General features: G+C 50.3%; 4 protein-coding genes across 9 annotated transcripts in view; all 4 read left to right on the top strand.

The window, feature by feature from the left end:
- Positions 1–19,510, top strand: part of ITGB3 (integrin subunit beta 3) — a 24,016-nt gene extending 4,506 nt beyond the window's left edge. The window contains exons 2-15 of the mRNA XM_054088612.1: positions 1,651–1,736; positions 6,063–6,255; positions 8,361–8,613; positions 9,090–9,252; positions 9,846–10,007; positions 10,166–10,261; positions 10,474–10,563; positions 10,924–11,063; positions 11,927–12,351; positions 14,611–14,833; positions 15,506–15,606; positions 15,717–15,836; positions 16,930–17,096; positions 18,148–19,510. Coding sequence (XP_053944587.1) covers positions 1,651–1,736; positions 6,063–6,255; positions 8,361–8,613; positions 9,090–9,252; positions 9,846–10,007; positions 10,166–10,261; positions 10,474–10,563; positions 10,924–11,063; positions 11,927–12,351; positions 14,611–14,833; positions 15,506–15,606; positions 15,717–15,836; positions 16,930–17,096; positions 18,148–18,216 — 2,288 coding nt within the window. The 3' untranslated portion in view covers positions 18,217–19,510. The remainder of the gene's footprint in view (positions 1–1,650; positions 1,737–6,062; positions 6,256–8,360; positions 8,614–9,089; positions 9,253–9,845; positions 10,008–10,165; positions 10,262–10,473; positions 10,564–10,923; positions 11,064–11,926; positions 12,352–14,610; positions 14,834–15,505; positions 15,607–15,716; positions 15,837–16,929; positions 17,097–18,147) is intronic.
- A 5,387-nt stretch (positions 19,511–24,897) lies between these two features.
- Positions 24,898–46,614, top strand: METTL2A (methyltransferase 2A, methylcytidine). 2 transcript variants are annotated; one of them, XM_054088441.1, is made up of 9 exons: positions 24,898–25,031; positions 27,753–27,844; positions 31,755–32,116; positions 33,793–33,842; positions 34,292–34,352; positions 35,479–35,618; positions 36,390–36,496; positions 36,695–36,760; positions 38,568–46,614. In XM_054088441.1, the coding sequence occupies exons 1-9, from the start codon at positions 24,943–24,945 to the stop codon at positions 38,717–38,719; spliced, it is 1,119 nt and encodes a 372-aa protein (XP_053944416.1). In that variant the 5' UTR covers positions 24,898–24,942; the 3' UTR covers positions 38,720–46,614. The 2 variants fall into 2 exon arrangements, with proteins under 2 accessions (XP_053944416.1, XP_053944417.1); XM_054088442.1 differs by lacking the exons at positions 24,898–25,031; positions 27,753–27,844 and adding an exon at positions 27,924–30,775.
- A 3,906-nt stretch (positions 46,615–50,520) lies between these two features.
- On the top strand, positions 50,521–95,839 carry TLK2 (tousled like kinase 2). 5 transcript variants are annotated; one of them, XM_054088376.1, is made up of 23 exons: positions 50,525–50,785; positions 53,266–53,351; positions 55,092–55,157; positions 62,304–62,375; positions 64,793–64,862; positions 65,914–65,957; positions 67,054–67,149; positions 69,812–69,979; positions 70,559–70,654; positions 74,159–74,251; positions 75,743–75,853; positions 77,240–77,376; positions 78,768–78,920; positions 82,195–82,261; positions 84,119–84,216; positions 84,963–85,044; positions 86,689–86,780; positions 88,132–88,221; positions 88,716–88,885; positions 90,383–90,521; positions 91,642–91,753; positions 92,689–92,796; positions 93,167–95,839. In XM_054088376.1, exons 2-23 carry the CDS (start codon positions 53,271–53,273, stop codon positions 93,338–93,340), a joined length of 2,319 nt encoding a protein of 772 aa, XP_053944351.1. In that variant the 5' UTR covers positions 50,525–50,785; positions 53,266–53,270; the 3' UTR covers positions 93,341–95,839. The 5 variants fall into 5 exon arrangements, with proteins under 5 accessions (XP_053944354.1, XP_053944351.1, XP_053944350.1 ...); XM_054088375.1 differs by having other exon boundaries at positions 53,263–53,351; XM_054088379.1 differs by lacking the exon at positions 69,812–69,979 and having other exon boundaries at positions 50,521–50,785; positions 53,263–53,351.
- Positions 95,840–106,060: 10,221 nt separating this feature from the next.
- Positions 106,061–137,330, top strand: MRC2 (mannose receptor C type 2). The gene is made up of 30 exons (XM_054088498.1): positions 106,061–106,250; positions 120,398–120,796; positions 121,038–121,211; positions 121,433–121,597; positions 121,774–121,887; positions 122,407–122,550; positions 122,669–122,857; positions 124,015–124,169; positions 124,415–124,522; positions 126,714–126,829; positions 126,972–127,120; positions 127,227–127,444; positions 127,687–127,829; positions 128,236–128,338; positions 128,439–128,577; positions 128,831–128,866; positions 129,222–129,382; positions 129,674–129,741; positions 129,974–130,074; positions 130,160–130,305; positions 130,570–130,684; positions 130,767–130,930; positions 131,124–131,232; positions 131,700–131,938; positions 132,025–132,193; positions 132,378–132,527; positions 133,044–133,163; positions 133,567–133,746; positions 134,121–134,147; positions 134,678–137,330. Exons 1-30 carry the CDS (start codon positions 106,151–106,153, stop codon positions 134,896–134,898), a joined length of 4,422 nt encoding a protein of 1,473 aa, XP_053944473.1. The 5' UTR covers positions 106,061–106,150; the 3' UTR covers positions 134,899–137,330.
- Positions 137,331–138,728: the final 1,398 nt, after the last annotated feature.

Raw genomic sequence — 138,728 nt, 5'->3', positions numbered from 1 at the left:
TGGACATCAGGAAAAACTTCTTCGCTGAAAGGGTTCTCAGGCTCTGAGAGCTGAGGCTGCCCAGGGAGGTGGTGGAGTCTGCATCCCTGGAGAGGTTTAAAAGATGAATTGCTCAGGGATACGATTTAGTAGTGGACAGGTATGGTTGGACTCGATGATCTCAAGGGTCTTTTTCAACCTCGGGATTCTGTGATTCTACCCGCAGAGCACTGAACACGCCACCGCCGTGCACACACACACGTGCACAGTCCTGCCCCCAGGCTGCACGCCAGCGGCTGTGAGCTCACGGTGCCGTTGCTGCAGTTCTGCCCAAAGACCTGATGACATCGCTTCACCGTTTCCTCTTTCTAATTCCTGTTGCGTTTCCTGTGGTTGTAGGAAACATTATTTACTCTCCCTGCGGCTGCCAGAGAGAGCCCTGGGTGGGGATGGGGGACTCGGAGCAAAGGGGAGACCCCGGCGCCTGCTGCTCCATGCCAGCATCCCCCAGGCTCCTAGCGTGCCCCAACCAAGCAGGTAGAGGGCTGCGATCTGCTCTGCCTGGGGAATCCTAAAATTCTGCCAAAGCACTTGTGCCCTGAGAGGGAGGAAGAACGGAGGGCGATGCCACCACAGCTGTGCCTCCAGCTGCTCGCCACATCGACCGTAGCAGCAGGAACCACAGACCTGGTCCTGCAGGACCACAGGCATGGTCCTGCCTCTGCTGGAGGAGCTCCTCCTGCCCCGGTGGGCACTGCCCCAGGGTCCCACAGGCATTTTGGGGCCTTTTAATCCCCCTCTGACCATCACAACCGGTGCCAAAATGCATCTCCCAGAGCCCCCACTTCCAGCAGCGGAGCCCAACCTTTGCCCAGGGCACTGGCACAGACACCAGCATGTTACTGGACTCATGCCCTTTCCCTCCCTTCCTTTCCTGCGTTTGAACCCAAGCCAAGACCAACAAATGAGTTTAGTGTTGGCACAAGAAGGCAATGACCACCGTGGGTCAGGGGCAGTGGGAAGAGGATGCACTGCACCCCTGGAAATTCACCTCATCCCCCTCTCTCCTGCCCCAAAGCATCTGCAAAGAGGCACAAGGGAAGATATTTTGTCCCTCCACCAGTGCTGGGGGTTTCCTCCAACATGTGTGCAAGGTTGCAGGGATGGGGGGTACTGTGGAATTAGCTGGCAGGTGGGAAATGGCTACAAATAGGAGAGGGGAAGATTTAGACTAGGTGTGAGGAAGAAATTCTTCATAATGAAGGTGGTAAAATACTGGCCCAGGTTGCCGAGGGAAGCTGTGGATGAACCCCTCCCTGGAGGGGTTCAAGGCCAGGTTGGATGGGGCTTGGAGCAACCGGATCCAGTGGGAGGTGTCCCTGCCCATGGCAGAGGGTGGGACTGGATGGGCTTTGAGGTCCCTTCCAACCCAAACCGTTCCACGATTCTATGATTCTATGAAATGATGCTCAGGCATAGTTGGGATGAAGCCCAGCCGGTACCAGGCAGAGACTGTTTTAAAAGGGGAAGGAAGGGAAAGGGGTTAGAGTGGAGCCCTGGTGGAATGAGGGCTGTGGCTGCTCCTCAACCTGCTGGCTGAGCACTGGAATTTCCATGCCTGTAGATTTTGGGCTCCACAGGTTGTAACTGCTCTCTGCTTTGCTCTTTCAGGGGGTAACATCTGCACCACCCGTGGGGTGAACTCCTGCAAGCAGTGCCTGGCCGTGAGCCCCCTCTGCGCCTGGTGCTCTGCGGAGGTAAGAGCTGGGGGGAAGGTCAGTGGGGCCAAAGCACATCCCCACACAGGACAGAGGACTTGCTGGAAGGAATGAGCCTTTGGGCTGTGCAATGGGTTCTGGTGCCTCTGTTACACCCACAAGCTCAGTCTCCCTCTGTTCTCACCATGTCTAAACACATTCCTCGCTCGGACCACAGCTCAAGATGTATATCACAGGGCTTGGGCTGCCCAGTCCTGTCTTGCTTTGAAAATCTGCCTCTTCTCTGAGTGTGTCGGTGGGACCTGGCTGAGAAATGCTGATTTTCCACTGGGAATTCACTTTGTCTCTCAGGAAAAGTACATTTGAAAACTCTTTGGTTTGCTTCTTGAAAACCCATTGTGAAGCTGTGGGTAAAGGAGCTTAATTGCTGGAAGGGCTGGAAAGGGAGGGACACCTAGAGGGAGGAAGGAAAAGTACTAAATGGAAGTTAGGATTTGGGTTTTAAAGACTTTTTTTTCGGTGGGAAGGTAGAAAAGGTGACCAACTTGGGTTACTGAGCTAAAGAGGATGTGAGATCTGAGCTGTGGTCCAATATCAGCCTAATCCAGCGGGAGGTGACCCTGCCATGGCAGTGGGTTGAAACTGGATGGCCTTTAAGGTCCCTTCCAAACCGAATAGTCCTATGATACTATCAGCCTGGAAGATTTGTCACTCTGCCCTCCAAAAATGTGGGGTTAGTCCCAAGGATGAGGTAAAGAAGGGGGAGTTTCCCAACAGGACAGCAGAGCAGCCCCAGGGCAGAAACAGGAGGTGAGGCTGGGATGGGGAGAGGTGATGAAACCTCCCTCAGGGCCTCGCAGTGGGAGCCGTTTCCCTTCTGGCAAGGCTTTTCTTGCTTTCTTCTTCTCCACCCATGAAACCTTGCTTCCTCCAGCTGCCGCCGTGTTGTGGTGCCCGCTGGGAATGGGAAAAGACCTGAGGAAAAAGTGATCCAAGCTGGAAAACACTGTTGGATTGTTCCTGCCCAGCCAAATGCTTTGGGCTCGGTGCGTATCCAGAGCGGATGCCCCGGCTTGCTGTGCCCATCAGATATGGTCAGGAATCTTGGTGTGTGGTGTAAATAAAGATGCTTGTTCGGAGGAGCCTGGTCTTATCTCCTCCAAGGAGTGGCTGAATTTTGCAGAGTGATAAGGAATCCCCCCTCTCCGGAGGGGAAACAGACGCTGGGCTTGAATCTTCTCAACAGTGTTCTTGGGCCTGGCTGGTGACGCTGCACCAAGGGCTGTGATGGGGTTGGTTTCTTTATCCAGATCAGCAAAGGTTTCCAAAAAAGGAAATATCTCCAGTGCTGCTCAGGGTTTTGCTCATGGACAGACGTGACAAGCAGCGAGGGAGCCGTCTCGCTGCCAGCAACCGGGCTGTGCGAGCTCTGCTCAGCAACTCTGCCTCCAACATCTGGACCACATTTTCTCATTTTAGCAAATGAGGAGGTTTTTTTCTGTGGGTTTGTTTAATTTCCCTGGAGTGGAGGAGGTCTCTGATACTGCTCCCCTTTTTCTTTAAAGCGACAGTGCCCTTATTTGCGCTCTTGCACCCACTGCAGCCCTTCCACAAACACGCTGCCTTCAAGAGGAGCCAGGGGTTATTGGTTATTCCGGCTTCATCCTGGCTTCGGTAGGAGAGGAATTTTCTTGTGATTTCTCGTCATCGCTGTCCCCACTGAGCCCTGATGCAAAGGAGAATTGAGTTTTACTTTTCTGAAGCCTTGACTACCCCTACCAACAAACAGATGTGCCCAGCCCCGCACTTTTCCTTTTGGAAAAAGTCAGCCAAGACTTAACGCTGAGATGTGGCTCTAAAACCACTTTGGAGATCATAGAGACAGATCATCCTGGGTCTCACCCACCCGAAATGTCACCCACTCTGGTTCCCTCAGAGGAAAGGTGGGGTCAAGGCTGGACCGGGGTTTGATTTTTAGAGAAGCTGGTGGAAAGTTTTAGCTTAATCCTTGGAGGCATCTGTACTTTGGGTCCTGCCAGGAGCTCTCCTGGAGAGAAGCTGATGCAGTATGTGGTTGCCTGCAAGATGAAAAGGGAGATGCCCTGGGGATGTGTGACTTCCCACAGCCTCCCTGCCCCAGCCCAGCAGTGAGGGAGCTGGAGGATGGAGCTGGATCTGCCTGACCCTATCCTCACCTACACGGTTTGGAGGTAGCAATCGGGGGATAATCATCGCGTTTCCTATCCTGGAGAGAGCTTGCGCAGATGCTGAGTTGAAACCTTCTTCCCCGCAGCAGGACAGAGGTGGTCTAAGTGGAGGTAGAGTTCGGGAATGTCTCAGCCAACGGCTCTGGGATGGCTTGTGATGAAGGAGGTGGGAATGTGTACCCTCCGCAGCACCTCCGATGGGGATGTTATCTAAGTTGTGCTGACGGGAAAGGGGAGAATGTGTTCCAGTGGATGAGATTCCCACAGTGTGAGTTTGTCCCCAGCAAGCCTGGGCTGCCACCGGGTCACTCCTATCCGGGGCTGCGTCCAAGTCACTGAGTCTGCAAGTTCACAGAGGCTGGAAGCAGGGAATACAGGCTTGGGGCTCCGAGGGTCTCGTAGCCAAATGCCCCGTCGATGGCACAGTAACTTTTCCCTTGGCCTTTTGCAATAGTTTTGTTGTGGAGGCTCCTGTGAGTCCCAAGTCAATCATATTGTTTAAGGCTCCAGCGAAAGGAGAAGGATGCAGCCCTGGAGTTAAATCACCATTAACGATGCGGTTAACTCCATAAGGTTCTACATGGCTTTTAAGTCCTGGGAGCTCCCCAGGATCTCCAGGTATCACCCGAGAACCCAACACCGGAGCTAAAACCCTGTCTCTACCCAGCTTGCTTTTCACCCACACTTTTTCAGTGAGTTTTCCACCTGGAATAGGAATGTACGTGATGATTGATGGGATCTGGAGTAAACCAGGCGTCTCTTCCTGCAGCGGGGAGCCCCATGGCGTGAGGCTGTGGGGTGGGTGGGTGCAAAGGAGCTAATTTAGGAGGGTGACTTGTTCTATTCACTGGCAGCGTGCTGTCCAGGCAGCGAGGGTGGGAGCAGGAGGCCGCGGGGGAGGAACACGCCTGCTGATGTATTTTCTGGCTCTTGCTCAGCCACCCTTTCCAAAGGGCTGGAGGCCAAGCAGGGCCTCCTGACACCATTGGCGTTTTTTCCATTTGTTTGCTTAAAATATACAAATTTGTTCCTGGGTTCAGCCAGCCTGAACCTGGGAGAGATGATATCCTGAATGGGAAACCTCTCCAGTGCTGCTGGAGCATTGGGATCCAGCTTCCCAGGAGCAGGAGGGCAGCTAAACCAGCCTCACCAGGACTTGTGCCACCTCTCTTTGCTGTAGGACTTTGAACGTAGAAAGACTTGGGCTGTGGGAGGGAGATGAAGAAGCTCCTTGGAAGGGAGGGTGGCTGCTGCCTGACCGGGAATGTGCGGCAGCACATCCTGGCAGCGTTGGGCTGGGAAAGAAATTCTTGCCGTATTTGTCTTTAAGAGAAACCGAAGTGACGCGAGCCCTTCTGAACGTGCTGTGATAAGGGCAAGAAGCCGGGAGATTTCTAGGAAAGCAAGAACAGAGATGGAGCTCCACCGTGACTCCACACTTTGTGTTTCCTGCCCCTGATGGGTGCTTGATGACTTCTCCCGCAGCCCCATTGCCTTCTTGCTCTTTCACTCCTTTTTTTGGTTCTCCTTGCCCCTGGCCAGCAACATCCAGCAGGAAGCTGGAGAGCTGGAGATAAGCCTGAACCGTTCTCGGACAGGAACAAAGTGTGGCTCCATGCAAAGGGCTCCCCCACAGCAGGGCTGGTCCTCGCTCACAGAATTCCTGAGGGCATGTGGCAGGACAATGGGGGGAAAGGTGGCTCATTTTTTGCCAAAGCTTAGAAAAGAAGGTAAAAATGTTCCAGACTCTGCCCTTCACTCCAATCTGCCACGTTCACATCAAACCTCACCTTCTTCTAGCTGTCGCACATATGTGGGTTTTCCTTTTAGCTTTGCTAAAACCCAAATCTGAGGCTCAAGCTGCAGGGCGTCGGGAGGGGGGTTTGGCAGGGATGTGTTGGCCGTCACTCCTTGGCAGAGGTTGCTGAGCTCCCCTGTGGAGCACAGCAGACCCAAAGCTGCTCTGGACCCCAGCAGGATTTGCTGATTGCAGATCTCTGTCTGCCACGTCTGTTGAGCAGTGACCGTGAGCCCCCTGAAGCCTTTTATCTTGATCTTGCATTAGGTACAATAATCCTGGAGCCCTCTCTCCTCTTCCCAGCATAACCTCAATGCTTTCCCAGGGAAGCTGGCTCCTGACCATGTCCCTCTCCTGCAGGTCTTGGCACAATCATCACCTCGCTGTGACCTGCATGCCAACCTCCTGCAAAATGGGTGCGGGCAGGACTACATCGAGTACCCCACCAGCACCATAACCATCCTGGAGGACCGACCCCTCAGCAGCAAGGGCTCGGGGGGCTCCACCACCACCCAGATGAGACCTCAGAAAATACAGCTGAACCTAAGGCCGGGTAAGAGCCCCCAAAATGCTGTGGGAAGGGGAGATGTGGTGGGAATTCGATTTAGTAGTGGACAGATATGCTTGGGCTTGATGACCTCAAAAGTCTTTCGCAACCTAGAGATTCGATGAATAACCCAAAGTGCTCAAGTGATGAGCGAATCATCACTCTGCTTCCGTGGCCAAAGCTCTCTTGTGTCCCCTGAGGGCAAGGTCAAGCTGGGAGCTGCACTGAGCCCTCCAGGAACATTTCTGACGGGCAACCAGGCTGTCTGCAAGCTAATTTCTACAGCTCAGTCTCTTGGCTCAGTCCTCAATCCAAGGGCTGGATGAGATTGCGACTTCAACAAAGCACAGGCTTGTTTTATAAAGCCAATTAGACCTTAGCCACTGCTGCTGAACTCCGACTGCGTTGGTGGAAGTCAGCTCGTGCCTAACAAGCTGTAGAGCAGCTGGCAGGATTGGACTGTCAACAGGTCCCCGTTCTCAGGCTCGTTTCAGCCAGGCAGGCTGGAGCCAATTAACTGTTTTATCGTTTGCCAGCGTGGAGCAGTTTCAAGTGATGCCAAAAAGGAGGCAAAATTAATGTGTCACTCACCCGAGGTTGCAAAACCAGTTTGGGGAACAGCGAGCGAGTGGTGCCATCAGCTCTACCCTACATGTAACCCACCCCTGATCTTCCACTCATGGATGGCTCTTCCAGTTGCAGCAGGAAGAATTTTGTTTCCTTGTACTCATTAAAGCTCTGGGGCCAGATATCGGTGGCTGATAACTCGTGGCACGCTGTGCAGCACACATCCCTGGGCCCGGCCAAGAGGAGTCCTGACCCATCTGAATGACAGCAGTTTGGGGTGTCCCTACGCAATGAGGACGTGTAGCTGCTAAGTGGCCCTTCCTCTATTTATATCTAAAGAGATTTGGCAGGAGGCAGGTAGGTGTGCTGCTCTGGAGAGGAACAGAGGCAGTGTGCAGTACCATACATCCTTGTTCCTTGGAAGCAGCAAAGGAAAACCCCAGCTTGATGTCATCTCTGCCCAACCACAAAGGCTTGGCACATGTCATCTGCCTTGACTTATGAATCCAGACCTGATGCTGAAGGATATAAGTAGGACAGACCACAGCCCACGTCCCACAAGTTCAGAATCCTCATGGTTTTAGCTCAACAAGGAGAAAGCGATGCTCTCTGAGCACAAAGTTGGGACCCTTGACTACGTAGTGGTGGTCCAGTACTGCACTGGAGGGGGGAAGGAGCTCTTTGGGCTCTCATCGATTTTGAAACTTTCTCCATCCTGAAAGTCAGAATGTGACATGTAGACTTGGAAGGGAATGTGAAAACAATAACAATTTAAGCACAACTAAAGCTTTTTTCCTCAATGTTTGAGGTGTTCGGAGAAGGCTGCAGCTGTGCCCCAGCTTACATTTCAAAGAAGCCGCTTCCAAGAACAGCAAGAAAGAACCTTTGTGCCTCTTAAAAGGCAGAAAGAAAAGGTCAACCCAAAGTGTTTTCAGCTTGCTTTTTTATTTTTAAGTGCAGAAGTCACCAAAACTGGCCTGGTCCCCCGAAGGGTCTGTCTAAGGACATTATTGTTTCAGTGGAGAATGTTTCACTGAAAATTTCCCAAATGGGGCTGGGAGGAGCCAAGAGGAAAGGGGAGGAACAGGGACTGGGAGGTCCAGAGGACACTTGGAGTCCTTGGGAGCTCAGAGAAGTCCGAACCAACCATGTAAGCATCCCTCTAAGACCTGCTGCCCACGTGCTGGGTGTTTCACTCTCTCCATCCAGCACGTGTTGGTTCGTGCAGGACAGTTTGGGGGGGTCCGCTCCGAGCACAAGGATCTGCTCATGTCCTGGTATTGAGAGGTGTGGAGAACAGGAGCTAACAGCCACTTTCGCCATCTCCAATGGATGCAGTGCATAACTGCTATGTAAGCATCCTGCCCTAAGGGCTTTGCCACTTTGCGTCTGTTTAACAGTGATGTTCTCCTCCCAGAAGCTTTAAACCATCTCCTTGGGTTCCTGATGACCCCACAGGTTGACCCCAAGTCCTGCAATGAGTCCTCTTTGTTCCTCCCAGGAAAGGATCTCTGTTCTCTCACTCCATTCCCTTGTCATTACAGATGACTCCCAGATCTTTCGCGTCCAAGTGCGTCAAGTGGAAGACTACCCTGTGGACATCTACTACCTGATGGACCTGTCCAATTCCATGAAGGATGATCTAGGAAAAATCCAGAATCTGGGCACCAAGCTGGCCAGTGAGATGCGCAAGCTCACCAGCAATCTACGCATCGGCTTTGGGGCCTTTGTGGACAAGCCCATTTCCCCCTACATGTATATCTCTCCTCCGCAAGCCATCACGAATCCTTGCTATGAGTAAGTCCCAGGCTGAGGGAGTCCTGTAAGGGCCAGAATTTAATGGGACATCAGTGGAACATGGCTGGAAATCCATGGCAACGGCTTTCTGCAGAGTTGAGGGCCTGATCTTGGGCAGTTTAAACCTTGCTGTAGGTCATATTCTGCTGGCACAGGGAGGAGGAGCGGGTCTAAACTTCAAGGTATCATTGTCACTGAAAAGCTCTTAAGGGAGCAAACATTTTTCCACCATTTTTCAAGGGAGATGTTGAGTTTCAAAGAAACTGATCCCTAAAAATCCCAGCAGGACAGAGGCTGGGAGCTGACCTGAGCCCAACATCTCCAGAATGCATCCGGCTATGTCCTCAGGTTCTTGGGGTGGTTGGGTCCTTCAGAACATCCCAGACAGGGCCATGGGGTATGAGATGGTTGCAGGGTGGGGATGGGAGCTGGAAGAGCCCCGTGAGCCTCGTGCACTGACTGCTGTCCTCCTGCAGGATTGGAGAAACCTGCCTGCCCATGTTTGGCTACAAACACGTCTTGTCGCTCACGGACGAGGTGACCCGTTTCAACGAGGAAGTGCAGAAGCAGAGCGTCTCACGGAACCGCGATGCACCAGAGGGTGGCTTCGATGCCATCCTCCAAGCCACTGTGTGCGATGTAAGGGGTAGGAAGGCCTGGCTAGGGCTGGAAGACAGTCATTGGGCTGGGCCTGGTGGGCTTAGTGGAGACCACCCAACCCCACCAGGACAGGACTGTGAGCCCTGTGGAACTCAGATCTGGGGAAGCTGAACATTCAACAAGGACTTGCCAATAGCCAACGCAAGGGCAAAGCAGGACCCTTGTGTGGTTCTGGGAGGAGAGGAGCACAGCAGGTGCTTGGGGACAGATGACGATCCTGTGTCAGCCCTGAAGTAACCAGCCCAGAACAGACATCTCTGGTTCCTGCGCTTTAATTTTGCTGGAGATGGGAGGTGTTGCATCCCTGAGTCATTAGTCACCTTGATTAACGTTCTAGCAAATTAAAACCTATCTTTTGCCTTTGCTAGCAGCCGGTGCCCACCTGCCAGGTTCCACGGCCCACACTTCCGCCCCAGCACTTCCCTGGGAAAGCCATTGCCCTCGATTCCCACTGCAGTGATAGGTTGGTCATGGCCAAGCCATGACCCAGGGTGGCAGCAGAGGAGTCCTAGCGTTGTAGGGCTGCCTTTGGCACACGCTGCCACACAACTGGGAGCTGCTTTTTGCTGCAGGAGAAAATCGGTTGGAGGAATGATGCTTCCCACCTACTCGTCTTCACCACGGATGCCAAGACCCACATCGCGCTGGATGGCAGGCTGGCTGGCATTGTGACGCCCAATGACGCCCAGTGTCACATCGACAAGGATAATTACTATTCTGCCTCCACCACGCTGGTACATCCCGATCCTTGCATGGGGTTGTGAAGCCCTGAGCTCCTGTTGAGGGTCCCCATGGGATGGGAAAGATGGTCCAGCGCTGGTTAGAGAGCATGATGAAGACCAGGGTGGTTGGGGGTACATGTTCCTAGGGTATAGCCTCTCCTCTTCCCCAGGACTATCCCTCTCTGGGCCTGATGACTGAGAAACTCTCCCAGAAGAACATCAACCTAATCTTTGCGGTGACGGATACAGTTGTTGGCCTCTACCAGGTAATAGCTGTCATGTAAAGCCAGCTTCCTGGGGGGCTGGTGGGTCCCAAGGAGCACTCTTTTCAAGCTGGCTATGGGTGGCCAGACATAGCTTAGTGGTCTCCTGTCCTGCCAAAGCTCCTTGGGAAGCTCCTGTGTGCCCAGAGGGGGTTTGGCGCAGCAGTGGCACATTCACCTGTCACAAGCAGACCATGCTTATGGTATTTCTCCAGAACTACAGTGAGCTGATCCCAGGCACAACCGTGGGAACCTTGTCTAAAGACTCCAGCAACGTCTTGCAGCTCATAGTGGACGCCTACGGGGTGAGTGTGCAGGGTGATGGCCCCACAACAACTCTGTCCCTCCCAAAATAGCCACTGCTTCACACTGCAAAAAGCCCACACAGATTTGGCAGTTCCTCCAGCCCCGAGCATCCTCCCTGGACCAGCTGCAAGCATCGGCCCACACATGCAGGGACCGTGGGGAAGAGAGATCACAGTGTTCACCATCTGCCCCTTCCAATCCTTAAGGACATTTCCCTGTGGGGAATGACGCAGCTGATTCTGAGACTCGGGGCACTTGGTGTGGGTTGGGACCATCAGTGTGGTGCTCGGGGGGACCTCTCCCTGGGATGAAGCTCTGCCCAGCCTGAGCTGCCTCATCGCTCCTCTCTCCTCCCTTAGAAAATCCGTTCCAAAGTGGAGCTGGAGGTGCGTGACCTACCTGAAGAGCTGTCCCTGGCCTTCAATGCCACCTGCCTCAATGATGAGGTCATCCCTGGCCTCAAGTCTTGCATGGGGCTCAAGATCGGGGACACGGTGAGGTTCTTGTTCATGGGCTTTGGATCTTTTCCTCCGCTGTGTAGCAGCACTGCCAGCTCCTCTGATGCTCTCTGCCAGCACCATCTGCTTGCCCCACTGCCTCCCAGGTGATGCAGACCCTGCAATCTTTGCAGTGGAGAGGCGTCTCTGGCTGTGTGGAAAATGCTTCCTTGAGTCTGCTGGATGCAAACTCCGTGGTCCTCTAGTTCAGCCTACTAGCCAGAGTACATGGCAGGTGCCCTGACCCAAGCTGTGCTGGGATAGCTTTGGAAAGCGTAAAAGATCATAGAATCACTAAGTTGGAAAAGACCTCTGAGATCATCAAGCCCAGCCGTGCCTGTCCACTACTAAATCACATCCCTGAGCATTTAATCTACCCACCTTTTAAATACTTCCAGGGATGGTGACCACCACCTCCCCGGACCAGTGCCTGAGAACCCTTTTGGTGAAGAAATTTTTCCTAATACCCCAATCTGAACCTGTCCTGGCACAACTTGAGGCCATTTCCTCTCACCCAATCACTTTGGAGAAGAGACCAGCACCCACCTCACTACAACCTTCATTCAGGGAGTTGTAGACAGTGATAAGGTCTCCCCTCAGCCTCCTTTTCTCCAGGTTAAACAACCCCAGTTCCCTCAGCTGCTCTTCATAAGGCTTGTTCTCCAGCCTCTTCGCTATCTTTGTTGCTCTTCTCTGGATGCTCTTCAGCCCCTCAACGTCTTTCTTGTAATGAGGGGCAACAAGGAAGAGACCAGGTGGGCCCCATTTCTGGGCTCCTTAAGCTTGATCATGGACTGGAGCAGGTATCCCAATCCCCTGCTGGTGGTATTGACAGCCGGATATGCTCCTCTGTCCTCCAGGTGAGCTTCAGCATCGAGGCCAAGGTGCGAGGGTGCCCACAGGAGCGTCAGAAATCCTTCACCATCAAACCAGTGGGCTTCAAGGACAACCTGACGGTGGTGGTGAACTTTGACTGTGACTGCTCCTGTGAGAGCCAAGCCGAGGCCAACAGTTCATCCTGCAGCCGAGGCAATGGCACGTTGGAGTGCGGCGTGTGCCGCTGCAACGCCGGGCGCCTGGGCTCGCACTGCGAGTGCTCGGAGGAGGAGTACAACCCCTCACAGCAGGACAACTGCAGCCCTCGGCCAGGCCAGCCCCTCTGCAGCCAGCGCGGCGAGTGCATCTGCGGGCAGTGCGTGTGCCACAGCAGCGACTTCGGGAAGGTGACGGGCAAGTACTGCGAGTGCGACGACTTCTCCTGCGTCCGCTTCAAGGGCCAGATGTGCTCAGGTGGGTGCAGGGCTTGGAGAGGAGGCATTTCAGGGGTGTTTATGCTGCTTGAGGTCATGTACAAGGGAGACACCAGCTATTCCGGAGCTTGTCCCATGCGTTGTCCCCACTTCTGTCTTACTCAGCCACGGCTTTACTGGACCAGCAATGCCAGGGGAATTATTCTCTTTTTGGCATCTGGTATCACCTCCTGTGCCCAAGAGCTGTGGCAGGGTGACGGGCCAGAGGGTTAAAAAGTAGACCTCAGTCTCTGCTTAGACTCAGGAGTCCCATCAAAGGGGCTGGTGGGCACCTAGGGAAGCAGCTTTGGGGTGCACAGGGCAGGGCCCCTGCTTGAATCACAGCCCTCGCCACATCAGAGGTATTGCTCTGCAGGAGAAAACCCCAGAGTGGAGGGAGAGGGGTGGGAAGAGGCACTTTTTATCCTATTTTTATCTTTCTTGACTTCTCCCTACTGGCAAAAGCATTGAGGAAGCCAATCCTCCTCCTCGCTGGCCTTACAACATTTCCCCTCCTGAATACTCATCTCTTCCATGTGCTCCCAGGCTCTCCTGCTCCAGCCCTTTCTGCTTTTGTTCTTGGTACTGGGAAGAGTGGACCCAATCCTTGAGTATCCCATGCCAGCGAGCAGGGAAGAAGCCTCTCTCTGCATAACATCCGTCCCAACAGTGGTTTCACATCTCCTGATGTGCCAGGGCCTCTTCTTCATCAGGAACCTCCATCTCGGGTTTCTCCCACCCACATCTCCAGTAACCACCGGAGATCTGAGTGAACCCCAGTACTCTGCCCCATCTCCTGTGTTTTCAGGGGCTGCAAGAGGGGCGGTGGTGCTCAAAACTGGGGGATGAAGCTGTGGCACATCCCCCCATGAGCAGAGCACCTCCAAAGTGATTCAAGGGGGAATAAGAGAGGGGTAACCACACCGTTTTCTATCACCAGCCCCCCTCTGTTGACCCCAGGCAAGGCAGCTGCTAACACAGTGCCCAAAAAGTCACCACTTCTCTACTGCAAGCCCAAAAAAGTCCAAGAAAACATCAGTGGCCAAAGCTGTTCTCACTCTTCTTAAGCCCAGGGTGGGTGAGATGAAACCTACTGGCCAGATGATTCTCTGTTCTTGCTCCTCAAAGTCCCCAGATCAAGCTTTTGGGACCCCACCTGCCTCTCAGCCCAACTTCATGGCTCAGGGCTGCCTCTGTGCTGCTGGAACTGATCCTTTATCTTAACAGCTTGCTGATATCGGAGGTGGAAGGGCTGGGGTTTTCCCTGAACCCTGAACAGTCAGTGCCCTCTGGGGAGCTGGGCACATGTCCCCGCTCCCACTGCCTGTTTGCACAAGGGCTGCTGGGTTGGGTGAAGGGCGATGATGAATCACTTGCCCCCAGCCTTGGTGAGCTGTTAATTAACTCAGTCTGTCTGACCCTGTTGGCATCCATCCTGTCCCATTGAGCCACTTCTCCTCAGCCTCCCCCTCTCTTTCCATGCCCTGTCAAGCAGCGTGGCTCTGTTTTCCTGTGACTCAGCCCAGTTCCTCATTAATGGGGTTACAGATTTATTTCTCATGCTGATGTCTCCAAGGCCACGGCAGGGATGGTGCCGGGATGATCCCTCGCCGGGAGCAGCGTTCCTGATGTGCCCCAGTGCACTCGGGGCATGCGACGGCTCAACGCGTGCCGGCTCCAAGGCATTTCAACCACTTACCGCATCTTGTCTTTGAGCTGAAACCAAACCGCAATCCAAATAGCTCCAGGCTTGGGCAGGATTTGAGCATGTCTGTCTGTCTGTCTGATTAAACCAGTCTCGCTGAGCGTGCAGAGCTTGTCGGGCTTTTCCCAGCAGTCGACTTCCCATGCCTGGTCCGGGGCTGGGAAATGAGTGGGATTTGGGGGGATTTGACCAGATGTCCTGACTTAGATCTGAAATTCGAAGCCAAAGTTTGACTAGCTTAGAGATGGGTCTGACCGAGCATCTCCAGCTGCTGCTGCCAGCTTGCCCGAGCTGGGGCTCAGCCTGAATTTTGGCAGTTTTCTCCTATTTGGGTGGAATAACAGGAGTGTTGGGGACACAGCGAAGGTCAGGGTTTGATGGGAGCTGCTGTGTCGCAAGGACAGCGGAAAGGGGTTGTCCTGGGCACTGCCCTGCCTTGCTGAGCCCATGGAAGTGGAGCTGCCGCCCTGGGTACATGGGCATCCCATATGGGTGATTGCTGCTGGGATCCATGGGCACACTTGAGGGTCCTGATGCCCACTGGATTGTCCCCAGGCCACGGGCAGTGCAACTGTGGGGACTGTCTGTGTGACCCGGACTGGACCGGCGACAACTGCAACTGCACCACCCGCACCGACACGTGCATGTCCAGCAACGGGCTGGTGTGCAGCGGCCACGGCTTCTGCGTCTGCGGCAAGTGTGAGTGCACCCAGCCCGGCTCCTACGGCGACACCTGTGAGAAGTGTCCCACGTGCCCAGATGCCTGCACCATCAAAAAGTAAGAGAGGGGAGAGAGGTGGGATGGGCTGTACCCCTCGAGAAGAGCAACAAAGCTGGTGAAGGGGCTGAAAGGGGCTCATAACAAATCTCATGAGGAGCAGCTGGGGGAAATTGGGCTGTTCAGCCTGGAGAAGAGGAGGCTGAGGGGAGACCTTATTGCTCTCTACACCTGCCTCAAAGGAGGTCGCAGTGAGTTGGGTGCTGGCCTCTTCTCTCAAGTGACAGGTGATACGATGAGAGGGAACAGCCTCAGGTTTAGATTGGACATGAGGAAAAATTTCTTGACCGCAATGGTTCTCAAGCACTGGAAGAGGCTGCCCAGGAAGGTGGTGGAGTCACTATCCCTGGAGGGATTTAAAAGACTCGTAAATTAAGTGCTTAGGGATATGATATACGGGATTGGAACTAAATGATCTTTAAGGTCCCTTCCAACCCTAACTATTCTATGATTCTATGATTTAGTAGTGGACAGGTACAGCTGGACTCGATGATCTCAAAGGTCTTTTCCAACCTATGATTCTATGATCTGGGAGGTGGCAGTGGTGGCAGCAGGAGCTCTCGCCCAGTTGGGTTGGGGCTGCAGTGATTTCTGCAGTCTGAACGGAGAAGTGTGACAGTTTCCTGAGGGCGAGCAGCATGGAGCTCATGGTACCTCCCTCCTCTTCCTCAGGGAGTGCGTGGAGTGCAAGAAATTTGAACGCAGATCGCCGACGGAGCAGCAGTCTTGCAGCCGCATGTGCCGTGATGAAATTGAGACAGTGCAGGAACTGGGTAAGAGAGAAGATCCAAACCCTTGCCCTAAAGCATGGAAATCCAGGCAGTTTTCCCCCTGTGTATGCAACCCCCAGCACGGGGGGACTCTGAGCCACTCGCTCTGGCAGTTGACAGGGGCAAGGATGCTGTGAACTGCACCTACAAGGACGAGGACGACTGTGTGGTGCGGTTCCAGTACTACGAGGACTCCAGCGGAAAGTCCATCCTCTACGTTATTGAGGAGCCAGGTAAGACCCAGCTGCTGCTGTTGGTCAAGGCGGGTGAAGAGCGTGCTGGGCTGGGGTTCTGTGCAAAATGAGGGGATTTTGTATCCCTTTTGTAAGTCCCACCGCCGCTAGGTTCTCGGGGCACCATGGTTGGGGGCTGAGAGGGCTTAAATAGCTGCTTTGTTCTCTGCTTCATGCTACCAGCGCCTTGATTTCCTGCTCGTCTCACATTTCCCCACCATGTTGCTCAGTTATTTACCCCAACTCGTTGAGGCCAAGGATGGGGGTTCAGCCTTCCCATCTCCTTGGTCCTGTTTCTGACTCCATGAGTGTGATTTTTCTTGAGGAGCAGATAAGAGCTGGCTCCTGTAAGCCAGGCTGGAGCAATGCCACAGCTGTGCCCAGGACTGGGATCTGGCAGCTCTCAGCCATGCAGAGCAGCCCTGGGGACTCCAGCAACCTCGAGGTCATGTTTCCAGCTGAGCTGGGACCTGTGTGGCCACAGATCCTTCAAAAGTAGTGTCAGGAAGGCATCTGCCAGCTCTTATTCCAACTACCTGCCTTCGGCAGGGCTACAGCCCACCCTCCCCAGCCCCCGTGCCTGAATGGGAGAGGCAGGTGAGGGCCAGGGGGGGCTGCACAGCCCCAGGCAATGTTGGGGGAGCAGGATGGGTGCTGGGGGTTGCACCAGGTCTTGCTGCCCCGATTTGCTGGTGTGGTGTTGATGCATAGCTGGAGAGCAGGGCGGGTGCAGGGTGTGAGCTGGGATAATGGTTTTGGGGATGAATTTCCACCAGCACAAGGGCTCAGTTTCCAGCATCATCCCCCACCACGGATGGGACCTGTGATGCTCCTGATCTGGACTGCTCCAGGCTTGGGCACAGACACCCATCCTACAGACAGGAGCTCGAGGATCTCAGTACATGTCCCCCATGGATGGGATCCTCCTTTATAGAGCCCTCTGTGCTCATGGGTGGAGGCTCCTGCTCCCTAATAGGGAAGGATGAAGCCTTCCTGAGACCAGAGGAGCTCTGTGTACCCAGGCCAGGCAGATCCAGAGCTGCTTTTAATTGGGCTGGGGATGCTGGGGCCCTCTAACTCTACCTTCCTGCAGACTGCCCGAAGGGGCCAGATATCCTGGTGGTCCTGATGTCAGTCATGGGCGCTATCCTGCTCATCGGCCTTGCTGCCCTACTCATCTGGAAGCTTCTCATCACCATCCATGACCGCCGCGAGTTTGCCCGCTTTGAGGAGGAGAAGGCAAGGGCTAGGTGGGACACGGTGAGTGCCAACGAGTCAGGTGTGCTGGGCAGGAGTCCCTGAATCCCACAGCCCCTGAGTGGAGCGGATTCAGATCCCGGTGCTACCATCATGAGAGCCTGGTTGCTGTCTATGGCTCCAGGGCACAGTTCTTAGGGCCAGCTTCCCTCTCTGAAGGCACAGCGTCACAGGCAGGACTTGGGGTGACACTGCCAGCCTGGACACCCTTTCCCCAAGCTGCTGCGGTCCCAGGGGCAGAGCACAGGCAATAGCAAATGTCCCAGATGCTTTTCCTACCTCCAGCACATCCCAAACACTTGTCACAAGCTTGATCCTCTTACTCACTGCCCACACCAGTGTTTCCATCCCATGAGCAAGGTGGAAGGTCCCTCCTGTCATGGGATATGGAAGGGCTGAGGCGCCCAGAGCACAAAAGAAGGGGAGTGGAATGACATCACTGCCTGTCCTCCAGCTCTCCTCCACCTCCCCAGAGGGAAGGGATGGGGTTGCTCTTTCAGGAGGCCTCTCTGCTCTTGAGCTCCTGCTGCCTCTCCTCTCCTCCGCAGCAGCTTTACATAGAATCATAGAATAGTTTGGGTTGAAAGGGACCTTAAAGACCATGTAGATCCAACCCCCCTGCCATGGGCAGGGACATCCCACTGGCTCAGGCTGCCCAAGGCCCATCCAACCTGGCCTGGAACCCCTCCAGGGATGGGGCAGCCACCACTGCTCTGGGCAACCTGGGCCAGGGCCTCCCCACTCTCATGGTGAAGAAATTCTTCCTTGAATCAACCCTAAATCTGCCCCTCTCCAGTTTATACCCGTTCCCCCTCATCCTATGACCACAAGCCTTTATGAATAGTCCCTCCCCATGGTCTCCCCCATGAAACTCCCCTGGTCTCCCCACGAAACTTTATGGGGAGCCGTTAGACTGCACAGCCAAAGCCTTGAGCGTGGATCCACCACTCAATGCTGAAATGGTGCTTCAGTTTCCCCAGCGGTAAAGTAGAAGGAACACTGATGCCAAGCACATAGTGGTGATGCTTTTCTTCCCTCCATCCTCTCCTTCCAGGCCAACAACCCTTTATATAGAGAAGCTACTTCTACCTTCACCAACATCACGTACCGTGGGAACATGTAAGGATGCCGCATGCAGGACTGGCAACGGGATCAGCTGAGGATCCAAGGGATCTTCTGGAGTTCAGTTTACAGAAGAGCTTGTGTGTGTCTGCGTTTGTGAGTGTGTCTGTGTGTAATTTAACAATCCCTCGACTGCCTCCAAGGCCCTGCTGTCCGTCACCCCCCCGGTAACTGCAGGGATGTGCTTTCCATGGCAAACCTCTCATCCTTACCTCGGTGGGTTGCCTCGCAAGAGCTGGCGGCCCCTCCATACACTGAACATGGGAGAAATGGGACTTTCTCTGCCTGGCAAGTATGTGAACTGTTAGGTGCTCATTGGACCAAGTGGATTTTTGGGAGTGGCTGCTTGAACCGAAGGCTGAGCTGCACTCTCCTTCTTGGTCCATGCTGGTGAAGCTCTGCCCGTGTGGAGAGTCCCCTCGCTCACTGGACAGATGCGGTTCCCTGGGTACAGGAGCCGTCTTCATGGGGGACTACATGAAGGCAGCTACACTCGCTGCCAGCTGGCAGGAGCCATTGCCCGGCTTCGTGGGTCGAGGACATCACCCAAGCAACCTGGAAACTCCCTGCTTCTTGCAGCCACACATTTCTGGTGCTGCTGGTGGCCCAGGATTGAGAAAAGCAAATGCCCTGGCATCACGGCGCCCTTCCTCATTCTCTCCACATGCGCTTAGTTTGCACCACTGGCCAACTGTATGTAGCATCAGCTGTGCTGGTCCCAGCTGCAGCCTGGCTCAGCCCCTGGGATGGTGCTGAGCTCCCCACGTCCCCCTCCACCATCACTGTACCATGAAGCACGTGGATGTGCAAGCAGCAGCCTGGGAGGGGTTGTGATGCCTGTTATGCCTTGAACCTGGCTGCCTTGTTCCACTTTCTGGGCTGTGTAACTGCACCACGCTTGGTTTCCTCTGTAGCTCAGGGTTCCAGAAAATCAGACAGAGTTCAGGCCACATCCTGCTGCCTGGGGCTGTGCATCACCTGTGGTTTGTCCTCTGTGGGAAAACAAAAGTGCTGGTAGCAGAGTGGCTGTAACAGTGCTGCTGCCCGGTCTGCGCCCCAGTCCAAGTCTTGTGCCTCGGTTCTCCTCAATTGCACCAAAAAAAAAGCAACAGAGACCCAAGGGCCCCAGCAGCGTGGTGGCTGTGTGTCTCCTGTCCCCAGCGGCGCGGGAGCAGGGGACATGGCAGGGGCTGGCAGCGGTCACTGATGCTGGGGTGGGAGCTGGGGCTGAGCCCCGGAGTGGGGGCGTTGGGTGAGCAGCAGCAATGCACACCATGAAAATAAAGAAACCTCAAGGTATGAGCAGTGTCGGTGTCCACACCAGCGGTCTGTGCTCAAATTTCCTGTCGCATGGGCAGCCCCTGGCACCCCAGCATGATTTGGGGTGTTGGGATGGGTTAAAGGATGAAGGAGCCAGTGCAGCAGGGCTGGGGGGGGCTCACGTGGGGGTCTCTACTCTGTTCCTGGTGCCCTCCTCAGGATGGGTAACACATTTAGGGGCACAGGGTGGGCCAGAACCTCCTGCAGCCTGTGGTGGTCCTGGCTACTACCTCGCTTCGTTGCAAGTGGGGTGAATGCCAGCATCCCTCCATCCTGTCCCATAGGTCACCAAGAGCACAACAGTGTGCTTGAGAAGCCCCCAGCAGAGGGAAGCTGGGCTGGGACCGCTGCAGGACCTTCTCAGGACCTCCACAGGGCCACCTGGGGATGAAGATCCTGCCTGAGCACCTGGCCCATGCAAGCACTCAGCACCACATGGCACAGGGCTGCAGGGACACCCAGTGGACACCTTTCAAAGCAGCATTTTGGGACTACAAACGGTGCTGGAAGAACCTGTTTGCCTGGCTCTCCAATGCCCTCCACACCCCCTCCGAGCCAGGGGTGTCCCATGCAGTGGGTTCAGGCTCCTGGGGCAGCACCCAGTGCCCCCAGCTGCACTGGGCAGGGGCTCGAGGTGGAAGTTTCCAGCACCCAAACAGGCTCAGGGGTTGGGTCAGGTTCTGCCCTGCCACAGAGTCCCAGGTCCCATCCTTCTTAGATATGGCCCCACCGGCTGTGAGACTCTCAGGTGTCTGCAGGGTCCCCTGGGTGCCCTTGCTCACAGCAGAGCCAGGATGAGAATCATAGAATCACCAGGTTGGAAAGGACCCACTGGATCATCGAGTCCAACCATTCCTAACACTCCCTTAAACCATGTCCCTAAGCACTTCATCCGCCCGTTCCTTAAACACCTCCAGGGAAGGCGACTCGACCCCCTCCCTGGGCAGCTGTTCCAGTGCCCCAGGACTCTTTCCATGAAGAATTTTTTCCTGATATCCAACCTGAACCTCCCCTGGAGGAGCTTCAGGCCATTCCCCCTTGTCCTGTCCTCTGTCCCTTGGGAGAAGAGCCCAGCTCCCTCCTCTCCATAACCTCCTTTCAGGCAGTTGCAGAGAGCAATAAGGTCTCCCCTCAGCCTCCTCTTCTCCAGGCTGAACAACCCCAGCTCTCTCAGCCGCTCCTCGTAACCCTTGTTCTCCAGCCCCTCACCAGCTTCGTTGCTCTTCTCTGGACACACTCCAGAGCCTCAACATCCTTCTTGTGGTGAGGGGCCCAGAACTGAACACAGTACTCACAGCACAGAGAAGGTGATGGAGTCCTGCAAGCTGCCAAAACTCTGTGGCCCTGCAGCCACCAAGGCTCAGCAGCAGCCCCCACGATGTGGCTCAGCACAGAGTAGGACATATCTCCCTGCCCCCAAGCCCCATCGGCCCCAGAATGGTGCCATCATCCAGCATGACCTCCACATCCAGCAGAAGCACCATGTCCAGCAAGAAAACTACATCCAATTAAGCAAGCAGTTGCCTCCTCAGATGGTGGGAGCCCCTGTATGCCCATGTTTTGGTCTTCTGTTCCCTGCAGAAGAGCTGGAGGACAGGAAGGGGAGTATGGTGCCAACATCACAGGGATGATGTGTGGTACTAACAGCTGAGACGTATCCACCCAGACAGGCAGTGTGCAGGAAGAACATGCTGCAAACACATAAAGCAACACAGGTGAAGGCGGGCAGTGCTGTCCCTCACACACATTCACATGATTCTTTGGGGAGCATGCCCATACCCCAAAACTACATGGCCTTCACCCATACACGGAACTCTCAACCCCAGGGATGCAGCTGGATTATGCCAGGGGTTGCATGTCCATATATTTTCTTGGGAAGCACAGGAGAGGATTTGCCCTGGGCATGTGTTTGGCTGCTGCTGAGCACCCTGGTGTGACCTGGACCCGGGGAGACTCCTACAGAACAGCTGGAGACGCTCCAGAGGTAGAAGATCCTTCCAGATCCTCCTAGATGGGGTCTGTACGTTCCCTCCAGTTCCCCTCCCTGTGCTCAGAAAAAACCCAGACTCCCTCCTCCTTTGAGGTGTTAAAGGAATAGTAGCCACAGGGCAAGAAGAAGAAGAAGAAAAGCAAGTACACAAGTGACAGCCAGTATCAGCCACAGTGGTCACCTTCATGGGCCAGCAGTACCACAGAAAGGTGTCCCCAAGCATTGCTGAGCCCCCAGATGCCCTCCAAGGTGGGCATCACACACAAGGAGTGTCTGCAGTTGAGCCAGTGCCACCCCTGGGTCTCCCTCCCAGGGATCTGGGTGCTGGGCAGGGTCACCTCGCACGTGTCCATCTGCTCCCTTGGAAGGACGAGCAGGTCCATGAATCCATACAATGAGGAGGGAGAAGAGCAGGATGAGGCTGTGCTGGAGCTGGCAAGTAAACCCTGCTCCCCCCCAACCAGTTCAACTGTTTGCTCCATCGTGCTCCTCTGAAATCCTCTGTCCTCCGGCACGCTGGAGAAACCAGAGCGATGCCGTGTGTGCGGTTCAGGCACATCACCATTCCTCATTGAGCTGTGGGATGAGACAATATCCCTGTTTAGCCAAATTCCCTGTCTCGATTGCAGGATTGAGCCCATGACCATGAGGACAAGCTGCTGGGAGTCTGGAGTGGCTTTTATCCCAAATAAATCCAAGCCATGCCACTGCTGGCCAGCATAAAGGAGTGTGAGCAGCCAGAGGTGCCTCCTGGGGCAGGAGACAGAGGTGGTGGCTGCTCACAGCTCCCTGAGAGAAGCCATTTGCAAGTGGTAGTAACTCCAGCTCTGCTGAACCTGCACAGTTCGGTCTGCGTTGAGTTTCTTGGTGTTGAGGACCACTAGATGGTGATGTCTGTACGTGCTCCGTCGGCTGCTTGCAACCTTTCTGTGCTGCTTTCTGATTATCTCCACTGTCAACAGGGATCTCCAAGGAAGTTTTCCCCATGGAGGTTTCCAGAAAGACTCTCTGTGACCCATCCGACACAGCTCCTGCGGCAACACTTCAGGCTGGAGTGCTTTTAATGCTACTTTTATCCCTAAAAGCACTGAAAGCTTGGAGACCATTAATACATCAAGTAGTTTTGTAAACTAATGTCTGTTAGTAAATCCAAATGTGAGCCAAGTGCTTCCTGATGCAACTGGGAGATGAATTAAGGTGCGTTCTGCCCCGTTCACAACCCAGAACTGTGTTTTTCAGGTCTCTAGGATAATGTTTCTGAAAGGAAATGCATCTCCCCATTGAGTCGAGGGAAGCAGGTTAATGTTGGAGAGCTGAAGTTTCACCCAGCCTCAGTGGAAACCCACTTACCAGACCAGAATCACCATAAGGCACTACAGGATGTGGCTGTGGATAGTGATTATATCGGCATTTTGGGATCATTCAGGCTCTGGAGCACCTACTGGGCAAAAAGTTTAAGAATTGAGGAGGGAGAGGAGAAAAAGCCGGGGAAGAAAAAAGTACTGAGATTTCCCAGTGCACAGTAAGATGTAAGGGACCTCAGGAGGTCTCGGGTCCAGCCTCTTGCTTGAAGTTGGGGTCAGCTGAGAGATCAGATTGGGTTGCTCTGGGATTTATCCTTTATAAGATCTTCTGGGCAGTATAGGAGTCGAGGTTGACTTGGAATGAGAGAGTGTTGTGCTCTGGGAAAGCCTGGACATCCAGCCTGCATCTGGCCAGAAAGGCCCTGGCTTGGAAAGCATTTTTGGGATGAGTTTCTCTTAAATTACCAAATCCTTTGTGGATAGGATATTCCTCAGTATTATAAACGGCCATTTTGGTGAGATATTTAAAGCTGCAGCCAAAAGTCTCCCTGCAAACTCTTGTCCAATTTTGGATTCTCCTTCCTCAAATGTATCTTCTCATTAATTAAGCTCCATCTTGCTTCACACCCCAGGGAACACAGTTGACATCCATGACAGAGATCCCAACATGGGCACCACAGTGCAGATTGATCACAATTGAGTGCGAAGGGGCAAAGAATATGACAAGTAACCAACGGAAATGTCATGTCACCTGTTACCCTTTGTCATATGGGGACTGCCATTAGAGCAGAACAAAGTCTGACTGCTTGCTCATGTAACCTATACACAAACTGTGTGGTGAATGCTTTAACAAGGAAGGAGTATAAGTCTTAAGTGCAAGGATATAATAATAGTGTTTATTACTGTTTATCATCAGCTCAAATTGATTATAATCTGCCAGCACCACAACATGGCACTGAAGTGCTTTTTGTCTTGTAAGGATGCACATGGCACATGTTTCCACCTCGACAAAGCTGTAAAACAATCATAGAATTGTTCGGTTAGAAAAGACCTTCGAGATCATCGAGTCCAACTGTACCTGCCCAGTACTAAATCAAATCCTCGAGCACCTCACCTACCTGACTTTTGAATACCTCCAGGATAATCCCCCGTAGTCCTCTGCTGCCTCCTCCATCTCCCCTCCCTCCTCCCACAGGGTGCAGGCAGCCAAGCAGTAGTGGCACAGAGGATGCTGTGGCACGTCGGCAGGGCCCAGATCAGCCATTGCTTCCACAGCACCTCCTGCACACACTCCTGGTGGTGGAACATCAGCTGGGAGCTGGAAACAGCTGCCAACCTCTGCAGACTGGACCACCAGCTCTGCCACAGGCAGGGAATGCTGATGAGCACTGGGTGAAGGTCACAGGCTGGTGAATCCAGACCAGGGGCAGAACAGGCTTGCTCCTACCCCAGTGTGTGGAATTATAGAATGGTTTGGGTTGGAAGGGACCTTAAAGCCCACACAGTCCCAGCCCGTGCTGTGGGCAGGGATGCCTCCCACTGGATCCGGTTGCTCAAACCCCCATCCAACCTGGCCTTGAACCTCTCCAGGGATGGGGCAGCCACCACTGCTCTGGGCAACCTGGGCCAGGGCCTCCCCAACTTCATCGTGAAGAATTTCTTCCCAAGATTTCATCCCAATCTCCCCTCTTTCAGATGAAAACCCTTTCCCCTTGTCCTGTCCCTGCACTTCCTGATCAAAAACCCCTCCCCAGCTTTCCTGGAGCCCCTTTCAGTGCTGGAAGCTGCTCTAAGGTCTCCCCAGAGCCTTCTCTTCTCCAGGCTGAACAACCCCAGCTCTCAGCCATACGGGAGGTGCTCCAGCCCTCGGATCATCTCCGTGGCCTCCTCTGGCCTCGCTCCAACAGCTCCGCGTTGGGGATCAAGGGCCGCAAAAAAGCCACCCTCGCCGCCCCCCCCCCCGCGGCAGCAGCTGCGGCCCCACGTGACTACACCGTAGCAACGTGACTCCAGCGCACCCACGTGACACAATGCCCCTCACGTGACTACTCCCACCGCCTGCCCAGTCCTCCTTCGGATCGACACTTCCGGTTCCGGTGGCGCTCGGCCCGTCATGGCGGCCCACAGGGAGGCGGTGGAGCGGCGGCCGTTCGGGAGGCGCTTTCTCACCGACCCTGCCCGCCTCTTCCAGCACAATGCCTGGTGAGGGCGGCCGCCGCCTCCTCCTCCGAGCCCCCGCGTGCCCGTTCCGCATCCCCGGCCCTTTGCGGCCCATACCGAGGCGCCTCTGGCCCTGAGTGCTACTGCCCTGGGTGTCACTGCCCTGGGGTGCCACTCTGCGGCCCCCCCCCCGAGGCGCCGCTGCCCCGAGGTGCTGGTGTTTCCGAGGTGCCCGCTCCGCATCCCCGGCCCTTTGCGACCCCACTGAGGTGCCGTTAGCCCTGGGGTACCACTGCCCTGGGGTGCCTCTGCATCCACAGCTCTTTGAAGCCCCCACTGAGGTGCCGTTGGCCCCTGGGTGCTGCTCTGCAACCCCAGCTCTTTGCAGCCCCTTTGAGGTGCCGTTGGCCCCTGGGTGCTGCCCCACATCCCCAGCTCTTTGCAGCCCCATTGAGGTGCCGTTGGCCCTAGGGTGTTGCTGCACATCCCCAGCCCTTTGTGGCCCCCACCAAGGTAGCACTGCCCCAGGTCATGCTACAGCCCCCAGGTGCAGCTCTGCATCCCTGGCCCTTTGTGGCTCCCACGAGGGTGCTGCTACCCCGGGGTGCTGCTCTGCATCCCTAGCCTTTTGCAGCACCCACCGAGGCACTGCTGCCCTGGGGTACCGCTCAGCACCCAGCCAGGGGGCTTGGCAGGGGCTCCTCCTTGCCGCCCCTGCCTGCTGGTAGTCCCCGCTTCACAGGAGCCCGGCCACAGGCACTGTCCAAGCCCCCTCTCCCAGCATGCTGGCCTGGGGAGCAGTGGGGATGGGGCTGGTGGCCAGGTATGGAGGGGGGCTGAGGTGAGGGCTGGCATCCCTGTCAGGTCTTGGAGGGCCCTGCTGTCTTCGACTGCTACGCACAGGGTTCTGAGCCTTCTTGGACTCTTCCTGATGTAGTTACTATTGCGAGAGTGGAATATTGTGGTTTGAGCTAAAGTAGAATCAGTTTTCTGACATCAGCTCAGTCTTATTTAAGTAACTGTATTTCTGAAAGTTGCAGACAGTTTTTCAGACACTGTTCTCTTGAGAAATGATAACGCCTTGCATTAGGTGTAATATGTGCTGAACAGATGTGTCTTCTTCAATTGTTTATACTCTACCTAAAGAATGTAAGGTCAGACAGAGAACTGATACTGTACCAATTTGTGGAGATTTGGTTGTTGTGAAATTCATGATAACGTTAAAATTAGTCCTTGGGAAGTAATAGAATATACATAAGATTCTGGGAAATGTTATATATATGTACGTAGATAGGAAGTACATTCTTTACCCAGCTCTTGTCTCGTTACACAATTGGTGGAAATATCCCTCATGCATCTGGTGCTGTAATAAAGGATGCTTGCTTTACTAAAACTCCAAAATGAGCGTTAGGGACTTTATTTGCCGCTATTTTCAGTCTCACTCCTGAAGTAGTTGGGAGAGGTTCCTCAGGCTCCATGTTTCAGGAGAATGTGCTACTTCACTTTGTAGTGACTGCTTTATTGCTGTAGTTAGTAAAGTTAAATTACCCTCTCTTGGGAATCTGTAACCCTTCTCCATCTGTAGACGGTAGTGACTAATGTATAAACCGAAAAAAGATCATTTCACCTGTCTGCTGCCATGCGATGCTATAACAATGAGGTAGTGCTAGGTGTTAGCTTATAACAGGAGGTCTTTGCTTGACAAAAGCTGTTTTTCTATCATATATTAAACAACTAAAATCTCAAATTTGCTGTGAACTGCAGGTATGTTGCATTCCTGAAGTAAATATGTCCCCTTCTGGTGTCTGCCTGCTATACCCTGTTAAGAATTGAGCGTGTTTAATTTGTACTAAATTTGCGCATGTATCAGCTTGTCACTCATTTGGGGACTGTACTGCCTCAAAGGTGTGTTACAAAAGCACATCCTCACTAGTAGTGCCCTGCGGAAGCTCCTAGTAATCCAGTTTTTTGCAGACTTGACATTTGTCAAGTCTTTGTTTTGTGAGTTAATATCAAGACTAATTTCTCCTGAGGCCAGAATGGTACTTCTTGATCCTTGTAGTCTGCTTTTTGTTGCCTTGTTTTAATGAGGAAAGGTCAAGTGAATCACTTTAATGACTATGCAACCACATACGCACATTTAAGTTATTAATAGGTTCTTAATGCTTTAAAGCTTCCAGCACATTTTTCTCACAATTGGATTTATTGCTAATATAATGCTTTTTTCTTTATGCTTTCTTCTTACTGCTTTTTTTTTTTTTCTTTTCCAAAGAATCCTACTGCCTTTTTTGTTTTAACTTGAGAAAGGAAATGCAGTTTCTAGGCTGGCTGAGTCCAGTGGCCCATGTTGGTGACCTGCAAGTGCCTGTCTGTCTGTCGCCTGTGCCAGAGCAAGGGCATTTCACCATGTGAGAACGACAGCTCCTCTCCAAGGAGCGTGTTCATGCTGAGTGCCCTCAGGGTTTCATAGTAAGGATTTATGTCCTCTAAACTTGACTCAAGATCAAATAGGGAAAAGGATGGGGACAGATGTGGTGTCTCTTGGGATCCCTTCCAGCTTCGGCTTTTGCAATGCTACGGGTGCAGTTCATTCCAAACTGGGAAGAGTACATACAGATAGCTGTTGTACTGCTGCTAAGCTAGAATTAGAGATGGTGGAAAAGCTCCATAGCTGTCAGTTTGGAGGGCTGTCTAGACCTTTCTCTCTTGTCCCTGTCTTTGTCCTACCATTCTCAACTGAATAGTTCATCTTTTTTACAACAGGGATAATGTGGAGTGGTCAGAAGAGCAGGAAGCCAGTGCCAGGAGTAAAGTTGAAGAGAACAGCTCACAGCTGTTGTCACAAGATAAACAAGGTACTTCTGGATCGTGTTGTAATGCTGAGTCTTAACTTGTTCATACAAGAGCGGAAGAGTCTGGCCAGAGCTGCATGTACATCACCATTTATTCCTCCCTTCCACTCTCTCCTGAATCATTCCAAATACAGTTACCTAGTTGTTGATAATGAAAAATGGATGTGGCAGAATCATTCTGTTCTTAATCTACCTCTCTGCGACTTCTCCACCTTCTCCAGGGACTCGTCCTACTGGAACAGAAATGGTCTTGGCTGGGAGGACTCATCCTGGGTTGAGCCTCTTTGTTCATGTCGTGTATGTTTAAATACTTGTTAGTGTTCCTTGTCGACTGACTTTCATTGTAGTGTTATTGCCTCTCTTGCTTTTGCTCCCTAAAGCTTAAGTTGTAACAGTCAGTCTTTTGTTTCCTCACATGCTGTGGAGCTATCCCTCAGTTTTAAGAGGGTCTAATGAAGTAGTGTCATATCTGCCTCTACCAAGTTCATGAACAGCATGATAATGATTAAATCAGATGTAAAGAAAAAATATTTTATTCTGACTGAAGTGTTTGTCATCAGAGAAGCAGAAAAGGAATTTTGGTATTTTGAGAAAAGGTTTTATTTCCTCAAACTTGGCTTTAAAGATATGTGTACATCCAAAATGCAAAGCTCACCTGAATCCTGATCAAGTTAAGGGCGCACAGGTCTATACTCAAGTAATGCAGTTGAAGCTCTTCTCAGTTGGTTAATAATTCATCTGTCCTCCACATGTTAGATACCATCCAGTCTCTTAAATGATGGTGAAATGGCTTCCTGTTCTTTGGTGTGATAAGAGGCGAGTTTGATGATGATCTTGTTTTATACCCTGCTCTAGGACGGATCTGCTCCTTTTGTTCAAATGAAATTGAGTGTGTCATCTGTAGGGCGATGCTGAGCACTACTGAAGCTGTTGAGACACTTCCCATATAGCTTCCAGTTGTGTTCTCAATAGCGAATTTAATTATACCAAAGAGCAGCCTTCCTAATTTCTTGGATTCCCAGAAGTATCCAGCAGTTTCTATTGTGATGCCCATTGTGTTGAGTTCATTTTAAAATCTGGTTAACATTAAAGGATACTGTCTGTCATGCTTTGAGAACCTATATACAACTATGAAATTGTGGAGCAATTTGCTGTTAGAGCAGTTTGTCAGGTCTTCGTGATGTATTTCCCAGACTGAACAATGGAGGACAGTCAAATTTTGATGGTTGCTATTCAGCGGGAAGCATGTGTAGACAATGGGATGCTGAAACGTAGGGAAGCCAGCCCAGCCAAATGTGCCTGAAGGGGCTGGTATTTTGAGAATCAGTAATGTCCAAACAGGAGAACAAAGGCAGGCTATTGGTCATTATGACTGTGTTATTCTGCGGACTTCTTGGGGCTGTCAGACTTTGTTCTGAAGGAGGAGAGAGCTTGTGGGTTATGGTATGTCGAAGATGTGTCTCCTGGCTGGGAACAAAGAAAGAAGTGGAAGAATTTCTTGTTTTCCTTTTGAGGCTCCATAATTAGCCCCCATGCAATTCAGGGGCTCCTTGGTTCTCTTCCTGTCTTTTGTGAACAGTGACTTTTGTTTGCCCTTCTTCTGCAATGTGAAAGGGTGAGTATGGGCTTGGTTTTTGGGGCTGTCCTTACAAAGATGAACAGAAAAGTCAGGAGTCCTTATCAAGAAAGTCTCTGGAGGAATGTGGCTCGCACGCTGATGTCCCTATGAGCTAATACCACAAAAAGGGTCTTGAAGCAAGTAGTACGTGAACTTTTCTGGCATAAGTTGTGCAGGAAGTCACACTGAAAAATTGATATGGTCAATTTTATGCTTTGAAGCTCTTTCTTGCATGATCTTTGTCAGCTGGCCCTTGATTTCTTGCATTTATGTTGTTACTGATTCTTTATTCCAGTGCTTTGGAAGACCCTAGGCGATGAGGTAAATGAGCTTTAAATAAAGGTACTGCGCATGTGGGTTGGAGTACAATATTGGTCCTTAGCATCCAACAGAATTTCGCAATCATTTAACCCAGGAGAGCACAATCTCTTGTTCAGTGTTATACTGTGGTGAAAATGTGGGTAACCCAAAATGGCTGCGCAGGAATTTTGCCCCAGCGCCTCAGGTGAGCATCATGTTACAGTCAGGCTGTAGGACTGACATTCTTAGGGACCAGCAGAAATCAGGACTTTATAGTTTTCTTAGGTAAAAGAGCATTTCCAGCCCCAGCAGCCTTGCAGATCCCTGCTAGTACATGGAAGAAATGACAATTCAGGAAGGGGTTCACCAGGTCTGAAACAAAAACAGTAGCAGTCATTGAGTTCTCCTATGCAAATAGTGAACTGACTTGCCCCTGCTTACTTTGAACTACAGTGAGACCATGGCACAAACTTATTGCTCTAGTCTAATATCAGCCGTTAAAAATTCTTTTGGCTTGGGGTTTAAGGACAAGGCTTTTAAAAGGAGAAAAATCTTTGTAGTTGAGGTAGAGATTATTTTTATATATAGCTCTTTGTGCTTCGGGGGTAGAGTCTACTGAAAATATATGTACAACTGGCTTCTGGCTCTTTGTTAAAGCCGTTTTTGTCTATAGTTGGCTGAGTCTACCTATTTTTTCACATGTTTTTGGTTCATTTCACTATGTCCCTTCAGATATCTTCTAAACCCTTGCATGCATTTGAGAAAGACTAGTAAACAAACTGCAATTCAGACAATAATTCTAATCTCTAGTTGTAAGATGCCTGCTTTTTCTCTTAACCCTGCTTTTAGTAGGTGTTGGACGGAGTTTATCCACTCTCACATATGTTCATCATCTTTAACTGTGGAAGAATTATTGCCATTCATTAATGCACCTGTTGCTGTGCAAAGATGATGAAGGAGTTGCGTGTTATTGGCATACAGTTGGGATCTCTGGCTGTGGATGTTAATGCCCTCAGGTGATTACAAGCATAGGATGCTATAAGTAGCTTTCATTTACAAGAACAGAGAACTCATTTCATTAATAAGAATTCAGGACAGTTTGATTCGTAACTTCCCATGGAATAAATAGTTCCCCTAGAGCTCTACTTGATCTGAAATCTGTAAAGGTGTGGGGAAATTCTATGGGTGACTTGAATTTTGTTAGTTGGTGGCTTTGTAACAGTTCTTCCTGCTTTCTCGGATACTCGCTTCCCTGCTGGAATGTATCTACTTGGTGTGAAAATGTTAATACTTGCTCCTAAAGTTAATTCTTATCTTTAGTCTGTCCTCCTTAGCTTTCCTCTAGTACTTTAATGACGGTCACTTCTGTCGATTCCTTTCTTTTATTTTAATTCATGAGTGCATGATGCTCTAACGTGCACAGAACTATGGAAAACAAAAGTGCTGTAGGCTGGACTCTAGGAATACTTGTATAAAACTTGCTGTTCGTTGAGCTTTCTGCCAGGCCTGTGTAGTTGACTACTTTTTCTGTTAAAAAGGAGTGTTGTGCTGGACAGGAGCTCTTCAGCTCCAGGCAGCTGTCATAGAATTCCTTAGAAGTTGTAAGTGTTTGCACTTAGTGCCATGAGGCTCCAAATGAATTGTTCCAGGGAACTGAACAAGTTAGTGTCAGAGATGAAAGTAAAACCTGGATTTCTACATTCCAGCCACCTTCAAAGAGATCTTTTCTGTTGCCAGCTTCCTCTAAATCCTACCACGTGACAGATGATTTCCTCTTGCATCTTTTTCCCCTCGTTAGTCCTAACAAAGTGACTGCGAGGAAGCAGGCTGAGTGTTTATGTGGGATGGCACAATTTAATTAAAGGTGATTTTTCAATCAATAACCTTACTTAATAAAGCAGATTGCTGAATAGATATCTGCAGTGATCCCTGACTGTCTGACCTGATTTAACTTTGAGATTTGACTGCTGATGAAGTTTTTGTTTGTGTTTACAGAGGAATATGAGGTGAATGCTAAGAGGTACTGGGATGACTTTTATAAAATCCATGAAAATGGTTTCTTCAAGGACAGGCACTGGCTGTTCACTGAATTTCCTGAGCTGGCACCTACCAGGAATCCAAGTCAAAATGGAGGTTCTGTGCATAAATTTAATAACAAAGAACAACTCAACAATGAAGGATTGGGAAGCTGTGAAAATGGACATTGCTCATTGGAAACCCGGACAGAGAATCAGTTAAACCTGATAAAAAGGAAACCTAAGATCTGCACAGAGGAGGTGGCTACATGGAAGTATAGTGAGCTGAACCAAACTGATGGAGGTTACCCAGGATCATCTGCGTCTTACCGTATATTAGAGGTAACAGCTGTGAAAGAGTCGTACGTCAAGCAGTCCCTTGTATCTCTGTTGGTGTGACTGGGTGGTGGACTTAAAAGTATATTTATCATTGGCAAACAGCACGTGAATGGAGTGATTGCCTTAAGTCAGTAAAATGTTAAAAACAGAGGACAGCTTAGAACTGAATTAAATCTGTTGAGATTCTTTTGATTCATACTGTGAATTGGCAGAACAAAAGGATCATAAGAAGTTTCCAAGTTTCAAATACAGACTCTTACTATCAGATGTTGGAGCAACCATTTAAAAGTCATCTTCTGATTGGCATGTCTGTGTAAAGCTTTCCCTTGATTGCTTTGAGTGACGGTGCTGGCTTCTGTTTACCCTGGGAGGTGTGAAATGAAATGATGAAACCAGGAATATAAAAATGCTTTTTATTGGGGTCCTTATGGCCCATCTAATAACAGGGGACTCTCACACTGATACAGGGAATCACGCTAGCTCCTGGAAAGTCTTCTTGCTTCCTGAAAAGCACTTCAGAGTGTTAGACTCCTGAGAACTAGTGTAATGCCCTTTTGCTCTGCCGCCTCTAGTTCGTTCACTGTGGAGATCAGTGGCTTTGTTGAATTCTTCATGTGTAAGGAAGTTCTGCCCTTCCAGGGAGAGTCAATATGAACTATCCTTTAGATTTTTTTTAATTTAATCATAGAATGGTTTGAGTTGGAAGGAGCCTTAAAGATCATCTTAATTCCAACCCCCCTGCGATGAGCAGGGGCACCTCCCACTAGATCAGGCTGCCCGAGGCCCATCAGTTTGGCCTTGAACACTTCCAGGGATGGGACAACCACGGCTTCACTGGGCAACCTGGGCCAGTGCCTCACCACCCTCATTGTGAAGAAATTCTTCTTTATGTCTAGTCTAAATCTTCTCTCTCTCCAATTTATAGCCATTCCCCCTAGGCCTATCACTACATGCCTTTGTAAAAAGTCCCTCCCCAGCTTCCTTGTACACTCAGTCTGGGCCTTTGAACTTGTTCAGGCTTCCCTGTTCTTGGGGCATCGTGGCTTTCCAGTCTCACCTGAGTACTTTTAGGACTCTCTGTCCCTGCAAGCCAGCAGTGATGTTTTCTGCTCAGTCTATTTCTATTTTACTGATTCCTTAAAGACAGATTCCCCAAACTCAGTTATGTGAGCCACGTTCTCTTCAAATGGGAACAAGTAGAGAAGGAATAATAAGGCAGAATCATTGTAGGCCTGGTTGTAACTTGAGGAAGAGCCATCTAGTGAAGGAAACTCTGAATGGACAGGATGTAATTATAGTAAAACAAACTTCTTTCTCTGTTGCTCTGATTTTCTGTGGAAGTGAATGCAACTAATCCATGGCCTTTGCCAGTGCTTCAGTGACTCATACTGGTTGTTATGCTTGGGATTCCAGCAATAACAGATTTCAAGAGAGTAACAATATATAGCTTGTTAGTAAGATTTCTACGAGAACTGGCCTCGTGGTTTCCCACAAATGCTTACATGAAAGCCTGCTCCTCAGAGCTGAACACATTCAGATCTTGCAGTGGACTTGCAAATGGTCACTGCTTGTTAGTCATGAGTTGCTTTTTGTTCCACAGCTGTAGAGAGGTGATTTCAAATTAGCACAGAACATGCTAAAGAAATTATTTTCACTATTTATCCATCTACTTTGTGCAGGTGGGCTGTGGTGCTGGAAATACGGTCTTCCCAATTTTACAAACGAACAAGTAAGTACTTCTCATGGGCTTTTAGCTGTGTGGGATACCAGGCTCTGAAAAACAACTGGAAAAGTGTTGTTTGTTTACACAGTCTCAGAGAAAGGCCAGCTGCAAATGGTACCTTTGCCATCTGCAACTTCAAATGATTGTGTTTTGAGCTTGGCCTTGGAATGCAACCAACAAGACATGCTGCGAGTTTACCTGCCTTATTCTGAAAGCATTTTTGTACAGGTCTTAGTGTTTCTCCTTTGCTGGAGGAAAAGTAAGCAGTCAGTTTATATGAGAAGAATTGAGGCATAAAGGAGCAACGTGATCCACCGGATTTTGCACAAGACATTATTGACAGATTTAGACTAAAGCCCAGGATTTCTGGCTCCCAGTTCTGTGCTCTGTGTATTTGAGACGCTTAATTCCTCTGGGATTATATAAATGATGCTATTTTCTTTTATTTATTTCAGTGACCCAGGCCTTTTTGTTTATTGCTGTGATTTTTCTACAACAGCTGTGGATCTTGTCCAGGTAAACTCAGTGGTTACTTATGAAGGTAGGAAACACAGGGAGCCAATTGCACATTAACACAGATACCTCACAGCTGCTACTGGATGTCTAGCTGTGTTGGCAGCTTTCTTTTTTAGCTGGCCCTTATGTGACCCTTGTACTGGTAAATTAGGAAAACGAGCCATCAAAGATTGTAGAAATGAGGGAAGTTGAAGTTCTCAAAGTGCCACATTGGCAGCAAACAAGTCAGCTGGATTTTCTTTCCCCTGTGGTTGGCAGTACTTTTCTAAACCCAGCACTCTTCTCGCTAAGTAACTGCTGAACCTTGAAAACATTCCGGCTATTTTTTAACAGGAACTGAAGCTGATTTTGGTTTGTGTGTGCGTTGCTGTCACTGCAGTTGTGGGAACGCGGTCTGATTGTTTCTGCTGAGGAGGGATACTGTTGTCTGTAGAGCAAAAGGCTGGAATTTAGTCAAAGGACAAATACTGCTAACAAATTTCAGGTTATATATGAAGTATCAAATGTAATTGTTTGCTTCATCCAATGAGGTGGGGAGCCCAGGAGCAGATGTGGCATGCCAATGTGCCATTTCGTCCTCCTAAGGTGACACACAGGCTACTGCAACCCATAGCAGCAGCTTTAGAAAAATATACAGCTTATTTTAGAAGTCTAAATGTGATTTTCAGAAGAGTAGCTTTAGGCAGCCAGGTTTCATTTTGGGGGTATAGGGATTAGTCTGCTTGTAGGTGAATATTGATTTCAGTGATGTAGAGCGGTGCCCTGATCCTCTCACTTTTGTAAAGGTTTCCACTTAACAGTGTAAATCTCTTACTTCTTACTACTATTAGTGGACCTTAAAGTTACAATAATCCCTCAATCCAGTTTATCTGAATGTGGAACAAGTCCAAAGCTCTTTATAAATCTCCCGTGTGTGCCTATTTTTCACTTTTTACCCTCATTCCTTGTCTGACCAGGGAACCTACCTGCTCCCGTATGCCTCACTCTGGTGAGGCTGAAATGGATCTCTGAGCACACCGCTTTATAATGTGGAAGTTAAAATGCTCCCATGTCCAGATAATACTGAGATCATTGTCTGCTGCTAATGCTCTAATTTCTCTCTACTATTCTATTCTCTATTCTACAGAACAATGCAGAATATGATTCTTCTCGCTGCTTTGCGTTTGTTCATGACCTGTGTAATGACCAAAGTCCTTTCCCAATGCCAGACCAGAGTCTTGACATTGTTATTCTTATCTTTGTCCTCTCAGCGATTCTCCCAGAGAAGTAAGTTTCAATAATTCCTTGTGGTTGCAGAAGATAATGCATAAAGAGCTGGAGTTCTTTAATAGTGGGTCCCCTAATATCAAGGAAAATGAAAATCTGTTCTGTCTGGCCCAGTTTTCCAGTAAGCTTCTGAAAATGAAATATTGCAGGTTCTTTTCATTGTAACAAATTCTGGCATAGGATAGGCGTGATTCTGAAGTGCTAAGTGGCTGTAGATGATGTCTTGCTGCATTCACAGTTGCTCAGCTGTTCTGAACCCCAGCCATGGTGAGCACTCAGTGACCGTTTGTGGAAAGGATGCTGCTAGATTTTAAGGATGGATGGATTTCTCGTATGGGAGATGGCAATAAGGGAGGGGATGGGTTCAGAAAATAGTTAAGTGCGATGATCTTGGTGTGACAGCATGATACAATCTACACTAGTCTCTCTTTTTTTATTCCCTTTGGTTTTATTTCACAGCATTTTTCTTCAAGTTCACTTATTACTTGCTTTACAGAAACCAGCAGAGATACTTCTGCAACTAGTAGCAGAGAGCAGTTAATCGCTGCTGTAGAAAAACGGAGTTGGAAAGTGTCATAAATAGGGCAAGGCAGCCATATGAAAGCGATTTGTCTATGTCTGAGAGGGCTCAGAAAATTGCTAGGTTTTGGTAATTCTTTATGTGAAGTTAAAACATACGTAAAACTTTATATCTTCTTTTTGGAAAGTAGGATAAGGAAACAAGCATCATTGTGCACAATGTTTAATACTTACGTTTTGCTCTTTCCTCAGGATGCAATGCATCGTTAACAGGCTGAGTCGCCTCCTGAAACCAGGAGGAATGATTTTGTTACGAGATTATGGCCGTTATGATCTGGCCCAACTTCGGTTTAAGAAAGGTATTTTCTTTTCCCCTGGGGAGCTTTGCTAGATCACTTCAGATGATGCTTCTCTGGAACAGCATCTAACTTATGTAGGAGGCCACTTATTAATTCCCCTTAAGCACAGCACGTGCTGGTAGAAGTGTCTTGTATTGGATGGCAGCTGTTGATTTTTAAATGGTAGCTGGTAACTATTTAAATCCTTCTTGCCCTTAGGTCAGTGTCTTTCTGATAACTTCTATGTAAGAGGTGATGGAACCAGAGTCTACTTCTTCACACAAGGTAGGAGGCTAGAAATCATCCTGCTGACTCTCCTCGCCTTTTTTGTCCTTCGGCCCTCAAGTTTTGCCACTAGCTCCTTTCAGCCTGTCTTTTGTGGAGCAGTGTGAAATAAGTGTCTCCCAGTTGCACAAGGACTTGGGTTTGTCACTTGCTGACACAAATATGGCATGATAAATTTCTTACTGGAAAATCCTTTTGAGGAAAGACAACTGTGTTTGATACAGTGAGAGGAGTTGGATTGGAGGAGCTGTCATCATCATAGAATGGTTTGGAAGGGATCTAAAAGCCCATTAAGTCCCAACCCCCTGCCATGGGCAGGGACGCCTCCCACTGGATCAGGTTGCCCAAAGCCCCATCCGGTGTGGCCTTGAACACCTCCAGGGGTGGAGCAGCCACAACTTCCCCGGACAACCTGGGCCAGAGCCTCACCAACTTCACAGGAAAACATTTTTCCTTAATATCTAATCTAAATCTCCCCTCTTTCAGCTTGAAACTGTTCTTTTTTTGACAGAACCCTTTGTCCTGTACCTGCACTCCCTGATCAAGAGCCCCTTTCAGTGCTGGAAGCTGTTCTAAGGTCTCTCTGGAGCCTTCTCTTCTCCAGGCTGAACAATCCCAACTCTCTCAGCCTGTCCTCATAGCAGAGGTTGCTTCAGCCCTCAGATCATCTTTGTGGCCTCCTCTGGACCGGCTCTAACAGATCTGTGTCCTTACTGTGTTGAGGACTCCAGAACTGAACCTTGTCCTTGATTCTCATTGCCTGTGGAGGATGAAGTGAGATGGATAAATGCTTAAAGGAACTTCACTTTACTGTTCCCCTATGAGGAAATAAGGGCGTGGCTCAGTGTAGAGCTGAGGCGGCCTCTCCAGTTCTGCTGCTGCTTGGTGCTCAGCAGGGCTTATATTCTCCCTGCTTATCACCAACTGCACCTCTAATCGCTTCCACCTCAGGCCCCTCTCCATGGTCGGTTTTAGAGCAGTGGCACAACTGCAGCAAACTACTTCCTTCCCCCCTGCTCAAGTCTTGTTTGTCATATTAAAATTAATGTTTAAGGCGTGTTTGGCAAACGCTTCATGATGGCAAACATCTGATAAAAGAGCACAAGCTGGGACCTGTTAGCCTTTTGCTACAGAAACTCCATACGGATCACGTGCTCCCAGGCTGCAGTTGAACAAGCTCTGGGCTGCTCAGCAGGACTCAGTCTGGCTTTGCCCCCGGCCGGTGTGCTGGGGCGCTATGATACTTATTTGCTTGGTCAGGTTTCCCTGCCAGTGGAAGTGTTACAGCCTGGAGGGCTCTTAGTGCTTTGATTGGGCCTCAGCAGGGTGTGCTTTTTAAGGATTATTTTTCCCAGACTTAACCGTAATGAATCCTGTTCCCCTCCAGCCTTACAGCACAGGTCTGATCGCCACCCTTTAGATCTGTTTCCATTCTTTACTCTCAAAGACTCTGAAATTCCTCTGGAGTCAGGAGGGGAGAGGGAAGGAATGGATCTGTCCCTACTTGCTGGAAGATGCTCCCTTAATCCGTTACAGGAGGCCATGCCCATGTCTGAAGCTGCTGCTGTTTTCTCTTTGTCAAGTCTCTGTAATAAATAATTCTTTTCTTCCTTAGTAGAAGTAAACTCAAAGGAAACTAGAAAAACTATGATCTTTGATCGCTCTGTTGTGCAGCAGTTAAGTCCTGCTGGAGTGAGACCATGAGTTTCCTCTGGCCCGTTGTTCAACATAGCTTAGCCCTCAGTGTGAGCAAGTGTCAGCAAAATGAAAACTGTGGTGTCCTCAATCTCCTTCTTTCTGCTTCCAGATGAATTAGATGATCTCTTCACAACAGCTGGCCTGGAGAAAATCCAGAATCTGGTTGATCGGCGATTGCAAGTGAACCGTGGGAAACAAATGACGATGCATCGAGTATGGATCCAATGCAAATACCGCAAGCCTGCTGCCCCTCAGCTGTGAGGAAACGGGGTGTGCTTCTGAGATTGCAGCCTCTTGGAGATGCTCAATGGAGATATTGCAGTGTCTCCTCCTGGTGCGATATGGTTTTATGGAGTTCAGTGCACGCGGGACCTCAGTGCCTTTTACAGTGCCTAGCGTCACTTCAAGTGAGTCTTGCTGAGGATAAATGTTCTAAGAGGAGACCAAGCAATATTTTAGATGTCTTGCTACTCATCTGAGTTCTTTAAATTATGCATGGTTTTAACAACTTAAGAAATGGTCATGGTGTCTTGCAGCAGCTGAGCAAGTTCGGTAGCAAGTCACTTTTACTCTGGATCTCCACATGAAACAGAAGGAGAGCTTCAACCTTACCTCTGTGTTATGTGCTCTTGTCTTGGGAACAAAAACCATACAAAGGGTAAATCGCCTCTTCCCTGCAGCTGGACACCAGACCTAATGTGAACCTGTTAGCCAGCTTATCTCATGCAGCTCTCTTCTAGTTCATAAAATGGTTTTGATTGGCAAAGACCTTTAAGATCATCGAGTCCAGTCATCGATCCAGCCCTGCTAAGTTTGCCACCAGACCATGTCCCCAAGTACAACATCTACTCATCTTTCAAACATCTCCAGAGTGTTTGGGTTTGTGCAGATCTACAAGTTAGAACACATTGATGGAGGGCAGAAACTGAAAGCATACTAGTTTCTCTGTGCTGGCTTCCCCGTGGATGCTTCACCGTGTACAGGTAACCTGTGGAGAAGGCAGATTATGTTGCGTTGCTCTTGCTATCTACAAGAGCTCTTGCTCTCTAGATGAGCTAGCACGCTATACCTCAGGTGCTATAAATCATATCAGGCAAGGTTCAAGCTTTCAAAGATTGGGGGTAATGCCAGTTTTGGGGCACCTCCAGAGTGCAGGGTATCATGGGCAGCTCACAGGACCAGGGTTTGTAAAGAATTATCTGCTTTTTCTACTTGAACAGTGAGAAACTGTTCTTGCTGGCTGCAGCCCCCAGGTCACGAACTGCAGTGCCCTGTCACGGTGGTGTGCTAAACCTAAAAAGACACCTGTCTTTGATAAGAAATCTGGAGAATGTCTAGCACGCTTGTTTGATTTCTTAGGGAAGCCAACATTGTGGCTTTCTGAAGGTTTTTTCCCCACCTTTGACAGCAAATGTCTTTTATCTCAGCTTGTTTTCTTTTGTTGTTTTTAGGGTGTGGCACAACAGGTATGAGAATAAATTCTGCGGTAATGCTTTTCAAGTGCTAGTTTGATTAATATACATCAGGCTTCCACAGAAGCTCGCATGCTTCTGTGCGCCTGATCTGAAGGATTTGGGCCACCATTAGGTAACTACAGGTTCTTCTCTTCTCTTCTCTTCTCTTCTCTTCTCTTCTCTTCTCTTCTCTTCTCTTCTCTTCTCTTCTCTTCTCTTCTCTTCTCTTCTCTTCCTCACTAATACTTGCTCTCGCGTCTCAAGAAAGGAAAGCCTTGTGTGATATCTCCTACCTTGATTTAGTTCATAGAATCATTTGGTTGTAAAAGCCCTTTGAGATCTGTACCTGTCTACTACTAAACCATATTCCTGAGCACCTCATCTGCCCATCTTTTAACCACCTCCCCTGGCATCCTCTGGTGGTACCTTCTAGAAATTTTTCCTGATGTCTATTCTGAACCTGCCCTGATGCAACTTGAGACCATTTCCTCTTGTCCTATTGCCTGTCACTTGGGAGAAGAGACCAGCACCCACCTTACTACAACCTCCTTTCAGGGAGTTGTAGACAGCAATGAGGTCTCCCCTCAGCCTCCTTTTTTCCAAGCTAAACAATCCCAGTTCCCTGCGCACTGCTGACTGAAATTCGAGCCACACTAAACATGTATTTTGTTAGCTGACGCTTGTATTTGTAGCTTACAGTTGCCTAAGAATAAATGTCAACTATAGAGACTCGTAGGTTATGAAATAACTGCTGTCTTGAAATGGGGGAGAAAGGGTGAAAAGATGAGGAACTGCCATTGCTTTCTTAGGAGAGTCTGGAGGAGCATCCTGATTTGTAAAGCTTTAGTAGGGGCTGTAGCAATGCTCTCTGCTGGGTATGTGGCAGCATGATCGGTTCGTAATTTCCACATCACTGTGTCACCCTGCAGGTAATTATGTCTGCTATCAAGGCTTTTGTGGGTCAGGACATTTCCACCCTTCTTGTGGAAAGGTGACCCAGCAAATCCATTCACACCCCAAAGGCAGGCTGCAGTGCCGGGACGGGAATGGAAATGTACCATTGCTTTTTCCTTTCCACCTAATTCTTTTAAATAACCTTGAAAAGGAATCAAATAACTGAGAAGACAATTCTTGTTCAATTTATTGTACTGTGTTTCCTAAAGGGCTAAGAGACTTCCCAGCATCTGCAAATTAAATAGGGGAGGAGTTAAAGCTTGAAGAAGCTGGTTTTGGAAGGCAGAGAAATGAATGGGAGATCATTTTGCTTCACAGCTGACGAGTGGCCTTTTCTGCTTCTCCATTTCCTGACCTGTTTCATAAAGACAATTAAGAAAATCATGCCTTGCTATTGACCTGCCCTTGATACATCTTCACTAGGGTGCAGAGCAGCACATGGGGGGAGCACATGTTCCTTGGTTCTTCAGTCCAGGCTGGTCAGCCTGTGGACTTGAAGGGAACCATAGTGCTGAAGGAGGGGGAAACAGGGGTCTAAATTCACCTTCTGTCCCTCCCACTTGTCCGTAACACATTCTGCTACAGGGCACAAGCCTGACTCAGCCCAGAAGCTCTGCAGCCGCTGCTGTGTTTTCGTGCTAGTCCTACAAAGTCGGGTTCCCTGGCAAGGTTGGTACCTCAGGCAAGGTCTAGGCAAAACACGGCTCAAGGCCTGTGGGAGCTGAGCAAGCTCATGTCTCCTCATCTTACCCAGATAGAGTCAGGCTTAGCAAAAGAAGTCCTGTGAGTGTTTGATGTGACGTGACTCATGTAACCAGCTCTGTAGCCTTCAGTGGAAGACCTCCCGTGTGTTACTGCTGCTGTAGGCAGTTCCCTAGGGTCCTTTCGCTCTTGGTCCCCAGAGGGAGACCTCCTCCTGGGATAGCTTTATCTCTCTGGAAGAGAAATTATTGACTGGGGTGAACAAGCAGCATAATTTATATGAATTAAAGTAATTTGAAAAAAAAGCCTTATTAATCATCCAAAGGCTTGTAAGCAGCACAGGAAAATATGTTTTTAATTATAAACATGATTTATTTAAAGCTGATGGGCTCCTCTTTAAATTTAAACTCCAGAAGGGGAGAAAATGAAGGCTAGTAATTTATTTGTTTCTACTTCCAAGACTACATCCCAGTTGCCTGCCTGGTTTTGACTTGGGCTTCATGCAAAAACTTGCAGCCCTCTGAGCCTGCAGCCATGGAGGTGGCTCTTTGCCTTTCTTAATGCCCTTCATTCTGCTGGAGTATTTAAGCAGTCACTCAACATGAACCATACTGGGCAGACATGCTTTTGTTTCCAGTCCTGCTGGTGGTGTTCAGAAAGCAACAAGTTAATGGCTTTGGATTGAGCCAGGCCTCCTACAGACAGATACCGCCAGAGCTTCCTTCTTTCATCTCCACTAGCTCCTGTTCTCTCTGAAGATGCTGCTTCCCTGCAACTCCAGGCCTTGCCTCCCACACAGCTTTGCTCAGGTGCCTTGGTCCTGACTTGCAGAAGCTCCTGCCATCCCCACCTTAGGCCTGCTGAGCAGGCTGGATTGCACAACAGCAAAGGAACCCTCTGGATTCACATTTACTACATTGAAAAGCCAATTTAAATGCCTTTTTTCCTCTTCCTTTTTAGCAGTGTAATGTTAGCTTTAAAGCCATTCTGAACATAGCTGCTCTGATTTTATTCCCAGCATTCCAGTCTTGTGGTCTGTGGCTGGCAGGCAATGCCAACGTAGTTTGTCGAACCTCCCAAGCAGAAGAGATGATTTCATAGCTCTTCAGAGGCTCTGCCCCTGCGATTCTGGAGCCAGACATTGTTACACTTCGAAAAGGCTGGCCCTGGCTCTTGCTAGACGATGGTGGATTTCCTTGGAGGTTCGGGGATTGTTTTGGCTGGAAGGGAATTTTTTCATCACCTATTCTGACCCTTTGCATAACCCTTTCATGTAGGGATTATAGCATCGAGCCTGTGGCTTGGGCTGAGCCAGAACTAGTCCTTCAGAAAGGCTTTCAGTCCAGCCATGATGCTACGGGCTAGAAGGAGAACCCTTTGTCTCCCAAAGAACGTTTTGCCTCCCCAGGTGCATTGTTCCTCGTGGCATCTTGATTTCACAGATAGAGTGGAGACTGGGTGGCAAGAAGGGAACAGGGGAGGTAAAGAGAACAAGAGGCGAGGAAGTATTTCTCCTACCCTCTCTTCAAAAATAAATACATTGTAAATTCCACTGAAAATTGGAGCTTTCTCAGGATCTCCTTGACAGCACAGAAAAGTGGGAAACAGCAGTTATCCTTAGTGATTTTTATTGTTGCAACAGTAATCAGCAAATGCTTCTGACCAGAAGTGTGTGAGACCAGACACTTCTCTCCCCAACAGTTCCGACTCCGCCCTCTCAGGGTCTGTCACCACCCTTTCTCATTCCGTAGTTGTAGAGCTCCAGGATAAATGAGACCTGATTATTTTCAATACGGCAGTGGTGCGAGCAGAAGGAACCTCCGTGTATGCATGCTAGTGGCTCTTGGCATTGCATTGTACCTGAAGCTGAAAACTTTCTTCTGTTGTTGCCACTGGGACGAGCCCTGGCTGGTCCCCAGTTGGATTCCAAACAGGAATCACAGACCTGCACTGAACTTCACTGTTTTTCCTGAGCGCAAATGAAAGATGCACATATTTCAGTGCCTAGAAGGGAAGGCATGGGTGAAGGTGAGGCCACAGAGATCAAGTTATTATGGGATTTGGGAAGCATCCTTTAGTCTCTGTTAAGACAGAGGAAGGGAAACGGATTCATGCAGTCATCTTTGTTCTCCTGAGCAGTCAACTGGATTCGATTTGTCAATCAGAGCAGTGCCACCACTTCTGGTTTGGTCCCGTGTTGGAAAAAATTAGTCCAGAAGAGAAGATGCACAGATCACTTTTGCTATTGTAACTCTTCATCTGCCTCGACGAGGGGGTGCGCGTGACCACTGTATTCAGCTTGTTTTAATGTTTTTTTAGCCCAAAGGATCCTTGTAGCTTTTGCACTTTGATGTTATTTTAAAGTTGTGGAGTTCGGGGGGATTGCAGCCAGTCCTTTGGCCTATGAAACTAACTTTCAGCTCCTGAGAAGTTGCTGCTTGCAGTCCCAGGTTGCAGAGGCCAGGCTTACACCTCTGATGTGTGTGGGGAGCACTGGGGGGTCTGCTCTACAGCTCTAAGTACAGAGGTACCCTGCCACCCTTCTCCAGGGGCTCTGGATGTGACCTTCCTCATTTAGAGAGAAAATTGGCTAATCTCCCCTCAGAAGACTACATCACCCATGGGACCAGGCATGGTGCTAGATGCTCCTCATCTGAGGAGCACCTCCTGGGCAGGTACACCATCATACAGTCTTTAATTACACGGCCGCGTGCTTTTTTCCATGTTCAGTGCCAAGGGTGGATATGAAGAGGTCGGTTGAGGTTGCATAGGAAACTAAATCTGGCTTTTCCTCAAGTTCAAGAGACTTCTTCCCTACTGCGAGGAGCCTTGTTAGGAAGGTTGGTATGTATTTACAGGCATTCACGCAGAGGCTGAATATACCTACAGAAATATGCATGTAGCAACTCTAGCTTTACAATAGGATGTTGATTTAATTTTCCTCTTACACAAATCTCAGAGCAGTTTGTTTAATTGAGGCTTTCAAAAACCCTGTAAGGTAGGGTGTTATTATGCCCATTTTATGCAGGCGGAAGAGAAGCAGGGGGCAAATCCTGCCTTGAATAATACTTCTGTATTCTAGGAAGCTGGTAGTGAGTGAGGACAGGGAAGGACTTGCTGGCGCGTAGAGGAGAATCACATCGTTTCAGGTGCGTGCAGGAGAAAAAACAGTGGAGTTTGCCAGTACCATGTGCTCTGGGGAAAGCAGACAGGGTTGCAGGGGGGTTTGTTTCCTACCTGCAAGGTTTGGTGCCCCTTGGCAAGGCCACAATGGCTGTGCAGGTCCAGGTGCCCACGTGCTCCTCCCAACAGGCAGGACACGCGCTCCCTTGGATCAGGGCACCGCTCTGAGGTTGCGCTTGGCTTGCTGCCTGTGTGGAGTTGAGAGACCCAGATGCTTTCCTACTGGGTTTGGGTATCAAAGCCTCCCTAATGGGATACCTGAAAGTGTAGACAGAGGGAGGGGCAGGAATAACCTCTGAGATAAACTCCATTGTGTGGGAGGGTGGAGGCTCTCCAATGGCCTCAGGAACTAGTCAAGTGATGGCATGTTATCTCTAAGTAGCTGAGATGCCAACTTTCTCCCAGACTAATGAAAAGTAGGAGAGACCCTTTTAACATTCCCAGTGAGGGGAAGGCTGCGCTGGGAGCCCTGCCCTTACTAGATGCTGAGTCCACGCCAAGGTGGGATGTTTTGAATGCTTTGCTTGCGACTCGTCCCTCCTTAGGTACCACAGCATCTGCTCTGCAGACGAGGGTTGGCCTCTTCTGGATGTGGTGCCTAGAGACGAGATCATCCCTCGGTGCTAAAATCTTAAGAAACCTGTTGAATGTTGAACACTTGTTGGTTGGGGGTTTTTTTCCTCAACAACTGTGAAACTTTTGGATTTGAGATGACTTTTACAGTTTAAAGGCTCAGGCTATATGATGGTTTTCTCAAGTCTCCAGCTCGTGCAGTCCGGCTATCACTGAGGAATCTCGGCTCTCTTTTGTGTATGTATATGTTACATTTTTATATCAGTACAATTCTAGACCTCACGGCAGCACAGAAGCGCTAGGAAAAATGTTGTCAGAGTATTATTTCACAAACCTGGAAAGCAGAGACAAGGGAAAGTCACCGAAAGCACAGTAAAAAGATCGAGAACTTGACTTTTATCTCTTCAAAATTTAAGATAAAAGGAACTTTTTACATGCTCTATTGAAATATCTGTAAAGTCTTAATATCTTGGTCAAATCTAACATGATTGAACAGTGAAGCTGTGATTCAAAGGCAGGGATTTGCCCTTATTTTGCGGAGCACGTTGTGCTGGCTGGAGGGGAGCTCTCAGAGACGGCTCCAGTCGAATTCAGTGACAAAGAAAATGGCTGCGGCAGCTGAGTTGTTCTTCAAAACATGATACAAGAGCAACGTGCCAAGGATATTGCTGACATCCAGGGAGACCAATGCAAGATGAGCACTGCCACAGGGGATATAATAGGAAGCGTTAACGCTGGCTGATGGCAGACCTGGCGAGCAGGATGCTGAACGGAAGGAACCTGGCAGAGACGATGGTGTAGGAGAACTGGCTTGCCCCCATGAATGAGATAATATTTGGTCAGCTATGTACGTACCGTGTTGCTCATAACCATCCCGTCGCCAGCTCTCAAACCAGCTCCTCTAAAAGGACCAGAGCTCAGGGCCTCTTATAAAGTTAATGAAGAAGGGGGAAAACAGAATGGGTTTCGTGTGTCATGCAAGTGTGGGCTGGAAGGAGGAGTTTTCCTGCATGAGAAGTCTCAGAGATCCAAATATTCTCTTCTCTTGCCGGGCCAGAAAATCAAACATACTGAAACTGTTGGCAAACTGAAATACTATGGGGAAAATCAAGTACAGATAGACAGAATTTTCGTTTCCTAACCTTAAACGTTCCTTTAATTTTGATGCTTTGTAGGCTTGTAGAAGTACTGTCTTAAAATTTGACATTGGAATTTTTAATTGAATCCAAAATTTTATGTATAAAATGTATAAATATTTACCTATTCCAGCCATTTTTAATTGCAAAATGTTTCCCTGTAAATATGGAAGGTCACACACTGACCTTTACTTGCCAGAAGCACGTTCTGATAAGTTGGCTTTTCTTATTTAGAAAGCAGAAATTAAAAAAAAGAACAGTCCCCCACTTCTTTGCTGAGTCCAAATCTGGGGGGATTTGCTCCTGGAGGAGATATCACCATAGCAGAGTCCAGATGTGCTGTGTCTTATCACCAATAAATATATTTTTGCCTTAGCAACTACTGCTGTCCGAGGGAATCCGGTCTTGGACACGCTGGGACAGCACGGTAAGAAGTGAAGTACCAGCCTGGGATGGACAATGCGTCCCTCCTCAAAGCAGTGTCCTGATGAATCATAGGAGGAAGACCTCTGGGATCAGGTTGCCCAGAGCAGTGGTGGCTGCCCCATCCCTGGAGGGGTTCAAGGCCAGGTTGGATGGGCCCTGGAGCAACCGGATCCAGTGGGAGGTGTCCCTGCCCATGGCAGGGAGTTGGAACTGGATGGGCTTTGAGGTCCCTTCCCACCTAAACCATTCTGTGGTTCTATGATTCTATGATCAAAGCCCTACCTGCTCTGTCTGCACTGGGGAATCTATCCAGTCACTTGCCTCCCAATGCGGCCATCCTGGCGTCAGCAAGATCCCAGGAGGCTGTTACCTTCCCGGGCACCCGGTCCTGCTAGAGAAAGGAAGGGCAGAGTCATTGATCTGCCAGACTGAGGTGGAAATGATAGCAAGAAACACACTTAGGAACTTACAACCCATGGTCTTTTCTGGTGTCCTATGTGAAAAGACTGATGGCGATGTGATCCCCCGCATGGAAGAGAAGGAAGAGTCTCAGCAAGCTCCCTCCAAAAAGCACAGGAAAAATTAGAGGAAAGCAACCTTCATCACCCCTAAAACATAAAGATGAGGGGTCAGTGAGGTAGATTCGGTTTTAGGGCATCTGACTCCTGTCAGAACTTGGAGAGGGTGATCCGCTCCCTTTGCAGTTGGGGGCGTTTCTAAGGGAGGTGGTTGGGGTCCAGGAGAGCCGAGGGATACGGGGAGTCAGTCCCTTTATCGGGTGTGATGGCTCCCAGATCTTCCCCTTGCTCCACCCAAAATCAAACAGAAACACACAAATGAAATTTATACCTCTCTGACCAATATTAACGGCAAATGCTACTTATTAGCGCTCCCCTAAATGGCTGTGATTAGTTTTCCAGCTTCCAGCTGATGGAATATTTACTCTAGAATTTTTTTCTTTTTTTTTTTAAAAAAAAAAAAAAAACACAACACGGACAAAACGCTATTTATTTATTTATTTTACAAATTCCTGCCGCTGGTCGTGCTGAAAATGTGACTCACGCAGCAGGAGCCGAAACTGGAGTGGCTCTTCTGCTGAAAAAGAACAGATTAAAGCACAGGAAACACAGCTTGCGAGAACAGGCAGGCGATTCGAAAGCCATTTGCAACACCAAGTTAACAAATAACACAGAGCTCCAAGTACGATAAATTAACAGTTTTTAAATAATACAACTTCCCTCCACCCCCTGTTTTTCCGCGATGCTCCACCAGCTTCTCTCCACATCATCGCTTCTGCCCAGCGGGTGGGTTTCCAGTTCAGACGTAAATCGCTGTCGGATGTGCAGTAAAACAGAGGTGATGGATTCCCTGCTCTGGCAATTTGGGGAGGCGAATCCTTCATGTCGAACCTCTGCTCCCATCGCTAATCCGCGCCTGCCTCCCCTCGGACAGGCCTGGCCACTTCCTTTTCCAATAAACCTCTATTTATTTTTTTTTTACCCCCTTCTCCCCTGCTTGTTTGCTTTTCAGAAAGCTGATTCAGCCTTAAAGCCGAGCAGGTTGCAAAGCCTGGCAGCAGCGTTTCACGTTCTGCCCCCGTCGCCCGAGAGGAAGGCGAATAAACTGTGATGCAATCGCTCGTTTGCAGTCAGGACGAGCCCTCATTTTGATTATTTTAGTTTATTTTTTGCCTTTTTTTTTTTTTTTTTCCTTGCGTGGTCCAGCCTTAGAAAGGTGAGGGTGGACAAGAGTGAAATGAGCTGCTGGGTTGCCTGGGGTTGTGTTTCACCTGTGATATCCACATGGGATCAGCCCCGAAGGAGGGGGCTGGCGGCCAGGCCACCTTCCTGGGGGGTTTGTGGGGGTCCCTGTGGTGAGAGGTGGGCAGGGGGGAGGTGTTGGGGGGTGCTGGGGTGCATCCTGGGAGGATGAGTGGCTTGAGGAGTGAGGTCGCTCCTGGCTGGGGAAGAGGGAGACTGGAAAGGGGGTGAAGGACTGGAGGGTGTGCATGCATTCCCCCCCGCTCTGGGGATACCTGGGGGGCTCCCCAGGCCTGCACTGACTCCCTCCTCTGTCTGCTGTCACCCCCCCCCCTTGCCCTGACTCTCCTCTTGTGTCTGCAGCGCCCCCCCAGCACCCCCTGGTCTATTCTACCCTCTGATCCCCCCAGGCTGTGCGACACCCCAAGCCCCCCCGCCCTCTCTCAGCCCATCCTGACACACCTTAGACCTGCCTTTACCTTGCTTGTGCTTGCAGCACCCCCCTGTGACCCCCATGACCCATCCTGACTCTCCAGTGCCCCCCAGACCACTGTTCCATCCTTCTCCCCCTCAGCCTGTGTGACCCCTACCCCCAGGGCCCATCCTGCCTCCCACCCCCCGACCCCCTGTTCCATCCTTCCTTGGCCGGGCTGTGTAACCCTCTGTTCCATCCTTTCCCTCACCAGGGCTGTGTGACCCCCAGTTCCTTCCTGCCGCCCCCAGGCCTGTGTGACCCCCCAGGGCTGTGACCCCCATGTCCCATCCTTCCCCCCAGGGCTGTGTGACCCCCCCAGCCCCTGTTCCATCCTTTCACCCCCAGTCCTGTGTGACCTCCCAGGGCTGTGACCCTCCCCAGCCCCCACAGCCCACCCTTCCCCCCCAGGCCTGTGTGACTCCCCCTGCCCCCTGTTCCATTCACACTCCCCAGCCCTGTGTGACCCCCAGCCACATCCTTTCCCCCCTCCCAGCCCTGTGTGACCCTTATGGCCCATCCTCCCCCGCAGGGCTGTGTGAACCCCCCACAGCCCCTATTCCATCCTTTCCCTCCAAGGCCTGTGTGACCCCCCAGCCCTGTGTGACCCCCATGGCCCATCCTCGCCCCCCAGGCCTGTGTGACCCGCCCTGGCCCCCTGTTCCATTCATACTCCCCAGCCCTGTGTGACCCCCAGCCACATCCTTTCCCCCCTCCCAGCCCTGTGTGACCCCTGTGGCCCATCCTCCCCCGCAGGGCTGTGTGAACCCCCCACAGCCCCTATTCCATCCTTTCCCTCCAAGGCCTGTGTGACCCCCAAGGCCTGTGTGACCCCCAGCCCCATGGCCCAGCCTGCCTTTCCCCCCCAACCCCAGCCCTGTGTGACCCCCATGGCCCATTCTCCCTCCCCAGGGCTGTGTTAACCCCCCACGGCCCCTGTTCCATCCTTTCCCTCCAAGGCCTGTGTGACCCCCATGGCCCATCCTGCCCCCTCAGGGCTGTGTGACCCCCCATGCCCCCGCTCCCCCCCCCCCCAGCGCAGCTCCTTAGGCCCCGCCCCCTCCCTTTAAACCCCGCCCCTCCCCTCAAGCCCCGCCCCTCTGACCCCCCCACCCCCCCGTGACCTGCCCCGCCCGCCCCTCCCCGCCGCGAAGCCTCGCGAGACGCGCGCGCTGCCCGCTGTGTGTGCACCAATCGCTCCGGGCCGGGCCCAGCGCCGCGGGGAGGGGAAGGGAGGGAGGGGGGGGTGAGCGAGCGCCGGCCCCGCCACCTGCGCGCGCCCCGAGTGCCCCCATCCCCACCCACACCCCCCCCCATACAGCGCTCCCTCGGGGCCTTTGTCCCGCCGCCAGGCCCCGCGCCCGGGCGTGGCTCCCTACGCGAGGCCGGGGATCCGCGGCCTACCCGGCCCTTCTCGCTCCCGGCCCGGGCCGCGCCCCCCCGCCCCGTCCCCCGGCCCTTCTGCCCCTCGTGCAGCCCCAGGAGAGCCCGCGGAGCCGCCCCCCGGCCTCCCCCTCCCGCCCGTGCCGCCGCAGCGGGTTCCCTCCCTCCGTCGTTCTCCTCCTCCTCCCCCCCTGCTGCTGCCGCCGGCGGCTGCGGGATCCGAGCGGGGAGCGCTGGGCCCCGGCAGGAGGGGAGCGGAGCGGCGGGAGGAGCAGCAGCGCCAGGTGAGCGAGGCCGGTGGCGGCGAGGGGAGCGCGGGGACCCCCCTTCCTCCTCCTCTCGCTTCTCTCCACGGTGCTGGGCCCGGGGGGGTCGAGGGGAGCGCAGGGAACACCCCCCCCCCCCTTCCTCTTCCTCTCGCCTCCCTCCACGGTGCCGGGGTCGTGGGGGGCGCAGGGAAGCCCCCCTTCCTGTCTACTCGCCTCCCTCTCCGGCGCTGGGCCCAGGGGTGGGGAACCCTGTTTCCCTCCCCCGCGTCCTTCCCCGGTCCTGGGTCCCGAGGGGGGCAGGGGAACCCTCCCCGCACCCTTCCCTGCCTACCTCCCCAGTGCCGGGCCTGGGGGGGGGTCGAGGAAAGCGCAGAGAACCGTCTTTCCCTTCTTCTTGCTTCCCTCCTCGGTGCCGGGCCCAGCGGGGAAACCTGCCCCACTTCCCTGCCTTGCTCCTCGGTTCTGGGCCGGGGGGCAACGGAATCTCAGGGATCCCCTTCTCTTCCTCCTTCTCTCACCTCCCTCCCCGGTGCTGGGCCCGGGGGGAGCTCTTCTCTCCCCAGTGTTGGGCCCGGGGAAGGCAAGGGAAGCGCAGGAACAACCCCCTTCTCTTGCCTCCCTCCCCAGGTGATAGGCCTGGAGGGGAAGGGGAGCAACGGACACCCCCCCCATTCCTTCCCTCCCTGGTTTTGGTCCCGGGGGAGAAGCATGGGGATCCCCCCCTCTTGCCCCGGGTGGGGGGAAGCGTGGGGACATCCCCCCTCTTTGGGTCACTTCTCCCTCCTCCTTCCCTGGTGCTGAGCCTGGGGAGGGGGACGGGGAAGAGCAGGGACCCCCACTTCGCTCCTCTGGCCCCTTTCCTCCGGGCTGGGCATGGGGGGGAGGACGCTGGGGCTGGGGGGGACGTGGGAGGGGCAGAGACTGCCAAGAGGGGTAAGAGCAGGGGTGAGCACAGGCTGTGACCCCCGGGTTTTGAGCTGAGGAGGAGGCAAGGCCGAGGCTGAGCAGCTGGCAGCCGCTCACCTCCTCCTTCCGAGTGAGGGGGGAGGATGGGACAGAGATGCTGAAAATCCAGCCCTTCCTCACCAGAAGGAATGGGGGGACACGCCATCCTGTGCTGGCAGGGGTGCAGGGCAGACCCTGGGGTGGTACAGGGCTCAGGAACTTCTGGCAACCCCTGCCCCACAGCAGCATCCCGTCCTGGGGATGCGATTCCTTCCTGGATCATCACCTTGTGCCTTGTAATGGGGGACAAACACAGGAGGACTTTAACACCCCTGCGCTCACTGCTCGCCTGTCATTTTTCCCCCACTGCACAGATTTCCTGGTTTGGAAACTGGGCTGGTAGCTTTTTTGGGGCTTTAAAGGTAGGAGTAGAAATAGAGTTCTCTAATAACCGCATTTAGCAATCCCGTTAGTTTCTGAGGCTCTTTACTGACTTGGGAGGGTAGTTGTAAGTGCCCCTGGATAGATTTACTCTGCCCCCTGTAAGTTGGATCTGCAGCATTTGGAGGAAACAGCAGGGACAAAATGGACAGTTAATAAAAGGAACAATTGTACACTGCCTATTCTAGAGGGCACTTGCTGCCCTTCAGGAACTTTCCTCATCGCATATGCTCTTTATACAGCAAATCTTTATCTTCTGTCTCTTTTTTTTTTTTCTACCTCAGTCCAGAAAATGAAACTGGAACAGACATTTCTGGAAATGAACTTGATTGGTGCATTTGGGAAGATGTGATTCACAGTAATAATGAACATTGAAATATGTCCCATTTTTCACAGTTCTGTTTTCAAATTGTGTATTTCCTGATTTTTAACCTGTTTACACAGCTACACTGGCGAATTTTTTAACTCTTGAAATAATGGCATCCATTGGGTTGGCTTGCAAAGAGGTACGCCAGGTACATTGAGTATGTAGAAAGAGCTATGACACTAGAAGTATCTGATGGTTTACTCTATAAAGCAAAAGGTTTAAACAAGTATTATTTCCTTATAATCCCTTCCTGTGCTTGGAAGAACCATAGCTGTTTGCAGTGAAATCTGGAGGTTGGGGAGATCTGGTATTTCCAGGATTGGCCAAAAATAAATTATGGGGTAAAGAATGTTGCTTTTTTTTTTTTTTCCTCCTAGTCATGCAGCACGGATGAAAAGCTCTGAAGCTTTTAGTCATAACACTCTGGTCCCATGTTTTCCTTTTAATAAAGCATCCAGTGGGAGAATGTGACATAATTGCTTTCTTGGATTTAGAGATCTTGAAATGGCTGGTACAACAGATAGACGTGGAAACTCTCTAGCAGGATTATGGTTTAAATACAGCAACATGGTGGCAAAGACGTGTTGTTATTGCATGGTAATCTTGCATTTCTCTTGCAAGAAAATGCTTTCTACATGGTTATGCTGCAGAACAGGCGCTTTTGAGTCTCATCAGTGGCGCGGAATATTATATCTCTCCTTTCCTTGCATTGCATAATCCGAGTGTTGTTCTCCCATAGCAGCAGAAATGATGGAAGAATTGCATAGCCTGGACCCACGAAGGCAGGAACTACTGGAGGCCAGGTTCACTGGAGTTGGGGTTGCTAAGGTGAGTGTAAGCACTTTGGCAACAGGCATGGCTGCTTACCCAGCCTGCACTGCACTTCAGTTATTTAATTTCAACACTGAATATATTGCTTTGCTAGCAGAATGTTTTGTATCAATAGCTGTGTTTTGACCACTAATTTGCTTAAAGTATGTTGAAGAGGAATGAAAATGGGATCTCTATGAGCAGATGTTTTGCTATATTAAAGATTTTGGGCTCTAAGTTCTTAGGAGTTGCTCTATCTTAAGGCAGCTTGTACACCCCCAAAAAAACCCATGACAACTTTGTCTTTGGAAGAGGGAATCTCGTCTGTCTCTTCCTTTCTCCAAGTCTGCATTTGAGACCTAAATTTGGCCATTTGTTAGATACAGCTTTAGATTTACTGTTTGGTAACAACAACTTAATATATCCAGGAATTTGTTCCATTCTTTGGGTGCAGTGTGCTAAAATTGTGTACCTGGTTGCATAGAACAAAAAAAATATTATTTGAAGGTAAGCTGTCCTATGTCCTCAACCTGCTGGTAAAATCCCATCTTTGTCCTCACTTATAACTTCATAACCACTCAGTAGCTGCCTTTCTGGAGCAAGGCATTTAAATAATAACATTGTGTGGTTGCTTGATATACTAGTGTTAAGCTCTTAGTTCTCTAGACGTTGTTGGTAGTGTTGATGGATAGACTTTGAGCCATGAAATGGTGGCAGAACTCACCTCCAGCGAGGTCAATGATGAGTTTGCTTTTGAGGAAGATACTGAGTTTTGAACAGCATCAAGATAGATGTAACACAGACTATCGTTGCCAGATAATTTCCAGAAACCTCTTAGAATTATTTAGGGGAGAAACTTTGTAGATGCTGTACTAGAAAAATACAGAGCAAATAAGAACTCGAAAAAGGGCTTTGTTTGAGTTTGTACTTTTTTTTCTGATCAGTAGATCAATCAGGACTCAAGCAAGGTTAAATCTTGAGAGGGAGCGTGAATAAGTGGGATGTTCAGCTGTATGGTAGTGTGGTGGAGAAGGTTAACACTATAAGCTGTTAAGGGGTTACAATTCCAGTTACTGGAGTAAGTGTGGGTTTTTTTGATCTTTTCCACACTCAAGACATTTTTTTTGATCTTAAGTCAACATTACAACTTTTTAGGCACTTCTTCATCTGTTTCTTATCTCTTCCTCCATATATGTCACTTTAACATCTTTAGCTGTGCCAGAATATGTAAAGCCAAACAACTTTCAGGATAGCCAAGACTCGGAAGCAGAGACACTATCGTTGCTTTACAACAGTGCCAACATACTCAGTGTTCACAAAGAATGTTAGGAACTATTCCTTTTAAAGGAATAACCTTTAAAAGATACCAGAAAGTGAGTCTTAATTATGTTTTCAATATGTTTGGATTAGAAAGTACATGCCCTTTCTCTGTAGGATGAATGTTGAAACTCATTTTTGTTCTTAAAGCATATCCGAGTAAAAAAAGCCTCGTTTCTTGGAGGTTTCATTTTAAGCAAAGCTCTTCTGTTACTGAGTTTTCTTTTTATCTGTTGTTGTGCAGTACAGTGTTTTACTTTGTGTTAGTCAGTAAACTGTTAAAGTGCATTACACTTATTGCAAACAGTATCTATTTATTTACTTGCATACCTGCTAATTTGCAATAGATCAGCCAACCGTTGATATGAATTAGCATGACTCTACTATGTTGCAGCAAATCTTGGTTGCAATATTAATCTCAGATACTACATTCCCCCCCAGGTTGGTGCTTCAAATTCCCTCCCTACCCCCCCAAGTCTCCGTCCGTCATGCTCCGCACTGACATTGGTAGGTCTCCTTGTCTTAAAGGGAATGTGTTGGGAAAGCTGTGATACAATTTGTGTGGTTCAACTAAGATTTTTAGCTGTCTCCAGTTAAATGTTGAAGGGAGGCCTCATAGGGGGTGTTAGTGCCATCTAGTGGGACTGGGACTAGCACATCCTCCTGGGATAGAAGGTATTCTGTTGCTGTTTATTGCATAAAAGGAAGAAATGTCATCTTAGATGCTCTCCTATTGGGTGAAGGGAGGAGGCAGTTGAAACTGAGCTTCCTGCCTTCCACTGCCTGGGTGTATCTCAGTGTGTTTGGTTAGGTTTCTTTACTGTTTAAAAATACAGGATTTATTTTGGACCTGGGCAAAACTACCTTACGAGTTTAAATTCATAATACCACTGCAGCTTTAAAGCCCTATTTCCCTGCATGTTTGCAAGTAAAGAATAACTGTACATGTTTCTGACAACGAATAAGACTATGCTGATCTGGAATACATTTTTAGGCTTGAAACTAGAAAAAAGGCTTCTAGCCATGAGAGTCATGGGATTCTGGAAGAGCTTTCCAGTAACAGTAGCAGACGACAGAAATCCCAAACTGTTTTGGAAACAGCTGTGCGCTGTCACCTCCTGTGGTAGCTGAAGGCACAACTCGATGACCCAGGGCATTCGCAGTTCCAAATCCCTCAAAATTCTGTTGTGAGTCTGTGATAAATTATCTCACTTAGTAGCTGGAGAATATATTTCTCTAGAAGCTTGGCGTTAATACATGGAGTCAAATCTATGAGCAAGGAATGTTTCTAGGCAACTGTTGTACTCATGTGGTTCATCCAGGTCACTAGATAGCTTCAAAAAGGCAGTGATGCTTTAGATGTCTGTTCTTGCCATATGTTCAAGTGCTATTCTTCCCCAAATTCACAAAGCAAGTCCTTGAATTAACACATGACTATCTGACACCTACCAGCATTCCTGCTTGTTTAGCTACTGTTTGTGTTTACTTACCAGGGGAAATGGAAGTGTATTCACTTGAGGCATTATTCTGACTGGTTGTCTGAGACATCTGCCTTGGGTCAGTAGGGACAGAAAACAGAACCTAGTTTGTTTTTCTAGATAACATTGTTTAATTTGGTCTGTTCTCGTCTTCTGCCTCTCTTCTCCCTGTCTGGCTGCCGGCTTGAAGATATCAGGCAGGTTAACACCAAAGGATTTGTGTCATTTCCACAGACTTTGACTGGATAAGAATTGGAATAGGTACTAGTGGTTGGATCTGTGTTTGCACGCGGCTTTCCTCAATCTTAACCAGGGTGGATCATGGCAGCAGCACACATCTAATACAGGTTTGGTCTTTAAAAGATCTTCGAACTAGGTTGTTCACACAACTTCCTTATAGCTAAGATAAGAAGGCTGGAGTGTATTTCTAGAGGGATTAACGTTCTCTGTCGTGCTGTAGGAGTTTTGTAGATGACTGTGCTAGAATTCAAGAAATATTGGTCTTGATGGTAGCTAGAGCTCCCTTTCCTCCCTCTCTGAAGTAAAGAAGGAAATGAAAATAACCCCAAGTGTCACTTGTGCTGCAGAACATCTGCCTCCAAAAATAGAATTGCTTGTAAAAAAGAACAGCTTTTACTTGTATTATGTTGGGTTTTGCCCTTTCTTTGCCACTCTCGACAGTCTTGATTAGTTCAGTAACTACCAGTTGTGTGGTCTACTTAAGAACAGTTTTAGCAGCAAAGTTACATCAACTTGAGAGTTTGTGTTTGAGAATAAGATGTCTTCCTTGGGTTGAAGTGGTGCTGTGTAGCTGCTGTCCTTTACAGGTGTTGGATGTCACCAGGAGAACTGGTTAATAAGAGTTTTAAAACTTAAAATTTAATTTATCAGCTGCAACACAATGTGCCAGGACTTTATGCCAGATACTTGAAAATTGTTTCGATGCTTCCGTGTGCAACATTACTTATTTCAAATGTGTTGTCTGGCTACTGGAGCTCACAAATAGTTGTCAGATCTCAGTTCTATTTCTGCGCCTGAACTGAGGGGTAGAGTGAATTGCGTGACCCTTCTGTCCAGTTTGCTGTCAGTAAAATAATACTATTTTTTTTTTTCAATCTGAGGGAGCTCTTGAGACATAATGGAAGCTAAGCAAATCCCCTTGCAAATCTGCTTACCCATCTGATACAGTGGAGGTTACCTGTGAACATCTGATAGTAGATTAACTTCTCATGGCAAAAAGATGTAGGTGATTCAGGGATTTCATTATTGGCTCTAATACTGAGCTTTTACAAATGCCTGAATAAGAAGCAGGCTGTAATTCTCATACTTATGTGATGCTTGAAATATGTTAATTAAACCGGTCTTATACAGTAGCACTGAACCAGAGTAACTGAAAAACCACTCAACCATTTCACTTCGGTGTAAGCTTGTGTGGAGTCAGCACTAACTTTCAGTGGAACTAAAGATTGACTTTCCCTTTGAAATCTCTTGATTTGCTACAGAATTCAGAAGAACTCTGGTTAGCTTGGCTTGAGGTAATGAAGCATGTCTCCACCACTGAGTTAGCAAGAGAATTTCGGAGTCCGTATTGCCATAAGTTCGTGTTGGAGACTCTGGCTGGGCGGCTTGAATTCCTAGAGCTCTCTTTTAGTACGAGGAGCTGGAGAGCACAAAATGGAGACTGCCCGGCATAAGGGATGTGGACAGGCCTGAGGGATCATTTTTGGGAGCTTGGAGAGGCTGAGGAAATGCATGAGTTGTGCAGTCAGTAGATAAGCTTGAAGAGGAGATGGGTAAGGGTGGTGTCTTGCTTTTGGCTGGGATAGAGTTAATTTTCTTCCCAGTAGCTGCTGTGTCAGGCTGGCTTTGTAGAAGAGATCCATGGGAGCTATTATCAGGTGAAGTAGTTGCTATTGAAACTTCAGCCTTTGTGCCTCATTTGTGGCCCTTGCAGGGCACTTGCAAAGAGTGAAATGACTAACCAGCTCTCCTGAGTGGGCAGATTTCATATTGCCTCCAAGTAGGAGTCTTGAAAGTGCCTGCTGCTGTTGCATCCACTCCTCAACATGGAGGTTGTGTTGTGCATAGGTAGGTCACGGACTTAGAAGCAGCAGTTGATAGGTGAATCACAAGGGAAAAGAGTGTGCCAGCTTATCTTGAAAAGAAATTCCTTGTGGAGGAGGAAGTGTGTGCTGTTCTTGCGCTTGTCATTTGGGTAAACACTATAGAAACTATTAGCTTGTTTCAGATGACCCACGTATTTTGAATTTTTGCTGAACCCCATCACTGATTCTTTTGACAGCATACAGTGGATGAGTGGACTCTAAGTGATACCGGAGAAGTGCAGTGTTACCCCGAAGTAGTCTATGCTAGAAAAGCCGGATGCCAGTGCAGGAGACTTCTTCAGGAGCAAAATTTATAAGCCCTTCCTGTGTAACCTCTTGCATGTTTATTATTCCCTGCTGCTATTTCCCGGCAATGTCATGGAATCGTAGAATAAAATCATAGAATAGTTTGAGTTGAAAGGGACATTAAGATCATCTAGTTCCAAACCCCCGGCTACAGGCAGGGATGCTTCTCACAAGATCAGGCTGCTAAAAGGCCTGTCCACCCTGGCCTTGAACACCTCCAGGGATGGGGCAGCCACAACTTCCCTAGGCAACCTGTTCCAGTGTCTCACCACTCTCGTTGTGAAGAAATTCCTCCTCCTGTCTAGCCTAAATCTGCCCCTCTCCAGTTTATACCCATTGCCCCTCATCCTGTTACTACAAGCTTTTGTAAACAGTCCCTCCCAGCTTTCTTTTAGGCTCCCTTCAGGCACTGGAACCTTAATGTTAGTATTCTTTCCCATTGCTTGCTTTTTTTTTTTGCAAAATTCAGGTTTGTTCCTTTAATTCCTTGTGTGTCATGACTGCTTATAATGGTATGCTAAATTAAGTACTGAGCATTTATCCAATGTCAGTTGCTGAGTTAAATATAAACAGTCAGGAATGATAAAACATAAATGTGAGGGTTTTTTTTATACACGCACTCACTGACTGGCAGTTGAGGGGGTGATGCTCAGATATATGGTTTCTTACGCACACTGCCTGAACCTGTTGCTGTAAGCAGTTGATGATGTGAGGTTATGTGTGAAACTAGGGATCTAGTTGGATGATCAGGAAAACTTCCTTTTTCTTATTCACATAACTCTGAGAAGAGGTGCAGCTTAGGACTGGGCCATGTTCCTTAATCTTCCTTGGTACTGCATCTTTATTCCTTCAAGTACGGCATGTTCTAATGAACAATTTGTGTTTCCATAGTCAGAGTACCTCAAAACAAGACTTTTGTTGCCAAATTTGACATGAACAAGATGCTTCAGTTTCCTGCCTGAGAGATAGGCCTAATCCTTGACTGGGAGAAGTGTCAGTAGAAGGGCCTTGAGAAGGTCATCAAGGGAGAGGAAAGCTCATGCAGTGGAAACAGGTCAAAAGTTGCCTGCAAAGAATTAATTCTGCATTTATTCACAGAATCAATGCTCATTGCAGTGAACTGGCTTGAATACGTAGAGACATCTGATGAGCTGTTCTTTTCTGGTTCCGTAACTGAGTAGTTAGTTTCTTTTAACCCTTTCTACCACTCCGTTGAGTTCAATTTTACAATTTTGCCAGTGTAGTTTCTAGAAGAAGTTCTAAAGTAAAGTGAAAATAGGGTTTTTTTGGCCTTCAGGACTCTGTGATCAGAATCGAACTGCTCTTTTCTTGATGCAAAATATAGGTTTGACTCCTACTGCGAGACTAGTGAAATTCCCACACAGAATGGTCGCTACAGGTAGTCGTACTGGAAGCAAGAAAACATCATGGATTTTGTATTAGGCGTTTTTCCAGCTGCTTGCATTCCAGAATTTTATAGTCAGATGCAAGCTGAGTGGGCTTTTTTCTACTGGAGAGGATAAACTTGTATTTCTGAAAGCATCTTAGGGTCAACTTTAACTATAGACAGCCTCATCAGTTTGTCTCCAGTTCACTGTTGAAACACGGGCCCTTGGAAAGCTGATAGCATACCCTTTCCACCACAGTGTTCCTGAAAAGCTCAAAGGTGGCATTTAGGAAGCAGCTGCTCCTGTCATTTGCTACCTATGATCAAAATGGAGGCAGCGAGACTTAAGCAAATGTGGAAACAACTTTCATCTTTATCACCTCAGAACCCCAGTTTGTCCATCTGAGACCAGCAAATGCTAATTTGTTGAGATGCTCCTGCACCTACAAGAGCCTTCACGCTTGCACGGAAGGTTGATGTCTTGGAACGCGCTGCTGGGGTTGTGAGTTCCTGAAAGAAGGGCTTTAGAGGACAGCATTTGTGCAGTTTATAAACAAGCTTTTTAAATGGATGAAAAGATTAACCTTTTGTTGCGACTTGCCTTAAGATATTACTTTTTTATTGGACCCCTTTCACATGAATGTAGCTAAGGTTGATGTTGGTGCTTATATCGAGTCCTCTTGGCCAAGGAATAAATCCCTCACATAACCATGAGTTGTGCCTGTAAGATTCGTGAGCCAGCACCGTTGGGTGGTGGGGAGTTTGCTTCTTTGTTTAAAAAGCAACTAAATTTTAAGCTTTTTTGTTGCTGAAGAGGTGAGGTAAAATATCCTTCTGGTCTCGAGCTGTTTGTGTGATGAGTTGAAGGGGTAATGATATGGCTTAAAGAATATAATCTGCTTTTTTTCTTGAAGTAATTTGCTTTTTAAAGAGGACCCTAAATGTGAAGCTTCTGCAGTTGTTCAAGTGTTGGTATATTTTTTTGTTGAAGTAACTAAGCATGTCCTTTCAGCAGGAACAAATGTGGTAGTTAACGCTCACAGTGTAATACAGAAGGTAAACAGAACTTTTACTTTCTGCAGATGCCTGCTTGGAAGTTGGTGTCAGTAATGGCTAGGCTGTGTCACAGGTTGAATTTGGTGGTGGTGTTTGTCTTATAGATGTGGAAGGGTGAACTGCTAACCTCAAAAGTGGGATTTCACTGTGGTGTTAAGACTTCTCCCCCCACCCCCCCTCCTAGAAGCCTTCTGCTTGACTGTATAATGAGAAGTGGCTTTGCCTTGAGGAAAGATTGATTGGTGGGAAGTGGTTACTGCAGAAATAAGAATGCTAAAATAGAATGAATCTTTGGGAAAAGATGCTCACAAGTTATTAACAGAGAGGTGGCTTCATCATGTCATTCTTCCCGTTAATACATTCCATAGGTAATTGTGAATCTTGTTTTTATATCTTTGTCAAATTTGTCTAGATATCTTAAGTTAGGTCTGTGGGAGGATGCTTTTGTGTCAGAGCACTAGGCTAAAAGACAGTGACTCTGCATGATTCACTTCTCTTTTCCTTTTAAAACCAGTTTTGATAGATATTTTAGATAATAGTTTTCAAAAATGATTGGATACGTAAAAATGCTGATACGTATCCGGTAGAGCCTACAAAGATACAGGCAGACTCTTGTAGGTACCTGGATATTCCTTTGGTAAATCTATTACAGCCTGTTGAGTTTGTGCTTCAGCCTGGTAGGAGCAACTGCTCTGTCAGCTATGGGTCGATAAAATAGCCGAAAGGGAAAGATTGTCTTGTGGGTGCCAGTTGTACTGCTTTTAACACAACTTTCACTTGATCACTTTATTAGTGTTAAAAAAAAGCCTAAAAATTACGCATTTAAACAAAAATCAGTGGTACTGCCAGCATCTGATAACAGTAATAGCTACCATGCCAGATGGAAGATGCCTCTGAATTCTTAGCCCAGGGTCAAGCAGATGCTTGCCTAAGAGCTGAGCTTGGAACTGCTGCAGCTCAACAAATCACAAGTTTTGTTTCTCAAACCGGTTGTCTTAGACTTTTGTATACTGCCTTGGCTGGTTTGTGGATGTGGTTAAATAGAGCAGTTGGGATATAAATTATCTGATACAGAAATAATATTGCAAAGCCTGGAGCAGGATCCTGAGGAGAGACTGTCCAACTGGCAGTCCAGCTTCTGCCTTGCTCCAAGCCACTTCTGCAGTTTATTGCCCCATCACGTGCCTAGGTATTTGACCCATGGTGCTGCTGTATGCCCATGACCTAAAGCATCATAGTTAGCCCAGAGATGCAGTTTGGTAGGATGTATCTGCCTTGTATGGAAGTTGTTTCTCACAGTCTTTGCTTGTTTTTCCACCAGGGTCCATTAAATAATGAGTCTTCCAACCAGAGCTTGTGCAGCGTGGGTTCTCTGAGTGATAAAGAATTGGAGGTAAGCGGGCACAAATCCTCGTAGTAATCCGTTTAAGGTGGACGTGGTTGAACTTAAAACATAGGAGGAATTGTGTGAGAGTGTCAGTGTTCTTTGTTTGGAGTGCAAAGGGAACTAGTGAAAGCATTTAGTCTGGATCTTGACCCTTCAGTCTTTGGACTGTGCTGTGAAACAGTCCTCTTGGAAGCTTCCCACCGGAGCAGACGGATTTTACCTGACCCCAAAAACACAGCACTCATAAAGCATAATTTATTAAATTGTTTTCAGCTGCATTGTGATTTGTTTGCTGGTTTTGGATACAGTTTTGGCCCAATAAAAAGCCAGAGAGCGTTAATGGAAAAAAAATTGCCTTACCTACCAAATATGTAAATTTGCAGAAGTCTGAACAAAGCAGAGCGTTTTTATGAATTGCTCTGTGAAAGTGTGGAGAGGTGAAAATTGATGTTTGTCCCTGTGTAATCTCACTGTTTTAGGGTTAACTACTTCAAAACACTTGCTAAAGGAGCAGAATAAATTGTAGAGTTACGTTTACTTTAAAATTCCTTGTTAGTAAAGCAAAATATCAGATTTAAATGCATTTAAAGAACTTGCCACACAGTCATCGGGTAAATTTTGGGTCATATTTCCCTCTGTTGTATGACAGTACTGATACGAGGTGTCTGGTGAAGCTAAGCCTTTCAAAAATGCAGTATCTTAAGCTCCATACAAGTAAGTGTAGTTAATAAAACCTGCGTATTTATTCTTTTTCTACTTGTTTTTTTAATGGACTTCTGTGGAGTGATTTAATTGGCCAAGCTGACTTAATCAAATCTGCCCTTCCTCACTTTTTCAGTCTGTAACGGATAACGTTGTGTGTCATTTTTGTTATGTAAGCGCTTGAATGGAAAAACAACTTAAACTGAATCTCATTAATATGCTTACACTTCCATGGAGGCTGTAATGGAGCCTGCGGTGCTGCAGCCACGCCAACACTGTTCATGAGTTACTCTTCACTATGCAGTGAGGAGGCTACATCACTGACTTGTACGCATACAGGAGCTGGTACGGCAAGTCTCTAGATAGTTACAGAGTTTTCAGTGCCCCCATTCGAAAAAGTACTTTGCCGACACAATAGCCACCTTTGTCTCAACATCCCCTCCATCCTCCTACCAAACAATAACATGTCCAGCTGGTAACATGGGACTGTAGATGTCCAGCATCCACTGGGGACACAGCCAGGCTTAGATTCTGGCTGTGTCAGCTTTATCCTTTTTATGCTGTTAAAGGTGGTAGATGGATTTCTGTGCTTATTGTCTGCAAGTCTTTTGGCAGAGATCTTTAAACAGAGTACTTTGGACTTTGGTTTCCAAAGAGCATGAAACTTAGGTTTACCACAAACTTTCTGGCCACGGCTTTCCCTTCACCAGAGTTGTTCTGCATGCTGTGGTTTAATTCCTACCCCCACGCTATAGTTTAGTGGTGGCTGCAGTGATTGGAAAGCATATAGCTCGGAAATTATTTGAGATCCTTCGGGATAAAAGATGTTTTTAAAATGACGTTGGTGATGGAAATGACAAGATGCCTTTCTTTCCAGCGGCCTCACTAAGCTGCTTCTAGCACAGCGCTTCCTGATGTGTTCAGCAGCTTTGGCCACATAAGTGACTGAAGTGATGGGGAAAGCGCTGTGCCAGGGTCTCCTCCAGTCTCACGTGTCTGGGCTTGTACAGACAGAGGCACAAGACTTTTAGAGCCTCCTACGTGTGCTCTGTATTGTGCCTGTACATAAATGCATCGCTGTCTGCTGGTAAGCTGCCCCTCGGGTCTCTGGTTGCTCACAGAAACAGCAGATGCAACTGACCTTTGACATCAATGAGAGATAAGTCCAGGTGAATTGCTGCATCTGTGGGACCTTTCTTCTGGCTCCCAACGCATTCTCTGTAAGGTTCCAATTGTGTGCCAGTAGACAGCGTAATTCTTGTAGCCATCTGCAAAGAGCTTTGGGAAGAAGCATTAGCTGCAGGCAAGATGAAGAAGAAGCATTAGCTTCCAGACTGAGTAGCCGCTGAACTCCAGATTTGGATGTCTGTACTTAAACCTCTTGTCATTATTCCTCTTGTACCAGTACTGTGATCACCATGAATTGGTTTTTACAGATGTTTATAAGTGTTCGAACTATTTTTGCTAACCACGTGAGGTAGGTGGGCAGTAGAGACTGGTTTGTGCAGTTGAAATAAAAAATAACCTCATTCCTCACTGTGTTCTCTCCCTTCTGCAGTGCATACGTTGGAAGGCAGTAGCTATTTGAGAGCAGTTGTTTGTTTAAGCACCAGAGAAATGAAATGGCCACTGGGGATATGAAACAGATTATTGTGTTTTGGTATTTTCTTTAAATCTTGGAATAACTGCAGAAATGTTAATTTTGAAGTATTGTTTAACAGACTCCCGAGAAAAAACAGAATGACCAGCGGAATAGAAAAAGGAAAGCAGAAGCATATGAGACCAGTCAAGGTAATTCATTCCTCTGACTCTGTTGCAGAATTTCTGAACGGTTGGTAATTTGTGCACGTTTTGCACAGTCAGTGTCCTAGGAAACGAATGACTCTTCTCAAGGGTGTGTCAGGCGGCTTGTTATAAACTCCTCCGTGATGCTGTAGTTCTCTTCTGGGAGCCTTGTTATCCTCATTGGCAGGAAAATACTTGCCGTCAGTTTATTCACACAAACTATTGCAATTTATGGGACAGACTGCCCAGAGGCTTAATACGGCTTCTCTGAAGTGTTGTTTTGGTCCCGCATCCCTACATGTACAGCAGCCAGACTTCAAAATACAGGCTGTACTCTCTTCCTTGCTTTATGAGACGTATGCCTGCCTTGTTAGAGTTAAGTTCTCACCACAACAAATAGAGAACAAACTGTGCTCAAGCGTAAAGCAGACACTGCTGTCTAGGAGTACTGAGGAAAACCCAGCGTGTTCTAGTCTGTTCAGATTTTCTAGCAACTGGGCATAGGGGCAGATTTCTTATTTCTTCAACAAGAAAGTAACGCGAGTTGTGTTGACAGAACTGCTTTGATAATATTATAAAAAGAGAAAAAGGCTAAGTTTTAATGAGCTGGTATTAAGCCACCACTAATTATCTAACTCTTACAAGAATGCTTCTGAAAGGTCTAATGTGCAGCAATTTACCTGAAGGCAGAAGAGTAAAAGTGCCCTTTGCTCTGTTCTTATCTTGAAGCAAATTTTGGAAAATCTCTGCAACCTTCACTGATATTTAGTGTTTTCTAAGTACTCTAGCAAGTGCAAATACTGATTGATTGGATTTGAGATGTTTGGAATTGAGTGTTAATTGAGTTGTCAACTGTAAACCCTCCCAACAACAGCACAAGAGCTGTAACCCTGGGGCTGGCTTTTGTTGTGCAGAAGCTTTTGTTGTGATAGGTCTTGCACCTCTCTGCGGGGAAAGGAGTGTCAATATACAGGAGTAGTTTTTCAGAATGGCATCCTAACTCCTTTGCTTAAAAGTATCAACTCTTTTTTTTCATCCTTTGTTTTCCTCTTTTTAGGAAAAGGCACTCCTAGAGGACATAAAATTAGTGATTATTTTGAGGTAAGTATCTACATTGTTTGAGAAATCTGCTTGAATTCACATTACACAAAATCTGTAGATGAAGACTGTAATGCAACTTCTGTTACTTCTGTTACTGATCCGTTGTTGTGAATAATAGCTCAGAGCCATTGATGATGTTAATGATATCCTCAAATCTGATTAGGTAGAAGATATGAGATTTTTAGGAGTCGTTTTTTAAGTTAACACTTCTTTGGACTGTTGATAAAGCAGTTTTTTTTAAGAGAGCAGCCACGTCAGTGTACATTGGAGGCTGATTTCTGTTGGAACCTGGATCTTGGAGGAGGATATCTCCTCCTGTACAAACCTATTTTGATTCAAGTCCAGTGCTGTAGAATACCTGCAAAGTCCCGCTGATTTGATTAGGTTAGGAAGTTGTTTGCAGGGTTCCCTTGTTAGAAAAGCTTTCCATGGGAGGCTGGCACCACACAGGAGATGGAGATTCCTCCTCAGAGCAGTGATGGACATTCTAAAAATCAATATTCTCTTTAGTGCATAGTCTCTGAAGTTTTTCTGGGTGTGCGCAGTCCAGAGCTCTAGCTTTTCTCTTAAGTTTGTTCTTTGTTTTACTGGGTAACTTAGAGTCAGAAATCAAGTGCTTATTAGCACTTATTCTTCCAGGGTAAAGCTTTTGTAAGCGTGCTGTGCTACACGGTGCAGGAACATGCGGATTTCTGTACCAGCTGCTTACCTGTCCTGTCTTTAACAGTGACTGGCATAGATCCTTCAGTGGAGGTGTACATCACTCACCACTTCCGTGATAGACACATCTGCTCATAGGGAGTAGCCTTCCTAATTAAAGTAAATAATTGTACTATATCCAAGCATGTAGGCTGTATTAAAATGAAAAATGCACTCAGTGCCCAGGTGAACGTTTGTCTGAAGGACTTCTGCTGCTGTTTTTGAAAACAGCGCTTGAAATTATAAGGCATTCTTAGCTCATCTTCAGTTTGTTTAAATGAGTCCCTAGAGCCTATAAGGCTTTGTTTTTAAGATTGTGTTTCTTCTGCCTGTTAAATTTGCCTAAATATGATATCTCTGTGGAATTACTGATGATCCAATCTGTTGTTTTGGCCAGTTTGCTGGGGGAAGTGGCCCAGGAACCAGTCCCGGTAGAAGCGTGCCGCCTGTTGCCAGATCATCACCACAGCATTCCTTATCCAATCCCTTGCCGGTAAGTGTTGTCTAGGGACAGAGCTGATGGCATAGCAGTGATTGGATTGGTGTCTGTGCTTCAGACAGATAATAAAAGTTTCTGAACAGGAGGGAAGGGCCTATTGGTGAGTAATTTGGGTTATTCTCTATTCAGTTCATTTTTAATTTAAATCTGAAACTGAGTTCTTGCAGCCAAACCAGCTGTCTGGGACACTAACAGTGGCTTCTCCAGTTGTAGCTGATGGGAAGAGCATGCAGGATTGAGTTTTTTTAGCATGCCACATGGCTACAGACAGATCACTGTCCTTAATAAAAGGTGGAAGTGAAATATTCATAACCTTGTAATCCAATATGGCTCAGGAACTTCTCATCAAGTTGGGAGTGTGTTCCCTGTGCACTAGGACAATATCAGACCTTGATTGGACCCTGTGGGTATTCTGAAAAATGGGCATGTTGTAATTATGTTGGGAAGTCTTTTACTTCTATGTACATGCGTGAGACTCATAAGGAGCATTAGCAAAACCTTGCAAAGAAATGTGTATACGCGCACATCTGTTGTTATGTTTTTCGTTACATAATTTCATTTTGCTGTCACAGCGTTTCTGCAAGATCTGAATGTGAAGAAATAACTGGTACTTTTAAGCCATTTTAGCACAGAGCAGCTAAAGACATTTCTTTCAGTTAGCAGAGCTATATTCAGAGGCTGTGGTGTCTGATCTCTAGTTTTGAACATTGCCTGGGTCCTTCTTTAAAAACATTCAGCATTTGTTGCGTGTCGCAAAAGTATGGAGCATTATGGGATAGGTTAGTGTTCCGAACACCACGTGCAAAGTCTTTACTGATTACATTATTCTGCAGAGACCTTTGCACCGTTCATGAATGTGTACTGAATTAAATCCCAACACTAAATGCTCTGCTCAGAATTCAACGTGTGTGTGATTTTTCAAAGCTTTTAGTGCTGCTTTAAGGGAAAATGTCAGGTATGATTCCAGCTGGTTTTGATGTTTACAGAAATTAGGATATATCTCATTAACTGAAGAACCCTTTCTCTTGTCAAACTAATTCATTAATATACTTCTTTAAAGAGAAGTTACTGGAAGAAATGCCATCTCAGAATGTTGCAGATGCGTAAGGTATTAGGGACAGTTCTTTACTCCAGCAGACGAGATACCCTGCAGGTGTTCATAATGGGACAAGAGATTCTTCCTTTGGCTTTCTTCTTCAGTTGTGCATATTGAGTAGGTAAAAGCTTGAACAGAGTATTTCTTATGTGGTGAAGACTGATGTTACAGTTAGTTTCAGCTAGGCCAGTTTGTCTCTCTCCTTATGCAGGTGCTCTCTGTTTCTTCTCTTACTCTTGCAGCTAAACCTGTAATGTTTGCTTATTCATAACACACTATTATGTGCATTTGTAAGGTCTGTCTTCTTAAAAAGTGATTGTCAATGGTTTGAGTTTAGCCCAGAAAATAAGGGGATGAGTGAGAATTGGAGAAGATCGAGTGTCTTACCCATTACGGATGTCAGAATGGTTTAGGAAGAGAGCGGAGTGTTAAAATGTCTCTTACAATTAGACAGCCCTCCTCCAAACCTCTGAGTTAATCTATATTGTACTGGAAATTTTCTGCAATCAGAGCTTGTGGAGGAATTGTAATGGCTTTAGGATGTTGCTTCTTGTCTTCAAATCTCTTGACTGCTTTGAATTGCCTCGCTTCTCTTTTGATTAGAAGGATGATCTGCAAGGCTTCAGTCTCTTGCAAGGTCGCTCTCATATACGAGCATTCTTTTGGGGAAGAAAGCACACTCTTGATGTTTGTCATGTTAGTCAGAAAATAAGCTTCAGGTTACAATTTAGGTTTTTAAGGAAAACTGAAGCCTGACCTGACTGTTTACTTTCAGTGTGGCCCAGAGTTACAGCTTGGAAAGACTTAGATGATTACTACCCAGACTGCCAAATTTTAGCAGTGTTGGGCTGGCTTTTAAAGCAAGGGCAATGAGATTCTGAATGCTGTAATCAATGTAGCTCAGATAACTCTTGTTCTCGTTGAGCTCAGTTCCTGTATCACAGTTGGAAAGCAGGAGAAAGGAGCCTGTTAAGAGATGCAGTGCCTCTTTAAAAGATTTTGGAAATACCTTAGTACTTTGCTAATCTTGCAGGAGAGTGGTCCCAGCTAGAGGCAGAAATGAGCTTATGGTGACATCTGGGTCCTAGACATGGTTAGGATACTGATATTTAGCAGTTCTGACTCAGTTTTCTGCGCCAGATAATGGATGTATTGTGACATCAGCTGGTTTAAAACGAATCCTTAAAGAACATTAAGTAGACTAATTTCGAATGCGTTGACCAGAATTGCAATATGCTAAACTTTTTGGATCTACAATCCATTTTGCCCCACTGGCTCTGAAATACATGTATTTGCAAAGGCAGGAGGTGTGTTAGCTGATGAGGAATTCTGTCTGTTTGTTCATTTGTTACTTCTTTTAATTGTTAACTTCGTCTATTTTTTGCTGTCTGCCATTGGAACAATCACCCCAGGAGTCCTGTTTGAGTTCTCAGATCCTCCCTATGCTGCCTCCCCATTCCTGAGCTGCGGCTTCACTGACAACAGTTTTGGCAGAGTCAGAGAATAGCTTTTTTTTTTTTCTTTAGAAAGTTCATTGTATTTTTTTTGACTGTGTTACAGCGGCGAGTGGAGCAGCCGCTGTATGGGGTAGACGGCAGCACAGCAAAGGAACCGCAGGAGGAACACTCTGCTCTGCCAACGCTGATGTCTGTGATGCTGGCGAAACAGCGGCTAGAGAATGAGCAGCTGGCACAGAGGGGAGGTGGCCTCTGTTTTACTTTTGTCTCGGTGAGCAGCTCTGAAAAGATTTGAATCCCAAGGGATGTTTCTAGTTAAGGGATGGGGAATTCGAAGCTTTTCTCCTCAAAGACAGTCGTTCACGTGCAGCCTGGTTTATTGATGACCAAGTCTACCGTCCTCTGGTAAGTTCGTCTTCCTTGTGAAGAGTTCTAGGTCCCAGGCTTTGCTTGTTTAATAAAATAAAATGAGTTTTAAGTTAACGACTCAAAGTCTTGTGTAGATCAAAGTAATAGCATCTGAGAGGCTAATCTGATAGCTGCAAAAAACCCAAAAGAATGAGGTATAGTCTTGCCGTGAGAAGTGTTTGTTTTGGCCTCGCTTAATCTTGGCTGACATGAATTATTAGACTTTTAAAAGCTTTGTCTTTTAGCAGGTTGGGCCAGACTTCTTGAAAGAAACTAACTCTCTTGTTTTAATGAACTAAATCTCTACAGCATTCTTGAAATTTAATGTGAAAATATGGTACCCAGGCCAGGCTGCGCCACCCGTGTAAAGATAGGTGTATCTGCATGGGCTCTGGTGATATGCTGAGGAGCATATAACAATGCACTAACTTTTCTTTTGCAGGCCCAGCAAGGCAGCCCATCTTCTACCGGATCAGGGAACACTGAGCATTCCTGCACTTCCCAAAAACAGATTTCCATCCAGCACAAGCAGTCACAGGTATAGGTCGCTCGATGAAACATCTCTTGGTTATGAAATTGCAGTTTGCAGCTTGTCTTCCACATCAGAGGATGTCACTTACAGCAGACTTAATGTTGCCAGTGAAAGAGCCGGTAGTCCCAAGTCGGTCTGTAACTACTGATTGAAGTGAATCACTTTGAACTGTGTTCCTTCTTCTGTAAAGGAGTTGCCTAATCTGTTACTGAGACTTTTCTGTGTCAGTGCTGTGGGCAGTTCTTCAGCTGTGCGCAGATGTGCTCAGGAGAGGAACATCTTAGATCTGTCTGTTTCTGTTCTGCTGTATCCTGAATGTTCTTCACTCCTTTGTAAGGGAAGATGTGAAGGAAACCGGAGTGATAGTTATGAATGGTTCTATTCAAGTCCTGGGTGCATCTACAGTGCTTACAGTACAAATGTTCATGGTGTAGCTGGAAGTTCTTTGGCATCTGCAGAGTACACCCATGTGTAGTTTGTCCTGTCAAAGAGGAGCATGATGTGTTCCTGACAGTGCTTCTCAGCAACTTCACTGGCCTGCAGTCAAGAAGGGGAGTAGCTTTTTAGACTGTCCTGCTTTTTGGTGCCTTCTAGATTAAGATTCTTCTTATGGCTTAATGGCAAGATTTACTTTTAGCTGTGTCATCTTCCTCTGTCGCTTATAAGGATGTTCAACTTTATCTGCAGTGCACCTGCTTATTTCTGCTCCAAGCCTGCTTTTAATCTTCTTTTGATTTTCATCTCTGATTTCTGTGACTGACCCTTCCCTTGAGTGATTTTTAAACAATCAGTTTTGTGTCAATCATTTTCTCACATCAGTCTGCGTCAGAGATGATTTTATTGCTGGGGGAAGTTCATTCTCCCTTTCCCCACCAGGTGGTACAAGTTCTTTTTGCTTGAAGAACAGCAATTCTCCCTCTGGGGATGCTTAACTAGCCTAAGTCTCTGAGCTCTTGTGTCACTAGGGTCATGTTTTGTCTTCTGTGTTGTTAAAATGGTGGTCTGTGAAGATCCCTGTCTTTTCCAAATGCATGGAGAAATATTGTGCGAGAGAGATGCTGTAACTTGAGAACCTGCCAGAGATAACTTTCAGATTTCAACCTTTGCTATCCCAACACCAGTGCTTAAAATCGTTGTCCCTCCTGGAGGATGCAAGATATTTTTCTCTCCTCTGCTTAGCATGGCCACAGGGTTTGTCTTCCTTGAAAAGGGCATTGCGTTATGAGTGTGCTTTCTGCCAATGCTCAGCTTAGTATTCTCCAGAGGTCTGGATGCAGCATGTGCTTAAGGCAAAGAATCCAGGAAGATACTTGACTGCGTGATGAGGACATGTATACATTCTTGTTTTTTCACTTCCAAACCTCCTTGGAGTTGGTAGTGTTAAAAAAAACCCCTCTCTTCAGTGATTTCCAGTTTGAATCACTTCTGGCAATGCCAAAAGCAAGTCAGCGTGTTAGCGTTTTCAGTCAGTCGAGGGCCCCAGTGCTCTGAGGCAAGGTGAGCGATGATGGTGTCGTGTGCAAGCGCTTGCATCCTGAAGCATGGCTTCATGTGACACCGTGCAAGCGTGTCTGTGCGTTTGGCTAAGTGACACAAGAGCTACTTACTAAAGAAACTTTCCGCTGCCTGGCTGAGTGAGGGCAGCCTAGGTTTTTGACAGATAACTTGATTGTTGATTCAGTGACAAAAGCTTTTGTCCTAAGTGTGCCCAGGTGGCCAAGAAGGCCAATGGCATCTTGGCTTGGATCAAAACCGGTATGACCAGCAGGTCCAAGGAGGTTATTCTCCCTCTGTACTCGGCACTGGTGAGACCACACCTCCAGTACTGTGTTCAGTTCTGGGCCCCTCACCACAAGAAGGATGTTGAGGCTCTGGAGTGTGTCCAGAGAAGAGCAACGAAGCTGGTGAGGGGCTGGAGAACAAGGGTTACGAGGAGCGGCTGAGGGACCTGGGGTTGTTTAGCCTGGAGAAGAGGAGGCTGAGGGGAGACCTTATTGCTCTCTACAACTGCCTGAAAGGAGGTTGTGGAGAGGAGGGAGCTGGGCTCTTCTCCCAGTGACAGAGGACAGGACAAGGGGGAATGGCCTCAAGCTGCGCCAGGGGAGGGTCAGGCTGGATATCAGAAAAAAATTCTTCATGGAAAGAGTCATTGGGCACTGGAACAGCTGCCCAGGGAGGGGGTCGAGCCGCCTTCCCTGGAGGTGTTTAAGGAACAGGTGGATGAAGTGCTTAGGAACATGGTTTAAGGGAGTATTAGGAAGGTTAGGCTCGATCCAGTGGGTCCTTTCCAACCTGGTGATTCTATGATTCTATGAATTGTTTGCTGCAGGCTGTCAAGAAGCATAAACCGCGTTAAGGCCACAGCAAGGTGACCTGCCCAGGCCTCTTTATCTTTTGGGATTTAGGCTGCTCTTTCTTGCTTGATAGACAGTGCTGGCAAGTGTTCTTTTTGATCTTTGCCATACTGTGCATGTGCATACTGTAGAGAAGCAACAGTCCAGAGTTTGTCTCTTTCTTCATGGTGTTAGCTTCCAGGCAGGGCTGGAATCTGGAGCACAGTTTTGTAACAACTCCCCAGGTAAGTCTCTGCTAACTCTTCTCAGAACCAGGGTAGTTTGCTGGCAATAAATGTGAAATCTTTGTATGCAGACATGGAGTGAGATTCTCTTCTGTTCATTTGCGGTTTTTTTAGATGTTGTATTCACGTATGTACTATTTCCCTTTTTCTTTCCCCCAACGAGAGTGCCGAGTTTGAAATATTCCTGCTGCTAGACAATATAGTATGTCTTTTGTCTTCCTGGGTATAACTCGTACTTCACTGGTGAAGATACTTGAGATGTGCTGTACCCCATCATGCTTTCCAAATAGTTTTCACTCAAGAACTGTAAAGCACCTCCCGTGTGGGCACTAATACATCACTTTGTCAGAAACAAAGACTTGTGCTAATATTCCTGCTGTTAATCTGTTATAATATTATAAATTAAAACCTGTGTTTTCTCTCAAGACCTCCTTTGAAACCACACGTGCTGTCTTTTGTCTAGCAGGTGGTTGTCTGTGCCCATGAAAGATCTCACAAATCTGGTATTCCAGTCCAGGGTTGGGATTTGGTGGTATTTTTTCTTAAGTCTTTTTTCCTGTACAAGCTATATTGCACTGCACAGAAGGACAGTGAATATCTGAGTCCACCAAGGAGTGGGCAGAACTCAACCACAAAACCAAAATTTACAGGGCCTGAGATGTTGTAGCCTGGTAGGTGCTCCCAGTTTGCGTTCTCCAGAGCAGCTTTGTGCTACCTGACTGAACCTCCTGTGCTGGAGGAGCCCACTATGTGATAAGAAAATGAAGAATGGAGAAAGTTCTTCCCCAGACTGCTAGGATACAGGGGATTTGTTTCTTCTTCTCATACCTATCTGTTCAGATCAGTGAGGGTTATGCTGTGATGTTACATCCTGACTATCTGAAATATTGTGTTTTTCTTAAATGTGGTTTTATGATGTTTTTTCTGTACAGTCTGACCTCACAATGGAAAAAATATCTGCACTAGAAAACAGTAAGAACTCTGACTTGGAGAAGAAGGAGGGGAGAATAGATGACTTATTAAGAGTAAGTATTTAAAGTTGCACAGATTTTCTGAAAGCTGCTATTTAAAGATACCTAGAGTGCCTGTGCCAGCTAGACTGTGGAGAAGGATTTTGTATAGCATTTGTAGAACCAAGATAGAATAAATCTATTTATCCCTTACTTGCAAGATAATTGTTTGGCTTATAGTTGCTCTGGGACTGCTTGAATCTACAAGCAGTGTAGCAGTGAATGTGGCTATACAGTGCAGAGTTATTGTAGATCAGATGATAGAATTATGGAATAGTTTGGGTTGGAAGGAACCTTAAAGCCCATCCAGTTACATCTTTTGCCATGGGCAGGGACACCTCCCACTGGATCCGGTTGCTCCAAGCCCCATCCAACCTGGTCTTGAACACCTCCAGGTGTTTGTGTCCTCAGCAGTGTTGTTGGCCTTTCTTAGATCTGTTGCACACTTATGTATTTTGCTGACTAACCTGTTTCTCCTCACAATTATTCTGCTCCTCTAAATATTGAGGAGCCTACTTTGTTCAGTAAGATGTTCAGTAGCCTCGGAGGGTGTATTCTGAAATTCTCATTCATGAGTCGCTGATGCATATAGAGATGAGCAGGACAACTTCTGCTCAAACCTGAAGAATAAAGCTTCTCTTAACCCATTCTTCAGTAAAAGATAAATACCTTTAAATCAAGGATCTTGTCTTCATGGAGGTGTTGTGATTGATTTAGCTTTCATCAGATGGAGAAGCATATCTTGTGAAGTGTTGAAAAGACATTAAAGGGAGAAGAGGGAAAGCTCTCTGTGTTTGAGCGTATCTGGTCACAGCACCTAAAAGAGCTAAGACAAGCTCATAGAGACATGCCTGGAGGCACATGTGGCTTTGTGGTCCGTCAACCAGGAGAGAGGTTATTTTTTATTCCATCTGCTGTTTAATCAGAAGGCAGACTATTGGTTGGAAGGAGGATGGTTAAATGTAACATTTTATCAATGAAAATGGTTGCACATAAAATCCGTCTGTATGCTGCGGTGGTGTTACAGACAGCGGCTGTCACTGGAGCGGTCTGTGGCAGGACTGACAGTAACTCAAGAGTTTAATTGAAAGTGCAGAGGGAATTACCCCATCCTTTTCTGAGTATTGTGGCTAAAGAGGGAGGATAATCCAGGGATGACTAAACTATTTTGAGACTTGATAGATGTGATGGGGTCTTAGATGTTTAAAAAAATAAAAATAAGAAAATTCCTTGTGCTTGTGTTTAGCCTCTTTGAACCTTCGCTCCTTCCGTGAAAACCGGGGTGATAGCACTTCCCTGTCCTAGAAGGGTGTTAAGACTGGAGTGGGTTAAAAATTGAAGAGATTGTCTTGGGTGTTTGGATAAGAAGAATTTCATCTTTTTCTTATTCTGCTGGTTTCCTTTCCTTAATCTGATGCCTGGTGCTAGCTGGGGAAACTTCTTCCTAGGTGATACTTAGTTTGACTCTGATTTCAAGTCAGGCTTTTCTTCTCTTTTCACTTTTAGGCCAACTGCGACTTGAGAAGGCAGATAGATGAACAGCAAAAGATGCTGGAGAAGTACAAGGAGCGGTTGAATAGATGCGTAACAATGAGCAAGAAGCTTCTTATAGAAAAGGTGAGCCGGGGACTTCCCACATCTCTGCAGTCACAGTTCGCATCTTTGAAAACTTATGTCTTCTCTTGAGCAGACCTGCTTCTATTGCTGTAGTGGTAAAAGACAACTGGAATGCTGTCTTGAATGATTTCCTTTCAAATAGGAATGTAATACTGGGGTGGAAGTGGTTCAGAATGTTTTGTTTAGGTTACTTTTCACAATTTCAAAGAATGGTGTCCCTTAGGTGAAATAGCCTGAGCTACAAAAGCAGCAGGCATGGCTTGGTTTGGAAACTTGTACACCTGGAACTCAAACATTGTCCTGTTCTGGCAATACAAGAGTGGTATCCCATTGTGCAGTTAAATTGCCAGATAGGTCTGTGACATGGGCAAGTGATTTACACCTTTTCTTCTTTCAAATCACAAAGCTGGAGATTGTTGCTTTGTAGAACTCAACATGTTAAAGACACTGGGTAAGGTGCCAGGCTGCTGTTTACCAGTGTCCAGCCTGCTTCAGCATTGAAAGATTTCCAGATATCCTGATGGTTAAACAATGTGGGAGTTTCATGGCTCCTTAACCTGTTGGCCAATTACATCGATTGTTTTTGGGCACTGGATGGGCAAAACTACCAGCGTGCTGGCCAGTACGTGCAGTCTGTTTGAGTTCAGTTTGTCACAGAGCTGATTTTTCTTGACTGAGTGCGACTCCCCTTTCTGGGAGGATCTGTGATGCTGGGCTAGGTGTTACGCACACCTGGCGTTCAGATCGGTGTATAGCTCCAGCGAGGAGCTTTGCTGGTTCATCTTTAATCCTGACTGACTGAGGCTCTGCTGCTCTCATTGAGATGAGAGGACCTTGGAAATTTTTTCTCCCTTAGCGGAAACACTCTGTGACAGACACTACCACCAGTTTTTATGCATATTAGTGACCTAATTGAGATTGTGTCACTTCTGGGAGTGGTGCGAGTCTGGGTCTGAGCTGGCTGATCACTCTATCTTAGTCCTAATGGTGATTCAAGGTGCAATTTCTTCCTTCATCTCCTGTTTGAGTGAATAAAGGCCTGACCAGAGCCTGGTCTGATGTCTGGCTGAGCTACTGATAGAAAGGGATAGTTCTGTTCCTACTGCTAAACTGATTTCAGCTGATGATAGAGTGCGTGTGAGCTGCCCAAGCAATAATGGTGAAGGAAGGGGAAGGTTGAAATGTCAGAAAGGAGGCAAACAAATTCCTGTCAGATCAGTGTGAAGCACCAGCAGTAATCTGACCAATGATTTTCAGCTGGGTCTCAGATAAGCAGTGCTGAAACAATGGAACATGGTAAGAATTGGTAATGATTTTAAACACAGTACATCTCTTAGCTGCTAATTATGGCTTGCATTCTTAATGTCTGTTTTGTTTTGTTTTCAGTCAAAACAGGAGAAGATGGCGTGCAGAGATAAGAGCATGCAGGATCGATTGAGGCTAGGTCATTTCACCACGGTTCGGCACGGGGCATCTTTCACTGAGCAGTGGACAGATGGCTATGCCTTCCAGAACCTCATCAAGTGAGGACAAACAGAGTTATCTTTGACTTCAGAGGCAGAAGCAGAAAAACTAAGCAGTTTTGTGTGATGTCTTGCATGTCAGAATGTGAGAATGGTGTGAATGATGGATGAAATGATCAGATGGAAACTCGGCTTCTGACAATGGGGAACAGTTTTGCGGTGGAGTGAGAAATACATTTCCACTTAAACCTCCTGAGATTTGAACTGGAATCAAACTGTTCGAGTTGGCCTCTGGGCTGGAAAGCAGGAGGCTGCCCTGCTGGGTGTTCTCAGTGCAGCTGCCTGGCTCTGCAGTGCTTGGGGTGGAGGGGTGGGCCAGATTCTCACAGGTATCTAGAGTTAATCCATTTGATTTGCATAGTTGCATATATTAGTCAAGGAGGGCTAATTAGCTCGTTTTCTTTTTTAAGGTAGAAAGTGGAGAAGCTTAAAAGAGAAAATCCATACTATTTAATTTTTTTTGCCTCCTGGTAACAGTGATCAAAGAGGCTGCAGAAACCTGAAATGAAGATCAGAGCCTCTTTTATGCAGGAGGTTAATGGAACTACCCAGTAAATTCCCAGCTGGCCTAGACCTTTAAGTAGGACTTGACAAATTAACTGCATTAGAAAGAGCTGTGTGTGATGTTTTAAAATCATATCACTTCTGTGTAGTCTGATAGGGAAGTGCAGGTCTTGTTAGGTGCACATTAAGGACTTCGTAATTCCTCCTTAGTTTGTACTCTTTAAGAATGGAAGAAATACTTTAAGAATATTGCCCTGCAGTCTCAGCCTCTTTTAAAAAGGGAATTAAGTATGTAAATGCTTGAGTCATTTAGACTTGAAATTTCAAGAGTGCTTTCATCACTGTAAAATGTTTTAAGACAATCGTCGTGGAGGAGAAACTTGTTTTCTTAGTGAAATCGGGGCTGGCGTTATGTTTCAGAAGTAAAGGTAGTTTAACTGTACCCTTGAAGGACAAGGGTACTTTCTCAGACAGTGCCAGACTTCAGGAATAGTCTTAACTGGAAAGTGAGATTCAGAACAGAGCCTTCTAGGAAAAAGAGCGTGTGGAAAGTTAGTGACTTACCATGGATGCCTGAGTTTTCCAAGAGGTTAGCAACTCCTTGAGTTTGGATATCGTCTGCATGAATAAAACCTTTCACTTACCAAAAGGTTTCTGTGGGCCAGGAAAAGAATCCTCTTCTATGTGAAAATACCTTCAAAAAAAAAATCTGAGTCATAATGTTTGGCACATCCCCCTTCTCAATACAAAAATATTTTCTTGCTAATCTTACAAGTACAATTGATTTGAAATTCCTTGCTCCAGTCTGTTAAGAGCAGATGCTGAAGGTGACTGAGTACACGCCATTAGTTATCTGTTTCATGTTTTTTCTGCTCTCTTCTTCCCAGACAACAGGAAAGGATAAATTCTCAGCGGGAAGAAATAGAAAGACAACGAAAAATGTTAGCAAAACGGAAGCCACCTGCGATGGGACAGACCCCTCCAGCAAGCAATGAGCAGAAGCAGCGCAAGAACAAGACTAATGGAGCAGAAAATGAAACGTAGGTTACGTGGCTTTCTTGGTCCCTTGCAAAACTGCATGTTTTGATTAGAGCACAAAAATCTCTACTGAGAAATGGAATCTTGCCTTTGCCTCTAGGCTTCACTCCATGCACAAATGAATATTGTGGAATTAGCCTGGCATTCAGCAACATCTGGCTGCAGTTCTAAATAGTTTTCATTGGAGTAAAACGAGGATCATTGCTGAGTCCAGGCTTTGTATGAGCTTAACTTGTTTTAAATGCAGTAATTTGTTCAGTATTCCTCTTGTGTCGGGTTTGAAAATGAGTATCTTTTTAATGGTTGCAACTTCAGAACTGATTTTGGTAACCCTGAGTGATGCTTTTTTTTTTTAAGGGAAAAATGGGCACACTTAAGAAGCCTTTATTTCCATGTGCTTTCTGGTGAGGCTTTACAAATATTTGATTTGGTATTCTGAAGGAAAAGGTACACTCCCTAGAGACACAGTGCATTAAGCATTGACCTGTCTCTCCAAAACAGTCCTTTGCAGGTACGAGAGTCGGGGAAGTGGAAAGGCAGTTGAAGTCCTACTCTCTCTTCTTGTAAAAGACTTTTTTATCTACCTCTTTTGAAGCTACTGATGCTATAAGAGTCTCGATGTTCTTGGAGAGGAAAGCTGTGTCTCAGGAGGCGTTTAGAACAGTATTTCTTTGGAAGTTTTTATGAGCTGGAAATAGGTTAAGTCAGAGACTTTTCCCTACCTTCTCCCAGTTTCCTTTACAGTCTTCACTGTAGTGCTGTTGGCTAATACCATAACTCTCAATGACTCTCTTTTTTTTCACTACTAAATCGTAGAGCAGAATCACAGAATGGTTTGTGCTGGAAGGGACCTGAAAGCCCATCCAGTCCCACCCCCGGCCACGGGCAGGGACACCTCCCACTGGATCCGGTTGCTCTGAGCCCCATCCAACCTGGCCTGGAACCCCTCCAGGGATGGGGCAGCCACAGCTTCCCTGGGCAGCCTGGTCCAGTGCCTCACCGCTGTCACAGCAAAACATTTCTTCCTAAGCTCTCTTCTAAATCTCCCTTCTTTCTTATCGCTCTTTGCTGATATATTTCAGGGTTTTCTCTTTCTGGTTTGGAAGAGCTTCTTGTGATGTTCTTGATAAAAACTGCTTGCCAGTGTATGGATGTGGTTCCTATGGGGTGTTTTAGCTTATGAAAACATCGGTTTCGCTAGTAAGCTGAATCAACTGTAGTGACTGACTACTCGTTTTATTGTTAGTTATCTTGTAAATGCATTTGTTGGACTGATGTGTATCAGGTACAAAGGGAGAGAGGTTTTTTTTTCCCGTGGCATTCCTACAAAGGCTGTCTTTTAGGCAAGTTGAATATAAATGTTTTTAAAAGTTTTTTAAAAGCCAAATTCCTTCATTTGATTTTTGGTTCCAATTTCGTTCATGGTGGTTGCTGTGTCTTAAAAAGGAGAGGAAGATCCTGTGATGCAAATTTAAACATGAACTCTCCTGAAACGAGTTTCTAGCCTGTCAATGAGAGAATTTTCATTGAGGAAGATTAGTCTGCTGATTCTTTTTGAGGTCTGTTAGGGCAGTTTGAGCCACCTTAGAGTCTTCATCTACACTAGAAGAAATTTATTTCCAGCATGTTTTTGTGAAGCAGGACAGTGTTTGTCTTGGAGCCCCCTTGATTTCTGTAATGCTTGCTGCTAACACACAGCTATTTTGGGCAATGTTACCCTGCTGGTACTCATTACATCTGTTGTTTAATGAGCAGACTGTTGGTATTTTGCCCTGTATTTCGAATATATGGAAAGCTTGCTGCTCGTTTATTCAGTTGTCTCTTTATTCCTTATACAGCAACACCAATCAAAGACCTAAACTTTTGGAACAGTATTTTAGACTGGCTGAATCTGATTAAAATTGAAGCTGTCAGGGGGAAGGAGGTGTGGGCATTAGCCTTCTTTTGGATGAAATGAGACAACATGTAAACATTTATGGTTCTGACTGTGGTTTGTGTGTATCTTTAATTTGTAATAAGCAGTTCCTTACGGTCGAGATTCTTTCAAAGGGAGCTTGGCTTCTGAGTTTTGCATTGAATTTATTGGCGCACAACTGCTTTAGCATTTACTTCAAATATGTGGACCCTCTGCATTATCAACAGCAGAGAGAAGTTGGGGCGTTTGAAGATGAGCACTTAATTAGCTGAATGCAGCCTCCCGTCAGCTTATTGTGCAGCGAGCCAAGGTCCCGTGGCCCAGCACAGGGCTCGATTCCCTCTTGAAACTCATGATATTGATGCTGTGAAGACCTCATGCACTAATCTTTGTACCAAGTACTGTGCAGAGGATAACTGCTGCCACAGAAATCCTCCTGGGATGCGCTTTGAACTCAGTTTAGGTTCAGAAAATGTATTTCTGTGTTGTCACATGCACATCTTGTTTACAAAGTAAACAGGTGCAGTTGATATGGGCTTCATAGATTTATGTTGACACGAGTGATGCTTTTACCAAACTCAAATTAGAGAGGAAATTAATGTAACATTTCGTTGCTCTAATCTTAAAGAGCTCAGCACATCAATACATTTTGCGAGTGATGGGATCTCATTGTTTTAGTGAAAGGCTGTGCCTTCCCTCTGTCCTACATGGCACATTTTGGCTATAAAAGACGTTGTAAACTTTATAAAACTTCCAGCCACTTACGACGGAAACTTTGCACATCAATCACTATCAATAAAATAGGGCTTATTTCCCCTTATCCCATTGCTTGTCCTAACTATACGTGAGGTCAAATATATGGTAAGGTAAAGTAAACTTCCCAAGGCTTCCCTAGAAGCCACTTTGCGACCCTGAAACAGAAGAATGTTCTGAACTGCAAGTCATTGCTCACTTCGCGGTGGCTCTGTGGCCAGGTGTACTGCGAACCCCGGAGTGAAGAGCTGGGTCAAATTACCCAGCTTTTATTACAAAGGAGATTTTCAAAATGAGACAGTAAAACTTTAAATGGAAGAGTAAGGTGCAGAATACTTTTGCTTCAGTGTTCCATATTTAGATTATTGTTTAAAGTCAGTCACTAGCCAAAACAGGTGTTTTTAGGGCCTTCTGGTTTAAGCTTTTGGTCTCCTTTAGATTAATTATGGGGGGAAAAAAACGTAGATTACAGAGTTTATCTGAAAAATGTCCTACTGGCTATTGACATTCTCAGCATGGTTGTCCCTTCCCTGGAGATGTGCGTTCTACGACTGCTCGCTCTCACGTGCGTTGAAACCTAATGTGTTGGATCTGTCTCTTCTGTGCAGGTTAACGTTAGCAGAATACCACGAACAGGAAGAAATCTTCAAACTCCGACTAGGTCACCTTAAAAAGGTAAGACCTGCCTGTAGAAAAGCCTTTTAGGTATGTTTTTCATTCAGTGTTCTGTGGACAATAGCATTTCTCTTTGGAGGTCACTACTATTTGGGAATTGAGACGTTTTTATTGCTTAAAAGAGATGGCCAGGATTTTGTAATATTTTTTTCCCAAGGCAGTGGTATTCAGGAAAGACGTTCTTTGCTTCAGTAAATAGATTTGTGTCCTTACAGTTGTGATTTCGTGCAAGGAGTTCCAGTGCTCTGATGCATTTTATTGTGTCACTGTGACCTGCCTAGTGCTGGGCTCTGTACGTGTCTAATATGGGGAGCATGAAGGAATGGACCAAGGGAGGAAAATAAGAATACACCGAAAACTCTAACCATCACTGACTTTCCCATTTCTGCGTGATATTGAGTAACCAGCTTTATCAGTAACAGTCCAGTAAAATCTCACAGGCTTTTGTAAGCTCATCCTGTTTAGGTAGTTGTAATGTACTTCTCTTTTTAAATACATTTGCTTCAGCACAGACTACCTGCAAGTGAGGTTGAATAAGATAAGTTGTTGCTTACCTTTAAAGTGATTGCCATAACCTAGAATGCATTTGCTGGGACAATTCAACAGATAAAGAACCAAAAAAATAAATAAATAAAATAGCAGTCTTCTGACATTTCCTAGTTAGCTGTGATCTCTGCTAAGGCCAAAGACTTTTCTTACCCATATGAAACAAAGAGGAAGCATGTACATGCATTGCTGGAGTCTCTCATTTTTTCTCAGGAGATACCTGAGCTCTGCACTTGGTTTTTCCTGTAACCTTGACACACAAGTTGAATGCAAAGCGCCATTAATGCTGCTGTCCTCCTCTTTATTTTCAGTGGCAAGGGGAAGTTAATGTACATGTGGAATCCACTGTCTCTCTGCTCATTGTGTTTTATTAGCGAGTGATATGGACAGGAGTGTGCTGAAGGCATGCTTGCTCTGCGGCTTCCATTGTTGGAGGGGATTACTTGCAGGTCTTTCTGTGCGGGCATGTAGCGTGCCACTCGGGAACAGAGGAATCCATTTGGAAATGGAGCTTAATGGAAAATGAAGTAGTGTTCTGGGATCGTGGCATTGTCTGAAGCTGTGCTTATCCTTCTCTGCTTTTGGAAACTGGCTCATTCTTTGGGTCTGAAAATAGAACAAACTGAGAAGGAAAGGGTCACAAGACAAATGGATAACTATGTTCCTCAAGTGCTGTACACCAAATAATACTGCTCACACCCCACATCTTAATTGAGATTTGCAACCCTGTACGCAGTGATGTGAATTCTGGTGTCGTGTTTGAGGGCACAGGAACTTCCGACTCTATAAATGCTGTATCAGTACTTCCACATGGCTCTAAGTTACGCTCCAACCTGTTCTACTGCTTACCGCTAATAAGACCACATGTCCTTTCACATTCTCCATCCTCACCAGATGCTGCCCCATCCGTTTAAAGCATCACAACATCCCTGTTCCTTACTTTTGAGGGCTGTACGCTTTCTCATCTCCCACCAGCAGCTGAGTTCTTACAAACCAGCTGCATAGCATTTAATCGGAAAGGAGCAAGACCAGAGCAACAATGCTGCTTAATTACAGAAAATGTTAAGAACAAGAAGGCGTAAAGATATGTCTGCTCCTGTCTGTGTAGGTGTAGACAAAACTGCCCAGTCATTTTTCATTCCTTTCACCTTCTACCTGATTTTTAGTTGTCAGTGACCACCTCTCTGATCTCCCAAACAAGTTACAATAGTTTCACAGGTGGAATTACATTTGTGCTCCCATAAACCAGGCAGAAATGCTAACTGCGCTATCTTAGTGTTGTGTTTTCCTTTTTGTTTTTCCCTTGCACAGGAAGAAGCAGAGATCCAGGCAGAGTTGGAACGGCTAGAGAGGGTTAGGAATCTACATATCAGGGAATTGAAAAGGATACACAATGAAGATAATTCACAGTAAGCATGTGGGATTCAGGGACAAGAACACGTAACAATTATTTGTTTGTCCCCTTCGTAATGGGAAACGCTTCGTAGAATCATAGAATGGTTTGGGTTAGAAGCGACTTTAAAGTTCATCCAGTTCCGCCTGTCCTGCCATGGGCGGGGACACCTCCCACTGGATCCGTTTGCTCAAAGCCCCATCCAACCTGGCCTTGAACTCCTCCAGGGATGGGGCAGCCACCACTGCTCTGGCAACCTGTTCCAGGGCCTCCCCATCCTCGTTGTGAAGAATTTCTTCCTAATGTCTAATCTAAATCTTCCCCCTTCCAGTTTTAAAGCTGTCCCTCTCCCTCTTCCTATCGCCCCATGTCCTTGTAAAAAGTTCTTCCCTGGCTTTCTTGTAGGTACTTCAGGTACCGGAAGGCTGCTATAAGATCTCCCCAGAGCCTTCTATTTTTCAGGCTTTAATCTTTTTTTAAATTGGTCTTAACAACTCAATATATCACTTCATTTGAGGGAGGCATGTGATATAACTTGAAGTAAACGTAAGACAGAGGCTTCCAAGTGCATCAAAGTACCATTATATAGTCTTTCATCAGGGCAAAATGATCAAATAATATCAAATCTTTCAGTCATTAACAAAGTTTTAATATTTTTCTGTCTGAATATAAAAATGTTGCTCCTAAGCTCTATAGTGCCTCTAACTTGTGCACTAGGTTCCATTATTTCTGTAATTATTCTTAAACTGTCTTTCTCAACAGATTTAAAGACCACCCAACACTAAATGATAGGTATTTGTTGCTACATCTTCTGGGTAGAGGTGGCTTCAGTGAAGTATATAAGGTAAGTTGGAAGTGGCAGTCTGTGGTGTAATCTGAATTTGAAATGAAATACTGCAGTAAGCAGAATTTTTACCCTTGTTTTCTCAATGATGTGTGTGGTTGTGGAGGGAAGAAGAGAGGACGTGTTGCATCTGGCTTGCATTAGACAGCAGGCTTGAGTGTTTTAGGTTCTGCCCTCATCCTCAGGGGTCAGATTTCCTGCAAATGCATGTTTCAAGAAAATGTTGCGGCGAATCTACAAGTTCTGTCAGGACAGAGAAGTAAACCACTTGTTTCTTCAAGTGCTACACACAAGTACCTTAAGTAGCAAAGTTTTATTGAGTATGGCATGGCAAGTCTGAACATCACTGCGAATAACAGAAAATAGCTCCAATAGTAAGAGCTATTTTCCTGGGGGTAGAAGGCTTTTTTCTTTTGTATTCATTTTACACTCTGAAGTAGCAGACTGGGTGTGTGCGTGGAGTCTTGGGACTTCCTTGGAAGTGAAGATTACTTGTGTGTCAGCACTCTTGCCTGGCCAAGACCTGTGAAACGTTGGTGCTTGCTGTTTGACTATTATACTTAGAGCCTTTTCAGTTCTAAATATTCCCCATCTGTACCCAGTAGTTCTTGGTTCATGTTGACTTTGGCTAGAATAAAACTTAACGATGCCAACGCAAATATTGGAAGCTTCACAGCGTTGCAGTACTACAATAGATATCTAACCCAGGGGGGCTGGTCTGCCCAGGTAGTGAAAAGAGAGCGTGGTCTGTGTGTAGGTACTCTGAACTGCTCTCTGGAGGCTTTGCTGACTAAGTAGAAAACGTTGGCTTCACAGATGAAAGCAGGAGAAGGGTATGAATGCTTCATACCTGACCAGGCATAATAGTTGTAACTACATTACTAAAGCAAATAAATGCTTAGCCCTTCTCCAGGGCCTTGGCCAATCTGTAAGGCTTTAGGACTTAAATATACAATTTTTGAGATGGACAGAGTTTATCCTTGTCTGCTTGCAATGAGTTTTCATCCCTTCCTATAAATTATTACCTGTTGCTGTTCTGAGATGAAAGAGTTCCACACCTCTCCAAGAGCACGATTCCAGTGGTCTGTTCTTTAGAGACTGCAGAAATAGCAAGAAACTGGAAGGCAAAACACAGCACACAGTTCTGCCATTGAATTTTTCAGCTCTAAATAAGCTGAAACGTTTTGCTCCAAGATGAAGAGCTGCACTACCAGTGTGCAACAAAGTATTAAAATCTTCTTGTGTGTTTAGGGTTTTTTTAAGATGAGTGTAGAAAATTAGTTAGGTGGCTTGGGGAGACACTGGGCAGGGTCTTTCCCAGTGTGATTAACTGACTATATTTTGGTAATTTTGGCTTTTCTGATCCCATTGTAGCTCTGGTGGTAGAATGTCAGTATAAATGTGGCATTTATCCCATAGGGATCCCATAGGGAAGGTCAGATCAAAGCACAATATTCAATTGTTTCAGAGTTGCTTGGCTTCATTAGTGAAACTAATTACATCGAAATGTCGGTTTGCTCTTCACTCAGTATGTTGTAATGCTGATTTCCTGGGTGGGGATATTGGTTTGTTAGAGCTTGTCTGTTTTTGCAGTATTAACTTGAAGTTGTGATTCCTACTGATTTTCAGCTCTTCTCTCTGCAGGCATTTGATTTAACAGAACAGAGATATGTAGCTGTGAAAATACACCAGTTAAATAAAAACTGGAGAGATGAAAAGAAAGAGAACTATCACAAGTAAGTAAGGCTGTAGAGCAGTCAGTTCTATGATTCTGTGTTTCTGAACTCCTCGTGTATTTGGTTTTCCAGTACCTGTGAATGGGCTGCTATTTTTTTTCCTGTGCTTTGCCCTGTTTCAAAAGCCATTCTCTGTCCTAGTAGCTATTTGCAAAAGTTACATCAGATCAGAATTGTCTTAATCATGTGCACACCCCCCCAGTTTTGTATCAGCACGAGGTTTTAAAGCACCAGTAACACTCTTGAAAGAAGGTATGAAAGTGGCTTCTCCTCTCCAAAATGTCTGAGCTCCACTAGTGTGGGAAAGAGTTGTGCATGTCCACCTTACAGGTAGACACCTGCATCGTGCTCCCTGAAAGCCTTCCCTTCTCATTCCTTTTATTTCCTAGAATATTTGATGCTTTCATAGATGAGCAGGACTATCACAGAATCTCAGAATTGCTTAGATTGAAAGGGACCTTAAAGCCCAGCCCGTTCCACCCCCTACCATGGGCAGGGACACCTCCCACTGGATCTGGTTGCTCAAAGTCTTATCCAGCCTGGCCTTGAACCCCTCCAGGGATGGGGCAGCCACCACTGCTCTGGGCAACCTGGGCCAGGGCCTTACTAGCCTCATCATAAACAGTTTCTTCCTAACGTCTAATCTAAATGTTCCCACTTCCAATTTAAAGCCATTCCTCCTCATCCTGTCATTCCAAGCGCTTGTAAAAATCCCCTTCCCAGCTTTCTTGTAGGGCCCTTTCAGCACTGGAAGCTGCTCTAAGGTCTCCCTGCAGCCTTCTGTTCTCCAGGCTGAACAACCCCAGCTCTTTCAGCCTCTCCTTGTAGCAGAAAACTGTATACAGACTATACCTATGTCATGACTTAGAAGGTAATCATGAAGCCTTTTGGTGTTGGACACTTGCTCCATGATGCTGTAGATTAGATACGTTCTCAAAAAAACTTCAAAGAGAAAGCTGTAATCTTAATTCCCCAACACATGTCTAAACCAAATTTGAATCCTGGAAGTTTGGCTGTTGGATTTGAATCTCTAGAAGTTGGTGAATTTAGTATTCAGCTATCTTGATCCCTTAATGATTTATTATGAGATTATTCTGTTCTGGCAAGCAGTACCATTAATCGAGATTAGTTATGTTGTGCTATTGCCAGCATTTGAGATGCACTCATATTCTATGGTTCTCAAGAACTTTTCTGTGCAGTTCTTCATTGCTTACCTTTTCTTAAACTGTCTGAGTGATGTGTATGGGTTTGATTGAAGTTGGACTGCTGTGCGGTATGTCTAGGTCTGCTCTCTGCAGTGCTTCGAATTAAGTCACTTGTATGACTAATGCTCAGGCTTTCGTGTTTTCAGACATGCGTGTAGAGAGTACAGAATTCACAAAGAACTGGATCATCCTCGAATAGTTAAGCTATATGACTACTTTTCGCTGGATACCGACTCGTAAGTTATGTTCCTGTCTCTTTTGACTTAGTTTGACCCATTCACTGCAGACAAAGTATTTGATCTCTTGAAACTTTTGAGTTTCCAGAGGATGGCCGCACCAACGTTACAGACTGTACTGCAGGGATATCTGAGGCCATTTCAGCATACATTGTTTTTCTAGAGACGCCAGCTCACAAACCAGTGTGCTGCATTATGTCAGATGTGGTGCTTTACTAGTAAATCCTACTCTTTGTTGGCCTGGGCAAATGCCCCAGCTGATAGAGCTTTCCGCTTCTGGATTTAGCACTTAATGGGAGATCTCTGACCTTTGTACCACGGAGCAGTGAGGTCTGTGCTCCTGGTAGCTTAGCTTATTTTTAGAAGGGGATTAATAGGCTGCAGGACTCTTAATTTAATATATTGACCAAATAGGTGAGTCTTACAGACAAGCAAGAACGAAGTGTTCTGGTTTTTATCAGGTGCCTTAATTACAACTCCTGTTTTGCCTTCAGGTTTTGTACAGTGTTAGAATACTGTGAGGGAAATGATCTGGACTTCTACCTGAAACAGCACAAGTTAATGTCGGAGAAGGAGGCGCGATCCATTATCATGCAGATTGTGAATGCTTTAAAATACTTAAATGAAATCAAACCTCCCATCATACACTATGACCTTAAACCAGGTATGCTGTGCTGCTAGCTGATGTGCTTAAGGATGCTGACCAAAGGTAACGGGATGTAAGTAGTGTGGGGATGTTTGTTTTGGTCAAAAAGAGACAGGGCTGTCTGGGAAAGCTAACTTGCATCAAGAAAAAAAAAATCCCTAAAATGCATAGAATGTGCTGTGAAAATGGTATTGTCTCCCAGAACTGCAAATCAAAAAGGGATACAACATTCTAGGAAAAGTAGCCTCCTTGTTCAGAATGAGCCCTTGGACCACCAAGTGTCTGTTTTGTTTCTTAATGTCCTGCTTGGATTCAGCCGTTGAAAGCTTCTTATTGCTTCAGAAAGGTTCCCATAATTACTAGTGTGTTTTATGTTCCCATTTTTCTGGCGTATTCTTTCTCTAATCATTTGCCCAAAAACTTGATAGCAGAGGCTAGCTTGGAAGTGTTTGGTTTTTCACATCATGGCTCACAAAGCCGAGGACGTGCAGGCCGACTGTCGGCTCAGGTCTGCCTTTGAACTCGGTAACGTCTGCCGCGAAGAAGGTCCTCTCTGAAGATTGTTGCAGATTTCCCTTCGTCATTGGGCAGAGTCATGAGGAGAAATATGGAAGTGCTGTCTTTTGGAGTGATGCATATTGGCTCATAGCTTTTTTTTTTTTTTTCCTAGTCCAGATAAATTCAGCCGTCCCTTTGAGCACTTATCCCTGGCTTGTCTCCCTATTCCTGTGGCACTTCATCCGCATTGTGTAACTGGTGTGTGACATGGTTTAGCGCATCAGCATCAGGAGTCTGTACAGGAGGTGGTGCTGTTGCTCTGGCTCTGGTGACCCTCTTTCTTCCCCAGCTGCTGTCTCTTCTCATGTTGTCTGAGCATCCTGCAGAGCTCTGCCTACAGTTGTCTAAAGCTGTGATTCATCCACTGCCATCACGCATGATTCTGCTGTTTTATTGTAGGCTTCGAGAAAAACAGTGATGATCTGATTTCTTGAACCTTGATGGATTTGTAAAAGATTCCCGTTTAAGCAGTAATTGTCCTTTTTGAGCTTAGAAAGCCACTAGGGAGCACTGCCAGGAAGGAGAGAGTTTCTGGCTCATTGAGAGGCCAGGGCAAGTCAGGACTTCTGGGCAGAATGAGTCATAATTGTGTATGTGCACTTCTCTCCTTAATCCTCCTTTTTGACCTGCCCTTCCAGTGGGACCTTTGGGAGGGGTCAAAACTGCATATGAGCATCAAGCTCATTCAACTAAAAGGCCTCGGGATCTGGAAGCTCCAAGTAATGTTGGGCCACTGGCTCGTTCAAGGCTGAGCAGAGCAGTTCTGACACTTGGTAGGAGCCCTGTTGTCTCTGGAGCTCAGGATGTTGAGTGTTAAAACACCTACTCCAGGCTGTCACAGCTCGCTGTGCAGGTTCCTTGTCCTCTCGTGCAGGGAACCAGAGTTCAGTGTGTTTTTATTCTTGTGTATTTCTGCTGGATGTGTATCCTAAGGGGCTCTTTCCTTCTTCTGTCTAGGTAACATTCTTCTAGTCAATGGTACTGCATGTGGAGAGATAAAAATCACAGATTTTGGACTTTCCAAAATCATGGATGATGACAGCTACAACTCTGTTGATGGCATGGAACTGACATCGCAGGGGGCTGGTACTTACTGGTAAGCGTCGCCTGGGGCACTTGCGTGTTACAGATCAAGAAGGGTTTTTAAACAGCTTTGGATCTGTCAGCTCTGTGTGCGCTGCCATTGTCTGTGACAGCTTGAGACAACGGGAGGTTTGAGACCCTGGAAACTGTTCTTGTTGTCACATAGCTTCCTTTGAGGGTGGCAGCTTTTTACTTTTCAGTGTGTTAGTGTTTATACATTTGAAAACCATCTCTTATCCAAAGGGCCTGGTGAAAAACTGCATTTGCTGCGGAGATAGCTGGCTCTGGGGTGAAGCTTGGCTGCTCTTTTACAGTCCAGAATTGTACTGTCTAACAGTTGAAGCAAGGAGGAGGAGAATACCCTGCCTCTCTGGAAATTCATGTACATCAGGGAGGCGGAAAGAGTATTCCATTGAAATGAGGAGGTGAAAATCCATAGTTAGCTCTTAGAAAAGATACAAAACTCACAGTGCTGTCTACAGCCAGCGCTTCATTTTCAAGTGACATGCAAAAGGTGTTTTCAGCAGGACTGCCCTCAGTGCTACGTTTTGTCACTGTGTCACCTGTGGCTGAGAGCACAACCTACTGTGAGTGCCACCAAATGTCGTTCTTGGGTATTACCCGAGCTGCAGCCTGTCACTATGGGCAACAGTTGTACAGGAACATTTGTTAAGGCATTCTGTATTGTACGGTTTTGTTCTGTTCCTAAAAATGAAACTAGCTGTAGTTTGAGTGAGGCTGAATGGCTCTAACAAGAACGTGGCATCTGGGATTGCATTTCTAGAAATATGTATTTTGGCTGTGTGCTTCTATTGTGGAATTGTTGGCCAAGCCCTTTTAACAACAAATACCAGTTCTGGAGATAAAAAGAAAATGGAATTATTTTACGTGCTCTGGTGGAAAGAAACTGACTGTGCTGACTAGCTCAGACCATGAGTGTCTGGAGAGCCCTTGGGATCACTCTTCTGGAAGGGCTGTGCATTGGTGATCTTGGCTCAAAGCTGCACAGGAATAAAATTGGGTCCCTCGAGTCCCTTGCTGATCACAAAAGCTTCTTCCTTCCTTTCTAGAGAAAATGATTCGGAATATTTGGAGATGCTTCTCATAACCTATTGTCACTTCCTTCTAATCAGGTATTTGCCACCAGAATGTTTTGTGGTTGGGAAAGAACCTCCAAAGATTTCAAATAAAGTTGATGTCTGGTCAGTGGGAGTCATCTTCTATCAGTGTCTCTATGGCAGAAAGGTAAGAAAGCATTTAACTCCTTTCTTAGTGGTGATTTCCAAACGTTTTGGGAGGCAGCCCTGGCTTCTGCTTCCTTCTGTTCCCCAGGCTGAGAAGGTGCTTCTCCCTTGTCTCCTTGCCATCAGTTCCAAAGCAGAGTCCATGCTAATGAAGTGGAAAGAATTTACTAGCTTGTGTTTTGCTCTGCATGGCACTTACTTCAACAGCGATGTTCTGCAGAACATCTCTTTCCTCTCGGCATGTTCCCCTTGAGGCCATTGTGGGCAGGACAGCTGTATCATTCAGGGCCAGACAACCTGAGGTTCTTGATCTGGCGTTGCTTTGAGATGCTTTCATCTCTTGGTGAGCCTGATACTGCTTGACAGCTGCAAGTGTGTTAGAAAAACAAGTAGGTACAAAGATCTACTCTAGAAGTTCTTAAGATGGCTTTTGGAAGGGAAGAGTCAGGGTCAGGAAAAGGTGATTTGGTTTATGACAACAGAAGAGAGAGACTGGAGCGGGAAAAGGTTCCCATCACCTCTTGTTTTCACAAGTCCTCGGTAACCAAGTGTTGTGAACACCTGGGCTGGCAAACGTGTCAGGTAAATGGCAGAATCAGCCCAGCAAAAACTGAAGTGGGTGAATCTCCTTCAGCTTAGGGAGACGAAGGCCCTCTTGAATGTGCTGAAGCTGACCTGCAAGGTCAGGAAGCAGGTGGAGATCCCTCTTGTCTGAGCCGGACACCCAAGACACCTTCCAGCCTGGTCGCTTTTGTTGAGTTTAAGTGCAAGAGCAATGCGTCCTGCTCATCTGGCTGGAATCTGCAGCACCTTCACCACATCCATGAACCTCTGTCCTGGAAAAATGCTGATGTCAAGTGACAGTAAACAGTAGTGTTATGGGGTTTTTAAGGCCTATCATCAGCCTTTAACAATTGTCTCCCATTTCTTTGGTAGCCCTTCGGTCATAACCAGTCGCAACAAGATATTCTGCAAGAGAACACAATTCTGAAAGCTACCGAGGTGCAGTTCCCTCCAAAGCCAGTAGTCACGCCAGAAGCAAAGGTAATTCATCTTTCAGCGAGTTTGATCGCACCGTATATGTCAGTCAGTAGTTGGCACTGGCTGTACCTTCTTCTTGGTTTCCCTGAGACCAGCAGGAGTTCTGTGTTTAGTGCTTGCCTCCTGCAGAGTGGTCAGTGTTGTAGTTGTCAGGCTGAGGATTGAACAGAGCGCAGTGTGTGCCTCTGCCTGAGCTCTCTCCTGACAACACGTGAGCTCCTGGTGGAGGAGCTGGGCCGTCTCTGTGGTCACTGGGGAAAGAATTTCAATGCTGCCGTTGTCAGATTGGCCCTGCTTCCAAATTATCTGTCGGAGAAAGCTTCCTGTTTCTGTCCGTCTGCTAATTCTCGTCTTGCCTTTGGCATGTCTGCAGGCATTTATCAGACGTTGCTTGGCCTACCGAAAGGAGGATCGGATAGATGTCCAGCAGCTGGCCTGTGACCCGTACTTGCTGCCTCACATCCGCAAATCTGTATCCACAAGCAGCCCAGCTGGCGCTGCGGTTGCATCGACCTCTGGATCATCCAATAACAGCTCTTCAAACTGAGACAGAGTAATAGGCCAAAAACTGCTTGAGAAACCGGCAAAAAGACTTTCAGAAACAACTTTGGAATAAAGGAATCAGCAAGGGTCTCATGAAACCTGTACCAGGTGCTTTTTTTTCTTGCTTTTTTCCATCCATAGAGCATGACAACATCAACTCTCATCAAGAAAACCGTCGGCATCTAGGCCAAGCCATGCGGATAGGAGATGGCTTGAGGTTTATCCGGTAAATGACCACAAAAGGGTGGCTGCTCTGAGCAAGGAGGGGAAACTCAAGAAAATACAAAAAGACGTGGTTCCATGTACTGTGAACTTCTGAACATGCAGCCTTGGGGAATCCAGGACGCCGTGTGTGCTTCATATGAAGAATGTGGACTTTGGAAAAAGACTGGGCTAGTCCAGTGTTGATATTTAAACATTGTTCTTTTTCTTTTAATAAAGTTTAGGTAACATCTCCTGAAAAGCTCGAAGCGCCAAGGTTCAGCTGGGGATGGTATATGACTCTTTGCCCTTTGGAGGGGAAAAAAGTTGATCCTGCCTGTTCATGGCACTAGAGTTAGTGTTTTACCCCTAATTAATTTCAGTTTTTTAAAAATAACAATTTTTTGGAAGAAAATCGTTTTCTGGTCTCAAAGTGAAACCCGTATTAGCAGGTTCATGGCAGTGTCCATTCTGTGGATGGTGCAGCTTTCTGCTCCCTTGGAATGGCCTCTTACGAATAATTCACCTTCTCAGGAGGGCGGCGAAGCCCATGGGAGAACAGGCCTGCGTAGATCTCCTGCGGTCGGAGTGGATCACAGCTCAGACTGCCACGAGGTTTTCAGCTGCTCCTTCAGAGCTGTCGCAACGGTTGCACCTTTATAATGTATTTGAAGTGCTGTTCTTTTTGAAAACACACCCTGACGTGTTCACGACGTGCTCTCTGCTCGCGTGAGCCTGATACCTGTTGACTGTTGATAAGGCAGGCAGCGAACAGGAAAGAATCAGAGCGCAGCTCAGATCATCGCAGGTGTGATCTGTGCTCGGGCAGTATTCTACGTATCTTGTTCGTGTTATAAAAACCTGAAGGTGAAGACTTGTCTGCTCTTCTCGGTTAAGTGACTTGGCAGCAAAGCTTCCCCTCTCCCTTAACACTTCCCTTTTAAAACTTGCTGACTTTCCTAACTTGCTGCCATCACTGCATCCGATTTCACATGAGAGGGAGTGAGATAATGTTCTAGAAGGGAGCAAACACCCTGTTATTTTTTGTCTCCCTTCTGTAATCTGCCTGGAGGGGTCTCGCCCGTTCGGCTGGAGCCTCTTGTCCCCACTCTGCCCCTTTTCCCCTCTCGTTCAGGGAAAACTGAAAACACACACAAAAAGCACAGCACTTGAACATGTGGCAGCCAGGTTGGAGTGCTCCTAACATGTGGCAGGACTTCATAGCCAGAAATATTTAAAGATGCAGTGTTCAAGGGCAAAGTTTGTCTCGGGAGGGAGCTGAGCGATGCACTACTGCACTTCAGGGTGGTGGTTAAAGAACGAATCACCCTGTGCACGCTTCTGAACCCAATACCCAGACCGCCATGGTGTGGACTGTCCTCTCTGCAGCACCTCCAGGATTGTTCCCACAGCTCCGGCAGCATGTGGGCTGTTTGGGGTGCTCGGTACCCGAACGGCTTTCTCAGAGCTAGCGATGTTCTCCGTCACGTGCTTTTGGAGAGAACTACCACTTGTCTGCCTTATTTGTAAGCCATCATCTGCAAATATTAACACTTTAAACCTGACTAGGAATTTGTGGTCAACTGAAAAATGGAGGAGTTTGAAATTAAGCAATGGACCTGAGAAGTGGAGAACTCCGCTGCTTTGATTTTTATTACTATTTTTATAGTGACTCTTGGGCTTTTAATTGGGTTTATTCACTTGCAGCTGCATTAAGGTGGTCTCTAAACTGTAGTGTTTTAAACACAGAAAAGAAATACTGCATCTTTAAATCCTCAGCCATAATTTCGTAGCCCTTTCCATCCCTGCTGCTCTATTCCAGCAGTTAGCTGTTTAGCAAGCAGCACTTCGACTTGTCTATTCGGCCTTTGTCAGGCAAAATCAGGGTTGATGCTTCATCTCGTTTGCTGAAACTGATGACTTGGTGTCTGTCCACATCAGGGAGAATTCTAAAAGGGTTTTTTCTATCCTGGTCCCGTTGTTTCTTGGACATACAGTGTGCGCTATCTCTGTGGGTGTGATTAGTTTTGTGTCAAATGCATTTATTCCTGCTGTGCGACACCCATCCAGGGGCCTGGAGACAGTGTTGGCCTTTCTCGGGGCTGACAGAGAAGAACCCTGGTAGAATTCTGGCTGTGACACCTTCCTTGTTAATATGGGTTTCACTTCCAATAACGGACCCTATTGCCACACTGTTCATTTACTTAAAGAAAAGCGTATGAAGAATTTGTAACTTAAACCAGGCCAGGCTGTTTTGGCTCTACCCAACAGATGAGACATGGATATTAAAATAAGTTTTAAGAAACTGATTTGCTTGGCTCTTACTGTTTTGCTCTTCGTAGCGTTGGTGTGAGCTTTTGGAGGTGGCGTGTAACAAGGTGATGAAGGATGGAGGAAGTTGTGTTCAGTAGTTCAGAGCAGCAAGATCTCCACGTCGGAGCCGGGAATTGCTCCCTGCGCTGAAAATTGCCAAGTCTTGTGTAATGATCCTGTGGCCGTGATCCTGTGCTGGAATAGAGACGTACAGCCAAGGTGGGTTTGTCCCTTATTTCCAGTAAAGTAGAATCAGAATGGTTTAGATTGGAAGGGACCTTAAGGATCATCCAGTTCCAACCCCGCTGCCATGGGGAGTAGCAGCTGCCTTAAGGAGCTGCATACATTCAGGACACAGAAAACGCCCTTTTTTGTGTCTGTTGATGCAAACTTGTGTTGAACTGCCCTGGCTGGTTGGGCCGAGAGGCAGTGGCCAATGCCTGCCACCTGCTTTCCAGCCTGTGGCCACCCAAGGCCCTGATCTGGGTCACTCAGAGTTACGAGAACTCAGCTCCTTTAATTTCTTATGGCTGAAGCTTGTCAGCTTTAAAAATAAATAAGCAGTAGAAAATGAAAAAGGCTTTGGCAGCTGAAGATGTTGAGTCTGCTTATGTCTGGAGCACCAGTTCTCACACCCAGCTCCTCTGTTGGCGTCTCCAAACCTCTGTGGGGCAGCCCTGGGCATCAGTCCTGCCCGCCACAGCCTGGCGGAAGAGTCGCTGGGGGTCTGGGTTTCTCTGCAAACCTGACGTCACCCTCCTGCACTTGAAGTTAAAGTCTGCTCTTGGCTCAGCAGGAGTGAAACCGAACACGGAGAGCAGCTCAGCTCCCTCCCTTGCTGCTGCAATTGATTATTTTTCAGCCTCCTGTGGCAGTTTTGATGATGCGATGCAGATTTGGGCAGGAAGCACCAGTGTTTCGGCAGCGAAGACACAGGCACCCTGTGGTGGGACAGGCACCCACCACAACTGCGTGGCGTGCCCGGGAGCAGGGAGCTACGTGGAATCACACTCTCAGCTCGATGCCAGCGGGAACGAGACTGAGGGGCTGCCTCGCTGGATGCTTCACCTCCTACGTTAGCGGTTAGCAGTCACACTATGAAATGAGTTTCCTTCTGCCAAATGGGCCAGTCCTGGTTTATTTTGTGACCTGACAAACCCTCGACACGAGGTTTGCTCCCCCTGCCAGCATCTCCCTGGGGTTTGCTGCCAGAGGATGTTATTTTCTGGGTGCTATGGGAGCGTGGCTCAAACAGCCTTGACGTAAACATTCACACTTCCAGCACAGAAGGAGAGAGGAGACTCGTAGAGCGTGGAAGCAGGACCTGGAAGTGCATTTCTGCCAAATGGCATTGAATCTTTACATGAAGCCCCCGACTTTGCGCTGCCGCACGTGGCTGTGCCCGTGGCCTCTGACCCCAGTGCTGCCCTCAGGGCAGTTGGGCGCCCCATGGCCATCACCACCCTGGGTGGCAGTAAGAGGCCAAGCAAACACGGGGCCGCTCGGCCTCCCCTTGCCACATTCACCCCCAGGACAAGCATCTTGGCCACAAGGATGCTATTGTTTGTGCTGGATGGGGGAGAGGGAGCCGGGACTGGGCTGAGACACTCTCATTTCATGCATTAACTGCATGGGGGCATGGGAAGAGCCGCTTGCGCGTGCTGTCTGGTGAGGAGCCACTCGCTGCTGCCAGCACTGCACGTTCCTCCTTGCTCCTCTTTGCTCTCAGCCTTGCATCTTGCTGTGGGAAGGGTTGCTGCAGCCTTTCTTCTTCCTCCGTCCTTCAGCTGCAGCCCAGTGTTGCTGTTGGACCACTGCTCCTTGTTTCCAAATGCCAGCCGGCTGCTGGGTCAACACAGGAGATGCTCCGCACTTCCAGCTGATGCAGTAGTCTGAAAATAGAGGTTTAGCCACCACCTGCCCCACCAGGTGGGGATGAGCCCGCAGGCAGCCCTCACCCGAAGCTGTTCTCCCATCCGCTGTTCACTTGGGCTGCAGGGACGAGGCAGAGGGCTGCCATGGTCTGGCTGGAGCTAAAAAGGCAAGGGATGGGCCTAAAAATGAAGGGATGCTGTGAGGAGCAGCAGGGAGAAAATTAGGAGACTCTGCCTTGCACGCAGGCCGGATCTCCCATCCCTGCTGGAAGAGCCACAGGGAAGGCAGGCAGTGAGTTTATGAAGTGCTGGGCTCTGGTTTGCATTTGTGGGAAGAAAAAAACCAGCTCTGCTCAGCCCTGTCCTCTCTTGACCGAAGCCGCTGGCTGCGTGGGAGCTGTGAGCACACGCTGGCAGGGGTCTGCGGGACGCGGGCTGCCGTGTCGGCAACCTCCCCGCTCTCAGCTTGGCTCGGCTGCACGTCAAAATCAGGGCTCAACCTGCTTTGTTCAGCATTGGCTCATCCCGGCTCCTGCTAATCCTGAAAATCCACCCGTTCGCACCCAAACCCAGGAGACCGGCTGGGATCGATGCCAAAGCTTCTCCAGGCTACACGGACCAGCGACGGACTGAGGTGGAAGGGGACGTGCCCTCGGCTACGAGGTAAGGCAGTGACAGCAGTGGAAATGAAGCATCTGGGGGCGACTGCGCACCCTCCGGACCATCCTGCTCCGGCTGGAAAGGGCTGCGGGACAGGGTGGGAGCTCTGCTCCCCAATCCATCCCCACTTCCGTCAGGAGGAAGATGCTATTCGGGATGTGCTGTCCTCCACTGCTCTCCAGCTGCCTTCCCTCCGCGCTCTGCAACCCAACTCTGCTCATTTGCTCTTGAGTCACGCCGAGAAAGTGGTTTGGTTTTTTTTTTTTTCTGAAAGGCAAATTTCTTGCAAATGGCTGGAATTCCTCTCTACCCCTTTCCAAGAGCCCTGGGGAGGCCAGGGAGGAAGAAGAGGCAGCGGGCTCAGAGGGCGGCTCTGCTCCCCAGGCAGCCCCAGCCTCGTCTCGCCCCCACGGCGGAAGGGCAGGGATCTCGGCGCTGGCCCTCCCGGGGCTGGAGCGCCCTGAAATTCCTCATGGCAGCTTTGAGTGAGCACATCTGGTTTGAATAAATTATTTGCTGCTTGAACTTGCCTGACTTTTAAGGGCTGCAGAAGACAGAGCAGCAAAGAGCTCTGAGAGCCGCAGTGCAGGGCACTCCGCTTTTGCAGTGCTGGAAGTCAGTGGGGCAGAGGGGGGATTTGGGGAAGGGGTGAGGCTGACTGAGCCCCTGGAGGGACCCCGGCAGCTGGAAAAGCCCTATCTGCTCCTTGCAAGCACTTTGGGGACAGTTGGCTTGGAGGCAGAGAAATAAATCTTCTTTTTGACCAGGACCCTTCTACCCGCAGCTGGGCATCGAGCAAAGCTGGGGCTTATCTTAAATGTTGTATTTCTGCACTCGGTCAAGGAGCAGAGGGAGCAAACTGCAGCCCAGGTGAGGGGGCCTCCCCAGCACCCCCCTACTCTGGGGAGCCCTGGCCACCAGCATTGCGACCCCTCTCCCAGCGCTGAACCCAACCCCTCGGGTGTATCAGCTTCACGCGGGCACCCAATAGCCACCGAAACACCCGGGGCCGCAGAGGAGCTGTGGTGCCCCCGGGACCATCCTTGGATGGAAGGCTGTGAAGGTTTGATGAGGCTTTGAGCAGCCTGGGCCGGTGGGAGGTGTCCCTGCTCATTGCAGGGGGGTTGGAACTCATTGGTCTTTAAGGTCCCTTCCAACCCAAACCATTCTGTGATTCTATGAAACGCAGACCCTCTCCACCGTTAGGACCGGGGCTGCCGTGGCCGTCCTCCGCCCGTCTCTGACGAGCAGGGAGCGACGTGGCCTTTCCCTGCTGCCGGGCGCGGGGGAGAGAGGAGCCAGCAGACGCCAAGAAGGCCTCTTCCCTCAGCAGTGACCTCAGCGCGGCAGCGCCTGCCAGGTGGGTGTTGATCTTGGCCAAGACGGTCCTGTTTGGGCTCCAGGATGAGGCCGAGGCGGTGCGGACAGCGTCTGAGCTCTCGGCAGAGCATGGCCGGTGCTGCCGGTGCTCAGCGTGCGAAGCAAAGCCCGCGTGCAGGCAGGGGGTTGCTCTCCTGGAGCCCCCAGTCCTGCAGAACGCCGCGGGTCTGGGGGAACACCTTTGGAAGAGCACAATCCAGCAGGACATGCAGCTTCCCTGGTCATTTAGAGCACCCCCACATCCTCCCCGAGCTCAGAAACAGATGCTGTGGAGCTGCCGGTCCGCAGAAGTGGTTGGTGGGCAGGTGCGGATCCTTCAGACCATCTGCCCTCAAGGTTGGTGCCAGGGACACTGCTCTGATGGTTTATGGGTTCCCAGACCGTGTCCTCTAACGCCTCCGGCACCCAATGTGCCCCGGATCAGCCCCAGCCTCAATAACCCACGCGGTGCTTTGCTGTCATCAAGTGCCCCAGCTTCAAACCTGCGATTTTCTTCCCCTTCGGCGAGGGCTGCGTCCCACAGCTCATTTGCGACACTCATTTTCCGACCTGTGGGAAGCTGAGCCTCCTGCCTGACCCCTTCTCCGCCAGGGCAAACCCTCTGCCAAAGGTGGACGAGTGGCACAGATCCATCTCTGGAAACGCTTTCCAAATCCTTCTACAGTGTGACTTCCACTCAAGCCAAAGTGGTTTCACCCCATCCCACCACTGTGACCGCTCCTTACATTTTATGTCGCTCCGGCTAAAAGACAGTATTTATTTTTCCAACTAGGGGACAGAAATGCTCTGACTATGGGAATCGGCTGCGCACGCTGCATGTCCCAAGGGCCGAGTAAGCCCGGGAGGAGTCCCTCGCTCCTATCCATCGCCCCGGCGCAAGGAGCAATCCCGAGAGCCCGGCTGCAGCGCATCGTCCGGCTCCTGCCCGTGGCCCCTCGTCTGGCGGCGGCTCGTTAGGGCCAGGGAGGTCAGACAGCTTGGAAACCTCCCAGGGGAAGGGAAAAATGCATTTCCTCCCAATGCGCTCCAACGAGTAGCAACTCAACTGGTACTAAACCGGATTAGGAGGAGGGAAGGTGAGGAGCTGTTGGCCGGTGTTGGGGTAATTATTAGGAAGTGCTAATTATCTTCTAATCACACGCAGCATGGGGGCCTTCAAGGCATGGGGTGAATGAGGCCAGGAGACGGTGATGCTCCATGGGATCCAAAGCCTTTCAGCTCTGCCGTGTCCCCTCCTCTGGATGGGATTTCCCTCCTGGAAATCTCAGGTTGTTGGGGATGGATGGAGAGTCCCCTTCGTGGGACTTCATGGCTCCATCATCTCAAGCGCTGGTGTCTTGGTGGGCGGCATCCCTCAGCAGTGGTCCCCGAGATTTAGGGATGGGAGAGAGGATGTGGGCAATTCCCTTCTCTCTTCGCAGCCACCGTGCTCGCTCCCCATGGGCGGCCGCCAGCACGCATCCAGCCACAGGGGCTGAGCGAGGCTGTGCTCCCAGCGCTGCCTCAATTAAAGAATAATCCCTGCCTTAAAAAAAAACCAACAGCCCAGGCACTGATGTGCTTAATTGGGCTCCCCTGGAGGGATTGCATCCCCAAAGCCCATCCTGGCTCCGGTCTGCAGGTCCTTCCTGCTTTGCCGGCAAACAAAGGATTCGTTTATTTTTGCAGGAATGGCCAAACAACACGTGGCTGCCTTCCACACATCCCCCCCAGAGCTGTCACACCATCTCGGGGCCAGATCCTGCTCCCTGCTCGAGGGAGCACAGCCATGGGCTTGGCCTGATTGAAAGCATCGTCTTGCCTGAATTTTGTATGGTAGAGCCTATATGCCCATCCCATGGGAGCATCCCTGAGGATGCGGGAGCCTTCCCTCCTCCTCGAGCTCTGCAGGAATACGGGGAGACCGCACCTCGAGTACTGTGTTCAGTTCTGGGCCCCTCACCACAAGAAGGATGTTGAGGCTCTGGAGTGTGTCCAGAGAAGAGCAACAAAGCTGGTGAGGGGCTGGAGAACAAGGGTTACGAGGAGCGGCTGAGAGAGCTGGGGGTGTTCAGCCTGGAGAAGAGGAGGCTGAGGGGAGACCTTATTGCTCTCTACAACTACCTGAAAGGAGGTTGTGGAGAGGAGGGAGCTGGGCTCTTCTCCCAAGTGACAGGGGACAGGACAAGGGGGAATGGCCTGAAGCTCCTCCAGGGGAGGGTCAGGTTGGATAGCAGGAAAAAATTCTTCATGGAAAGAGTCATGGGGTACTGGAACAGCTGCCCAGGGAGGGGGTCGAGTCACATTCCCAGGAGGTGTTTAAGGAATGGGTGGATGAAGTGCTCAGGGACATGGTTTAAGGGAGTGTTAGGAATGGTTGGACTCGATGATCCAGTGGGTCCTTTCCAACCTGGTGATTCTAGGATTCTATGATAAGGCTCCCACACCCTCAGGGATGCTCTCAGGGGGTCGGCACTGTGGATATATCATAGAATCATGGAATGGTTTGGGTTTGAAGGGACCTCAAAGCCCACACAGTCCCACCCCGTGCCATGGGCAGGGACACCTCCCACTGGATCCGGTTGCTCCAAGCCCCATCCAACCTGGCCTTGAACACCTCCAGGGATGGGGCAGCCACCACTGCTTTGGGCAACCTGGGCCAGGGCCTCCCCACCCTCACAGCAGAACATTTCTCCCTAAGATCTCATCTCAATCTCCTCTCTTTCACCTTCAAACCGTTCCCCCTCATCCTGTCCCTGCTCTCCCTGATCCAGAGCCCCTCCCCAGCTTTCCTGGATCCCCTTTCAGCACTGGAAGCTGCTTTAAGGTCTCCTCAGAGCCTTCTCTTCTCCAGGCTGAACAACCCCAACTCTCTCAGCCTCTTCTCGCAGCAGAGGTGCTTCAGCCCTCGGATCATCTCCGTGGCCTCCTCTGGACCTGTTCCAACAGTTCCACATCCTTCTTAACGTTGGGGACAGCAGAACTGGACACAATTTTCCAGGTTTGGTCTCACAAGAGCGGAAGAGAGCAGCAGAATCCCCTCCAGAGTCCCTCGACTTTGGATTTTGGGCTTTGATTTGGTTGAAGCCAACTGGGATGCAGAATCCCCTCCAGGTGCCTCATCTCACCTGTTGCCCCCGGCCAGACGTCCGGGAGGAGGGGAGCGGCTGCGCTGCTTTAGTTCTGGTAGTGTGGGAGGCCTGAAAACGCTTTTAGCACAGAAGAAAACCCCTCGGGAAGGAATCCGCAGCACTTGTGTGGCTCCTCGCGTGGAAACCCACAGCCCCACGGCTGTGCAAAGCTGGGGAAACACTGATTTCCAGCATTTTCCATGTACGGCTCCTTCTTCGCGTGGCGTTGGGGGTCTGGGTAGCCAGAGGGGAGGTGTAAAAGGAAGAAGATAAAAAAATACTTAAAAGCTTTTAGCATCCTTTTCTATTCAGCTCTTGGATACGGGATAAATCCCCATCGGGTACCATGGGATGCTTTTCACCCCACACTCCTCAGCAGAGCACCGGGAAGCTGGAGCAGCCCCACGGCGGGAGGATGGTTGGACTCGATGATCCAGTGGGTCCTTTCCAACCCAGTGATTCTATGATTCTGTGATCTTTTCTGCTCTCCACACAGGGCACGTGGAAGGTGCAACGAGCTGTGTCCGACCTCAGCATCCACCGCACAAACGAGACAAGAGCTGCCCAGCTCTACATCCCGGGGTTGGAGGGAGGAGGAATCGTCCGGGCTGACTCGGCAATGCTGTACTTGGGATGAAATAAACCCTTCAAACATCCCGAGTCAACCCAAAGCACACGGCAGCTCCTCTGGCCGCCGGCGCGGGACTCCCACGCTGGGGTCCCAGGCAGGGAGAGACCGTTGGCTCGTGGCACAGCAGGCGCTGAGGGCATCTCCCACGCACCCACGGCCTCGCTGCGGGGGCATCGGGGGTGCTGGGGGGGCAGGGGGGACAGCCTGCCCCGGGGGGTTGTGGGGATGCAGCAGCCAGGCTGCGAGCTGCTCCTGCACCCCCTGCTTCAACCCCGAACCCCACCATCACCCCAGAACCCCACCTTTGCCTCCAAACCCCACCATCACTCCCAAACCCCACATTTGCCTTCAAACCCCACCATCACCCCCAAACCCCACATTTGCCTCCGAACTCCACCATCACCCCAGAACCCCACCTTTGCCTCCAAACCCCACCATCGCCCCCAAACCCCACATTTGCCTCCAAACTCCACCATCACCCCTGAACTCCACCTTTGCCTCCAACCCCACCATCACCCCTGAACCCCACCTTTGCCTCCAACCCCACCATCACCCCTGAACCCTACAATCATCCCAATCCCCCCCATCACCCCAAACCTAACCATAACCTCCAAATCCCCCCATCACCCTCAAACTCCATCACCCCCAAATCCCACTATCACTTCCAGCCCCCCATCACTCCAGCCCTGTCCCCACCTCTGGGCACAGAGCCCCCACATTGCTGTACCCCCCCATCCCCGCTCACACCCCCACTTTTGGCTTCCCCCCAGCCGGGCAGCGGCCGGGGCTGACGCAGTGTCTGGGGCCGGCAAACACACTTTGGGCTTTTCTTTTTTTTCCTTTAATTTATTGCATTTAACTTTTTTTCCCCCTCTTTCTCCCCTCCCTGTCTCTTTTCGGTGCTTCTCCTCTCTCTCCTCCCTCCTCCTCCTTCTCTCCCTCACCCCTCCTAACCCTCCCTCTCTTCCTTCACTCCTTCCTTCTCCTCCTTCTTCTCTCCCTCCCCCTTCTGTGCTTCCTCTACACCCCACTTCTCTCCCCTCTCCTCCTCCTCTCCCCCACTCTTCCTCCTTCTCTCCCTATTCTTCCTCCTCTCCCCCTTCTCCTCCTCTTCTACCCCCGCTCTTCCTCCTCCGCTCTCCCCTTCTCCTCCTCTCCCCTCCCTCCTCTTCTTCTCCCTCCTCCTCCTCTCCACCATCCTCTCTCTCCCCTCCCCTCCCTCCTCCTCTCTCCCCTCTCCTCCTCCTCTCCCCCTTCATCTTCCTCCTTTCTCTCCCCTTCCTACTCCTCCCACTCTTTCTCCTCTTCTCCCCCAGGTCTTCCTCCTCAGTCTCTCCCCCTCTTCTCCTCCTTCTCTCCCCCACTCTTCCTCCTCTATCTCTCCCCCTTCTCCTCCTCTCTCCTTCCTCCTCCTCCTTTCTTCTCACTCTTTCTCCTCTCCCTCCTCGTTTTCTTCCTCCTCTCCCCCATGCTTCCTCCTCCATCTCTCCCCTTCTCCTCCTTTCTCCTCCATCTCCTCTCCTTCCTCCTCCTTTCTCCCCCCTCTTTCTCCTCTCCCTCCTCCTCTTCCTCCTCTCCCCCCTCCTTCTCTCTCTTCTCCTCCTCCTCTTCTCCCACTCTTCCTCCTCCATCTCTCCCCTTCTCCTCCTCCTTTCTCCCCGCTCTTTCTCCTCTCCCTCCTCCTCCTCCTTTCTCTCGTCCTCTTCTCCCCCGACTCTTCCTCCCCCTCCTCCTCTTTCTCCTCCTCTCCCTCCTCCTCTCTCCTCCTACTCCTCTTCTCCCACTCTTCCTCCTCCATCTCTCCCCTTCTCCTCCTGCTCCCTCCTTCCTCCTCCTTTCTCCCCACTCTTTCTCCTCCCCTCCTCCTCCTTTCCCCTCCCTTTCTCTCCTCTTCTCCTCCTCTCCCCCCTCCTGCCTCTCTCCCTTCCTCCTCTCCCCCCTCTCCTTCCTCCTCCTTTCTCCTCCTCCTCCTCTCCCTCCACTCTTCCTCCTCCATCTCTCTCCCTTCTCCTCCTCCTCTCACCCCACTCCTCCTCATCTTCCCCCACTCTTCCTCCTCCTCTCTCCTTCTCCTCTTCTTCTCCCACTTTTCCTCCTCCATCTCTCCCCCTTCTCCTCCTCCTCCTTTCTCCCCACTCTTTCTCCTCTCCCCCCATTCCTCCTCCTCTCCTCTCCTCTCCTCTCCTCTCCTCTCCTCTCCTCTCCTCTCCTCTCCTCTCCTCTCCTCTCCTCTCCTCTCCTCTCCTCTCCTCTCCTCTCCTCTCCTCTCCTCTCCTCTCCTCTCCTCTCCTCTCCTTTCTCCCACTCTTCCTCCTCCATCTCTCCCTTCTCCCCCTCCTCCTCTCTCTCCTCCTCCTCCTCCTCTTCTGCCCCCACTCCTCCTCCTCTCCCCTCTCAACTTCCTCCTCCTTTCCCCTCCTCCTCCTCTTCTTCTCCCACTCTTCCTCCTCCATCTCTCCCCCTTCTCCCCCACTCCTCCTCCTCTCTCTCCTCCTCCTCTCTCTTTTCCTCCTCCTCTCTCTCCTCCTCCCTCTCTCCTCCTCCTCTCTCTTTCTCCCCACTCTCTCTGCTCTCCCCCTCCCTCTCTCCCCTCTCCTCCCCTCTCCTCGGGCCCCTCCCGTTCCGGGCTCGGGGCAGCGGCGGGGATGGGGTTCGGGCGAGTGGCTGCGCGGCCGCTCTCTCCGCCGCTCGCCCCGCTGTGCTGCCTGCTCGCCCTCCGGCTGCTGCTCAGCGCTGCGCACCCAGGTGGGACCGCGCCCCCCGCCCTTCCCCGAGCGCCGAGGGGCGGCGGTGGGGATGGAACCGGGGGGGGGTGGGGGTTCCTCCAAACCAGCCTCCCCCCCTCCCCCCGTCTGCTCCGCGCGGTTTATCTCTTTCCCTTTTATTTCCTCCCGGGATGTTTAATTTGTTTTTAACGCTGTTTGTTTTACTCCATCCTCCTCCGCTCTCCTTTCGTCCCGCCGCGTTTTGTTTTCTCCCGTTTCGCCGCGCCGCTTCCCCCCCCCCCCCGTTCCGCCGCTTTTTCTCTCGGTTTTATTACTCCGTGCGGACGCGCAGCGTCTGCACAAACGGCGGAAACGTTTCCGCGGCTGCAGGAGGGGCTCAGGGGGTTCCAGGGGGGATTGCAGAGGGCTCCGGGGGCCGCAGCCGTCCCGCAGCCCCGCTCCAGCCTTTTGTCTCTGCGGGGAGGGCAGCGCTTCGGTGGAGCTTTCCTCCCTCTCCCGTCCCCATTCCCCCCATCTCCTGGCGGTTAATCCTATAGAAAAAGTGCCCCGCGGGATCGGGGCCTCAGTGGGTGTTTGCAGATGCTTTTCTCTTTTTTTTTTTTTGAACTAACTTCTCACCATAAACTCGAGCGGTTGTGTTTTTAAACCGTTTTCTTTTAAACCATGTGCCAGAGCCCCGAGGCTCCTCGGGATGGCCCCTGGAATTGCCATTTGAGACACTTTTTCCCCCAGGATAGTCTAGCACAGAAGCAGGAGCAGCTTTTGTTGCCCTATTGAGAAAACTACTTCTTTTTTTTTTTTCCCTTTCTTTTTTTTTTCCCTGAAAAAAAGCCGTATTTGCTACTTTTGCCTGAACAATAACAACCGTAAACCCTTGGCCTATTTTATTAGAGTACGTTTAGCAAATCCAAAGCAGATTTGGAAGCGGCAGCATAGGACGGCACTGTTTCCTCCTCCACCCTCCATCTTTCCCCCCTCTCCCCCTTTTTCCCCCCTCTCCCCTTCTTTCCCCTCTCCCCTTCTTTTCCCCCCTCCTCTTCTTTTCCCCCTCCTCTTCTTTCCCCCCTCTCCCCTTCTTTCCCCCCTCTCCCCTTCTTTCCCCCTCCCCTTCTTCCCCCTTCTTTTCTGCCTCTTCCCTTCTTTTCCCCCCTTCTTTTCCCTCTCCCCTTCCTTCCCCCTCTCCTCTTCTGTCCCCCTCTCCCCTTTCCCCCTTCTTTCCCCCTCTCCCCTTCTTCCCCCTCTCCTCTTCTTTCCCCCTTTCCCCTTTCCCCCTTTTTCCCCTCTCCCCTTCTTCCCCCTCTCCCCTTCTTTCCCCCTCTCCCCTTCTTCCCCCTCTCCCCTTCTTTCCCCCTCTCCCCTTCTTTCCCCCTCTCCCCTTTCCCCCTTCTTTCCCCCTCTCCCCTTCTTTCCCCCTCTCCCCTTCTTCCCCCCTCTCCCCTTTCCCCCTTCTTTCCCCCTCTCCCCTTCTTTTCCCCCTCTCCCCTTCTCTCCCCCCCCACCCCCCTCTTTTCCCCTGGTGCTGCTCTCCTGTACTCGTGTCTCCTTCCCCATCTCCTCCTTTCTCCATCCCTCAGAGGAGGAGCAGTTTCTCCTGGCCGTGCTCCTCAGCTCCCAGCGAGGACCCCTCTCCCCTCATCACAAGGAGCAGCCGCAGCGTTACCATCGCTTTGGGACGCGAAGCCACTCGGCGATGGTCCGGGTGAAGAGTCCAACCCAGGAACCGAGGAGCACAACCGGGAGAAACCGCTCCTCTGGGAGATGGGAGATGGAGACAGGAGGAGGTGATGGGGAAGGAGACCCCCGTACAGGAGAGCAGCGTCAGGGTTTGCTGCTGGTTGGAGATGTCTGAACGCCCAACTTTCTGCACTTGGATTTCTGTTAAAGTTCCCCATACTTTGCTTGAGGTCCTGAATTCCTCCTTATGTGGCTTTTTAGGGGGTTGCTTGGTTTGAGCTGTGCTCAGCGACCTGCAAGGACCGATTCTGGCTGGTTTGCCCTAAAAAATGTCGGTGGGATCCAGATTTGGCGAGTCCTCTTGTCTGCATGAGCCCGAGGACAGAGGCACCTCTGTCCCGGATGGAGCGCGGTGGCAGCCGACCCCATGCCGGCGTTGGGCGCGGAACAAGGCGGCTTTGAGCTCCCTGCAGCCCACGGCGCTGCGCGGCTCCTGCTGAGCATCCCACCGGCGAGTGGGTGCGAACGCCTCAGTTCTTCCCCCCTCATTCCCACTTTCCCACTGCTCTCCCCAACATCGCCCCGGTGAACGAAGGGGGCAGGGGATGAAGGCGCCACAGCCGAGGTCCCGCAGCACCAGGCTGGATTTGCAGCTCCGAAAGGATCCTCGCTGGGCTTTTGGGATGAGGATGGGTTGATCCCAAGAGTCCTTGAGCGAGTGCTCTTTGCGAGGGCGCTCTCGCAGGGGCCGCGGGCCAGCACATGGCATTGCTTTCCCCAAGGAGCTGTTGCATCCTTGAGGGGTTCATGCCAAATCCGTGCCTCCAGGACAGCAGGGAGGCTGGAATGGGGCTTTTGGCATGAAGTTTGTGGCTTCTTGGTGGGAATTTGGTGCCGGTTGCCCTCTTGCTGCAGCGTGACACAAGCACTCACGCTTGTCTTGGGGAAACTGAGGCAGCAGCTCCTGTCTTGCTGTGGCTACAGGCGGGAGGGGATCCTGCTGGTACTTTGGATCAGCTTCTCCATGTGTCTGGTGCCCAGTGCTGGGACCAAACGGAGAGGAGGTGACGGGGACCCAGGGATGAATTTACAGCCTGTAAAACCAACAGAGCTGCCTCGGGAATAGCTTGTGACACAACAAATGCAGCTCCGAGGAATCATAACTTGATCTTCTTTGGATTATTTGGGAGGAGGGAAGGGAACGGAGGTGTCAGCCCTGCTGGGGAACGCTTGCAGCCTCAGAGCCAGCCAGGCGGGACGAGGAGGCGGCGGTGGGGAGAGGGATGGCTGCTTGCGCAAGAATTACAGGAATGAAAAGCAAAGAGATTTTTGCCTTCGGTGCAGAACCATCTCTTTCCCCCAGAGCGGTTCCGTGGCCCCCGGTGGCTTTGCCATGGGAAGGTGCTGCCCCGGGACCCCTCGCCTGCACGCAAGAAGGGGTTTGCAGGCGTGAGGTCACAATGATGGTTAAAGCCACGTTGCAAGTTTCTTTCCTCGGCTTTATTTCTGGCTGGATTTTGCACCTTTCCCTGCGGGCAGAGGAGCGCTCCTGCCTTCCGTCTTCCTTAAATATTTGCCAGGGAAACTTTTTGCCCCCAAATCAAAGCAGATGGCTGCTGAGGGGGGATAATTGTTGGCTACTAAAGCATCTTTTCCGGCTGATAAATCCACAGCGGGAGGCTCGGGTTCCAGTGCCTCAGTGGGTGCTCTGAGCAAGGCAGCAAACGCCCGTTGCCCACGTCCCGTGCATCCCACCCTGCTCAGCTCCATCGCACCCAGCTAATTCCCCTCTGGGAATGGGAGCAGCCACCCTCACAGCCCCGCTCTGGCCCATCCTGACCCAGCAATTCCCTTAAAAAGGTTTATTTTTAAGCAATTTGTGAAATTTTGGTCTTCACGTGCAGCCGAGGAGCAGGATTTTAATTAATTTAAACTGTGCTGAGACCGCAGAGCATCGACATTTTTCTCATTCTTAAGATTGCTCCGAGCCCAAAAGAGAGCCACACAGATGCGCTTTTTTTTTCTTACGGGACCCAGCTTTAATTAATTAAGGATTAGAAAATGATTAGTGGATTGCCCTGCGGATTCTTAGGAGTACTCTTTAGCCCCGGAGCGAAGGTTTGGCTGTTTGCAAGGGGTCCGCGGCATTCTTCAAGCATGATGCTCCCTTCATCCCCATCCTTGGGAGAGCTCAATCCTGCGCTGCGCTTTGTGCTGTCACACCAGGGACATAAATGGGATTTTCCACATAAACAAGCATGTTTGCAGGATGGTGTTGAGACCAGGAATGGGGAGATGGAGGCCTTTCCTCCACCGGAATCCAGAGATGATGACTTTGGGCTCTTCAGGGAGTAACCCCGTTTACCTTGGTCTTGGCCTGGAGCACCCGGCAAGGGGCAAGAAAAGAGCACATAGGGAGAAGAGCTTTGTTAAACATCATTTTCATTTAAAACCAAAAGCTGTGGGACAGCGGGGACTGATCCTTGCTGTGCAAATGTGGTTGGTCTTGTTGAAAAAGGGGGATCCCCTGTCCTGAGCCGCTGATACCGCTTGGGATGTTAATATCAGCAACGGCGCTGGAGAAACAATGGGAGAAACATCTCTGGATCTTTTTTCTTTTTCTTTAACTTCATTTTTGGGAGTTTCTTTAGTAGTGTTGAAAAAGTTAGTGGTTTTCAGCCAACTCTGCTGAAACCACGTCAATGGGGACACATTGGGGCTGTCCCACACGTCGTATCGCGCCCTTTGGATGTGGCCATGGATTTACTGGCCAGGGGGGTCCAATGCTGCTGGTGGGCGATGCGTCAGGGTGAGAAAATTGGGAGCAAATCAGTCCCAGGATTTTGTGGGTGGGTGAGAAGATGTGTGTGGGACAAGCATTCGTGAGGAGCCCGGCCACTGCGTCCCAGGAGGGATCATCTGGCTGGGAGCAGCCAAGGGGGCTCCACGCTTCACCACTCCCCATTGTGATTTTGGTGGGTCCATCGTACTTCTGCATCCCAGCAGGAGCGCATAGAATCATACGGATCATAGAATCATGGAATGGTTTGGGTCGGAAGGGACCTTAAAGATCATCCAGTTCCACCCCCTTGCCAGGGGACTGATCCCACTGGATCAGGCTGCTCAAGGCTCCATCCAGCCTGGCCTTGAACACCTCCAGGGATGGGGCAGCCACCACTTCTCTGGACAAGGAAGCACTGTCTTCCTCTCGCTGTATTCCCAGGGCGTTGGCAAACCTGGGGCTTTCACCTCTGGATGTGCGCAGCCACCGCGGGGCTGGAGCCTGGAGAGGGTATGAGGGAAACTTGGGGAAAATTTGTGTCCTTTCATCCTTTTTTGGGGCCCGGAGGAGGGTGGATGCTGGGGCTCTTGGCTCGCTTGTCCCCTGTCATGGCTGTGAGCGAGTCTCTTGAGCTGCCCAGGGGTGAGCATCCTCCATTGAAAATGTTTATTTCTCAGCACCCCGGATGAGGTGTGGGGAGAATGGACTTGAAATGTCTGCGGAGAGGCTGAAATGGGGTACATGGACCCCATCCAAGACCGGTATGAGGCAGCAGGCTGGTAGGTAGCCTTCGTGGTCACAGCCAAGTAGGGAGCTCGTGTCGTACAACTCCTACCATGTAAACGGCGTCTTCTCTCTGTGCTGCTGGGTGAGCCAAGAGAAGCTCCAACTGCAGCTCCTGGTGCTTCACACCCCCAACGAGGCTATCGGGAGCTTGACTGTCTTTCTTGTAACAAGACTTCTGCTTCTTATTCTTTGAGGTTTGTTTTTTAAGAACCAAAACAACAACCCCCCCCTTTTATTCTGGAGTTTGGCTTGGACCAGCGGAGCTGCTCCTGGCTGAGTCTGGCCCCAGCCAAGCCCCGGGGATGTTCGGGGCCAGGGCGAGCCTCTGGGGTGTTGGGCAGCATCACTGTTTTGATGCAAACCACTGATTTAGGAGCATTGGAAGTTGGTGGATTGGTGTCTGCCACTGGCTCTCAAGCAGACCAAAGCCCTGCTGGTGCCTCCAGAAGTTCGCGGCATGCCTCGAGGCTGCTGATGCCGTGTCTGCATTTCCTTCCCTTTTGCTTTTCCTTAAAAAATTTAAAGCTCCTTTTTAAGGGATTGCATAGCATTTATCGATGCTCGGAAGCAGCCTGGGAGGAGGTAGAACAGTGGTGCCCTCCCTGTGGGCTGGGGCTGCTCTTGGACCCCGTGCCCAAAGGCAGCAGGGATGCTCCAGCTCTGCTGTGGGGAGCTCCCACGGGTACAGCTGCTGCTTTTCTTATTCCCAGAACTTGGAGGGATACACAGACTCCTTCCTTGGGCCAAAATTTGCTACTCTTTATGGCAGCGGCCAATGCTTTTGCTTTTCTCCATGCCGTGACCTCAAGGCTGGCATCAGCCGCGCCTGCACTGCCTGCTGGGGCTGCGGATGCAGGCAACGCCAGGCTTTGCTGGAAGAATTGAAGATGGAACTGGGGCTTTTCTGTGCTCCTGCAGCATCTATCAGTGGAGGCAGCTGGGCTCAGTGCTGGGGTGCAGCCCGGGGGTCCTGCAGTCCCAAACATCACCAAAAGGTGAATTTTCAAGCTGGGTCTCTCCCCATACTGGGAGTTCCCTCTGTTGCTGCGGGGCTGTGCAGGCTGAGCCTGGCAGAGGGTGGCTCTCTCTGCTGAACCCCTCTCCTCTATGCAACCAGCAACACTTTTTGCCTCTTTTTCTACTGTTTCTTATTCCAAAGGATTTTGCTCCTCTGTTGCTCATCTTCCCCTCAAACCTGGTGCGTCCCCACCTTGTTTACTGGGAACGAGCAGCCACTTCCCACAGCCTTTCCTCCTCGGCGCAGTGTGGCTTTGGTGTGGGTTTTGGAGCCACTGCTTGCCCTCGAGCACCAATAACAGACTGAAAAAACAGTGGTTTGGAGCAGGTGGCTTGAGGCTGCCGTGCCCTGATCTCTGCTGGGTGAGAGCACGTGAAACCAGGAGGCTCAGGTTGAAAGCAGTTTGCAAGCGAAGCGTGGGTTTCTTCCTGCAGGATATCACGGGCTCACAAATCTGAATTAAGGTGTTCATTAGCAGGCTTGCTTTTCTTGCAAGGGGGTCTGCAGCCCCGAGGGAGTTCCTGAGTCTTGGATCGCTGATGGAGCCTGGTTTGTTGCTGTGGCACCACGTCACGCTCTGAGGGTTTGCTGCCTCTGCCAGCTGGTTAGGAGCAAACCAAGTCTGCGGCTCAGAAACCCTCGAGGAGGAGATTGTGCATGCTCAGCCTCCCCTACAAGTGGGCTTGGAGCTGGGTTTTTTGGGACACCCCAAATAAAGGGTTATCCTGAGTGTGAGCACCAGGGAGGGAGCACTTTTGCCGGGGTGGCTGCAGGATGAGGCTGAGCCCCAGTGCAGCCCCAGAGCTGCATGAAGGGCGGCTGCAGGATGAGGCTGAGCCCCAGCACAGCCCCAGAGCTGCATGAAGGGCGGCTGCAGGATGAGGCTGAGCCCCAGCACAGCCCCAGAGCTGCATGAAGGGCATCTGCAGGATGAGGCTGAGCTCCAGCACAGCCCCAGAGCTGCATGAAGGGCATCTGCAGGATGAGGCTGAGCTCCAGCACAGCCCCAGAGCTGCATGAAGGGCATCTGCAGGATGAGACTGAGCCCCAGCGCAGCCCCAGAGCTGCATGAAGGGCATCTGCAGGATGAGGCTGAGCCCCAGTGCAGCCCCAGAGCTGCATGAAGGGCATCTGCAGGATGAGGCTGAGCTCCAGCGCAGCCCCAGAGCTGCATGAAGGGCATCTGCAGGATGAGGCTGAGCCCCAGCGCAGCCCCAGGTGTGCATGAAGGGCTCTGCTATCAGTTGCTGCTCCGATGAGCCTCGAGGTGCCAAGGGGGTGGCGGGGTTTGCAGGCACAGAAGTGGAGTGGCAGTGCCATCCTGGTGCCAGCTTTCACTTTTGGCTGCGGTCAGATGAAATTATGAGCAGATCCCTGCAGCCACTTCAGCCGAGGATAACTGGAACCAGGATCCAGCTGCAGCTTCAGTCCTCTTGAATTTGCTCCCGCATCTGTTGCGGGTGATGGAAGGGTGACAAATGCAAGGGAGCAGGGATGCTCTGGGTGCCGGTGTGGGTGGCCAGGCTGGGATGCGCTTGGGGCAGGGTGGTGCTTGTGCCACAATGCGTTCTACGTCTACTGCCACCAACGGCCTTCATGTCCCCTGTTGCCTCTCTCATCCGGTGCCACCCACGTTCCCTAAAATTGCAGGTTGCGAAGCTTTCCTTATTTGCCGCAGGGTGGGAAAGCTGTTGTGGATAGGGTTGAACTGAATTCCCTTCAATTCAGATTTTCTGCTGGCTAAAATCTTGCTTTTTTTAATTAAAAAAAGGAGAGAATCTGAAGCCAAGCAGAGGGTGTAAAAACTCCCTTGTGGGCTGCCCAAAAGGGTCACAGCTTCTCCATCTCGGCAGCACTCAGTCACCGGTGCCAAAGGCCCGTTTTTTCCCCACTGTGCTGGAGCGTGAGTGTCCCAATCTTTTCCCTATGGGAGAGGAGAGCGTCTCACCCACAGCCCCAGCTCCCTGCTGTCCTCACCGTCACGCTGCCTCGTAGCACCACTTGGTTTCCATGCTCTACCAGTAAGCTGGAGGCAGCATCCAGGTCTCTGCGTGTCTGGAACACGACAGAGTCCGTGCTGAAAGTGTGGGTTTTTGCTTCGCTTTCACAGCTCCTCCACAGAGGAGGAGGAGGAGGAGAAAGAGGGGGATATGATGGAGCAGAGCTGCTCGGAGTTGGCCGTGCTTGGAAGATGTAGGAGTCAGGAGGGAGAGGCGTGGGGTGTGCAGGCAGCTCCTCTTTGGGCCGGGAGGAGGATCTGGCAGGGTTTTGCCATGGTTGGGTTTCTGTAGCTGGTGGACAATTGGGAAGATCTGCTGATGGAGTTTAGAGTCCGGGTTTGGACTCGAGTCCTGGCGCTCGAGTTTGCAGATGGGTGCAAAAACCCAAGAAGCATCTCTGAACGGAGTCTCCTGTAGGTGTGCGGTGGCTGTGGAGAGCAGTGCAGAAGAAGGGGCTCTGGGAAGGTCAGGGACACCCCCAGTCCTGCTGGGATGCTGCCTCCTGCAAGGGTTGGTTTAGCTCTGCAGGATGCCAGGTTGAGAGAAGGAATTCAGTGATGCAAATTGGCCCTATCCCACCCAACTCTGCATCCATGCCATTCTTTGGCAGCTGAGTGAGAGCAGGGAGAGTTCACTCGTGTGCTTGGTTTTGGTGCTGAGCCTTGTTGGAGCCGGAGCCGGCTGCGGCCAGGCTGGTTGCTCGGCGCTCTGGCCGTGTTTCAGAGGTTTCTCCACAAGCAGAAGCTGAGAAATGGTTGGGAAGAGCCTGAATTTGGCAGAGAGATGGGGCACCACACAGAAAAAAGACTGCTGGTCCCTGGGGAGCCGTTTCCTCCAAAGGTGTTGAAGCTCATCGGGTTTGGTCATGCTCAGAGGCTGGAGACAGGGAAGCTAAAGGCTCCTTTGCCTGTTCAAACGCTGTGGCGGGTGCCGTGGGGGTCAAGTCAGCCCCAGATACAGAAAAACATAGTTTAGGTGAAACACAGCATGTGCTTTACTTGTGTTGATTGTCTCCCCTGGCTCCAGCCTCGCTGGGAGCAGCTCCGTGCCGGCAGTGCACAGCAGTGTTTGCGAGGGGAGAAGATGGAAGCACTGGGGAGGTGCGAGGGCTGAGCTGGTGCTGAAGCCTTCCCATTCCTCCAGGAGTCAGTGAGAATCATAGAATCATAGAACGGTTTGTGTTGGAAGGGACCTTAAAGCCCATCCAATTCCAACCCCCTGACATGAGCAGGGACACCTCCCACTGGATCCAGTTGCTCCAAGCCCCATCCAACCTGGCCTGGAACCCCTCCAGGGATGGGGCAGCCACCACTGCTCTGGGCAACCTGGGCCAGGGCCTCCCCACCTTCATTGGGAAGAGTTTCTTCCTAATGTCTAATCTAAATCTTTCCCCTTCCAACTTAAAGCCGTTCCCTCTCGTCCTATCACTCCAGGCCCTTGAAAGAAGTTCCTCCCCAGCTTTCCTGGAGCCCTTTTCAGCACTGGAAGCTGCTCTGAGTTCTCCTTGGAGCACCTCTTCTCCAGGGTGAACAACACTCTCTCAGCCTGTCCTCATAGCAGAGGTGCTCCAGCCCTCGGATCATCTTCATGACCTCCTCTGGACCCGTTCCAACAGTTCCGTATTCATCTTATAACCTGGAGGAGCATATTTGGTCTTTTTTGCCTGCTTCAGGCAAAGTGGCCGTGGGCTGAGCTACCCGCGACGCAGCCCAAACCCCGTAGCCTATAATTTCCTACCTCCAGCTCTTCTCTTTTTAGAGTAAAATGATATTTTATGCTTTTCTGGCCCCGGGGCTGCCCCTTCCAGTCTGGAAAGCTTCCTCTGAGCACGATGCCACTGCATGGCTGCTGTCGAGCGTTGCCCTTGCGTGGTGCTGAGCACCCCGACACTGACTCTTAGACCTGGCTCTGGGGCTTTTCCAATGGACTATTAATTTTTTCTCACTAAGCCAGGGTACCAGGTAAGAGGAGGAGGTTGTCCTGTTCCTGATCCGTGATGCTAACAGCCACTGCGGTGCTCGTGGTACAGCGGGTTTTTCTATACAGGGTAGAAAAGGTGCTTCTTGTGAAGTATTCTGGCATCAGCCTGTGCCCCAGGGAGGCTTCATCCTGCCCGAGCGCTGGTACTGGGGTCCAGTAGATCACGGCACTGATGCTGCATCACCTCAGAAGTGCCTAAAAGCCCCCAACCCCGGTGCTGGTGGTGGGTTGCACCCATGTATATGGGATGGAGAGAGCGATGGGTGATGCTGGCGCTGATGCCAGCACGTGAGATGGGTGTTTGGTGGGGGGATGAGCTGATCTCTTGATGTCCAGGTCAGGATCAAGCCAACTCAAGTTGGGCAAACACCAGCGTTAGGGACCTGAGCTTCCGGCAGCTAAAATCAGCCTTGTCGGAACTTTTGCTGATTTTTAATTTTTCCCTTGCCATGATTTGAAAAATATTTTCTGAGAAATTAAACCCTTCTTCTTCCAGTTGTAGAATTATGGAATGTTTTGAGTTGGAAGGGACCTTAAAGCCCATCCAGTCCCACCCCCTGCCATGGGCAGGGACACCTCCCACTGGATCCGGTTGCTCCAAGCCCCATCCAACCTGGCCTTGAACCCCTCCAGGGATGGGGCAGCCACCACTGCTCTGGGCAACCCAAGCCAGGGCCTCCCCACCCTCAGCATGAAGAATTTCTTCCTAATGTTTAATCTAAATCTTGCCCCTTTTCAATTTAAAACCATTCCTCATTATCCTATCACTCCAGGCCCCTGGAAAAAGTCCTTCTCCAGCTTTCCTGGAGCCCCTTTCAGTCCTGGAAGCTGCTCTAAGGTCTCCCCGGAGCCTTCTCTTCTCCAGGCTGAACAACCCCAACCCTCTCAGCCTGTCCTCAGAGCAGAGGTGCTCCAGCCCTTGGATCATCTTCGTGGCCTCCTCTGGACCCATTCCAGCAGATGCTGCTTTTTTCCTCTTGCACGTGCGCAGAATCCACTCCCTGGAGATCTCCATGCGAACAAGCTTCACTTTAATTTATTTGGGATCATCGTTACCGTCTGCCCAGCTGGGGAATGGGCTTTTTACATCATTTCTTTTCTGGAGCCAGTTAGATACCGAAGCTCTGAAATGAAATGGGGGTGTCCTCCTTCTTCCATTTCTTTTTTCCAAGTCAGGAAAGTTCGCTGAGCCGAGCTGTTTGTTGCTCGAATGTGCTGGAGCCGCCTGTAACAACATAGCTGGGGCAGGGTGAGGTTGCAGGGGAATAGGAAATGAAAACCTTTTCAGCCCAAAAAATTCATTCAGTGGCAAAAACCCAAAGCAAACCAAAGCTAAATATAACGGAGCCCGTGAGTTCGCTTTGACTCACGGGGGAAAGAAAATGAGTGGCTTATAAAACAAAACAAAAAAAACCCAAACCCAACAAAAGTAGGTTTGTTGATGAGCTGTTTTGGGCAGCTTTTTGCTGGGGCGTTGGGGCAAAGGGGCAGCTGCCCTTCTTTTCAGCTTAGAATCATAGAATCATAGACTCATAGAATCATAGAATCGTAGAATCGTAGAATCGTAGAATCATAGAACCATAGAATCATAGAACCATAGAATCATAGACTAGTTAGGGTTGGAATCACAGAATCACAGAATCACAGAATCACAAGGTTGGAAAGGACCCATTGGATCATGGAGTCCAACCGTTCCTAACACTCCTTAAACCATGTCCCTCAGCACTTCATCCACCCGTTCCTTAAACACCTCCAGGGAAGGCGACTCGACCCCCTCCCTGGGCAGCTGTTCCAGTGCCCCATGACTCTTACTGTGAAGAATTTTTTTCTGATATCCAACCTGACCCTCCCCTGGTGCAGCTTGAGGCCATTCCCCCTTGTCCTGTCCCCTGTCACTGGGGAGAAGAGCCCAGCTCCCTCCTCTCCACAACCTCCTTTCAGGCAGTTGTAGAGAGCAATAAGGTCTCCCCTCAGCCTCCTCTTCTCCAGGCTGAACACCCCCAGCTCTCTCAGCCGCTCCTCGTAACCCTTGTTCTCCAGCCCCTCAGCAGCTTTGTTGCTCTTCTCTGGACACACTCCAGAGCCTCAACATCCTTCTTGTGGTGAGGGGCCCAGAACTGAACACAGTACTCGAGGTGCGGTCTCACCAGTGCTGAGTACAGAGGGAGAATCCCCTCCCTGGCCCTGCTGTTGGAAGGGACCTTAAAGATCATCCAGTTCCAACCTAAGACTGGAATCCTAGAAACGTGGATTTGGAGAAATAAAAGGTCTTTTAAAAAATGACACGTCAGCTGGAGCAATGTATCCCAGTGTCATGACCCGGATTTACTGGTTTATCCAGGTTTTGAGATGGATTTCGGTGCTGGGGTGGCCCTCGGTGATGCTGAGGGTTGAGGAATTGGGGGCGCAGGGCTGGGCTGTCGCAGTGGGCAGGACTGTGGGACTTGCGTCCAGGCGGGGTTGAGATCAGCCTTTCTTCGCTCCACAGCTCGGCCAAGCGCTTTATCTGCTGGCAGCAATTCCCTTCGCTCTGCTCCTGCCTCCCAACGCCTGGGCTGGATTTCGGAGCGTCTCGACATGACGTTTTGGATTTGCGGGGGTTTGGGTTGTGCCTGCAGGAGCCGCGGCTGCGTGCAGGCGTTTTCCATCACGCCTTGTTCATGCAATGGGAGATTTTCTCCTGAAGTCCTTGTTTTCTCTGCCGGTTTTTTTTTTAGCAGGTCCCCAAATACACATAAAAATGACGGATGTGCAATTTCCCTGCTGTTTTTTTTTCCGTGTGGAGCAGATGGCCAGTGCTGAAGCCATTGGCACAGTCTCCTTCGGCGCCGGCATGGGACTCATTGCTCGGAATGCCACAGCCAGGTGCTGCTGATGGGAGCTTGCTTTTGAACAGCTCTGATGATGCTGTTAGAGCAGATGAGCTCTGTGCACCGGCTCCAAGGCCTGAAAAGTGCTTGCTTGTGCTCCATGGGGAAGACAGAATCATAGAATCATAGAATCACAAGGTTGGAAAGGACCCATTGGATCATCGAGTCCAACCATTGCTAACACTCCCTAAACCATGTCCCTCAGCACTTCATCCACCCGTTCCTTAAACACCTCCAGGGAAGGCGACTCCACCCCCTCCCTGGGCAGCTGTTCCAGTGCCCCATGACTCCGTGAAGGATTTTTTTCTGATATCCAACCTGACCCTCCCCTGGCGGAGCTTCAGGCCATTCCCCCTTGTCCTGTCCTCTGTCACTTGGGAGAAGAGCCCAGCTCCCTCCTCTCCACAACCTCCTTTCAGGCAGTTGTAGAGAGCAATAAGGTCTCTCCTCAGCCTCCTCTTCTCCAGGCTGAACACCCCCAGCTCTCTCAGCCGCTCCTCGTAACCCTTGTTCTCCAGCCCCTCACCAGCTTCGTTGCTCTTCTCTGGACACACTCCAGAGCCTCAACATCCTTCTTGTGGTGAGGGGCCCAGAACTGAACACAGTACTCGAGGTGCGGTCTCACCAGTGCCGAGTACAGAGGGAGAATCCCCTCCCTGGCCCTGCTGGTCACACCGTTTGTGATACAAACATGAGGCTTCATGAGTGCAAACACCCATCCAGTCGCCCTGCCCGGAGCCCATCACCCCAAGGACAAGCATCAGGGCAAACCCTGGGGTTATTTCCCCAGGGAAGTGGTGGTTCCTTGCGTGCTGGATGCTGGAAACATGGATTTGGAGAAATAAAGGGTCTTTTAAAAATGGCACGTCAGCTGGAGCAACGTATCCCAGTGTCATGTCCCGGATTTACTGGTTTATCCAGGTTTTATCCACAAAGATGCACCCCAAAACTTAATGTGCATGGAAAGGGAGCGAGGATGCTCTGGCTGCTGCCTGGCAAGATGCTGAATCTCCAGCCATGCTTTAACCCTTTCCCTCTGGTTTATTTTTTCCCCAGACTCCAAAGTCTTCCTCATCTATCACACGGGTGCTCAGGGCTGCCTGGAGACAAAGGACTCGCTGGTGAGACTCGCCAAGGGCTGCAACGCCAGCGTCCCAGCCCAGCAGTGGAAATGGGTCTCACGAAATCGCCTCTTCAACGTGGGCGCCATGCAGTGCCTGGGGGTGTCGTGGCACGGGGGCAATGCCACGGCGGGGCTGCACCCCTTGGCCACCTACGAGTGCGACCGTGAGTCGGTCAACATGCGCTGGAGCTGCCGCGGCCTCGGGGAACAGCTCTCCCAGCATCTCAACGCCCGCCCGGGCAATTCGTCCTTGGACAGAGGGGACCAGGCGCGTGGTTCACAGTGGAGGACGTATGGAACCGAGGAGGACCTGTGCTCTGTGCCGTACTCTGGTAACGCCTCGTTGGGCATTAGTATTATCCCATAACTCAAACCAGCCCTGAAATGGGAGCTGAGCCTATAGTGCTGCAGGAATCTGGTCCTGCTGAGGGACCTCGGCTGTAAAACCAGGCAGGATTGGGGTGATAGGGAGCGGACAACCCCCATGCTAGGCCGACCTGCGCCCCTCACCCCAAACCTCCCTCCAGTCCCCTGTAGAAGCAGCCTCAAGCAAGGGCTCCTCTTTTCCCGCAGAGATTTACACCATCCAGGGCAACTCGCACGGGAAGCCGTGCACCATCCCCTTCAAGTACGACAACCAGTGGTTTCACGAGTGCACCAGCACGGGGCGGGAGGATGGCCACCTCTGGTGTGCCACCACCCAGGACTACGGCAAGGATGAGCGATGGGGCTTCTGCCCCATAAAGAGTAAGTAGGGGTGATGCATCTAATAGGGAAAAGCAGAAAACCTGTGTCCATCCCTCCTGGGGGCGTTCCTACCTCTCCCCTTCCCTCCTGCCTCATCCCTCCTCTCACGAGCAGCCTGTGGTGCTGGAGCAGCGAAGGTTCTTGGGGTTTTCTGGGTTATTGGGCTGTTTTGGAGCTGTGAATGAAGCTGTGTTGGTAGCTCATCCTGCTCATCCCTGCAGGCAACGACTGCGAGACCTTCTGGGACAAGGACCACCTCACCAACAGCTGCTACCAGTTCAACTTCCAGTCAACACTGTCATGGCGAGAGGCCTGGAATAGCTGCGAGCAGCAAGGGGCCAACCTGCTGAGCATCACCGAGATCCACGAGCAGACCTACATCAACGGTGAGACGATGGCAGCCTGGCTGCGCCCCCAACCTCCTCACCTGAGGCAGAGCTGGTGGCACCATCAGCGGTACCAGGTTGCTCTGCCCGCTCCGAGTGGTTGGTTTGGGGATGGTGACCAGCTGGGGGTTGAGTTGGAGCCAAGGAGACTGATCCTGCCCCTCTGGTGGTCCCAGGGCTGCTGTCGGGGTACAGTTCCACGCTCTGGATTGGACTCAACGACCTGGACATCAACGGAGGCTGGCAGTGGTCTGACAACTCCCCTCTCAAGTACCTCAACTGGGAGAGTGGTGAGATGGCAGAGTTGTGGTGGTGCTGGAGGTGCTGGGGAACAGCCTGTGGCCACTAGAGATGGCCCTGTGGCAGGGGAGGTGGCCTGTGCTGCTGCAGGATGTCCCCTCGTTGCCTGGCAAGAGCCCCGTGGGGTTGTAGAGCATCCTCCAACATCCATGGATCTAGAGGGGGCACACAACATGCTGAAGGGGAAATTGTCCCTCCGCAAACCCTTGGCAGCCCTGGAGATTGCCTGGTTGAGCTTCCTTGTTTGGAAGGTCATTGCGTCCCATCTCAATACTGGAGTGTGGGTGAGGAGTGGTCCTCAGCTGTGGATGCCCACCTCTAACCCTGAGGTGCTTGGAGGCTCATACATTGAGGCACAGTAAATAATTGTGAGCATGGGGGATCATGTCTTCATCATGCAAAATAACAAAATAAATGGGTCTTTACCGGTATTGGAGCAGCTGCGGGCAGCGTCGATGGCTCTGCCCCAGTTCCTCAGCAGCGTGTTCCCCCCTCGCCCCGCTTTCCAGACCAGCCCGACAACCCCAGTGAGGAGAACTGTGGGGTGATCCGCACCGAGTCCTCCGGAGGGTGGCAGAACCGCGACTGCGGCATCGCCCTCCCCTACGTCTGCAAGAAGAAGCCCAATGCCACGGCCGACCCCTTCCTGACGGGTGAGCAGGGGGGCGAGTTGCCCCGTATCCCTGTGGTTCATGCCCGTGGTCCTCTCCTTGCCAAGGAGAGGGTTGGAGAGTGGGATGGGAGCCCTCAGGCTTCCTTGTGTCCTGCCAGACTCGTGGTCAGAGGTGAAGGTGGACTGTGAGCCCAGCTGGCAGCCCTTCCAGTCCAACTGCTACCGCCTGGTGGGAGAGAAGAAGAGCTGGCAGGAGGCGAAGAAGACCTGCTTGCGGAGTGGGGGGGACCTGGTCAGCATCCACACCCTCTCTGAGCTGGAGTTCGTCACCAAGCAGGTCAAGCAAGGTAAGAAGAAGCCTTCTATGCCCGCAGCACCTTTCCTGTCTGTGGGAAGGTCACTTCCATGGGTTGGAGGGTGCAAAGTTGAATCGATTCATGGCTGTGGAGGGAGTGGAGGCCCCAGGTTGGGAGGTGATGTGCTGCTTGGAGGAGTCCATGCCCTGGACACATCCTGCATGTGGCAAATGTAGAAGCTGTTACTGGGAGCATGTGGTGCCAAGGAAGAAAATACACAGCTGCAGCTGGGAATGACACCAATCCCAGTGGGTTGATGCAGAAAAAGATGGGGAAAAAAGGTCCTGCTGAGCTTGGAGGAGGAGGCTGCACCTCCTGCTGCTGGATCTGCCCGGGACATGAGGACAAAGTCAAGTGAAGTGGGAATGCCTGCCTGTGGTGCCCCAGGTTTTTCTTCCCAGTTCTGTTTTCGTGTGTTGAAGTTTCCCACGCTGGGATGTGTTGGAGCTGGGAAGTTCCAGCCTGAGCAGTCACGCAGTGGTGCAGGGGAGCATCTTTGCCACCATCCTCCAGACCCGGCTTGTGCCACCCTGCGTTAGGGTCACCCTGGGGTTGGGTTTTGCTGTTCCTGTCCAAACACAGCCCCTCTGGCCAAATTACACGCTCCCGCAAGCCCCCAGCCTGTCCCGGCTCTGCAGAGGGAGAGCCTGGCAGCCAAACCCATCACAGGGGATGCTGCGGAACCCAGTCCACAGTGGGGACCAGGGAGGGGATGGATGCTGAAGGGATTTGATGCTGCGGGAGGCAGAAGCTGGAGAAGAGTGGAGAAAGGAGGGGGGGAACGTGCCAGCACTCCCAGACAGGGATAAGATGGGAGGGAATGTTTGAAAACCAGTAGCTTGCTGGATGTGAGCCCACGGGGCTGGACTTGGACCATTCTGCTGCTGCCAGCACCTCTCTGTGAAAAACAATGGCAAATGGCTCTGGTTTTCCTCCTCCGTGGGTCCGTCCGTGCAGGCAGGAGCTGCCTTGCCCTGCTCTCCCCTGCCTGCTGGCACCGCTGGGGCTAAAGGCTGAGTCCTGGAGTTTCAGTAGATGCTTTGTTGAATTGTAGTCCCATCGTGGGCAGCTCATGTCATAGGGGAGGATTTCTGCAAGGTTTTAGCCAAGTAGAGGGAATTTCACCCTTGATCTTCTTATCTTGACAGATGTGGAAGAGCTCTGGATTGGCCTAAATGACCTCAAGCTGCAGATGAACTTCGAGTGGTCGGATGGGACGCCTGTGAGGTTCACGTACTGGCACCCCTTTGAGCCCAACAACTTCCGCGACAGCCTGGAAGACTGTGTGACCATCTGGGGACCGGTGAGACCCTGGGGTGGGGGGATCATCCTGCACCTCCACAGAGAGCATCCTTGTGGCAGGGCGAAGGATAGCTTGGGGGCCCCCTCCAACTGGGGCTCAACCTGGCTCCTCTCAGCTGTTGGGAGCCAGCAGAGCATCCTTGGGGATTTCATGTAGGGAAGGAAAGTCTGTGGATCCAAGGTGGGGCTGGAAAATATTCCAGGCTGTTGGATAGACTCAGTCCTGCTCATCTCCTTGCTGTGCAGGAAGGGAGGTGGAATGACAGCCCATGCAACCAGACCCTGCCGTCCATCTGCAAAAAGCCTGGACGGGTGAGCCAGGAGAAGGAGGAGGATGACCATGGGTGCCGAAAGGTGAGGGGAACCTGGGGCGGGAGGTGGCTCTGGCTGCTCCAAAGCTCTGCCTGATACTGGAGGCTCGGGGTCATGGGGAACCTTTTCCCCAAAACCATTTCAGGGAGCCCCGATGAGCAGCACCCGGAGCTGTGGGTCTGTGCCCGGGGGCTGCTGCAGTGGCAGAGCATCCTGGGGCTGCTGAGCCCCTCGCTTCCATGGTTTCATGAGGCTGCGCGAAGAAATTAGGACGCATGTCTCTATCATCCAAGATCCTCCCCTTTCAGCTGGCTTGGTTGCCAACAGGGACATTCATTTTTTTTTTCCTTTGCCTCTTCCTGGGCCAGAACCTGGCAGCAAAGCTGCTCCACGCGGGAGCCCAGCGCGGTGGAGGCAGCTGCCAGCCCGACGATGGCACGCTGCGTGCTTTGGGCAGGATAAGGGCGTTCTGGGGACACAGCCACCAAACTGGCATGTTCTCACCTGCTCTGAGTGCTCTGCCTCACTTTCCCCAGCTGTCGAGCAGGGCTGAGGCTCCTCGGTTCCCGCGCTTGCTGGGTAGTCACTTTTGTGCCTCTTTAAAGTCTTCGAGCGGCAAGCCTGGCATCGCCACCGCTCTTGAATGTCTCCCAACGTTTCAAAGCAAGCCAGCTCGCGCTCAGACTAGAAAGCAGCCCCTCCAGACTGGCTTGCAGAGGTGCTGCCGGGCTGCGCAAATATCTTTTCCCTGGTCTTTACCCCTTCGCAGCAGAAGATACAAACCCCGGTTCTGGAAGAACCGTTGGATCTCTGGCACTGGTGGCTGCTGGGGACAAGGTGCTCAGCAGCAGTGTGCCACCACCACCCGTCCTGCTTGTCCCCATGCAGCTTGAACTCCCAACTGCCTCTCCAGTCACCAGCCTACCCAGGCTCTGGTGCCCAGCAGAGAGATGTATCTGCTGGGAAACAAACTGGAAGGATAAATAAACCGAGGAAAGATAGTTTTCCTATCCTTTCTCGCCCTCCTCATCCTCAATGGGGCCATTTGCCTCCCAGATGCAGAGACTGATGGAAACAAGACAGCATCTTGCTTGGAGGATTGGTCCCAGTCTGCTCCAGCCACTCTGCTGGTTTTTCTTGGTGGCTTTGTTGCTTTTTCTCACCCTTTCCAACCCCACTTTATTTTTTCAACAGCCTTAGAGGCAGCAGTTGCGGTTGATGGTCACATCTTGGCCCCTTTTTGGATCACAAGGGCTTGCTGTGGTGCTCGATGTGTGGGAGAGCACCCGTGTGGTTTTAGTAATGCTGAGGCCCTGGACTGTTTGGAGACCCCTCTAGGGGATCCAGACCCTCTGGGGACAGAAGGGCCCTGCACTGCCCCATGCCAACCATCCTTCCTGGCTGCTCAGGGCTGTCCGTGCTGTTCCAGGTGGGACCCAGGTGATGGGTCCGTACCTGGGTTTGCTAACTTTGGGAAGAGTCTGCAGGAGTAGGAGCTTGAGGGGGAAAAAATGAGATTTGGGGTCATTTTCTTCTTGGTCTCCCAAAGCTGCTCTCCTCCTTCCCTTCCCACCGTGCTGCTGCTGCTGCAGATGGCCAATGTCTCCCAGCGTCCTTCCAATACGAAGGGATCCCAGTGATGCTTCCTACCAAGCCTGGGGCCGCTTGCTTCCCTGGCTGAGCCGCTTTCCTCTTTCCACCCCAGCTTGTTCTATCACGTGTGTGTCCCCTCTCACAGATGAACCCCCGTGTCCCTCTCTGTGCCGCTGCTACCAGCCCCAGGCCCACCCCGCTCCCTGCTCTGCCAGAAAACAGGCACTATTGTGTCTCCAGCCCCGGAGAGGCTCCAACATCAACAAGGCGAGGGATTAAAGCAGGGATGTGGTGGGACTCACTCTGGATTCAGCCCTGCGGCATATAGAGGAGGATTGTGTTCCCCTCCCTGCGCCCCGACCGGGGCTGGACATTGGCAGGGAGAGATATTTTCCCAGCTTTGAAGCTGCCTGGGTGTTTGTTTTCCTTGCATCCGTGTCCTCTGGGGCCGGGGACGTGGTAGAGCTCAAAGCTGAGCGGGGTCAAGCCAGGGTGGTCGGGGGCAGGAGACCTCCCTGGAGAAGGTGGAGGTGGTGGCAGGGGATGTGGGATGTTGCTCTCACCGTGCTGGCTTTTCTCCTGTCCTTCTCGGGAGGGCTGGAGTGAGCAGTTGTGGATGTCCCCCATCACCCGTTTCCAGGGCTGGAAGTGGCACAGCCCCTCCTGCTTCTGGCTGGGCGAGGACCGCGTCCCCTACAGTGATGCCCGCAAGACGTGCTCCGACTATGGCTCCACGCTGGTCACCATCACCAACAGGTTAGCGCCATGCCAGCGGTGGTGGGTTTGCCCCTAGATGAGCCCCCCAAGGCAGGGTGTGAGCCAACAGCTGGGCTTTGCTGGTGGCCCGTGGGGTGGCACGGGCTGCTCACAGCGTCACCTGCTCTCACTGCCCCTCCAGGTTCGAGCAGGCCTACGTCAGCAGCCTCATCTACGGTTGGGATGGGGAGTATTTTTGGACAGCACTGCAGGACATCAATGAGACAGGCGCCTTCCGCTGGCTGAGCGGCGATGAGGTTATGTACACCCACTGGAACCGTGACCAGCCCGGTAAGGGGGTGGCCGTGGGTGGGATGGGGATGTCCTCACGTGTGGTGGGGGCTGGCGCAGTCCGACCCTAAGGTTGGCATCCTTTGCACTCCCGTGAGCGCTCCAGGTTACAACAAGGGTGGCTGCGTGGCCCTGGCCACCGGCAGCTCCATGGGGCTGTGGGAGGTGAAGAACTGCAGCACCTTCAAGGCCAAGTACATCTGCCGGCAGAACCTGGGCACTCCGGTCAACCCCGAGCTGCCCAGCCCCTACCCCACGCCCAGCCTCACCGCCTCCTGCCCCCCGGGATGGAGCTCCGACTCCAAGCTCCGCCACTGCTACAAGGTAAGGGGTGCTGGGGGAGCTTGTTCTGGCCGATATGAGGGTCCACGTGCCTCCCGACGGGTGCAGAAGGGGCTGGAGGAGCGTGTTTTGGTGCATACAAAGGACACCTCGGACCCCACAAGCCTGACTCGGGCCGGGTGGTGGCAGCGTGCCCCGGGATGTTGCTGCTTGCATGGTGAGGACGATGCTGTGCTCCTCTCCTGGTGCTGAGCCCCCTTTGTGGCCGGTTCCTCCCTCCTCAGGTGTTCAACTTTGAAAAACTGCAAGAGAAGAAGACGTGGATCGCAGCGCAGGAGTTTTGCCGGGAGCTGGGGGCCCAGCTGCTCAGCCTGGGCAGCTACGAGGAGGAGCACTTTGTTGCCAACACCCTCAACAAGATTTTTGGGTGAGGGGTTGGCCGCGCTGATGCATGTCCCACTGCGCAAGCGCTCTTGGCCCAAGCTCACGCCCATCCCCGTGCTCTGCCGTGTGTGGACGAGACGTGGATGAGGCTCTGCAAGTGCGAATGTGTGTACAGAGAGTGCATTGGTCGGTGTGGCTCCACTGAACAGGGGATGCAGGAGAAGTGCAGGAAATTCGGTGTAATTTGGGGATGGAGCTGGGGTTTAAAACTCCTTCAGCTCTGAGTCAGCGTCTGTTATCCAAGCTCTCGCCTTTGGGTATCGGGGGGACAGCAGGCTTTGAAAACAAACAAAAAAAGGCCAGGTTATAAAAATATATTTGTATGTAAATATAAAAACCTCTGGTTTGGTAGGGGTGGTGTTCTCACCCTTCCCCCTGGCACCATGCAGGGAGTCGGAGCCAGAGGTCCACGAGCAGCACTGGTTCTGGATCGGCCTGAACCGGCGGGACCCCACAGGCGACAGGAGCTGGAAGTGGAGCGACGGGCTGGGCGTGAGTCGGGGGGGATTGCAGCGAGATGGCTCCGGTCCAGGAGGGGCAAATCTGACGCTGGTGGAAATGCCCAACACCGCCCGTCTCTCTCGATCCCCAGTTTTTCTACCGCAACTTTGACCGCAGTAACTATGATGATGACGACATCCGGACCTGCGTGGTGCTGGACCTGGCCTCCCTGCAGTGGATGCCGATGCAGTGCGAAGCCCAGCTGGACTGGATCTGCAAACTGCCCAAAGGTACCCGGCAAAGAGGCCCCCAGACCCTTCAGCTGTGAACAACCTGGCAGAGGATGGATGGTGGGATGGTGGAACAGGCGAATTGGGGACCTTCTGTCACGTCCCTTTCAAGGGTTGTGCCTTTATGGGAGGCTGAGTCCTAATTCAGGAGGTGGGAGAGATGCTTCCCATCCTGGGGACCCCCCAGGCCGTTTTCAGGACAGCATCAGCGGGAGCATCCCAACCTCACAGCCTCTCCTTGCCTTTTTTCCAGGTGCTGACGTGAAGGAGCCAGAGATCACCACCCAAGGTGTGTTGGCCATGGCTGTGTGTGTCCAGTGTAAACCATCCTTCCTGGGCATCCACCACCTCGTCGCATGCATGAGCAAGGCACGGTCCTTGCGGGGCATCCCTGCAGCTTTACCCGGAGGAGGACACATCCTGTGTGGGGTTGTAGGAGGGAGGGGATCCCAGGAATGCAGAGCAGGGCTGCAGGGACCAGGCAGGATTAGGCCTTGGGGCTGGATGCTGAGCTTCTCCCTGCAGGAGAGGGGCAAAAGCAAAGCAGCCCAACTGCATGGGTGACCGAGGGACAGGGCGGTGGGTGCTGGTGGCTGCAGCCGGGGGCGGCACAGCCGCAGCGTGACAGCAGTCCCTGCCTGCAGGCAGCAAAGAGTGGGTGAGGTACGAGGAGGCTGAGTACAAGTTCTTCGAGCACCACTCGACGTGGGTGCAAGCACAGCGCATCTGCAGCTGGTTCCAGGCAGAGCTGGCGTCGGTGCACAGCGAGGCCGAGCTGCGCTTCCTGGGCCAGAACCTGAAGAAGGTACCAGGGGGATGGGAACCTCCCCAAGCACCGATGGGCTCCACTCACTCCCCGGGCTTCTCCCTTCCCAGCTTCCTCCATCCTTTGCTGGAGGGACGTTACTTGCCGACAGCCTGGCTGTGATGGGGTTGTGGTGGGTCTTGTGCGGTGATGTGGGTTTGGGGCTCAACAAGGTGCTGCTTTTTGTCCTGCTGCAAGCGATGCCCGTTCCCCACGCCCTTGGTGGCCACTGTTGTCCCCAGGGACACCCAGTCCATGCAGGGCACTGATGTGTCCTCTCTGGGCTTGCAGTTCTCCAGGGGCCAGGAGCAGCACTGGTGGATTGGGCTGCACACCTACGAGAATAACGGGAGGTTCAAGTAAGTTGGAGGCGAACCACCACATCCCTGAGTGTCCCCACGCCGCTGTCACGAGCTCTTGGAGCACTGTGGTTCAGCACCTACCTCTTGGGGTCTCATCCTGGGGTGCTGGGATGGAGGTTCCTCACCCAAGAGAGGGCAGTGGTGGGGAACGCTCCGAGTCAGGGCATTCAGCTGGTCCCATTCACCAAGTCACTGCTCGGTCTCGTGCTCCTGATGGTGCCTTTCCCAGGTGGTCCGATGGGTCGCTCCTCAACTTTGTCTCCTGGGCGCCAGGCAAGCCCCGACCCATCAACAAGGACAAGAAGTGTGTGTACATGACGGCCAGCAGAGGTGAGGGGCTGGGGCCACAGGCTGAGCAGGGACAGCCCTCGGCCAGGGCGGTGGGGTCTCATGCCCAGCCTGTCGCTCCCCGCAGAGGACTGGGGGGACCAGAAGTGCCTGACGGCGCTGCCCTACATCTGCAAGCGGAGCAACGGGACAGCTGTGAAGCCGTCTCTCCCACCGCTGCCCAGTCCTGTCAGCGGAGGCTGTCCCCGTGGCTGGTTTCCCTTCCTCAGCAAGGTACAGCAGGACGAGGAGGGGATGGCCACCTCTTGGCCTCCCCCAGCCCTGCCAAGGTGGAGATGGTGGGGTGGAGAGGGATGCGAGCATGTGTTTTAGAGGAAACGCTGAGGGGTGCGTGCGCAGGGATGCTGGGAGAGGTGTGTTTGGAGCACATGAGAGAGTGAGGGTGTGATGAGGTGGAGGGTGCAAAGGGGAGAAGGACCATCGGGGTGAGGAGGGCGGCTGTACGCGCTGAAACGTCCCATGTCCCCACTCCTGCAGTGTTTCAGCTTCAACGGCCATGACAAAGCTGAGATAGTGAAGTGGCCGGAGGCGAAGCAGGCGTGTGAGAGCCAGGGCGCCGTCCTGGCCACCCTCACCAGCCCCCTGGAGCAGGGTAGGTCCTCCTGGCCCCCACTGGTCCCACTGGCTTGGGATGTGCCGGGGCTCGTCCTCAGCGCCTTGCTCGTCACTTGCAGCTTTCATCACGTCCATGCTGCCCAACATCTCCTTCGACCTCTGGATCGGCCTCCACGATGCCCAGCGAGAGTTCCAGTGGGTGGAGGGTGAGCCGCTGCGGCACGTGAACTGGGCACCCGGCGAGCCCTCGGGCTGCAGCGCCTCTGGTCCCCGCGACAAGCCGGTGAGCGAGACCCCTCCATAGCATCCCCCATCCCCTGGGAGGGTCTCAGCCCTACGTCCCACCATAAGGATGGAAGGTTTTAGCGTGCCGGAGCGGCTCTTTGAAGGCAGAGCAGGATCTGGCCCTGGGGTGGGGGTATCCGTGGCGGTGGGGGAATGATGCTGAGGGCTGACCTTGTGGCTTGGCTGTGCAGACCAACTGCGTGGTGGTGTGGCACGGCTCACCCCCTCACTTCACGGGGCGCTGGGACGACCGGAGCTGCCTGGAGGAGAAGCACGGCTACATCTGCCAGCGGAGCATAGGTAGTGGGGACAAGGGGGGCACAGCCCCAGGCTCTGCTCGCTGGGGACCTCCCACCACTGCCCCGGTGCCCCGTGCTGTGGTGGAGCCGTGGCCAGAGAGCTCGAGGCGATGGGCTCAGCTTTGAGGGGAGCTTGAGGACATGGGCTTGACTTGGGGAGAAGGTCCCTGGTCGCAGCAGGTTGTGGAGCGCCCCCAAACCTCTGCGCAAGAGCCTGGCTCTGTGTGTTCTATAGGGACATGCATGCTGATGGGCAACCTCAAGGTGGGGATGGCACCAGCGTGTCACTGCTCATCACCCCTATGGATTTGCCTCTGACCTCTCTGGTTGCATGGGGTGTCCCCAGGTGCCCGTGCCTCGTGCACACTGCTGCCAGGGACCCCGTAGCTTGGGGGCAGAGATGGATGAGGGGGTGACCTCCTGGGAGTGTCCTCCATGCCCTCTGACCATGTCTCTTTACTCCCCCAGACCCGTCCCTGAGCCCCGTGCGGACGCCGTACCCCCCCTCGCCCACCGGCACCCTCTTTTACCACAACAGCACTTACCGCATCCTGCAGAAACCCCTCAGGTGGCACGAGGCGCTGCTGCTCTGCGAGACCCTCAACGCCACCCTGGTCACCATCTCCGACCCCTACAGCCAGGCTTTCCTCACCCAGGCCGTGAGCAGCCTGCGGGCTCCGCTCTGGATCGGGTTGGCCAACGACGAGGTGAGGGAAGGGAGCAGATGCCCGGGATGAGGGTTCCCCAGGGGATTGTGGAAGTCCCCCTTCATTTCCTCACCTTGATTCTCCAGGGAGGTCGGAGCTACTCGTGGCTGACAGAGGAGAACCTCTTCTACACCAACTGGCAGGACGGAGAGCCCCAGCAGGTTGCCGGCTGCTCCTACATGGATGTGGACGGGAGCTGGCGCACCGCTGGCTGTGACACCAAGCTGCAGGGGGGCATCTGCCAGCTCCGAGCAGGTAGGGGGACACACGGCATCGGCAGGAGGTGGACTGGGTGGGGAGCACCCAAGCTTGGAGGTAGCATCCCAACAAGGACCTTGTGGAGCAGTGTGTGTGTGTCACGACTGCCGGTTGGTGCCCCAACGTGCTGTGGGACTCAGACACCGTGTGCCCCCTACTCAGTGCACTGTGTGCTCCCCAGATGCCCCCCGCACGCACAAATGGAGCTACAGCGGCAGCTGCCCCAAGTCATTGGAGGACTCATCTTGGATCCCTTTCCGGGACCACTGCTACACCTTCCACATGGAGATCACCTTGGGGCAGAAAGACGCCATGAGGAGGTGCCAGAAAGGTACTGGGAGGTGTGGTGGCCAGATGGGGGAGATGCAGCCTTGGAAATGGAAGACAGCGGTCTTCCCAGGTTGCCTGTGGGTGCATGAATGGCCTCAAGTTGTGCCAGGGGAGGTTTGGACTGCATATTGGGAATTACTATTTCACTGAAAGGGTTGTCAAGCACTGGAATCGGCCACCCAGGGAAGCGGTGGAGTCCCCATCCCTGGACATACTTAAAAGATGCGTAGATGTGGTGCTAAGGAATATGATTCAGTGTTGGAGTTGGCAGTGTTTGGTTTATGGTTGGACTCAATGTCATCTTAAAGATCTTTTCCAAGCCAAATGATTCCGCGATTCTGTGACCCCTGTCCCTGTGCCCATGTCCAGCGTTGGTCAGCCATCATCTCCTTGCTGTTATATGTTGGGTTCCCCAACTCCTATAGGGTTTGTGTGTGGTTCCTCAGCTTTGTCCTCTGGGCTCCTGTGCTCCATCCTCCAAGCTCTGAGCTCTTCCCTGACACTCTTTATTCTGCAGTTGGTGGCACGGTGTTGTCCATCCAGGACGAGATGGAGAATGTCTTTGTGTGGGAGCACCTCCAAGCATATGAGGGCCCATCCAAGGGTGCCTGGCTGGGCATGACCTTCAACCCCAAAGGTAAAAGGGAAGGAACAAGGTTTTATCCTTAAATCCTATGAATTCCCGCCAGGTCTGCAGTGAGCAGAGGAAGCTCTTGGTGGTGGCAGCAGTGTGGGGGGCTCATGCCATGGTGTAACGAGGAGCCCCGTTGCCACAGGCCATGGTGGACATGCCATCCTCCTCTGGCTCGGTGGGATGGAAGCTGTGGCTTTCAAGCCCCCAGCTTCTTTCAAGGCTCTGGAGCCTGCAGGTTCAGGAAGATGCTTCTGGTCCTCCCTTTTGCCCCATCACACCTTGCATCTCCTTATCTCCCCATGCCACCTCCCTTTTGCCCCATGCCATCTCCCAGTGCTTTCTGAACCGGGACAAAGGTGGGGCATCCCTTTCAGCCTCTCCAGACCTAATTCCTCCTGTTTTCCAGGTGGCACCTTGGTTTGGCATGACAACACCGCTGTGAACTACTCCAACTGGGGCCAGCACGACACGGGGCCCAGCATGCTCAGCCAGAACAGCTGCTACTGGATCCAGAGCAGCAACGGCGTCTGGCGCCTGGGCTCCTGCACCAATGTCACCATGGGGGTCATCTGCAAGATACCCCGAGGTAGGGGCCCCTCTACCACCCAAGGGACCTGGGCTGATGCGGGGTGAGCTGAGGGCTGGGTGCTGCAGGGCAGAGCTGTGTCCCGCAGGCCACGTGTGTTGGGCAATTCCAAGTGTTAGAGGGGTTGTAGGGGTCAGAGCTGGGGTCTGCAGGTCTTCATGGGGCTTGGTGGTGGGCTGGTGCATCTTGGTGGCAAGGTCAACAACAGGACGAGGTTGGTGAGGTGGTGGTGGGGCGGAGCTGGAGGAGCTGCGTAGCTGTGCATTGCCCAGCGGCGCTGGGAGCAGCTGAGGACATGGGACTGCTGGTGTCGGTACTGGGAAGAGGGGAGGGTGCCGTGGCCATGCACTCATCTGTCTGTGTTGCTGTTGCAGTGGAGGAGAGCAGCTTTTCCAGGGCAGGTGAGTGGCACCGTCAACCTGGGCACGGCAGCGGGACCGAGAACTGGTCCTGGAGGCCTGCGCTGCAGCCTGGCTTGTATTAATAACCAGAGAAATGGTGTTTGTGGGTGGGAAATCCCATTTCCAGGTGGCTTTGGCCTGGGTTAGGACTTTACAGCAGCAGGAGTCATCCCTCTGCAGAGGAGGGTGTCCAGCCAACCTCTTGCTGAGCTCTCCTGCCCTTGCTAAAGACACCCAGCCAGGCATGGGGATGGACACCACATCTGCTGGTGGGATCAGAAAGATCCATCCCAGGCCGCTGCCAGATGTTAATGAACATCAGAAGTGACCCAGCGAGGCTGCCCAACCCCAGGAACCTTGTCACAGGCAGGCTGTCCCCAGAATATCAAAGCAGACTCTGGTCCTGTCCCACTCTGACGCAACTCAAGAGCCCCATCTGGCTGGAGATCCATCACCCAGAGCCCCTCCTGTGGGATGAGACGGTGGGAGACGGCAAACTGCCTTTCTTCAGCCTTTGTCCATCCCTGCAGCTCTGCCGGAGAACACGACGGCCATCGCGGTGGTGGTGGTGTCAACGCTGTCGCTGTGCGTCGTGCTGGGCGTCGTTGTCTACCTGTACAAGCGTCGTCAGAGTGCGGAGCGCGGCGCCTTCGAAAGTGCCCGTTACAGCCGCACCACCTCCAACCCCAGCGAATCCGCCGAGAAGAACATCCTGGTGTCAGACATGGAGATGAACGAGCAGCAAGACTAACGGCAGGGGGGACGCTGGGGATGGGGACCAGGGGAGGGGGGAGGATGGAGGGCATCACACACGCTATCCCCACGGCACGCGGGGCAGGGCGGAGGCAGGACCGTTGCAGCAGGGCTGGGAGAGGGGCTGGAGCTGGGCTTGGGGTCCAGCCAGGTGGGCGAGTGGAGGGAACTGGGGTCCTTCCTCCCCTTTGGGTCGCTGCCACCACCTCCGGGCTTGTCCCCCACTGCCAGGAGTTTGTCCGCAGAAGCTGTGGAGGCAGTTTCAGGGCTAAAAAAAGATTAAAGGAAAGTTGTCTTCGCCCAGTTCAAGCGCTTTCTGGTGGCATGAGCGGGCTCTGAGACACCTTCCCCTTGGGAGAAGGCAAGCACGGGCACTCAGGGCCCTGTCGTGGGCTCATTCCCCCCTCCCAGGAACCGAGCTGGTGTCTGAGAAGATGTCCTCCTGGGCAAGAGGTCTCTTAAAGCCAATCTACCTCCTCTCCGCATGCAGCAGCGAGGGTCCTGCCAGCCCCCCTGTCCCTGCCACCGCGCCGCTCCTCTCCTCCTCCTCCTCAGCCTCGTCCCCCACCTCTGGCGGAAAGCAGTGGAGGTGCTGTTGCAGCGATGTGAGCGTGGACCTTCCCCTGGCATCAGCGATGGCATCCCCTCTCCTCCCTGGCACATCCCTAGGGCTGCACCCCTGGGCTGGCAGCCAGAACCTGTCCCGCTTTCCATTTTCTTTGGTGCACGTCCCACTCAAAACAACTGCGCGGGACAACACCGGAGCGAACCCCTCTCTGATGGAGCATCCTTGCAGGAGGAGCCACGGCAAGAGGTGCTGTCGGAGAGCCAGGGCCACCCTCTGTCCCTTGCCGGGCAGGGACAGCACAGGGCTGGGGTTGCTTGCCGCTGGTTTGGGCCAGAAGGACGAGCATCAGGGTGGGGAGCGCTGTGGAAGCTTTGGTGGTTCTTTTGAAAGTTTGGTGTTTGTTTGTGTTTTTGTTTTTTTTTTTTTTTTTAAAAAAAAAGGAAATGGTAGCATTTTTTTTGCTATACTGTATTGAGTGCGTGCTGAATATATACGTTCTTTCACACAGCTGGCTGGGGTGTGTGGAGTTGCCTGTTTTATGTGTAGGATGTAGCGGAGGAGGAGGAAGGTGGTGCAAGGCTAAGCCCCCTTCTGGCTCTTGAGCTCTGCAGGAAGGCGTGAGGTCCCTGGGGCTGAGCCTTCCTCCTCCATCCTGCGGCAGCATCCCCGGTCCCAGGGTCAGAACGGAGGATTTCTGGAGACAGGGAGAGATCTTCAGGCCCTGAGGGGAGTTCCCTGCTGGAATGGGACCCCAAAAGCCCCTCAGACCCCTGAAGTGGGGTGGTGCAGCCCCTACAAGAGACGTTGTGTTTTGCAACCTCTGCCTCCGAGGCTCGAGTTGGGGTTTTTTTTCTGTTGTGACGACAATGGGAATTGGCTCATTTTTGTTACTCTCCTTTTTGACACTTGTGTGGATTTAAAAACCTGTTGCTTTCACTTAAGCTGGACATTAAGTGTTTAAGAAACTGTTGGGGGGTGGGATGAGGGAATGAGGGATCATTGGGGTTCTGTTTACTTTTTGGCAATGTCCAAAAGCTAACACGACATTTCAGGGCAAGCAAAAACCTGGAGTGCGTGGAGCTGCCCCAGCTCGGTTTGTCCCTCTTGGCTTTCTCTGCATTTATTTCCTGAGGTCTTTTCTGGTTTGGAGCTGTTGGTTTTGTCCGTGGGCCCATGGTTTTCTGACATGAGTGCCAGAAAAGCCACGCTTAAATTCCTCCTCATCGCCAGCAGGCATTGATGTACCAAGCAGCAAACTTGGAGTGTGCTGGCATCCCTGCTGCGAGGATGCTTGGAATAACAGGAGGGAAGCTGAGCTGGAAGCTGTGCTGCTGGTGGAAAGGAGGTCCTGGATTAACTCCTCCTGGCTCGAGTGGAGCTGTTGGGAGGTCCTAAAAAATGAAGGTTGAGGTTAGGATTGGTGGGAAGGAGTGAGCAAAGAGTAGTGCTGAGGTGCAGCTGGGCAGGGTTGGGCTGGTGGGGAGTTATTGGTGCCGGAGGAATGCCCGTGCCATGGAAGAGTGCTGGGAGCCTATAAGGAGATGTTGGGCTTTCACACAGCTCTACTTGAGAAGGCTGTGCTTAAGAGATTTTCTGTCTTTTTTGGTTTTTTTTTTGGTTTTGTTTTTATTTTTCCTCTCTTTGATTAACTTTGTTCTCTTTCCTTCTCCTTTACTTTCAAGAAAAGAAATCTGTCCAGTCTAGGGGAAAGTTTGTATGAGAAGAGTTTTGTCAGCTGTCAGCAGTGATCAGGATTATGGGGAAAAACGCATTTATGGTTAAGTGGGATCTCTTATCGCCATTGGAATAATGTGAAGAAGTGCTTAAAAGGACCCTGTCAAATATATATATATATATATAAAAAAAAATATATATATATAGTTTTGCATTTTTTTTACTCTCTGTGGTTTGTAAGATTCTCTTAGAAGCTTGGAAATAAAATTTCCTTCCCCACCTATTTTCTTCCCTTTCTTTTGAAGGGGAGGATGGGCTTTTATTTGAGAAAAACAAAGCTTGTCTTTCCCTGTGTCCCTAACAAGCAGGGAACACAAAGCAGAAATTACACCTACCTGTCTCCAGGGGAGGAGGAGGCTCAAGGGCTGCCCAGGTGAGTGCAAGGTGTTGTGTTCATTCCTGACATTGCTGGGTTATGTGTCCTGTGGGTATGGTGGCTCTTCTTCACCAGTTGTTGTTCGGAAGAGTCAGATGGAGGAGGACGGGCAACATTTGCTTGTGGATGACTCCTGAGTTGGAGGAAGATATCGGAGTGAGCAGAGTCCTTGGGAGAGGGCTGGAATTTCTGTTGCCCCCCAGGGGTTGGGAGATGGGGCTGTATTTGGCTGAACCTGCTCCATCCAGAGGGATGAACAGTGGATGGAAGACTGCGGGTGAACTGCACCAAAGCTGTTGTAGCAGAGCAATTCTGCTGAAGCAGTGAGGTTGGTGGCATTCTGCGGGCGCAGAGCACGGGCACCGCAGCAGGAGTGGCTGCCAGCAGCCGTTCATAGAATCATAGAATCGCCAGGTTGGAAAAGACCTCTTGAATCATTGAATCCAACCATTCCTATCTGCCACTAAACCATGTCCCTGAGCACCTCGTCTGCCTGTCTTTTAAACCCCTCCAGGGATGGGCACTCCACCCCCTCCCTGGGCAGCCTCTGCCAGCACCCCATGAACCTTCCTGTGAAAAATTCTTTCCTGATATCCAGTCTGACCCTCCCCTGGCGGAGCTTGAGGCCATTCCCCCTTGTCCTGTCCCTGTCCCTTGGGAGAAGAGCCCAGCTCCCTCCTCTCCACAGCCTCCTTTAACATAGTTGTAGAAAGCAATAAGGTCTCCCCTCAGCCTCTCCAGGCTAAACAACCCCACGTCCCTCAGCCGCTCGGTGTTCACTCAGGGTTCTATTTTCTCATTTCTCTCTTCAGGGCTGCCCCATCCCTTCGGCAGCCCCAGGCTGCTGCACCCACCACTCCCTTCCCTGGGAAGCATATCCAGCGCCCTCCGTGGTACCCCACCACGCTGATGTGGTTGGGAGAGATGAGAACTTCATGAGTGTTCCCTTGGGTCTGCCGGGGCCAGTTGGTTTGCCTTTCATTTGGAGAAGAGCCCAGAGCAGGCGCTTGGAGCCGAAGCTCTCAGGATGCCTTTGAAAGAACAGATGATTTTTCTCTTCTTTTGTTTTTCACCCGCGAGGTGAGAGGAACTGGCGGGGGCAGTGAGGGCTGCTCTGTTTAATTGCAAACAGAAGTGGAAATAATGCTGA

This window comes from Cuculus canorus, chromosome 25, assembly GCF_017976375.1.
Source record: "Cuculus canorus isolate bCucCan1 chromosome 25, bCucCan1.pri, whole genome shotgun sequence".
Taxonomy (NCBI): Eukaryota; Metazoa; Chordata; class Aves; order Cuculiformes; family Cuculidae; genus Cuculus; species Cuculus canorus.
The sequence above is the reverse complement of the archived record's forward strand: the minus strand, read 5'-3'. Positions and strand labels throughout refer to the sequence as shown.

Excerpts from the sequence above, each read along its gene's own strand:
- METTL2A (XM_054088441.1), top strand. The coding sequence starts at position 24,943 with ATGGCGGCCCACAGGGAGGCGGTGGAGCGGCGGCCGTTCGGGAGGCGC. Across the intron at positions 27,845-31,754 it reads GTTGTCACAAGATAAACAAG|AGGAATATGAGGTGAATGCT; the intron begins GTACTTCTGGAT and ends TTGTGTTTACAG. Across the intron at positions 36,761-38,567 it reads AGTCTACTTCTTCACACAAG|ATGAATTAGATGATCTCTTC; the intron begins GTAGGAGGCTAG and ends TTCTGCTTCCAG.
- TLK2 (XM_054088376.1), top strand. The coding sequence starts at position 53,271 with ATGATGGAAGAATTGCATAGCCTGGACCCACGAAGGCAGGAACTACTG. Across the intron at positions 88,886-90,382 it reads ACACTATGACCTTAAACCAG|GTAACATTCTTCTAGTCAAT; the intron begins GTATGCTGTGCT and ends TCTTCTGTCTAG. Across the intron at positions 90,522-91,641 it reads CAGGGGGCTGGTACTTACTG|GTATTTGCCACCAGAATGTT; the intron begins GTAAGCGTCGCC and ends CCTTCTAATCAG.
- MRC2 (XM_054088498.1), top strand. The coding sequence starts at position 106,151 with ATGGGGTTCGGGCGAGTGGCTGCGCGGCCGCTCTCTCCGCCGCTCGCC. Across the intron at positions 121,598-121,773 it reads CGAGCAGACCTACATCAACG|GGCTGCTGTCGGGGTACAGT; the intron begins GTGAGACGATGG and ends TGGTGGTCCCAG. Across the intron at positions 129,742-129,973 it reads GAGAATAACGGGAGGTTCAA|GTGGTCCGATGGGTCGCTCC; the intron begins GTAAGTTGGAGG and ends TGCCTTTCCCAG.